Below are 144,179 nucleotides of genomic sequence, written 5' to 3' on the forward strand. Positions count from 1 at the left end.
GTTACTTGTTGCAATTTGTTATTGTTTCGCAAAGCACCAAGAGGAAGCTGCCCACTCCACTTACGAAGTTGTTGCAGTTAGTCAAGAACAAGCATGGAGATCGTAGTGCAGTATAAAGTAAATAAGATTTATTAGGTAAAGTACATTTGAGATAGGAAAGACCAATCCTAACTATGAGCTACATAATGAATAGGAGGGAGGGAGAGAGAGAGAGATGCTCCCATCTGCTCTCCAAGGAAAAAGGAAGTTCGCTACAGGAAATACCTGAGGAGTCAAGGCAGGGGTAATAGAGTAGAGGCTAAGCAGGGACAGGAAAGGGGACACTACCTCTACTCCCAATGCCCCTAGTGGTCATTAGGATAGTTGGTGCAAAAGATTGATGCACTGGAACTCCATCTCCAACACTATTCCCATTGGGAAAAATGGAGGTAGCAGCTAGAGTGTGGGGATGTACCTCTGTGCCTCCACAAGCCATGTCAGTGGGGTTTAAAGTTCCACAGAAGCAGTGAGCACACCTGTCATTTAAATATGTGGCTTACTGCATGATATGTAAAGCATTACAGTTAAAATGTTCTCTGCCTTTCTATTTTTATTTGAAACCAAACATACCATTCGATCCTGCTAACTTGGCAAAGAGGCACTTTTTAATGTGGTGATTCTCTTTTATTTAGCAGGGGGAGAGTAACTGGCCCTATCCACCTCCAGCACAGTACCTCCAGTGATTGTTGCTGGTGTCTGTCTTATGTTTCTTTTTAGATTGTGAGCCCTTTGGGGACAGGGATCCATCTTATTTATTTATTTCTCTGTGTAAACCGCCCTGAGCCATTTTTGGAAGGGCGGTATAGAAATCAAATTAATAATGATAATAATAATAATGCAGTTCCAAAAGACCTTGAAGAGCACCTCAACACCATAGGGGCCACAGAAATCACCATCAGCCAATTACAAAAAGCAGCTTTACTGGGAACAGCCTATATTCTGCAACAATATCTATAACAACAGCAACAAGATTGACAATAAAATTCAACCATCCCAGGTCCTTGGGAAGGACTTGATGTCTGGATAAAACAAACTAGTCAATAACACCTGTCTGACTGTGTAAACAAGAAATAATAAATCATTCATAAGGAGTGATGGGACATTTATTTACTTCTTCCCCCAGACAAAAACTGCTCTTGGTCCATTGGCACAAAATGGCCACCACAAGCTCCAGGCAAATCTAGTCAATGGCCTACCTGAAAAATGCAACCGGAGGTGAAAATCATAGGCACAAATCCATACACATTGGTGGAATTTAACCCTTTTGAAGAATGTTCACACCAAAATTCTAAATCATGCTTTAGGTTTGTGACAGACAAGAAGGAGTTGGAGTCTCTCTTGGGTCATCTTCTGAAAACGAATTTTGAACAACATTAGTAAGTATGTGTAACTTTCTGGATCATTGTCTATATATTTATCAACTGCTGGTGTCAGGAGGTAGGTAGGACTAGTGTGCTAATTTCATTCATTCATTTATTCATTCATGCCCTACCTTTTCATTCTGAATTATACCTAGGGCAGTTAACAAACTTCAAAATATTAACAATAAAAAACAAATAATAAAGCAGTATAAAACAGCAACAATTCATTTAAAAGCAGCAAGCTGCAGTTTATACAAAGGAGCCAGATCTTTTAAACACCATGTGGAGCTGCTACAACAACAGCAGCAAACATTTATATAACACTCTTCAACCAGCGTGGTGTAGTGGTTAGAGTGCTGGACTAGGACCAGAGAGACCGGAGTTCAAATCCCCATTCAGACATAAAACTAGCTGGGTGACTCTGGGCCAGTCACTTCTCTCTCAGCCTAACCTACTTCACAGGGTTGTTGTGAAAGAGAAACTCAAGTATGTAGTACACCACTCTGGGCTCTTTGGAGGAAGAGCGGGATATAAATGTTAATAATAATAATAATAATAATAATAATAATAAATAACCAAAGTTCTCAAAGTGGTTTACATAGAAAAATAAATAATACATAAATAAGATGGTCCCCTGTCCCCAAAGGGCTCACAATCTAAAAAGAAACACAAGGCAAAGACCAGCAACAGCCACTGGAAGGATGCTGTGCTGGGGTTGGATAAGGCCAGTTGCTCTCCTGCTGCTAAATATAGGACAATCACCACTTTAAAAGGTGTTTCTTTGCTCAGTTAGCTGTTTTCAAGGCCTGCCTGACGACAGACAACAAACGAGTCTGGCATTCCTAGGAGGTCATTCTACCTTCTGAGGGCCACAAATGAGAAGGCCCTGTTACTTATGCCCATGCGACAACTTTGTGCCTACATCAGTTCAGACCCAATTCAGGAAACAATGGTGCGATTATGCCAGGGATTATCTGGATCCTTTGTGGTTGTTCCAGCTGCAGATTTTATGTGATGGGTTATAATTTGTTTACTAGTATGTACAACAAACAATCCACCTTGCCAAAACAAAACAAAACAAAACAGAATTCAGTGTGGGCATGTTTCAAATGAACTGAGAAGCAGGCACATCTTGAGGCCGTTCTTGCGAGCAGGCTAGCCCAGGCTAGGCTGCTCCTGTGGAACGCCAGGATCTGCACAGATCCTGGTGCTCCTGCCCAGCCTAATCCTATTTCTTAGCCTTGCTCTTAGCCAAGGTTAAGGGCATGAGCATGCCTTTAACCTAGTTGCCGGGATCATGTTTCTCCTCGGGCTAGGCTCACTCAGCATGTGGTAGCTTGTGGGATATCTGGAGGCTAGGGAAATGAGTCTCGGACTCTGTTGATCCACGCGGCCAGGTGCAGTGCAGATCACATGGGCGTGTGGCTCTCACTCCGAAGACATGGTGATCAATTGTCTGGGGGAAGGTAGGTTGAACCCTGCCTCCCCCACTACCCACCCTTCCCATCCCAATATTTGTCGTGAGAACAACTTTCTTGGGTGTTGTTGTGTTTTGTCAATGCACTTTTTATTTTATTTTTTAGAGCAGATCTGTTACTGGATTAAACATGTTAACAGGTGGGAGACATCTGACAGGCATCTACCCACACCATGGCAACTCCTGTCTTGAGTCATAGTCCTATGCAAAAAAGCATCATGAGTAGAAAACCAAAAAGCCTATCCAAGAACTCAAAGGAATCATTTTGTGTTATAGATTGGTATCTACAGCTTAATAGACACCAAACAAGGCATATTTTGCAATGTTTGCACACCAACAGCAGAGCCTCTTGATGTGCCATTTGTTAATGTCATACCTGCTGCACAGCTATTGAATCACTGCTATTGAGGCAGACTTTGAACGTCTTCAGTTGCTATTATCAATTTTATGTAGTAGCAGGGTGTTTGAGTTCTTATTTCCTGTTCTTCAGTGTGACTTTGTTTGATACCTTTGTTAAGGTATTTTTTTAAAAAAAATTAGACAGCAGCAAGTTGGAAATTCTTGTATAGTACAGCAGGATGTTGATAAGAAGGGGAAAATGTGTAAGAAGACAAGTCAGTGAAATCTAGAAGCCTGTAGCCCAAAAGATGCTAGTTCCAAATTAACAGGTGAACAGCTTTCCTTACCTGTTTGCTCTGTCCATTTTTTTCTCCACTGTGTTCTCCTTTTGAATCTCTCTGCTTCATCCCTTTCGTCTAGACCTTCACCATTCCAAAGCTCCTCCTTGTTAACAATGGTACATTTTCAGTCTCCTGTCTGCATTTGCCCTGCAGTACTGTGTTTTTCTACCACTCCTTTGTCAAGCCCTTCTGCCTGCACCACACCTTTCTAGGATTACAACATCACAGCTACTGGCAACCAGAGAGTGAGGTGGGGGGGGGGGCAGGGGAGACTGTGTTATAAATATCAAGCCTCAGAACCCTGCGCCCTATTTCTGCTCTACAGTGGTCAAATGTCTCTATAAATTCTACGAGCTTAATTCCTTGACTGTAGATCATGTGTGATTAGACCTGTAGCCAATGCCTTGGTTTACTTTTATTAGGTATCTGCTCTTAATGTACATTATTTACCGCTTTGTAGTCTAGATTGTATTGAGCTGTTTCTCTGATATTGCTATATAGTTTTGCCGGGGATGAATTAGCTGTGCACCCACCTGCTTCTTCTGTTGGGTCCATTTCTTGACTAACCAGGCCTCATCTCCAGGTTTTGCCCTTTGACTCACCAGGCTCCACCCATTGATCCTTGACTCACAAGGCTAGAAATGTAGACAATGGCCTCATTCGGACACAATGCCAAACCAGAGATAAACGTGCCAGAGGTTTGAGTTTGTGATCATCAGAAAGCATGAAGCCATGGTTTCATCACCCAATTGCAGCTCTATTTTTGCTCCCAAACCTGAATTTGAACCCTCAGTTTGTAGTGAGTTTCAAACCTTAGGTTAGAAGGCAGCATTTTGTTGTCTGAATTTTGTGCACAAGACACTACCATTGAGAGGTTGGCTCATAGCAGTCCAGAAATGTGTCAGTGCTAGGGTGGTCACATTTCTTATGGGCCACCTCTTGGTGCTGCTGCCCCACCCTCTGCCATCTCCTTTACCCTTCTGCCACTGCTTGGCAAAAGGGATGCTGCATCCCTGGAGTACTGCATTTAAAGGGACAGAAACACATTGGAGAAAGCCCACTTTCCCCTGTGTTCTTTGGACCTAGGGTGTTCCTCGGCAAGAAAAGGATGGTAAAACAAGATAGAGACAGGGTAGAGGTCGCCCATGATTCATCATTGAGAATCTGAAAACACAGAGCCCTGGCTGCACAAACAATGGAACACATCCCCCAGCACACACATCTCTATTGCCCTCGGTTCTTCCATCCTTCAGTCATAAGAGTGAAATCCTCCACGCAGGTCTATTTTCATGAAGAATGGGTAAACACATTGCCTTATACTGATGCCTAGGGCAAAACTCATAATGAGCTTACATGGGAACATGTAGAGGGAAAGATTTCAGTCTATCATCAAGCAGTTAAAATGGGAAGAGAGGGGTCCAATCCTCTCTTCCCGGGTGGGAGAGGGGGTCCCAAGTTCCTTCCTCCCCAACTGGGGAAGACAGTGAGCCGGGTCTCACGATCGGTGAGACCCGGTTTGGGAACCACGATCCGGGTGGGAGCCCTGGGCAGCCGAATCGGCCACCCACATGATTGCCGGCTCCGTGACTATGCTTGTGCAGGGCATACTGGGGAGACCCCTGGAGCTGGGAGGTGGCTTTTCGCCTCCCCACCAGGGGTGTACTCATGAGTAACCGTGGCACGGAGCCACACTGTGGCTACTCACAATCTTCAAAACCAGGTTTGCTGGTTTTAGGGCAGGGGTGGTTAGGCGGGTCACCAGCCTAGGAACCGCCAGGCTTGCTGCCGAGCTCGGTGGTTCACACGATGAGGTGAAATCGGGCTAGCCTCCGCTAGCCCGATTTTGCCCCATCGTGTGAATAGCCTCAGTCTGTCTTCCCCAAGGAGATTAAAAGAGGACCCCCATAAGGAGAACACAGGGATCCTCACAGCCAGAAGTGACAAGCTATTTTTCTTGATATTTAATGCCAACATAGCCAGCAGATTCCCCAAGGGAGATGCCCACTTGCTGGTTGTAGGCCTCCATCCAATGATGAGGAACAGGTTAGCACTGGAATTGCTACTGGGGGGAAGTCCCCACAACAGCTATTTTAAGTGAAGTGATCACAGACTACAACCAGAACCACCCCACCACCCTGTTTCCAAGCTGGGATGCTTACAATGCAGATAACTCCTCCTGCCCAAAGATGGTGGTTAAAATGACTTCATCAGGTGCTGCCTCTCAGAGCAGGTAGCAGTTCCCAGAAACCCCAACAGCAACTAATTTGCATCATATCTACCCTTGGGTCTGGGGAGCAGCTGCACAGACACCACATGGCATAGTTTTCAGGAGGCACTGTCCCTTCTTGCACCTGCCAAGCCAACACCCCACCGCTCACTCACCCCCATTTCTCAGATACTGTTCAGTGTCCCTCCCCTAAGATTCCATAACAATTTGAAAGTTCCTCTAGCCATCCTGGAGTTGTAAGTTATTGGGCTTGTGCATGAATGCCTGGTTTCATAGTTCTCTCAAAGGCTGGGCTGTGAGTGGTATGAGGAATGGGTTAAAATGTCTTTTCCCTGCTCAGGGTGGGCGATCATCAATGCCAAAAAGGCACAATTGCACTGGGCATGTCCTCTCTAACATCATAGCCAATGGTTGCAGTTTCACTATGGTGCTGATGCCTTTGCCACAGCATGGCAATGGGAGTGGAACGGAGCTTGCTGAGATGCAGCTTGGGCAGACTAGGAAGAGACAGGGGTTCCTCTGCCCAAAAAGCCACAGGTTGTGAAACCACAGTTGAACAATCATCTGTGGCATGATTCCCAGCTTCAAAGATTAACCATGGCTTTGTCTCCCCAAGGTTTCATGCTATGTCCGAATGGGGCCAGTGAATCTGAATAATTTAATTTCCATTGATTTAGACATTGGAATTCAATCCTAAAACCATGAATACTGATTTCATCTCTCTTTTTTTGGTTATACTCTTAGAACACAGATGCGCATTCTGTCTTGGAATTTTCCTGTGTCTTTTATTTCCAGGATTTGATTCATTCAGTGTACTCACTATCCTTTGTTTTATATATATATATTTGTGAGTTTTAAAACCACAAGTGCTTTGCTGTTGCTTTTCTTTTGCACATCGATAGCATCAACTGCAAAGTATTCTCTGCCCACAGAGATTCATATTATACTGTCTGTATTAAGTCCATGAATCACCACGTATCTAGACCAAACTGCTACTTTATACAATGAAACTTAATTTTTTGGTTTAAATGTGAGAAGCATATGGCAGTGAAACACATATTACTGTTATAAATAAATATGGAGAAATACATAATTGAACACAACCAAGGCTGTTATCTATATTGCCTGTTATTTTTATTATTGTTTTTAATGTTGTGTTTTTGAGACTGTACATTGCCTTAGAGTTTTGGGGACTGTACAGTTTTTGGGACCGTACAGTTTTTGGGACTGTACATTGCCTTTTTCATAGAACAGCAGTTCCATACATAAATACATACAGTTTTTTGAAGGAAGGTCTCCTGAATATGAGCCTACATAATGCAATTCTAGGGCCCATGAGTCCAATGCATTTATCCATGTATGTGGAGGTACACAGCAATGTTAAAAAAAAAAAAAAGGTTACTATATACTACATTGATTGATTAAGTGCTGTCAAGTCATTGTCGACTCTTAGCAACCATATAGATAGATTCTCTCCGGGATGATCTTTCTTTAACTTGGCCTTTAAGGTCTCTCAGTGGTGCATTCATTGCTGTCATAATCCAGTCCATCTACCTTGCTACTGGCTGTCCTCTTCTTCTCTTTCATTCAACTTTCCCCAGCATTATGGACTTCTCAAGGGAGCTGGATCTTCACCTAATGTGTCTGAAGTATACTAGTTTGAGCCTGGTCATTTGTGCCTCAAGTGAAAATTCTGGGTTGATCTGTTCTATGATCCATTTGTGTTTTTTTCCTAGCTGTCCATGGTATCCTCAAAAGTCTTCTCCAGCACCAAAATTCAAAAGCATCAATGCTTTTTCTATTTTGCTTCTTCAAAGTCCAGCTTTCGCATCTATAGAGTGTCACAGGAAAAACCATGGTCTGGACGATTCTAATCTTTGTAGGTGTAGACACATCACGGCATCTAAATATCCTTTCCAAGGCATTCATTGCAACCCTACCAAGCGCTAGTCTGTGGTGCATTTCTTGACTGCTGGATCCTTTACTGTTGATGGTCGATACTAAAAGGCAGAAGCTATCCACCACTTCAAGAGACTGGTTGCTGTTGTCATTAGTTTAGTCTTCTTTACATTTAGTCTTAGGCCCATTTTTTCACTGTGCTCCTTGACTTTCATTACTAGAGCTTGCAGAAGGATTGTGTGTATTTTTTTTGTTTTTTCTGTTTTGTTTTTGGCCCTAATCTGAAACACCCCCATTTTGTTCTTTGTTCAAAATCAGCCAATCCGAAACACCCCAATTTTGTTCTTTGTTCGAAATTGCAAAATCCAAATCCAAAATGTTTTGGTGTTTAAAAAATGGCCCTGGGGGAAAACTAGTGGATGGGGGTGGTAGTGCCCAATGGGTGGAAGCTACCACCCAAATTTTAGAGGAATTGGGTAAAGGGCTGATTTTTGGTGAATTTTTGAAGTTTAAGATATTTCCCATAGGAAATAATGGAAGTTTCAGCATAAGTATAACTTCACGTTGGGGAGCAAGGGGTGGCCCACAACAGAGTACGGTGGCTGGTAGTGCCCAGTGGGTCAAGGAAGCTGCTAGAATTTTTTCAAAGGAATTGGACAGAGGGCTGATTTTTTAAGATGTAATGGAGTTTAGGCATCTTTAAAGTTCTTCCCCATAGGGAATGATGGAGGTTTCAGCAGCCCCATAAATGCACTTGGGGGGCACTGGGGTGGCCCAGAGTGAGTGGTGGTGTAGAGCACATAGGGTGCCAACCCTCCCCCCCATGGGTTGCTAACCCATGGGGTACTGGGTTCTGCTGTTTCTGAAATGTTTTGAGTGTAGATTCTCTGGTAGCATATGAGAGTGGATTCAGGGTTTGTCATTTAAAATCTCATATGCTACCAGATAATCTACACTCAGACCACCTCAGAAACAACAGAACCCAGCAACCCATGGGTTAGCAACCCATGGGGGTGTTTGGCACCCTATGTGCACTACACCATCACTTGCTCCCGGCCACCTCAGTGCCCCCCAGGTGGAGTTATGGGTCTGCTGAAACCTACATTATTCGGGGGGGGGAACCTTAAAGACACAAACAATTCCTAAGAAATCAGCCCTTTGCCCTATTCCTTTGGAATCTGGGTTGTGGCAGGCACCACTTGAGGCACTGCCACCCAACCCACTGTTTTGTCCCTCAGGCCCCCTTTCTGCCCTGAATCTGCTCCAAAGACATGTAAACTAGGAGTGTGCAATTTGGATTTTCTGTGTTTCAATTTGTAACTGAATCGAAACAGCCCTGATTCGATTTGGATCCGAATATGACCCATCCAAATCACCCCAAATTCGATTCTGATCCGAATTGCGGCTGATCCAAATTGAATTGATTCGGGTTTTGGATCTGCCCTTTTGATTTCCCCAAATTCCCAGCTTTCATTTTTTTAAAAAGGTAAGCTCTAGCCCTTATAGAAGTGGAGTTGTGGAGCAAAATGTGTGGTCACTAATTTTTAAGTGTTCGAATTCTTTGGTGTATAATAACTTTCATTCAATGAATCCTTATGAGGATTCAATACACACCTTCATTTCTTCTATTCATTTTGACTGTCTTTTAGACCGTGCCAATTGTCAACTGCCATGTGCCAACTACACCCCACTCCCACCCACAAGGCAGTGAGGTACTACTCAGTTTAAGTTAAGTGCCTAATGGGTGGAGGCTACCATCCAAATTGCAAAGGAATTGGACAAAGGGCTGATTTTTGGTGAATTTTTGAAGGTTTAGTGTCTTTGAGGCAGATTTGGGGCATAAAGTGAGATTTGGGGTGGAAGAGTGTGGTGAGGTGGTAGTGCCTAATGGGTGGAGGCTACCACCCTAACAACAACAACAACTACTACTACATTTATCTTCCTCCAAGGAGCCCAGAGCGGTGTACTACATAATTGAGTTTCTCTTTCACAACAACCCTGTGAAGTAGGTTAGGCTGAGAGAGAAGTTACTGGCCCAGAGTCACCCAGCTAGTTTCATGGCTGAATGGGGATTTGAACTCTGGTCTCCCCGGTCCTAGTCCAGCACTCTAACCACGCTGGCTCTCTAATTGCAGAGGGATTGGGCAAAGGACTAGTTTTTGGTGAATAGTTGAAGGTTTAGTGTCTTTGAGGAAGATCTGGGGCATAAAGTGGGATCTGGGGTGGAAGAGTGTGGTGAGGTGGTAGTGCCTAATGGGTGGAGGCTACCACCCAAATTGCAGAGGAATTGGACAAAGGGCTGATTTTTGGTGAATTGTTGAAGGTTTAGTGTCTTTGAGGCAGATTTGGGGCATAAAGTGAGCTCTGGGGTGGAAGAGTGTGGTGAGGTGGTAGTGCCTAATGGGTGGAGGCTACCACCCAAATTGCAGAGGGATTGGGCAAAGGGCTAGTTTTTGGTGAATAGTTGAAGGTTTAGTGTCTTTGAGGCAGATTTGGGGCATAAAGCGGGATCTGGGGTGGAAGAGTGTGGAGAAGTTGTAGTGCCTAATGGGTGGAGGCTACCACCCAAATTGCAGAGGGATTGGGCAAAGGGCTGGATTTTGGTGAATAGCTGAAGTTTACTCATCTTTAAGGTTTTTCCCTATAAGGTATAATGGAGGTTTCAGCAGCCCCATAAGTACACTTGGAGGGTGCTGGGGTGGCCCAGAGTGAGTGGTGGTGTAGTGCACATAGGGTGCCAGCCACTCCCATGGGGTTGCTAACCCATGGGGTACAGGGGTTTCTGTTGTTTCTGAGGTGGTCTGAGTGTAGATTCTATGGTAGCAAATGAGAGTGGATTCATGGTTTGTATTGAAAATCTCATTTGCTACTAGAGAATCTACACTCAGAACACCTCAGAAACAACAGAACCCTGAACCCCATGGGCTAGAAACCCATGGGGGTGGCTGGCACCCTCTGTTCACTACACCATCACTCACTCTGGGCCACCCCAGAACCCCCCAAGTTCAGTTATGGGGCTGCTGAAACATACACGATTTCCTATGGAAAACTTCAACAATTCACCAAAAATCAGCCCTTTGCCCAATCCCTCTGCAATTTGGGTGGTAGCCTCCACCCATTAGGCACTTAACCTAAACTGAGTAGTACCTCACTGCCTTGCGGGTGGGAGTGGGGTGTAGTTGGCACATGGCAGTTGACAATTGGCACGGTCTAAAAGACAGTCAAAATGAATAGAAGAAATGAAGGTGTGTAATGAATCCTCATAAGGATTCATGGAGTGAAAGTTCGATTTTTACCCGAATCTAGCCAATGGACCACAGGGGTGATTCATTTTGTCTCCGAATCACCCAAATCAGCTAGATTCGGGAACAAATCAATTTCTATCTGAATCGATTCACACATCCCTAATGTAAACATCAGAAATTCTTTAAAAATCAGGCCTTTTCCCAATCCCTTTCGAATCTAGCTGGCAGCATGCACCCATTGGGGCACTACCACCTGACCCACTCTTCTGCCCCCAAAGCCCCCTTTCTGCCCCAAATCCACCCCAAATAACATCACACATAATCAACAACAGCAGAGCTTTGCAAAGAATGAGGCAGATTTTCAAAGGTCATGCACATCCACATCCCACCCCCAGAAATGCAATAGATCTACACACAACTGTGTGAAACAACAACAGTGAAATGCACACTGCCCCACTGGCAAATGAGGGTAAATTTTACCCTTAAATTTCCATAAAAGGAATGAAGAGGCAATTGCCAGCAGATCAGCCCATGCTTTCGCTGGCCAGTCTGCAGGCTGGAAGGGCTGGAAATTCAAACAGATGTCAAAACTCAAAATGGAGACTGAAGGAGAAAGACTTTTCACGATTGCAAAATGGAGTTCCAAAACAGCCAAAACAACAAAACGTTTTGTATCCGAAACAGGGACGTTTTGTTTTGGCTACAAAATTTTCTGCTTTGAACATTGGATGTTTTGTTTCAGCTACAAAACAGCCAAATGGCCTATTTTAGGCACAAAACATTTTGTATCCGAAATGAAACGCACACCCCTAGCTTGCAGATCATCCTCATTCTCAGCTCATTCTCATCCTCATTCTCAGTGGTGTAGCATAGCGCAGGTTATTGATGTTTTTTCCTCCAACTTTAAAGCCACATTCATTTTCTTCCAATCCAGCTTCTCTCAGTATATGTTCAGCATATAAATTGAATAAATAAGGAGAAGTATACAGCCTTGTCTTACTCCTTTGCCGATCTGGTACCAGTCTGTTTCACCATGTTCCATCTGGACTGTGGCTTCCTGTCCCGTGTATAGGTTTCTCATGAGAACAATGAGGTGTTCTGGGACACCCATTTTCCGAAGGATATTCCAAAACTTGACATGGTCAACATAACTGAAGGCTTTTCTGCAGTCAATAAAACACATATTGACTTTTGGGGGTATTCTTTGGCTTTCTAAAGTTATCCAGCATGCATCAGCTGCTGTATGTCCCTGCTGTACAGATTTTCCATTTTAAAATTTTATTGGTTTTTACAATATCTTAACAGTCCAATTACATTTAATTAAGTAAATATTGACTTCCCGCTTACCAGTCTGCATGGTTCATATTTGCTATACAAATCTACCATTGCTATAATAATTTAAAACACATATACTCCACATTGCAAACTCGATTTTACCCTACCCAACCTGCTGTTGTTACTAAATTTCAAACCCTGCTGAAACGTCCATATTGGAAAAATAGTTCTTTAAGTAAAGTAAGAATGGCTCCCAATCTTCTTTGAAACATTCCAAGTTTTCATCCCTTATGAATGCTGTAAGTTTTGCTATCTCAGCGTATTCCAAATTTTTATCAGCCAATCTTTTAAGGACATTTTATTATCTTTCCATTTCTGCACATATACTAATCTAGCTGCTGTGGTTGCATACATAAAAAAATGTTAAGTTTCTTCTGGAGAACTCTCCTTGTGTTATTCCCAGCAGGAAGGATTCTGGCCTCTTAGGAAATGTCATTTTAAAAATGTTCTTCAACTCATTATATATCATATCCCCAAAGGCCTTGGCCTTCCCGCATGACCACCACATATGAAAAAAGGTTCCTTCACGTTGTCCACATTTCCAACATTTGTTTGAAACATTTTTATACATTATCGCCAGTTTTTTAGGCGTCAAATACCACCTGTACATCATCTTATAATAATTTTCTTTTAAAGTATAACATGCAGTGAACTTTGAATCAGTTTTCCATAATTTTTCCCAAGCTGCCATATCTATATTATGACCCACATCTTGAGCCCATTTTATCATAGTTGTTTTAACCATCTCTTGTCTCCTCCAAAAGCAACAACTTATACATCTTAGAGACTAATTTTTCATCATTTTCACACAATTCCTTCTCAAATCTTGACATTTTATCCTCAAATCCAACTTTAAGATCCTTCTTGTAAATTTCATTTAGCTGATGATACTGAAACCAGTTACTAACCAAATTTTGTACTTCGATTAGGTTTTTTAATTTACAGCCCCTCTCTTGAAAACATAACAAGTCTCTATAGGTACTCCATTCAGATTGCATATTTATCTCTTTACGTACCAAAGCTTCAATCAGGGATACCCATAATGGAGTTTTAGATTCCAGCCATTTTTATATTTTACCCACACTCCCATTAGACCCCTTCTTACATAGTGATTGAGAAAGTCTTTATGCACTTTACTTTTATCGTACCACAGATATGAATGACATCCAAACCTTCTATCAAATCCTTCCAGATCAAGTATTCTGGGATTTCTTAATGTTATCCATTCTTTTAACCACGTCAAACAAGCAGCATCAAAATACAACCTTAAATCCAGCAGGGTAAGACCACCTCTTTCTTTAGCATCAGTTAAATTTTTAAATTTAATTCTTGACCTTTTCCCTTGCCAAACAAATTTGGTTATGTCCTTTTGCCATTGCTTGAAACAGGTTAACATATTAATTATAGGAATAGTCTGGAAAAGAAACAACACTTTAGGTAGAACATTCATCTTCACAACTGAAATTCTTCCCATTAAAGATAAGTTCATTCTAGTCCATCTTTGCAAATCAATTTTTACTGTATTCCATATTTTGATATAATTATTTGAAAACAACAAAGAATTGTTGTTTGTCAACCAGATACTCAAGTATTTAATTTTCTTCTCCACTTTCAATTCGCTTATTTCATAAAGTCTATCATTGGATTTCTGGTCCATATTTTTTGTCAACACCTTCGTTTTACTCTTATTTATATAAAACCCAACCAATTGGCCAAATTGTTCTATTTTTTCCCCAAGAGCCTTCCAATCTTCTCTAATGGATTTTCTAGAAAAAACATCCGCAAATGCTCTAAGTTTATACTCCTGTTTCCCTACTTTCAGGCCTTGTATTTTGTTCATCTTCTCTAATATTTCTACAAAGCACTTCCAGAACTAATATAAAAAGTAATGGGGAAAGTGGAAAACCTTGTCTAGTTCCTTTTTGTATTTTACAATTATCTGATAGTTACCCATTTGTAATAATTTTAGCATATTGCTCCGAATATATTGTCTTAATGGCCCTAATAAAATTATTACCAGCTCCCATTGCATCCAGTAGCCTCCACATAAACTGCCAGGAGACATTGTCAAATGCTTTCTCTGCATCCAGAAAGATCATAGCTATCTGTTTATCACTGTGTTTTTTGTAATACTCAAATACATTCAGGACTGTTCTCACATTGTCTCTTAATTGCCTTTTTGGCAAAAAGCGTGCTTGATCTTCATGAATGAAAGCTCTTAGTACAACCTTCATTCTCCTTGCCAAAATGGCAGCAAAAAGTTTATAATCATTATTTAACCGTGAGGTTGGCCTGTAATTCTTAACTTGCATTGGGTCTTGATCTGGTTTTGGGATTACTGCAATGTTAGCATACTTCCAACACTCCGGCATATTTCCTTTTTGCAAAATATCATTCATTGTCCATTGCAAAGGCTGCAATAATTGATTTTTAAACAACTTGTAGTACGAAGCTGGTAATCCATCAGGCCCTGGCGCTTTGTTGGCTTTGCTTGGGCTTATTATTTCCGTTATTTCCATTATTGATATCAGTGAGTTCATAATTTCTATACGATCCTTGGAAAGTTGTGGAATATTTTGTGTTTTCAGAAACTTATCGATTTTTATATCTTCCACTTTATTCCCTTTATATAATTCAGAGTAATATCTGAAGAATTCCCTTTTTATTTCCCTTTCATCGTAGGAAAGCCCATTTTTTGTTGATATCTTGGATATGTACTTATTCTTTTTCTCACTTCTAATTTTCCAAGCCAATAGCTTACCTGGTTTGTTTGCAAATTCAAATGTCTTTTGCTTCACATATTTTAAATTCTGTTCAATTTCATTTAATAGCAACATAGAAAGCTATTGCTGAAGCATTTTAATGGCTTGAATAATCTTCTGTTTGTCCTTAGTCCATAGGAGTTCCTTTTCTTTTTTTGAAATCTCCATCAGTATTCCCTCTTTTTTCAATCCTCTTTGTTTTTTAAGCTTGTTGTATAAAAAAGCCTTTCATAACCACTTTTCCTGCATCCTAAACTGTTTTATTGTCCATTCCTTGGTTTAAGTTCAATTCAAGATAATCCCTTAACTTCCTTTTGGCTTTCTCCACAATTTCTGCTTTTTTCAACAAGTATTCATTCAGTCTCCAACGAAAGGATACTGTTCCCGTCTTCTTCCATGTAAAGTAAATTGCATTATGATCTGAAAAAGTTCTGGGCAATATATCTATTATTTTCATACACCATGTAATAGATTTGGATGTCCAGACCATGTCTATCCTTGAATGGGATTTGTATCTTTCAGAGAAATAGGTATACGCCTTTGCATTTGTATTTTTAATTCTCCACAAATCATACAGATCCATATGTTCTGCTAAATCAAAAAAGGCTTTTGGTAGCCTGCCTTCCAAATTCCTTTCAGACGTATCCGATTTTGTATCCAAAGTTGTAGAGACGACCCCATTAAAATCTCCCAGTAAGTTAGTATTTGATAACTCAGTCATCTTCTGTTCTAAATATTTATAGAATTCTACTTTTTTTTCCCTCATCGGGTGCATAAATTCCAATTATCACCGTTTTGACTCCAGCAACTATAATTTCCAAAGCTAGCGCCCTACCTTCTTCATCTTTAAAAATCAATTTGGGTTCAAATTGTTGCTTCACATAGAGCACTACCCCTCTTTTTTTTCTTGTCAGAGGAAACAAATTCGTGCCCCATGGCCTTATTGACCAAATATTTTCTGTCTTGTTTTCTAATATGTGTCTCCTGTAAACATATAATATCCAAACTTTTTTTAAGAAAATGAAAATTTTTTGCCCTTTTAGTTCTGTTATTTAGTCCATTGACATTCCATGAAACTATTTTGTAATCCATCTGGACTAGTTAGAATTATATGTTGAAGGCACTGGGTGCTCTGGAGTTAAAGTTTTTTTGTATTTACGCCAAAATTCTTGCACTTTGAGGAGCTCTGTAATTATATTCCTCTTCCCCTTGTAAAGAAAGGAAACCCCTTCAGGCACTTCCCATCTGAAGCGTATTCCATTGGCATTTAGAATATTTGTTAAACATTTGTAATCCTTACGTTTCCTTAAGATCCTAGATGGTATTTCTTTCAGAATTTTTACCTGTTGGCCTTCAATGGTAAGGGCTTTAGCAAAATGTGCTTGCAGGTTCTGTTCTGTACTTGATTTGGAGTTAAACTGAACCATAGAATCTCTGAGTACCTTGTTTATTGTGGCATAGGCTGAATTCACACGAGAAACTGAATCTGTCTGCTTATCCATCTCTTTACTTGGAATTCCCAAAAGTAGTGTGAGTTCCTCCTTAAGCACACCTGCTGTACAGATTTTCAGTATACTCCTTCCATCTCTGTTTGATCTTCTCTGAATCAGTTACTATCTTTCCTTTGGCATCCCTTAACATACCAGTTCAAGGTTGGAACCTCCCTCTGAGTTCAGAGATCTTTGGGAAAACTTGCCATGCTTTTTTGTGTCTATTTCCATCCTCAAGGTCTTTACAGATGTCATTGTAGTACTGCTCCTTGTCTCTTCTAACAGATTTCTGAAATTCTCTATTAAGTTCCTTTGTGAGGTCTTTATCTTTCTTGACTTTGGCTTCTCTCCTATTCTTGGCAATTTCCACTGTCTGTTCTGACATTATTTATTATTTTATTATCATTATTTTGCATTTTATATCCCGCTCTTCCCCCAAGGAGCCTAGAGCGGTGTACTACATACGTAGGTTTTTCCTCACAACAACCCTGTGAAGTAGGTTAGGCTGAGAGAGAAGTGACTGGCCCAGAGTCACACAGCTAGTATCATGGCTGAATGGGGATTTGAACTCAGGTCTCCCTGGTCCTAGTCCAGCACTCTAAGCACTACACCATGCTGCTAACATCCATTTTGCCTTCTTCTGTTTCTTGGTCTCTGGTAGTGTCTTTTCATATTCATCCTTAACAACTTCTTTGATTTCATTCCATAGTTCCTCTGATTCCCTTTCAATGAGATTCGGAACTTCAAATCGGTTCCTGATGTTCTCCTTGAAAATGGTGGGTACATTCTCAAGATCATATCATGGAAGCTGGATAGCTTTGTTTTTCTGCTTTAGCTTGACTTGGAACTTGCACATGAGCAGTTTGTGATCTGTTCCACAATTGCTCCCCGGCCACGTCTTTGCTGTTATAACTGAGCTCTTCTACTTCCTTGCAACAATAATGTAATCAATTTGATTTCTATGTACTCTATCTTGCGATGCCCATGCCTATAGGTGCCACTTTGGTTGTTTGAAGAATGTGTTAGCAGTGAAGAGATCATTGGCTTGGCAGAAACTAAGAAGTCATTTTCCTGCTTTGTTCCCGTTTCCTAGGCCATATACGCTGAATATGTTTTCCTTCTTACCTTTTCCAAATTTGGCATTCCAGTCTCCAACCACCAACATCTCATCTTGCTTGCATGTTCTGTCAATTTCAGACTGGACTTGAGCATAAAAAACTCATCCACTTCCTCTTCTTCTGCATCAGTCATTGGGGCATAGACTTGAAGAACTGTCGTGTTAAAGGGTTGTCCACAAAATCTAATTGATATTAGATCACAGCTCATCACAATGGCTGTCTAGTATATATTTTTATTAAATTCAGTATCAATATATAATAGACAGCCATTGTAATGAGCTGGAAAAGCCACCTCCATAATTATATACCTCACGTATCATTGTGCAGTTCTGAATTCTCCTTTTAAAAATCCCCAACTAGAACAGTACAGTTGTGATTACAGAAATGGTTGCCAATTGATCATATATATTGCCAGGTTCATATCAACCTTTTTCTATATGGTTGAGTATCTCTTTCATGAAAGATTATCCCTCCCCAACTGATCCTACAGAGTTACCACCTTGCTCTGAGGAGAGGAGAGAAGACGACACTGGATAGGGAGCATGTCTGTCTAAAGCCTGAAGAGCATAACATGTAAAGAAGTAAACATCAATATATATTTCTTTTACTATTATTATTATTGTTGTTGTTGTTGTTGTTGTTTCTTGTTTATACAGTCAGACAGGTGTTATTGACTGGTTTGTTTTATCCAGACATCGAGTCCTTCCCAAGGACCTGGGATGGCTGAATTTTATTGTCAATGGTTATTGATATCGTTGCAGAATATAGGCTGTTCCCAGTAAAGCTGCCTTTTGTAATTGGCTGATGGTGATTTCTGTGGCCCCTGTGGTGTTGAGGTGCTCTTCAAGGTCTTTTGGAACTGCACCCAGGGCGCCAATTACCACTGGTATTATTTTGGTCTTCTTCTGCCACAGCCTTTCAATTTCAATTTGTAGATCTTTGTATATTTGGTGATTTTTTCTATTTCTTTTTCTTCTATTCTGTTATCCCCTGGTATTGCTATGTCGATTATTTTGACTTGTTTTTCTTTCTTCTTGACTACAGTTATATCTGGTGTATTGTGTGGCAGATGTTTGTCTGTTTGTAGTTGGAAGTCCCATAATATTTTTACATCTTCATTTTCTACAACTTTTTCAATTTCATGGTCCCACCAATTCTTGGCTACAGGTAGCTTGTATTTTTTGCAGATGTTCCAGTGTATCATCCCTGCTACTCTGTCATGCCTTTGTTTGTAGTCAGTCTGTGCGATCTTCTTACAACAGCTGATCAGGTGGTCCGCTGTTTCATCTGCTTCTTTACAAAGGCGGCACTTGCTGTTTGTTGTGGATTTTTTGACTTTTGCTCTTATTGCATTTGTTCTTAGTGCCTTTTCTTGTGCAGCCAGTATTAAACCCTCTGTTTCTTTTTTCAAGTTGCCATTCTTAAGCCATTGCCAGGTCTTGGTGATGTCTGATTTTCCAATTATATTGTGCAAATATTGACCATGCAAGGGCTTATTTCTCCATTTTTCTGCTCGGTTCTTGACTTGTCCTTTCTTGTAGGCCTGCTTTGTTTCATTGGTGTTGAATACTTTCTCGTTCTTGACCATTTGAAGCGCATCTTCTTCACTGTCCTTGATATATTCTTCAAGGCCTCTTTTCTCCTGCTCTACTGTTTGATGGACTTGCAGCATTCCTCTTCTACCTGAGCTGCGAGGGAGGTAGAGCCTATCGACATCACTGCGGGGGTGCAGAGCATGATTGATGGTCATGATTTTCCTGGTCTTACGATCTAGCGTCTCTAGCTCTGCCTGGGTCCAGTCTATTATTCCTGCAGTGTATCTGATAACAGGTATAGCCCAGGTGTTTATGGCTTGTATTGTGTTCCCGCCATTGAGTTTGGACTTGAGGATTTTTCTAACTCTCCTGATGTATTCACTTCCAATTTTTCTTTTAACTTCAGTGTGTGCGATGTTATCAGCCTGGAGAATGCCCAAGTACTTGTAACATTCTTTCTCTTCCAGGTTCTTGATGTTGCTTCCATTGGGCAGTTCTATTCCTTCTGTTTTTGTTATTTTTCCTCTTTTCATTATTAATGCAGCACACTTGTCTAGTCCAAACTCCATTGCTATATCGCTACTGAATATACGGACAGTGTTTAGCAGTGATTCAATTTCTGACTGGGACTTTCCATACAACTTCAGATCATCCATGTACAGCAGATGGTTGATTTTACTTGATGTTTTAGATGTTTGGTATCCGAGGCCTGTTTTGTTGAGTATTTGTGAAAGTGGGGTCATGGCGATTACAAACAATAGAGGGGATATTATATTATTATTATTATTATTATTCTACTTACACACAATCTACCAGATGTTATTGACTGGGTTTGGTACTTTAATTATCGGGCCCTTTCTATCATCATCATCATCATCATCATCATCATCATCTTTGTTAGCTTTCCCATAAATAAATAAAAAATGTTTCTCTGAGCAGCTCATAATATTACAAAATACCCAGTACGTTAAAAACACATAAAGCATGAAAAATAACAAAACATTTTTTTTAATGTACAAAATACGGTACAAAACCTTTTTTTAAATCCTTTTTTTGCTTGTAGCTCGTTGTATAGTTCCTTATTTATGCTTTTATGTAAACCATTTTGGAAGGTTTGCTTGAAAAAGCAGTACATAAAAGCCAAAAATAAATAAATTCAGTCTTAAACTGATAGCACAACCTAAGTGGTTGGATTTGACCCCTTAATTTAATCCTGGCAGAATTTCCACAGATTCAGCTTCCACACTCACTTGTAGGAGTGTGCATAAAATTGGCTTGGCCTGTTTGGTTCAAATTTGAACCAAATTCAAACCTAGGTTCAGTTTTAGTTTGTCTCAAATGCCCCCCCACCCCCTGCCCGCTGGTTTGGTTTGAATTCAAACCCAACTTGAACCAGTTCTAAATGGTTCTACATAGGGTGTAATGGCAACTCAAACTGGGCAATTATTCTCTATGCAGAGCACTTAGGGACACAAAACTGGGGTGGGTGGTAGGCACCCATGGGTGCCAACCACCACAGAAACTCCAAAGCAATAGGACACTCCTGAACTTTTTAATGCTTTTTTGGGTGGGTAGATTTTTCAATTTTTTGCTTTCCCCCCATAGGGAATAATGGGGATTTGAGGGCCCAATCAGTTCCCTTGTGGGGTGCCTGGGTAACAAAGTGGGTTCGGGGACAAGGTACATTGTGCCACAATTCCTTCCAGAAGTCCCAAGCCAGCGGAGTTCATGGTTTTTAAATATATATATATTTAAAGATTTCAGCTTGTTTCAATGCAATGAGTATGAATTCCTCCCCCAATCAGATAAAGAACAGTTTGTGGCCTTAATTGCCGTGAACTCAGTTCCTCCTGCCTTCATGCCAGCACCTCATCTGGGTCAGATAACCTGCCAATGGGAACCTGTGGGACCCCATGCTGGCATCTTCTCTGCCCCCGGCCTCCCACACCAGCTTGGGGACCCCTCCCATCTCTCCCTAGCACCCTGCTGTGAGCCTTGCTTGCCACATGGCATTCAAACATGACCCCTGTGGGTGTAGGTTTTACAATTTAAGGAATTCCTTTCAAAAAATGGGGGGGGGGGAACAACGACAAAAAAACCCTATTCATAAAAACCTATATTAATTAAATTTAAAAAATGCACCTACCCACCCACAACAACCCCACAATACAAATACAATGAGGGGCAATTAAGAGAGACCTGCAAAAACAAGAAACAACCTGCAAAGAAAAGCCAAGAAAAAATACCTCCCCTAAAGCAAACAAGAAAGGAGGCCATATTTAACAAAAACTAAGAACAAAAGGAGCACAAAAAAGAAACCACTTACCCCTCATTGTCATGAAGACTCTCCTGCCCCCCCAGTGGGTCATGGGGGGGGAACCTTACCTCACCAGTGGCAGGCTGGCAACACACTCAGCCAGGGCGGGGCGGGGGAGGCAGAATGGGCAGCCTTACGGCTACCCACCAAAACAAACAAATTAAAAGAAACAATGAATAAAATAAAACAAAATGCTGGTGGAAAAAATGAGCCCCCACACATTTTAGGTTAGAAAAAAGGGGAGGGAGGGAAAGAGGACAGAGGGGAGGCAGCCACTGCATTGGAGTCTGAAGCAGCTGGTGTGCTAAGCTCAGCAGGAAAAGGGTTAAAAAAGAAAAGCACCTGCTTTAGAGAAAACAAGGAACCCAACCCTCCCAAGAAAAAATCTAAAATGAAATAAAGCAACTGAGGCTGCTGTGCTGAGGACTATTCAACTCAGTCCAGAATTAAAAGCAGCAGCCAGTCAGTATAAAAGCAATGGAGCGGGTGGCAGTGGCAGGGGGTGAACCAGGGAAGTGGGCCAGAGAGGCCTCTCATGCCAAAAGGCCTGTGGCCCCCTGGCAGTGGGCACAGAACAGGAGAGGAGAGAGATGCTCACTCAGGGGAAAAAATCCAGCACCAGCACACACACACACACACACACACACACACACACACACACACACACACACACTCAGCTAGGGGAACTTACTTTGAAGAAGGGAATGGGGGTGGGGGGAGGCAAAAAAAAAGGCAGAGTGGACTGGTGAGACCTCACCCACCCAGCACAGAGGCAGGCCAGCAGGCACCTCAAGTCTGCAGCCAGACTCTTTCACCAGCAGCAAGCAAGCACCAAGAGTGATTTTTGCAAGGCAAGGGCTTGCCTTTAAAAAGAACTTGCATCTCCCTCCTTTTGGAGCCCCCATCTTTGCCCTCCCTCCTGGCCAATAGGGTACCAGTTCTCAAAGTCTGGCAGAACTGGAAAGCCTACCAGAGAGCCAGACCCACCAAGAGTGATTTTTGCAAGGCAAGGGCTTGCCTTTAAATAGAACTTGCATCTCCCTCCTTTCGGAGCCCCCATCTTTGCCCTCCCTCCCTGGCCAATAGGGTGCCAGTTCTCAAAGTCTGGCAGAACTGGAAATTCTACCAGAAAGCCAGACTCATTTGGCCAATCAGGGAAGTAGTAGCTCAGCAAATGAAATCAAGCAGGACAAAATGGCCACTAGCACCTAAAATGGAGGCTCAAGCCTTTGAGCTTCTTCGAAACTGTTCAAACTGAACTAGCCTCATTTGGTCCGAACTCGGACTGGCATTGCCAATGCAATGCCCTGTTTGGTCCGAGTTTGAATTTTTGAACCAAATCAATTTGAATTTGAACTGGTTCAAATTCGAACCTGTTTGCACATCCCTGTTCACTTTTTCAATGTTCATTGCAGCTCTATGCAGCTCAGCAGTGGTAGCCATATATCTTCCAATTACATGAGATTATATGTTAAATTTCTGAATAGCTAAGCTGCCCATCTTTTGGATACTATAGTATGTATGCTATTATAATACTATAGATATTATACTATTATTACTATTAAAATATTCATATATTGCTTTCCCACAAAACTTCTCAAAGTGGATTACATAATAAATGGAATGAGACGGTGGTCCTTGTCTCAGTTGGGTTCTGTCTAAATAGAAACACAAGGGAATATCAGAACCAGTCATTAGGAGAGATGCATTGCTAGGTAAATAGGGACAGTTGCTCTACTACCCCTGCTACATAAAATAGAGCCACCACTCTAAAAGGTGCCTCTCGTCTTTGCCCAGATAGCGGAGAACAGACATCCTACTAAATACAAAGTCATAAGGCTATTTGTTCTAAGCTAGAACTAGTCCTGAACATGCAGAAGAGATCAAAGGAGATTCAAGTGCAGGCTCAGGCTCATTTTTCCAACATTATTTATCCACATGCTGTTCACACAGCATTTTTACAGTAGTTTTTTCAATGGTAGGAGTCAGAACTACTTTGCAATCTGATATTACTGTGTGGTGTGGGATTAGTTGTTTCTGTTGCAGCTACATGGCTTATTAATTTATATTGTTCTTGCCTTCTTTTTATTTTCTGTGTGCTTTGTGTTTGTCTAAAATGCAAAATTCTTTCTTAATGGGATATTTCATATGCAAACCAAATCTCCACATGGGCACTTGGGAAAATTTCTGTGGCATGTGTAGTTATCCCATCTATAATAATCTATATTATTTGTTAGATGCTTATAGGCCTCTGCCGTTTCAAGTGGTCTTGAGTTTCTGGTAGTGCATGCTTCTTTGTTAAATATTTACCTTTATGTAGAAGTGTCCCTGTCTACCAACCCCAAATAATTATAAAACTATGTGAGCCAGGAATACTTTCAAACTCTTCAGTGTGATGTAGAAAAGCCAGACTCCGTGCCTCATACATTGTATGCAATGCTTTAATTTCTCTTATAAGACAGCCTAATGGCCCATGATTGCTTTACATGCCACCTTTCTGAGCTCTTTGAGCAAATTTGCTGTCCTATTACCTCTTAGCCTTCATATATTGCATTTGTATTGACCCTGAGTATGTTTGAGAAATGCCAAAGTATTCCACAACAAATATTTTCAAATCCATTTTGGCTCTTTCCTGTAAGTATGCAATTAGATTGCTGTCCATTAGAGAGATTTATATAAATAACATTTAAAATTCATATCATGCTTCTCTAGTCAGAACCTATCTGAACCAAACCTAGTCTCAAGGATTTCTCAGTTTAATGGAACTTACACTATGCTGCAAACCTGTGTACATAAAGTGGTCTCCTTCTGTATGAATGTCAAACCACAGCAAGTTGTTTATGCAAGGTAGCTGCCACATAAATCCATGGATGTTCTTCAAAGAACAACAAACTTTGTATTTTAGGCATACAGTCAATAATTCACATTACAAGTCACTGGATAAAAGTGGTGTTCAGGACCACTATCAGACTTCCATCATCAACTAATAAGGAGGGCAAGTTGGAACTGCTGGCTGCCACTGAGAGAAAAGCCATGATTGGTCAAGAAACATGCTGGCATCTGCTGAGGGAAGGGAAGCAAATGCTCAGAGTTAGGCAATTATAGGCCTGTCTCCAATCTCCCATGGTTGGCCAAGGTGATTGAGACCAAGTTGGCCAAGGTAGCCTCTCAACTATAGGCAGTTTTGGATGAAACATATTATCTAGACTCATTTCAAACTGAATTTTGGGCAGGTTATGGGGTGGAGACTGCTTTGGTTGGCTTGATGGATGATCTCCAAAGGGGAATTGACAGAGGGAGTGTGACTCTGCTGGTCCTTTTGGATCTCTTGGCTGCTTTCAATACCATTGACCATGGTATCCTTCTGGATCTCCTGCAGAGACTGGGTATAGGGGGTACTGTTTTGCAGTGGTTCCGCTCATACCTCTCGGTATGAGTGGATTTCAGAAGGTGTTACTTGGAGACAGCCGCTCTACAAAGCGAGAGCTTTTGTATGTTCCCTCAGGGCTCCATTTTGTCTCCAATGCTTTTTAACAACTACATGAAACTGTGGGAAAGATCATCGGGGTTTGGTGCAAGGTGATATCAGTACACTGCTGACACCCAAATCTACTTCTCTATGTCAGCTTCATCAGGCAGTGCTATAACTTCCCTAAATGCTTTCCTTCAGGCAGTAATGGGCTGGATGAGGAATAACAAATTGAGACTGAATCGAAACAAGACAGAAGTGCTCACTGTAGGGAGCCACAGTTTGGGAAATGGGATAGACCTGCCTGTTCTGGATGGGGTTTCACTCCCCCAAAAGGAACAGGTTCACATTTTGGGAGTACTCCTGGATCCAACCCTTTCTCTGATACCTCAGGTGGAGGCAGTGGCCAGGAGCGCTTTCTAACAGCTTTGACTGGTTTGCCAACTACACCTTTTCCTGGAAGCAAGTGACCTTAAGACAGTGGTGCACATGCTGGTAACCTCCAGGCTTGACTACTGCAGTGCAGTCTATGTGGGGCTGCCTTTGTATTTTTTTTTTAATTTTTATATTCTGCTCTTCCTCCAAGGAGCCCAGAGCGGTGTATTACATACGTAGGTTTCTCCTCACAACAACAACCCTGTGAAGTAGGTTAGGCTGAGAGAGAGAGTGACTGGCCCAGAGTCACCCAGCTAGTTTCATGGCTGAATGGGGATTTGAACTCGGGTCTCCCCGGTCCTAGTCCGGCACTCTAGCCACTACACCACGTCCAGACCATATTACTCCCTTTCTAAAAGATATACACTGGCTACCAATAGGTATTCAGTCAAAATACAAAGTTATTACCTATAAAGCCCTTAATGGCTTGGGCCCACAGTATTTAAGAGAATGCCTTCTTCATTATTAACCCCACCACCTATTAAGATCTTCAGGGGAGATCCGTCTGAGGGTGCCACTGGCTTAACCAGTGGTGACTCAAATACGTGTCTTCTCTGCAGTTGCCCCAGGTGTGTGTGTGTGTGTGTGTGTATGAGAGAGAGCCAGTGTAGTGTAGTGCTTAGAGCATTGGACAAGGACCAGGTAGACCTAAGTATTCTGTTTTATTCTGTTTACTATGTATAATGTTTTGTTTTAATGCTTTTAATGTCTTTTGTATGGCCTATGGCTGTAATAAAAATTGAAACTGAACCTAAGTTCAAAATCCCATTCAACCATGAAAATCACTGGGTGACTCTAGGACAGTCACTTATCTCAGCCTAATCTGCCCCAGAAGAGATTTGTGAGGATAAACATAACCATGTACACCACTTTGGGCTCCATGGAGCAAGAGTAGGATAAAGTAAAGTTGTGCCTTGCAAGTCAGTGTCGACTCCTGGCGCCCACAAAGCCCTGTGGTTTTCTTTGGCAGAGTACAGGAGGGGGTTACCATTGCCATCTCCTGCGCAGTGTGAGATGATGCCTTTCAGCATCTTCCTATATTGCTGCTGCCCGATTTAGGTCTGGGAAACATACTAATGGGGATTTGAACCAGAAACCTCTTGCTCCCTAGGCAAGTTACTTCCCTGCAGCACCATTAGGTGGCTTAAGAAGGATATAAATGTAAAAATAGGTAGTTAGATAGATAGCGGAAGGTGTTTTATAGTTGCTTCCCTCACAAACACAAAGTAATCTTATATAGATTTAACTAAGAGTTTATCCAGAAACGCCTTCATTTTCTCCTTCTCTTTTCCCTCCCTTTTCCTTTTTGATTTCCCCTCCAACACTTTCTACAGGATCCCCACTGGGAAAAACTTCTACACATCAAAACATAAATTATACTGGATAGAATATAGAAGGCACAGCCCCATTGCTCAGGTAATGGAAATGCTACCTCCTGAAGTATGATTACAGACATCCCATGAGATGGAGAAGAGGTGGAGCTGCTGGCACGTATTTAGATATCAGCACAGACAGGCTGAAGCTGAAAAAAGAGATCTCTGGACCATTATCTGGTGAGAGAGAGAGAGAGACCCAGACCAGTTTATTTCCCTCCCATCTAGAACTGAGGCCTATAGGGGGAAGAAAGCAGGCCAGACAGTGGGCAAACAGCAAAGCCCTCTCCAATTTGGGTGAGTGCTTTCCTTCTGAGAAGGCAGGTTATGCCAGATTTATTTTAATGTAAGAATCTTCTTTATTCTAATGTTTTCTCTTCTTTGCTGAATTAATGATCATTACTGTCTCAGGGCTAGCTTAGATGTTAGTAGGAACATAGGAAGCTGCCTTATACCGAGTCAAACCATTGGTCCATCTAGCTCAGTATTGTCTACACAGACTGGCAGCGGCTTCTCCAAGTTTGCATGCAGGAATATCTCTCAGCTCTATCTTGAAGATGCCAGGGAGGGAACGTGGAGCCTTCTGCATGTAAAAGCAGGCAGATGCTCTTCCCAGAGTGACCCCATACCCCAAGGGGAATATCTTATAGTTCTCACACATGACATGTATCCCATTCAAATGCAAACCAGGGCAGACCCTGCTAAGCAAAGGGGACAATTAATGATTGCTACCACAAGGACAGCTCTCCTGGTACCACAATACTAGTCCCAATACAAGAGATTTTGTCTGCAAAGAACCCATTAAAGGCATTACAGCAGAACATAGTCTCCGGGACTGGTTTGAACTGGAAGGAGCCTGAATCAAACTCCTCACAAACCAGGACAACTCTACCGAACACGAATCAGAAGAATCAATGCGCACAGACCAAAATTGTTTGGTTTAGTGTGTTTTTTTTGCTGCACAGACTATTTCCGCACAAACCTTCAGATGCACTCTGTGCTGTGTCCTGTCAAATTCAAGCCGAGTTCTCCTCCACTTGCATTCTAGTCACCTACCTTGCTGCTTCAGACCCTGCAACTTCTCTGTATACCAAAGGGCTACTTTTAAAGCAGGTTGGAAGGGATGCTTAGGAGCTATCATGTCTACTGGATCCAGGAGCTTTCTTGAGCAGACCATCTTAATAGGTCCACCACCCCTGCAGAGCTGGGTTGTGGCTGTGAAACCAACTTAACCAGGTGGTTGTCTGTCCATGACAATGGGGAAACCACAAGATCCGCCACCCACGGAACACCTGATCCAAACAAAAGACCAAATAGAATGCGTGACAAGCAGCATGAGTTTTTTCTTAAACTAATTGAGATAGGCCCATAATTGTCATGGCTGCTGTGAACTCCTGAGCCGCACCAGACAAGTCAGCCTCAAAGTGGATACTGAAGTCCCCCAGCACTAAAAGTCTGGGTGACTAAAACACCAATTCCAAGACCACCTCCGTCAGCTCAGTTAAGGGCTGTGTGGTGGAAGGTACAGCAACAGAATCCCTAATCTGTCCCTAGATCCCAGCCACAAAAATACACACTCAATATAAGTCAACTGTCTCACAGGATATTCTTATGGACCACAGCCACTCCACCCCCCACCCACTTCCCCTAGCCTACTCTACAGCAGAGTAGCCTGGTGGGAGAAGCTGGGCCCAAACTGGGCCACAAGCCTTCCATCTCATTTATGCAGTCATCCTTCACCAACCACTGTTTTCCCAATCACGGTTTTGAATATCCGCAACAGGGAAATTGTGACTGGTCTCTCCAACTGCAACCTGAGTATCCACAGTTTGGTGAGATTTTTTGGTAATTTGTGGGGTTGGTTCACAATTTCTGGGGGTTTGGGGGTGATTTTGAGGGGCGTTGGGTGATTTCTGGGGCTTTGGGGGAATTTCTGGTGGTTCCCCCTCTTAATGTCCATTGGGGATTTAAAGGAATTCTGGGTGATTTTTTTGGTCAATATTTCTTTATCGTTAGGTCTTTTTGCTACCGCGAAAGTACCCCCTGTTTACAATGCTTTTAAATTGCTTGTCAACCACAAATTCACCAACCACAAGGTTTTCCCAGAACGGAACCCTTGCGGTTGGTGAGGGATCACTGTAAAAGCCAGGCCGGCTCCCTCATCCATGATCAAGTCATGGATGATTTCGGTCTTATTCTGAACCAACCTGGCATTGCAGAAGAGCATGGCCAGGTTCTGTGGGAATTGCTCCCTGAGGCCTGAGAGCTGACAGGGCAGCTGGAAGTGGAAACAGTTACCAAATTATTAGTTTCCCTTCCCCTGTAATGGCCAGCTGCTTTGCAGTAATAGCTGCCCCAAAGCTGCCAGACACACACCCTGCATCACCCTTCCCAAGAGAGACCAAACACATGGCAGCAAAAGGCCTGGTACAACCCACTAAAAGGAGAGTTAACAAACTTTAGCCCCAACTTCCAACCCTGCCTTTATATAAACCTCCTGCCCAGATCTCAGTCCCACACCAAAGGTCCAGCACCAAAGGCCAGCTCCCTTTCCAAGGGAGACTCTGACATGAAATTGCTGAAATGAAATTTATTATATTCATTTAGGCCTCTATTCAGATAATAGTTTTCTCTCTTTCTATAGTATTAGCAAAGCTATGAAGACTGTATTTAATTTATAACCTATTACTGCTGTTTTAAATGGTTGCTAATGCTAGTTATGCTTTATTAAAAAATTGTCACAAGCTGGGTCACTTTTATTGAGGAGAGCACTTTGTGAAGTGAGCTCTAGTCAATGAGGCTGTTCTCACATTCACCCTAACCCAGGCTAAGGAAGCCCAGCCTGGGTTAGGCTGCATGTGATAATGTAAAGCAGGGGAATGCCATCTAGCCCAGCTTTGAAACCCAGCTCTGGGATTGTGTGTTCATTGGGGCTAAGTTCATCTCAGCAGTCACAGAGATGGGAGCCTAGAGTGTCATCTCCTGGGGGAATCCCCCAATGCACTGTGCATGTTGTACAGAGCATTGTGGGATATCTGGGGGCCAGGACATGTTGGGACTACACCTCGCAGCATAGATTGCCTGGGAGTGCACTCCACAATCCCAGCAACAGTCAGATACTCATCGGGGTGGGGAGAGGGGAAGGTGAGTTGAACCAGCCTTCCCGCACCCAGTCGTGTAAATTGCCCCGGTGAAAACTTGTGCCACAATGACTCCGTTAGCCTTTAAGGTATCACATGTTTCCTTTTTGTATAAAAGAGCATACTTTCAAGAATATATGAATAATAGGCCTGGATGTGTTATCAATTTAATCAGGAGCTCTAAATGAAACTAAAGCTGCAATTATAGTGAAAATTTGCTGAACGATTAGTGGGTGGGACTCAGATTGAAGAGTTTGTTGCCATGCCAGCCTCAGGATGTAAGAACTCCTTTCTGTACCAAATCTGACACAAAGGCAATAGCCTTTCTACTCATTTTGTATCCAAAGCTAGCAGATTTTGCATTTCAGAATGAAAACACATTGGTTTTCCTTCTACCAATAAAAGTAACTGGCAACTGAAGCTGACAGAGTACAGGTTTGAAAGGTACATGTCATGCAATGTGAATGGATTTGTTATTCAACCCCTGCCACCTCTAAGCCACAGGTCCCACTGGGAATACATAGAGCAGATTTAGGCAGCCCACCGGCCTATTGAATGAAGAGGAGCAGCAATAGTGTGCTCCTTCCTGTTTTCATGGTGTATTCTCTCTCGATTTCCCCCCAACATTTTATTGCCTCTTCACATTTTTATTTATTTCCCTGACAATGTCTAATGTGTAAAATTATTTTTATTTTCACTTCACTTGTTTAACTTTATTAGTCTTATTTTACATTGTATCTGTTTTACTAATGTTGTGAGCCGCCCCGAGAGGTAGTGTACTGGAGGGGTGGGGTATAAATATTTAAAATAAATAAAACAACATTTTTATCTTTTTTACTTCATTCTGAGTCCTAATGCTTCGGTAGGTGCAGATTTCTGAATGCTTGGAGAGTTAATACATTGCACATGATGTTAATTTTATAGAATGCACCCTTATGTAAAATACCAACGAATTACAAAATGCCAGTAAGTTTTTGCAATGTGTTATTTGGTTGGGAGTGGTGGGGGGAGCTAGCAGTTTCCAAGAGCACAGCTATTAATAGGGTGATCCTTGATCCTTGACATCATTCTGTTTTTGTCCCCTGCCTGGTGGCTGGCTGCTCATCACCCTGTGGGAACTGCACTCTTAAGAAGATTACACTACCCAAAAAACAATCAAGTCAGACAGAGGGCAAATCAGGAGAGAGTCTTTTAAACCTTTCACATCATTACAAGGCTTATTGTTTTGCAGATCAGGAGCACAGAGTAGAACGTGAGCACAAGGCCAGCCTCTTGCTAACTCTCTGGATACCAGGGATTTCAGCACTGTTGATTACTGGTAAATGGACAACCTGAAGGCTAATCCATTCTTTGGGCCGGAGACTTGGGCTGTTTAAATCACAGGCTCAAGATTGTTTTGTATTTGAGACACAATCCTCTTTTTGTTAGGTGCTGAAATGTTTCATTTCACCAATCCTCTGGTCCCTGTGTGTCATCTCACACCTAAAGAGCTAAAATTGGTATTTTGGAGGGAATTGATGTTGCTTAATAGACTTTCCATTTCTGAAAGGACATTTTGTTTGAGGAATGGCAAAGTGCTCAAGTTGCTATAAGAACACAAAAATTGCCTTGTTGTATCTGATCAAGGGTCATCTAGTCCAGCATTCGGTCTCCAACAGTGGCCGGCTAGATGCTTTTGGGAAGCTTGCAAGCAGGGCATAATGGTGTCAGCCATCCAGGGTATGAGACCATAGCTCAGCAGTAGTGCACGTGCTCCGCATGCAGATAGTCCCAGATTCAGTCCCTGCCTGCCCTCTCCATCTGAAAGCAACACACAAAGGATGGGCCAGCAGATGATGAGGAAGACCTTTCTGATGGGAAAAAAGACCTCTGCACTGGTCAGCCACTGCCAGAGAAGACTGGGCTGGTTGGGCTGCCTTATACCTTGGTACTCAAAATGCTTGGTACTCAAAATGCCTATAACATTCCATGTAGCCATCAGGATTGATAAACATACTAATCTGCAATATACTGAATCAGCCCTTTTAGCCCAAATTAGTCTCAGACTTGGGTACCCTGATGTTGTTGGACTATAACTCTCATGATCTTGAGCCACAAAGGCCCACCAGGATCATGAGAGTTGTAGTCCAACATATTTGAGGACTCAAGTTTGAGCAACTACAGTATGTCAACCAACAATGGTTCTCTAAGGTCTCAGGAAAAGACCTCCCCTAACCCAGCTGAGATACATTCAACTTGATTGAACCCAAGACCCTTTGCATGGAAAGTATAAGTTACACCACTGACCTATTTGCCCCATTCCCTCAACATAACTACAGTACAGAATCCCCTACTCTGCCTCAAGTTTGGACACTACAAATTTATTTTCTGTGAATTAGTCCAATATTTTCAATCTAAGCTACCAGTTACCAGGACTTTACACCATGAAAATAGCAGAACAACAATTTCAGACAGCACCAGACATATCTTGAATCCAAAGGCTGATCTGGAAAAACTTAAGTTACCATGGTACTGACCCACAGAAAATACCAGGGCCACAATCCTGCACAGATTTGGGCATGCACTGAAGCCAGTTGGTGGATGTGCATATATGACTGTCTTGTTGGAACTAGGACCTTGGCATTATCGGCTCTCAGCTGCAATGTCTCATAGTGAACACTGGGGGTGGTGGTTAGGGTCATGGCTAAACATGCTGAACTCCTCCCTTCTTTCTTCTTCCAGTGTTAGTCTCCATTTTTGTCTCTCCTGATATGGCTGTTTGTTTTGGTCTCTCTCTTCAGCCATGAGCTACAGCTGAAATAAGCTGAAGGCTTTCTCACATTCATTTGTAACCTTTTCTTTAAATAAATCCTTGGGTTCTTCAATACTAAAGAACCGTCTCCAGACCTCTAGCTTTGCTGCTTTCTCACCAAACTGGTTTTGCTCTGCTCTTTGGGGACTGAACAGTCATTCTTCCCCATGTCTTACCACAATGCTTGTCAGTGTATCTACTATATGTTGCAGTATATGTACTTTGTGTGGCACAGCATGGTTTGGGATAGGGTTGAAATTAATAATCTGAAACTTTAACCAGCAGCATTATCTTGATAGTGTGCCTTTTCAATGGCTATCATTCATTTTCTCAACTAGGTTAATGGGGTTGATCATATTTCTTCTATGCATATTTAATATCCATTTTCTTGTAGTGATTTTTCAGTAATATTGTTCTCAAAACGTCACTCTGCTGGCCTGTTTATTTGATATGAGTTATGGCTGCAGTAATAAGGTGTTCTAATTATAGCTTCTGTACAACAGCAGCATGCATGTCTTCCAGGTACCTTATTTTTCATAACATAGGGGAGAGAGGCTTTCTAGGCTGGTCCAAAAACCTAGGACCTCCTTTTTTATGGGGTGCTTCCAAACCAGGCCCTTTAGTGTTGCTGAGGCATTACCACAATTAGCCCCAACCCATGGCCAAGATCCTTCTATAATGGTTACTCACAATGGATACTCTTTGTATCTTCAGTTGATTTTATTGCTTACCTATTCAACAACAACAACAACAATAATAAATTCAACAACAACAACAATAATAAATAATAACAGGGCTGGGGGATTATTGCTATATTGTATTAGCAATATAGATATCATTGAGGGAGTTTGCTGTAGACTACCTGGCTGGGCAGATGACATGGATGATGCTTGCCTTAGTCAGATTATCAAATTTTCAAAGAACCAAACCAAATCATGGAGGATTTCAACTATAGGGATGTGCAATTTGATTTGGCCACAAAACAATTCAGGTCAACTCGGGGGTGATTCATTTATTCTACCCTGAATAGAATCACCCTGAAAACAAAGGACCAGATTCGGGGTAGAATAGAATCACCTCCAATTCAACCTAAATTGACTTGGGCACCATTTTGAAGCCTATGGAGGGGAGGCAATGGGCCACAAAATGGTGCTTCTTTCCATGGAGAGCTGATTTACCAATTGGGACCAGTCAGTAGGTTAGCCCTCCAAGGAGAGCAGATGCACTAAGTCTGGAGTAGAAGGTTGGTCTGCCCACTGATCTTAGTTGGTAGACCAGCTCTCCCCAGAAAACCAGGTGAGCTGGTCTACCAATTGGGATCAGCAGGTAGACCAACCATCTGCTCCAGACATAGCATATCAATCTAATTCAGAGGACAGGTCTACCCACTGATGCCAATTGGTAGACCAGCTCTCCCTGGAAAGAAATGCCATTTTGAGGCCTGTTTTTCCAGCAACACTGCCCTCAAAATGGCACCCAAATCACCTGAATCATTTCAGTTGAATCGGGAATGATTTATTGAGGCAGCTGGCAGGGCCAGCTGCTTTTGATGAATCAATTCAGGGGTCTGCAATTCAATCTGAGGTAAAATTAAATTGCAGATTTTGGTTTGTGTACACCCATACAGGTGTAACTCTAATTAGGTGGACATGTCTCAAGAACACCAGCTGTCCTAGGTCACTCTGCCAAGGGGCCCTCAGATGCCCCTTGCAGCATGCCCCCCTCCTCCCGCTTGCTGCTGCCACTACTCCTGTGCTCTTGCTGCTTTTGCTGTCTGCCCACTGGCCGGCCAGCCAACACCCCAGTGCCATTTGCCAGCCAACTCCCTCAGTAGCAAAGAGCTGGATGGCCCCTTTCCTTTCTGCAGTGGATGAAAGGGGAATCAGGCCATCCAGCTTCTTACTGGTGTGCTAGCCGACTGGTAAGCAGTTCTGGAGGCAGCAGGCGGGTGGCAGCAGCAGTGTCCACCATGGCCAACAGGCAGCAGGGGCAGCAGCTGGCATGGCAATGGCAAGCAGGAGGAGGGGAGGGGCAGGGGGAGCAGCATGAGATACCCAAGCCGATTGGCAAGGGGTGGCGGAAGTGGCTACAAGGCACCACATGTGGTGAGAGGGGATGTTTGCAGGTGGGGCTTTGTGATGGAAGCAGCAGCTGCCAGGGTATTCAGATGGGCCTCACAATCCCTTTCCCCTTCCCCATGATGATGTCATTAATTATCCATTTGCAGCTATTAGAGTGAGGGCTTTTTCTGTGGTGGTTCCTCAAGTATGGAACACTCCTCAGGGAGAACTGCCTGGCCACATCTCTAGTGATAGTTAAGTTCTTCTCTTCCAGTTCTGTGAGACTTTTTTCTGAACTATTTCTAAAACATCTTGGTTTTAACTGTTATATTTCTGGCTTTCATGCTGCCATTTAATTGATACATTTAACTGATGCCTTTACTGTGCCTTTTTAAAAATTGTGTTTGTCATATTTTACTTGCAAATTTTGTTGATTTGTTGTGGCACCATCACTTTTATTTTAAGCTGCCTTGTGAGGCCTTTGTGCCTAAAAGGAAACATTAAGTCCTTTAAATAAATAAATAAATATTTAATTACAGAGTACAAGTCTTCCATTCGCACCCCCCACCCCCAATATTTCAAGTTGACCATTCTGTGTGCAGGGGAAATGGTTATCATACCAAATTTTAATCACACTAAGGACTGGAAACAGGGTGAGATGGTTTTTTTCTTTTTTGTTTAACCCAGATTACATATCCGAAAAAAGATTTGGATTTTTTCCAAATTATAGATGGAAGTTATGAACAAACAAATGTGGCGACTTGGCTGTTTTCAAAGTGGATTCCCACCAAAAATCAAATTGAGAATAATAAGTCTGAAAACCAAACTTAAAATCAAATTTGGAATGATCAATTACCAGTAAATATTTTTTAAATTTTATTCATTTATTTAACATTTATATTCCACTCTTCCTCAAAGGAGCCCAGGGCGGTGTACTACATAGTTAAATTTCTCCTCACAACAACCCTGTGAAGTAGGTTCGGCTGAGAGATACATGACTGGCCCAGAGTCACCGAGCAACTATCATGGCTGAATGGGGATTTGAACACAGGTCTTCCCGGTCCTAGTCCAGCACTCTAACCACTACACCACACTGGCTCCATGCATATGAATATGCAAAAAGATTTTTTTTGCCCTAAAGAGGGAGCATATCCCCTTCAATAATCTCCAACATTAAAAAAACAACACACAGCTTCTTTCAGAGCACTAGAATTTATAATAATATTGTGGAATTTACTCACTGGAATACTGCATCCTCAAAAATGAACAGCACAGAGCTGCTCTTACTGTGATCCACCACAGTTACAAGTTGTCCAATTTTGGCTGGCATTGTACCGGCCCTTTTTCACAGTTCTATGTCAGCTGCAAACAGAGCTTGGAAGACTACCATGAATGCTCAGTCTCTTATTCACAATATTTTGACAAGAAAAAATGTCTTCATTGTAGTGCAGGCCATGTTCTCCATTTTCTCACTGAGCACAAGTCTTTTAACATCCTGCTATACCTTATAAAAGAACACGAGAAAGTGACAGGAGACTAAACCTTTCTAGAACAATTGTGTAAAGGAATTGTGGGATGACAATAAATGGTTGAAAGATTCGGCTCTAGACTCTTGATCACCCACAGCACTGCTGGGTAAAAACCATTATGGCAGAATATTTGCTGAACTGACTGAGCACAGACAATCAATATGCCATTATTGTAGCACACACTAGCCGCATTTGCATGTAACATGAAACTGGAAGTGAAGGGACCTCTGGTTTTGGAAACTGTACATTTGAATGTGAGTGACCACAGTTACATAAGAACATAAGACCAGCCCTGCTGGATCAGGCCCAAGGCCCATCTAGTCCAACATCCTGTTTCACACAGTGGCCCACCAGAGGCCGCTGGAAGCCACAGACAGGAGTTGAGAGCATGCCCTCTCTCCTGCTGTTACTCTCCTGCAACTGGTACTAAGAGGCATCCTGCCTTTGAGGCTGGAGATAGCCCACAGTCCTCCAACTAGTAGCCATTGATAGACCTCTCCTCCATGAAATTATCCAAACCCCTCTTAAAGCCATCCACAGTTGTCATGCCCTCACCAACGAAGAGTGAAGAGGAGGGAGAAGTTGACAATACCTTCAGCAGAGGAAGAGGCACCCGAAGGGGAGAGCTTGACAATCAGGCTTCAGGAGACAGCTGAGACAGGCCAAGATGAAGCTTCAGCTCCAGAGGGGCCATCAGAAGCAGAAGAGATAAGGGGTGAAAAATCAGACTCAAGAGCAAAGGCATGCCAAATACCAACATCAGCTACTGCCATTGAGACAAAGTCAGTGTCTTTTTAACAGATGAGATAAATGCTGAATCCCCAACAGCTGGCTTGGGGAGGAGAGCAATTAGCCAAGCACCATAAATTAGCCAGCAGACAACATCCAAGCTGCTGGAAAGCAACACATTGCTGGGGCTTGTTGCAGACCAGCCTTTGGTTGCTTGGATTAGTTTGGAACCTTGATACCCTGACTCTGGCTACTTGAGACCAGGTTCCTGGGCCAGACATTGGGCTGCTTCACCCTGCCTTGAGACTTCCCTTGGTGATGTTGTGGACCTTGGGCTCAGGACACTTGGAATCTGGTGAGAGACCTAGGTGTGGGGGAGACAGGGTGAACTTGATACTTGATAGTGATTTGTTTCTCTTGTGCTTTGTTTCAGATGCAGGAGGATCCCTGAGCTATCAGCTTCTCCAATGGTGACCTTGGATCAAGCCTCAGTCAGATGAGCTCTTGACAACAGTTTTGTAAAGTAATGGACCTACAGTTTCCCTCTCTGAATTCTCTTTTGTACCTTCAGTTTGTAGTGAGGTCTGCTGAATGCTGGCACCACACTCTCCACCTTCTGCAACTGGAATTGAGGGAGGAAGCTCCTCCCTCACACCAGCTGCTATTGGCTGCCAGGGATGTCCTTCATTAAATAAAGAAGCCCTGGTAGCCAGTTCCCCCTTGTGTCTTGCCAGGAAGACAGCAGTAAGGGAGCTCTGTGTCTCATCTGAATGTGGACAGGAGAGCAGGGAAGGGGTGCATGGAACTGTGGGTCCGTTGGACCCATGATTCCATGTTACATTCAATGGCAGTCACTGATTTACATTGTATAAGAAGTTTTAAAACAATATCTGCTTACAAGGAGGAGATAGACTATGAGACAGCAGCCAGGACTGTTTGGTTAATTTGTTCCATATTGTGTCTAATATAGTGATAGTATTAGTGATGATGGCTATGAGAAAAGTCCATGTTCAGATGGTATACCTCTGAATACCAGTTGCCTGGGGGTGGGAAGGGTAACAGCAGAGGAAGGCTGTGCATGAATTTCCCATTTGCGGGCTTCTCAGAGGCAGTTGGCCAGTGTGGGAAACAGCAAAGGGATACTTAATTAGAGAAGAAAAGTGAAAAGGAGGAAATACTGGCTGACATTATCTGCAGCCTTCCAGGTGACAGAAGGAGAAGTGTGGGTCTGAAATCCTTGTGTCAAAGGCTCTTTATGCACAGCAAACCGAGCACGGGGGGGCAATTTTTGCTTCTCTTCCAAAGCTCTTTTTACTTGTCTACACAGAGGTGCACCTAGGTAATTTTGGAGCCTGGACCTAAAGGCCTTTGGAGGCATACACCCCCAGCAAGTTAAGCATCATCTCCCTGTGTGCGCGTGCGCATGCACACACACGCGCGCGCACACACACACACACACACACACACACCATGACACATGCAGTATTTTTAACACGTGGGTTCTTAAGGGCATAAACAGCAACTGAACTCACAAGAATGTAAGAATATAAAACAGGTATATTTGTGCAAATATGCATTAGCAGAAACATTTTATTACACAACTTAACATATTCCCGTCCCACACATTTCTTCCTCCATGCCGCTTCTGTCTCTAAAGCAGAGGTCAAGCTTGGCCACCTGGCACAGGTCACAGTAACACTTGGTTACCCAGTGCAGCTCAGGCCAGCAAGGCAGCCCCAGGGGGTGAGGAAGCCGTGGACTTCGGCCCAGAATTCCAGAGTTAAAAGTGCCTCTGTGATTACATATGTTCCTGAGGGCTGTGTGACCCTCAGGATCATATTTATATGCTAACCCTCCCGCTTCCTGATTGGTCCACTATGCAAAGAAGCCTTAAACACAGGGACACTGGAGATTCCTTGCAGAGCCACAGCTCTCTTTCCATCACAAGAGGGCTGTGGAGAAAGTCAACCACTTTCTCCAAGGGTCTCTCTGTTTCATTGATATGTCTTTTGGGGAGTTTGATTTTTTGTTGATGGTCCCTTGAACCAGATGAAGGAAATTTGCTAGGTTTTTCTAAAGAATTACGTTTGGTTCCAAAGTTGGTGACAGTACAATCTTTGAGAATGCTTGAAAATATAGTTATAGGATTCAGCAGAGATTTTGAGCCACTCAAGTGATTATTTTTGGTTCTCAGCCATGCTAATGTACTTAGGACATCTTGTTTTAATCTGGGTTGGTTTTTTTAAAAAAAGAATTGAATGCAATACTTTTTATTGCAGCTTATGTCGTTCTTATGTTAAGATACTTCATGGTGATTTTTGCATTTGTTTTAAATTTATGTTCTCATATGCTAAGAGCTGATATTACTGTAAATGGCTATCATTTTTGTATACAAATTGTTTCACATAGCCCCTGATGAACAAGTTCCCTGAAACACCATGGGCATAACCATAAAAGCATAGAGACATTTGGTGAAAGTATTTGATCCTCTTTGTTTTTCTTCAGTATGGAAAACAGAACCCAGAATTGATGGACCCTTGGCCTTATACAGCAAGACTCTTATGTTCTTATGATATGAACAGTATAAATAATACATGGTAAGAGTGAAGGTGATTAGTACTGCTCATAAGCCAATGGAGCCATCAGCTTTGATGGCCAGAAGGACATGGAAATTAGGGGTGTGCAATTCGGATTTTTGGGTGATTCGGCTCGGACCCGAGCCGAATCACCCCCGTTCTGTTTTGTGCCCGAATCTGGGTCACCCGAATCACCCTTGATTCGGTTCGGATTCGGATTTAATCCGAATCCGAATCCGAATCGATTCGGGGGGGTAAAAAGGGGCCCAGGGGCAAAATTTTGGGGTGGGGTGGTAGTGCCCAATGGGTAGAGTCTACCACCCCAATTTCAGGGGGATTGGGCAAAGTCCTGATTTTTTGTGAATTTTTAAAGTTTTAGTGACTTTGGGGCAGTTCGGGGGCATAGCATGGGATTTGGGCAAAAGGAGTGGGGTGGGGTGGTAGTGCCTAATGGGTGCAGGCTACCACCCCAATTTCAGGGGGATTGGGCAAAGGGCTGATTTTTGGTAAATTTCTGAAAATTTCATGTCTTTGGGGCAGATTGGGGCAGATTGGGGCAGAAAGTGGGGCCTGGGGCAGAATAGTGGGGTGGGGTGGTAGTGCCTAATGGGTGCAGGCTACCACCCCAATTTCAGGGGGTTTGGACAAAGGGGTGATTTTTTGAGAATTTTTGAAGTTTTGGTGACTTTGGGGCAGTTTGGGGGCAGAAAGTGGATCTGCCCCAAAATAGTGGGGTGGGGTGGTAGTGCCTCATGGGTGGAGGCTACCACACCAATTTCAGGGGGATTGGGCAGAGGGCTGATTTTTTTGAGAATTTTTGAAGTTTGGGTGTCTTTGGGGCAGATTGGGGGCAGAAAGTGGATCTGCCCCAAAGGAGTGGGGTGGGCTGGTAGATAGTGCCTGATGGCTGGAGGCTACCACCCATCCCCAATTTAAGAGTGATTGGGCAGAGGGGTGAATTATGGTGAATTTATTTGTATGAGGTTTGTCTTCATAAGGTGAAGTGTGCTAAATTGATTACTTCCTCATATTATTCATAGTAAAGGAAAGTGTGAAAAAGTGAAAGTGGGGTCATGAGAGTTGTTTAATTGAAAAAAATCTCATTTGCTATGATAGAATGAGAATTCACACCTCAGAAAAAACTTCTGAGGTGTGAATTCTCATTCTATCATAGCAAATGAGATTTTTTTTCAATTAAACAACTCTCATGACCCCACTTTCACTTTTTCACACTTTCCTTTACTATGAATAATATGAGGAAGTAATCAATTTAGCACACTTCACCTTATGAAGACAAACCTCATACAAATAAATTCACCATAATTCACCCCTCTGCCCAATCACTCTTAAATTGGGGATGGGTGGTAGCCTCCAGCCATCAGGCACTATCTACCACCCCACCCCACTATTTTGGGGCAGATCCACTTTCTGCCCCCAAACTGCCCCAAAGTCACCAAAACTTCAAAAATTCTCAAAAAATCACCCCTTTGTCCAAACCCCCTGAAATTGGGGTGGTAGCCTGCACCCATGAGGCACTACCACCCCACCCCACTATTCTGCCCCAGCCCCCACTTTCTGCCCCAATATGCCCCAATCTGCCCCAAAGACATGAAATTTTCAGAAATTTACCAAAAATCAGCCCTTTGCCCAATCCCCCTGAAATTGGGGTGGTAGCCTGCACCCATTAGGCACTACCACCCCACCCCACTACTTTTGCCCAAATCCCATGCTATGCCCCCGAACTGCCCCAAAGTCACTAAAACTTTAAAAAATCGCCAAAAATCAACCATGAACCGAATCACCCGAATTTTTTGTGCCCGAAATTCGGGTGATTCGGCTCGTGCCCGAAAAAATTCGGGGGGCATCAGGGGTGATTCGGTTCAGCCCCGAATCACCCGAAATTGTTCGTTTCGGGCACAGATCGTTCTGTGCCCAAAATTTTTTGCACATCCCTAATGGAAATTGTTAATAAACATTCTTCTTACCCATCAAACAAGCGACCAACACTGGTTGTAGAGCTGAACAGCCTGGGATCAGAGTATTTCTATATAGAAACCGACCTGACTATCAAGACGCTGCTCTGGGTCCCTCCCCCACCAGAAGTACAGCATGTGAGCAGAAGGGACAAGGCCTTTTCTGTTGTGGTGTGTTGTTTTTCTGACAAACTAGAAATAACATCCTGAGGGAAGTCTTCATTGCCCCATTGCTTTCTAAAAAGCTAGGACCAATCTTTTTAAATGGGTTCTACTTTTTCAAGATGAGATCTAATCACTTCTGTTTTAAAACTGATTACTGAGCTGCTTAACAATTAATTTAGTGTTGTTTACTTGTGCTAGTTTTTACTTGTGGTATGTATCTGTATTAATGTGACAATTTGCCATCCTGAGCAGCATGAGAGAAATAAAACACATAAACAAACAGACAAACAATGCTAGTCGCACTTTTCAAGGTATTTTCATAGTCCAGTCCCAAGAAATATAACATGCATTATCTTGGATGATAAGAAAGGTTTGGTTTTCTCTGGGAGACCATACTTTTGTGCATGCTGCACCTAGTTTGGAAGGCTGATCCATGTATGGAAATCCGTTTGTATGCACAGCTCAAACTCTCGCTGGATTGTGCCTTCTGTGTGACAGCAGAAAGGCCCATTTGTATCAGCTCTAATAAAAAATGTGATCAATTTAGCTAAGAGGTGTCGAAACATATTAGAGCAGGCTGCCTGGTCCTGTGAGATCTATCAGCACCACTTTCATTATCTTGAGATCCAGTTCACTAGACCAAAATAAACAAAAATCACAGCATTGTAATACATATTTTTAGTTCCTCCAGTTGTTTTTGTGTAATTGATTGGACCTAATAAACACAATACAATTATTTTATGAGCTTGGAAGAAAAACAATGATGCCATATTGATATCAGCAGCACACTTTTCATCTAGATGTGCACAAAAAAAAATTCTTAAAACACAATGAGGTCATTCACATGACCTGGCAGGGTGGTGGGCGGGGGGGGGGAGGCATGTTATACCCACCTTCCCACCAGCCAACTGATTCTTTCTTGCCAAGATCGTAGACTACACTCCCAGATAACCCATGCTGTGTCTCTGCAGCGTGGAGTTCAATAGGCTGGAAAGACACATCCCAGCCTCCAGAGATCCCGCAGTGCACAATTCATTGGGGGATTCTCCCAGGAAATGGGCACTCTAGGCACCCATCTCTGTGTCCACTGGAGCTAAACATGGCTCCAGTGAACATATGAGCCGGTAGTCTGGGTTAAGGGAGTGCTCACTCCCTTGACTTCAGCTAACAGCCGGGTTCAGGAGTGGGGCTAGCCAGTGCTGCCCCACCCGGATCGGGCCCAATCCTGGCAGTTCCCGTGGGCAGCTTAACTCAGGCTGGATTCCCTAGCCTGGGTTAGGCTGCGAGTGAGAACAAAGAACACAAAGAGTGCATCAAAAATTGTACTGCTATAATAAATGTTCTTTTATAAGCAATTCCATTCATTTAATAGCCCTACTTTATAATAATGTTTCCCAAACATCAAAAGCTTTTCACAGGAGCTCTTGCAAGGATAGCGTACTAGGGATTTCTGGTGTTTTTGTAAGATTTGTTTTTTGACAACTATGTTTGCAAAGCTGGGAGGAACAGAAAGATGCCATTGCTGAGGTGATCTTTAAATGCAGCATCAGTTTTTAATGTGCCAGAGAGCATCTTGAGTCAGAGCTCTCAGTGGTTAGGCTCTGACATCTTTTTTTAAAAAAAATTACTAGAACTTTGGTTCTATCACAGCCCTGCCAGGCCTGAGCTCTGTGGTCCAAGGATGGAGCCTGCCTGAGCATTACAAGCTGACCTGTCCATGTCCATTCACCCCTATAATGGCTTAGCCTCATAGTTTGTGTCTCGGTTTTAACAGCTAGACTGAACTCTTCACTGTCTGAACTGTTGCTCCTTTTTTCTGATTGCTGCCTTGAATTTCTGCCTGGTTTTAACTATGCACCTGCTTCTAGCTACTCTGATCTTTGCATGCTGTCCTATCACGCTGATGATGCTTGTTTTGGACCATGCATGTGATTCTGGCCTGCTTGGACTGACAGCCAGCTTCCAGAGTCCTTCAACCTGTCCCATTCTGAGGTCTTACATAGCCCCTGCCCCAAATTAAGGTGCTCTTACAACTTCCACCAAGGCGGCTTTTTGCTGTAGAATGTCCTCTACTGGCCATCTCTGTCTAGTAGGTTCTTTCGGACCGCACCTGACTAAGTGAAGTATTTACTGGGTAGAAACGGGGAGAGAGGAATGTCCTCTGATACTGAAATGTGAAAATATGAAAGGTCCCCTGCTAACTGAGCAAAGAGACACTTTTAAAAAGTGGTGTTTCTCTTTATTGAGCAGGAGAGAGCAACTGGCCCTATCCATCCCCAGCAAATGGCCCTATCCATCCCCTCCAGTGGCTGTTGCTGGTGTCTATCTTATGCTTCCCTTTTTAAAATTTCGAGCCCTTTGGGGACAGGGAGCCAGTATGTATTTATCTATCTATTTATGTATTTATTTATTCATGCGAACTACTTTGGGAACTTTTGTTGAAAACTGGCATATAAATATTCTTCATATTCATAAAATAGTGAGCTGAGAAACCTACATCTCTTATTTATTTTACATATTTACCTTATCTTTCCAGCCCACAGTCACTAAGACAACTAACAACATGCAAAGTATTACTATAAAAACATAAAGGCTCTGCATATTATATAGCTATGGAAGATAGAGGAAAATATATAACAAATACAGGTGGGAAAATGAAGTGTAGAGAACATTCTAAAATCATTGGCAAAGGACATGCTACAAGTTTAAACAATCTTAGGATATGGTTTTCAGTGCAAATTGGAACAAGAACAAATGAGAACTGAAGTAAATGGGGTCCATTTGGATCAGTTCCCACTTCTTCTGAAACTAACATGGTAGAGAAAAATGGCATGAGTGAAATTGTACATACGCATGCATGCATGCATTCATTCATTCAATTTCTATACCACCCTTCCAAAAATGGCCCAGGATGGTTTACACAGAGAAATAACAAACAAATAAGATGACCTCTGACCCCCAACTTGTCCTTCAGAAAGTTGGAGGGGGAGAGCAAAGAAAAAGTCAGGGGGCACCCATTCAACAAGAGACTGTCACTGGCCACATTCGCACATAATGAGAAACTGCAGCTAAATGGGGCAGAGGTTGGAATGTGTGAAGATCCAAATGTAAATGTTAGAATTTGTGAAAACCTGGTTTCATGGCAAAAGTGACTTGTGGTTTGCCTTGCCAAACTCCAATTTGAACCTTGGCTGCCCCAAAATGAGGTTTTGTTGTGGCAGCATTACGTTGCCATAACTGCGGTTTCTTGCTGTTTCTGGAACCATAATCAAAGAAAGGGCCGCCCAGACCTACCTTGGATCATGCCCACTCCACGCCAGTGGCACTACTTGCTGGCCACCTCTCCAAGCACTCACTCCACCCTGTCTCCAATCTAATAGAGCAGTTGCCTGGCAACAGGGATGCTACCACGCCCCATCCCAAACTTGTAAGCCTGTCAAATGGGGAAGTCACATGGGGGCATGCCCTCTCCCCACTTTGTCCCTTCTGGCAATCAGGAGAGAAAGGGGATGGCAAATGGGCACTATGTGCTTTGCTCTCTAAAAAGGAAGCAAAAAAATTGTATGTTCTCAAGCACATGCAGTCACAGTGGCAACATAAACAGGGCAACCCCATTAGATCACTGGGATGGTAACGCATGGCAGGCAGCGGTACCCAGGGTCAGGTTTAAAAGGCAGTCCCACCCAGGAATTCTTGAATGTCTGAGATCTATGTTTTGTACAATGATGTTGGGGACGTGGGGCCCAGGCCCTTCCCGTTGGGTAAATGCATGCAGTCCCTAGGCTTACTCATGAGAAGAGCTGTGCAGCAGGAGCAGCATTGCCTCCAGTAAAAAGAGAGATTCCTCATTTATGATGAGGATGGATGCTGATCCTGAGCAGACTGCTCTCTCATGAGAGTGGAACGTCATGGGGATACCTCCCTCATAGCTCCTGAGAATAACCATCCAGAGGAACAGGGGGATCAGGCAGAATCACTAATAACACATGATGAAAGCCCTTCTCCCATGGACCACTCCCATGGACCACTCCCATGGACCTACTCTCATGGTCCACCCCAAGCCACCATTTTGCATCTTGTTCCAGATGGTGGATCTCAGGATTTTAGTAAAACAAAGAAAATTCCACACGCCTAAGTCTGCCTATGTTTCTCTTAAAGTATAGACATTTCCTTCTCTGGCATAGTAGAAACTAATGGAAGGGAAGCTGATTAATGTATAGGTAACTGCAGCAAAAACATCTTTGTCCCAACAAAAATACATGTGCAGCTTACTCCTTCTTTCCTAAAGGGATGAGGATGTAAACATTTACATGACAATTATTTGGAGAAATTATATTGGAGGGAAAAAATAATTTAGATATTCGAGTAAGCTGCACATGTATTTTTGTTGGGACAAAGATGTTTTTGCTGCAGTTACCTATACATTAATCAGCTTCCCTTCCATTAGTTTCTACTATGCCAGAGAAGGAAATGTCTATACTTTAAGAGAAACATAGGCAGACTTAGGCGTGTGGAATTTTCTTTGTTTTACTAAAATCCTTAGATCCACCATCTGGAACAAGATGCAAAATGGTGGCTTGGGGTGGAGCAAGATACAATATGGTGGCTCAGAGTGGTGCCAATTATCTACCACAGAAGTCCAAGCTCAGGTTACCAGATGTTGTTGAATTACAAGTCCAATCATCCTCAGCCACAAATAGTTCCAACATTATCTGGAAATTCTAAGTTGGGAACCGCTGACTAGGGTTGTGTGAAGAGGTTCGATGTCGAACAGGTTTGATATCGAACGTGTTTGGTCTGATATAGAACCAAATCCTCCCTCGCCCCAGTTCAGTTTGGTATTGGTATTGGACCACTCCCCACCCCCCCATGGCCAGTCGGGGGGTTCATGATCTTTTTTTTTAAAAGGCCTCCATTTTGGCAGCCACTGGTGGGCAGACTGGGGAAACACCAGGATCATGGACAAAATCTACTGCAAATCATTTACCTGCTGCCTAATTCTGCTGATAATTACAGAATATTATTCATCAAAACATCTGCATATAGGACACCCTTTGGTTAATACTAGGCAAAATAGCTATGTTCTACAGCAGCACTTTAAAGAAACAAATTATGCTGTTTATTAATTTATGCCTGGAAATCTGGAGCATAGAAGCAAAGGTGGGTGGAATCAGAGGACCCTAATAACCATATGAATGAGACAGTGGTCCTATGAATTCAAAGTGATATTTTTAAAAAGGATTTATGGAATATATATATATATATATATATATATATATATATATATATATATATATAACTAAACATGTCAGTTTATTTTTTTCCATTATGTTAATAGCTATAACATCTATTTCCCACATTATATACATATGGGTTGCTAATATGTATTTAATAACATGCAATCACTGAGGAAAGATATAAAAACATTTTCTTCCTTGCCATTATACAAAAATTTCAAAGCCTCAGATATTGCAACTGCATATTCGGAGATACACTTTAACTGGTCAAATAAGCCATGTGTTATTCAATGGGGTCACTGGCTGGACTCTGATAATTGCATTTCAAGCATGAATACTTCCAAAAAAAGAACATAAATTTGGCTTGTGTACTGTGACACTGTGCAGGGTGCAGAGCTCCAAATAAGTGCAGGATTGGACTAACCTTTTGAAGCCTAGGGAAAGCTTCAGTGGTGAGTGCAGGAAGTGTAGCTGCACAGCTTTTCAAAAATATCACTGTTAGTTTCAGCCCAAAGTAATGACTTTATGGGTAAAAACAATAAAAGCTACTCTGTAGAAACCAGGCATTTTGTGCTCATTCAAGTGATAGACAATAATGGACAGAAAAATGAAATGCCCACGAATGCTCATATTCCTGGCACTGGGATCCACCTGAAGATAATGAAAGGAGGCAAATTGTTCCATTGGCATCAACTAGACTTCAGGATACCCTTGCACTGGCATGTGATAACCAGAACTACATTATGCATGCATGGTATACAGTATATATTTGTCACATTTGGCATATTTGTCATACTACCAAGTCCATTTGCCATGTCTGATACAGCATTGGTTAATAATGTCGTTCATCTCCTACAGCATCGACTTCAGCATTACCTGGCATGTGACTTCCCATTTCCTATGTGCTCCTGGATTCGTTTCCAGCTGTGCTGACTTTGCTATCTGCTGATGTCTGCAAAGCAGACTGAGAACAAGCCGGCAAGGATGCCTCACAAGCACAGTTGCACACATCAGGTCCCTGCTTCTTTTCCAGGTGTTCATTCTTTTTTCATATTATGACCCCTGGAAAGTAGAGATGTGCACAAAATTTGCACAAATTGATTTGAATATGAATCAAATTGGAATCAATTCAATTTAGAACCACTAAAGAGAGTGGAGATTTGTTTGAATCGATTTGTATTTGCTTGAATTCCATTCACATTGGGGCGGATTCTAATTGATTCAAACAAATCTCCACTCTGTTCAATGGTTCTAAATCAAATCAATTTTAATTCTAATCAATTTGTACAAATTTTGTGGACATCCCTACTGGAACGTATGGCTGTTTCAATTCCAACTGCCTCTTCATCTAGTGAAATATATCAGGATCGACAGGAAAGTGCATTCTCCCATTCAAAATCACCACACACTAGGATTTATAATGGGATAGTTGAGTTCAGATTCAGACGATAATTGATCATGTTTGGGGGCTTGGAAATTTCCTCTGTGGATCAAATTTATGATTGACCAAGGAAAGCAGAAGAGATAGAGTGATATTGCCTTGCTGCATGTTCCTTGACTCACTTCTTTGAATTCTCTTAGGTTATGTGTTGGGGTAAGCATATGTTTTCAAAACAAATCAAACCTGAATTGATTAGGACCCACGTGGTTCAGGTTCCATGCCTTCTGAAATTAATGGGCCAGTGCAATGTAGGTAAGAATGGGAGGCCAATTTTTGAATCCACATCAGTTGCACATGCATTTTTATTATTAATCTTGAAACTTTTGCAACTTGTTAGAAACCCACATATCTTTCATCACATTATTAATTCATCACATTATTAGCAAAACAAATAAATCCATTCATTAAAATTCCATTTGTTTCCATTATTTCATTTGTATTCATTATTCCCAGCAATTTCTCTTTCCAGTTGTTGTCAATGGGAGAGCCAGCTGCTCTTCTGTTGCCTGAAACGTCTGTGCTTTCTATGCCTTGTACACAAACTTTTCTGGCATTCTACCACTGTTCCAAGGGATCAGATCTGTCAAATTTCAGATATATAGAAACAAGGGACCCCATTCACAGGCAACAAGGTAAAGTAGGGAAATAGAGTGGAATGGATTGGAAATATTTATATATGTTGTTAGAGGTGATTAGCTGGTAAAGGCTTTTGTACAAAGTTAAAGAACAGACCAACAGAGAAATGTGAAAATGTTAGTCTCCAAAGGGGAAACCCATAAACCCCAATTCAGCTGTCTTCCCACAAGTTGTTCCCTTGTCACTATGACTAGAGGATTCTGTGTGGAAAGAATATCTATCACAATGTTGGGCACTTTTACTAAAATATGTTTGAACTCAAGACTGGCTGGTTCACAGTATTAGGCACCTTTATTGAGAAGGTGTTCACAGACATTTAATTTTTTTTTAAAAAAAAAAAATTACTTACCCCTCTGGGGGAGTTGTTGGAGGCAGGGGGGGGGCTGTGGAGGTTCGCCCTCTCCCTGCCAGCCTCCCTTGATGCCCGTAAGGGCCATCTGGTCATGCAGAAACCAATTGTGCAGGCATGGCAGCCTCCAAAACGGCCAGCGTAATGGAGGAGGAAGGCCAGAATGGGCTGAAGAGTGACTGGCTGGCCAGTATGGGCACCAAGGGAGGAAGGTGGGGGGAGGGGGAACCTCCATGGACCCCCCCCACCTCCAAAAACTCCCCGGCGGGGGTAAGTAAAAATTTAAAAAAAAAATTCATGAAACCCCCAGAACTGAACTGGGGGTGGGGGTTGAGGGGGTGCCAGACTGAACTGGCCCGGTCCAGTCCAGAGTCAAACTGAACTGGAACAGCTGGTTCTGTGTACACCCCTATACTGGACTGCACCGAGGTGAAGCTTCTGAACATGTCAGCACCAGGGATGGGCTTGTGGGCACACTCTTGGGACACTGTATGTGGGTACAGCTGACTGAAGAGGCTTAATGTTTGATGCCATTCTTGTGTCAGAAGGCACGTAATTTAGCTGGAACTGAGGTGAAATACATTTACTTGTTTGAAAGTGCCTTCCATTTGGGGCAGTTTCCTCTGAGCACATTCAGGAGAACCATTTCAACTAATATGCCACCAATTCCCTTTTATTATTATCATATTTACCATTTTACTGGTATGAACTGTATTTACTTTATCAATACAGTTCACGGGACTTATGAATGAATTTGGCTTAATGCAGTGGTTCCCAACCTGGGGGGCCCCAGATGTTGCTGAGTTTATTGTGTGAGGAGGAGGAGGATGGAAGTAGTAGTTCAGCAAGATCTGGAGGCCCCCAGGTTGGGAACCACTGGCTTAATGGAGAGACTTGCCATCAGAGATACTTGCATATAAACCTGAAGTTTTTCAGATTAAAGAGTAGGATTGTGCATACAGCTTCGGTTCTCACCTATAAAGCAACAAAGATGTGTAGGTAGTTTAGAACTGCAGAGATGGTAATATACAGTACATGGTGACCATTCACATCTTCACTCACCTCTAAAGCCATTTGTTGCTGTGAGGCTGGATACAGCTTTCGCAGCTGTGTGCCCTGTTTTCTGAACTAAACTATATTGAAATGGGACATCTTTCCCAAGCATTTTATTAACTCTGTGTTGGATGGAGGCTCACAAATAAGGACTATTCAGAACATTGGATTGCCACCAAGCCTCAGTGCCTAGCAGCAATAATTTCTTATTTCACTGTTTTCAGTAGTGCTGTTCTAGGGCATTCAAGGTATATCTAGATTATAGTAATTCCCTATCCCCAAGGGACTCATTCTTACCCACCAAGCACACTGCTGGCATCACCACTCTTCCCACATTGTAGCCCATAGCAAAAACGTACGGCGGGCAAAGAAAATAGTAGTAGCAGTGGGCGGGCGGGTAGGGGTGGTGGAAGAAAATGATGGCAGTGGAGGGAGAACTAGAGGTGCAGATGCTCTGCACCTGACACAGCTAGTTCTTTCATAAAACCAATTTGAATATTAGTTCAGAACCAACATGAAATGGGTGAATCTTTCAACTTTTCATTTTTTCTCAAGTTGGCTAATATACTCCAATGCTGGGGCAGATCTGTGGGGGGTGGGTGCTGGTGCAAGGGTGCAGTTGCACGCCCTGTGAATTTCGATCCAGATCAGCATTTTCTTGGCGGTGGCAGAAGCATCCAAAAAAGGGTTAACTAACTTTACTTTCTGCTGCTATTCCTGTTCTCTCCCAGCAGGAGCAGCAGCAGCAGCAAGCAGCAGCAGCCTGATTTGTTCTCCTGGGGTCTTGTGCGCCTCCCCTACTCTGGCTGGCTTCTGAATGTATTGCATGTGCCACAAGGAGAATGGAGTTGCTGGCTGTTGGGTTTGTATCCCCCCAGGAAAGTAAAACATAAAAAATCTGTTTGTTTGTGTGTGTGTGTGTGTGTGTGTGAGAGAGAGAGAGATTAAGCAGAGAGATTAAGTAGTCCAGAAACTTCAGTTAGTTCAGAATCCGGCAGCCAGATTGGTCTCTGGGGTAACCCGGAAAGACCATATGATGCCTGTTTTGAAACAGTTGCACTGGCTGCCAATATGTTTCTGGGCAAAATACAAAGTGCTGGTTATTACCTTTAAAGCCCTGAACGGCTTGGGTCCAAGATATCTTAGAGAGCGCCTTCTTTTACATGATCCCCACCGCACATTAAAGTCATCTGGGGAGGTCTGTCTCCAGTTGTCACCGGTTCGTTTGGTGACGACTCAGAGGCGGGCCTTCTCTGTAGCTGCTCCTGGACTGTGGAATGCATTCCCGGCAGAAAATCGTAATCTTGATTCTTTACTGTCCTTCAAGAGAGCCCTTAAAACCTGTCTGTTTGGCCTGGCCTTTCAGGGTTTTTAATCAGTTTTTAATTGTTTTAATGTTAACCTGGTTTTCAGGGTTTTAATTGTTTTGATAGTTTAATTGTTTTTTAAGTTGTTTTAAATTGGTATTTATATTTGTATCTCTGTTTTAATTGTTTTTAATGTTTTCTGTTTTAATTGTAAACCGCCCTGAGCCATTTCGGAAGGGCGGTATAAAAATCAAATAAATAAATAAATAAGCAACCAACCCCTTGCTTAAGCCATTGTATTCCTCTTTGCACCCCGCCCCGTGTGTGTGTGTGTATATATATATATATATATATACAGACACGTGAGAAAAGTACTCTCAATTTGTCTGCATGTGTTTCTTTGTCTTTGTGTGAGAGAGATTTAGACTTAAAAAAAAACCCTTTTCAGTTCTAATAAAAACTTGTAAGAAAAACCCTCTCCATGCCAACAATATATCTTCTTGTGGGAAATTAGTCAGTTCAAATGTATTAAAAACTTTTTAAAAAACGAGAAGAAAAAATGATCTAACAAAATGGATCTGTTTTTGTTTCTGCCTTTTGCTCCTGAAGATACTAAACTCCTTAGCTCTAATCTGGCCGCTGTATGTGGGTTTATATCTGTCTCTCCACACACACCATTAAATATATGTATATGCTGCTTTTTTAGTAATAAAGATGGCTTAAGAAGCAAAATATGAGAAAATGGTTATTTCTCAACATGTTTCCCCTTATAATCATTACTATTTTATTTTGCTTTGTGCTAGTAACAGTAGCTCATATATAACTTACATATTGGGGCTATTCTCATGATTAGCAAAAATCAGGCTAGGAGAATCTAGCCCGATTTTTGCTAATCGTAAGAACCACCGGGCTTGGCTGCAAGCCCGGTGGTTCTTGAGCAGCTAACCTGCTCAAGTAGCCCGCCCCTTAGCCCGAGTTTGTGGAGGGAGTGCTCTGCAAACCCAGGCTATTGGATCGTGAGTAGCTGCGGCACAGCTCCGCACCAATGCTGCTCATGAGGAGACCCCCAGACGGGAGGCGAAAAGCCACCTCCCGGCTCCGGGTGTCTCACCAGCATGCCCTGTGCACTCGCCCGATTGGCCCCCCGCTCCCCCGCATCACGGAGCCGGCAATCGTGTGGGTGGCCAATACAGCCGCCCAGGGCTCCTGCAGAGATCGTCTGTAGGGAGAGCAGGCTTAGCCCACTCTCCCCGCAGTATCGGCAAAAGCAGGTCTCACGGATCGTGAGACCCGCCTCACGGTCTTTTTAATAAGCTTGTAATGGACTAAAATACCCCAACCTTTTGAAAGTACCACCACCACCACCACCACCACCACCACCAAAAGTATATTTGTATACACTTGCTTCAAAATAAGGCTTTGCAAATCAGATCACAAGAAACTCATTTTAAAAACTCTCTTGCCACTAAAATGCTTGGTTGTCTTTAAATCCTAAGAAATTGGGGTAACCATATATGACATTCTGTGGTCCTGTTTGAAACCAAATTGGTGGCTTTTCCTTCTGTAGTGTATAGACACACACTATACGCACTGTATATACACTGTAGTGCATAGACATACACTATAGTTTATGCTTTTTGCTTAAGCAAAATGAAAACTAGACTGCTTGCTACTGTAAAAAAGCTGTTTGAGTTTGCTTCTGAGTTTACATGTTGAGGATTGGAGTGCATGTGGCTAAAAGTCAATATAAACATGTATATGTTGTAGACACATATATTTTATTATGGCACATATCCTGTTCTTCCTCCAAAGAGTTCAGGGTAGTGTACATAATCTTCCTTCCCACTTTCATCATCACAACAATCCTGTGAGGCAGGTTTGGAAGAGAGAGAGAGAGAGAGAAAGTGTGTGTGCCCCACCTAAAGTCCTGCAGAAGGTCTTATGACTGATTGGGGAATGCCAAATCCCCCAGTACTAGCCTTAACATTCTAATAACTACACCACACTGGTCCCAAACAGTGAGGCTGTTCACACGGTCCATGAAAATCTTTGGTGAACCGTGAAAACCACTGGGCTCGCAGGCGAGCCCGGTATTCTCCAGGTGGTTAACCCACCAAACTACCCCTCCCCTTAAACCAGGTTTGTGGAGCGAGTGCTCCGCAAACCCGTTTTTTTTAATCGTGAGTTGGCGTGGCTCTGCGCCACAGCAACTCATGAGGAGATCCCTGACTGGGAGGCTGAAAAGCAGCCTCCTGGCTCGGGGGTCTCTCCAGCATGCCCTGAGCACTCACGCAGAGCATGATGGAGCTTCCAAGGGCTGCATGGCCCCTGAGCTCCCCAGCCCCCGCCGGCTCCATGACAGAGCCGGCAGTTGTGTGGGCAGCTGCTGCGGCTGCCTAGAGCAGACTGACTGCTCATCTGCTGAGAGAGAGGGCTTAGCTCGCTCTCCTCACAAACCTCATCATGGCTCTTCTCACCGATCGTGAGAAGAGCCTCAGTGTGTGCATATTGATTGCAGGAGAAACCTGATGCAGGAGAAAAAGGAGATTAATTTTTAGTGGTGAAATAAACTAGTGGGGAGGAAAATGTTATATATCTTTAGATAGCATGAAAGGGTTTAATTATCAAAATGTGGGGAGGCTGTGGGCCCCAGGCAGACCCTGAGGGCCCAAGCTCTGGTTCTTGTAAGTACCTAGCAATACCTCTGTAAGGGAGAGAGGAAGAGGGGAGAGTGGCAAGATTATGCGTGCAAAATCTGGTATCAGCAGGTATGTTGTTCAGAATTTCTTCAATTTTTTTAAAAAATTCAATATTCCTCTATGTGTCTTTTGGTGTAAAAAGTAGTGCATTCAGCTAATTTAAATGGCAGTGCAACGTACAGGGGCGGGGGGAAAGGGAATGAGAGAAATGGGGGAAGAGGAAGACAGAAAGTGGTGTGAGGTGGGCGTGAGGTGGTGTAAGAATATGTGCGGCTCCCCGGAGGTTCATCAGAATCCAATCTGGCCCTCCACCAGATTTGAGTTTGACATCCCTGACAGAGTGCATTTGCAAGAGAGAGAAACTCCAAGCCTCAATATTTTTATGGGGGAGGTGGAGATTCCTGTTGCATCCCCTGTAATTTCATCCTGGATCCACCCCTGCTCCAATCCTCAAATTTCTGCCAATATCAATTCAATGAAATACACAGAACAGGGTGGCACTATTTTGGCCTCCTGCAGAAGCTGGACTTCCACTCCTATCATCCCTGACTACTGGCCATTATGGCTGGGGATGATGGGAATTGTAGTCTAAAAACAGCAGCAGGGTCAAAGTTGTGCAGCCTTGACATAAAATATACTTTGTCATCTGGACCTGAGAAATGTTGTATACCAACCTTTAATTCCTAAAGCCAGAATATGCACTATGTTATGAGAGACGTATGCTTCTAGGTCAGAAAGCTGAACTGCATAAAGTTTTAGCCTTCTGGATTTACAGTTACAGCCTTGACAAATTAAACTGCTTGCATATCCTGACCTTTAGAGAGTGCACTGGAGTAATATGTGACAAAGGACTTCACTGGTCTAATTTAAATGCAATGGCTAGATACAGCATGGGTTATAAACCCATGTGATGTTAATGTTCAGATAGCAGTCAGGCTTTTAAAACCTGGATATTCATGAGGGTATCCCACAGATCATTCTGTTCTAAGGCCACCATTTGATTGAAGCAAGAAACTACATAGATATGAAAGAGATTACTGCAATACTTCTTTCTGGGGAGAAAAAGCGCTCTAAAATATTTATCCACATTGAGGGCTTACCCACAGGTTGAGGAATAGATACACTGCACTGCTTTGATTGCATTTTAAAGGATAGGGCGTGACAAAACATATTCACAAGGCAGGTGTCCATGCCTTCTAGTTGCCATACATGAAGCAGACCTGCAATATTTAATCGGTTCACATTAATTGACTTTAAGCATTTTAACTAATAAAAAGGCTGTTCACACCAACAGCCATGCCTGGGCTTGTCCAGCCCTACCCAGGCAGGGCTACTCATGTGGAGCACCGGGACTTTGTCCTGCCAGGTAGCCCGAGGTTCCCCCTCGGGCTAGTACCTAGGGAGAAGGGTGCAAAAGTGCACTTCTGCTCAGGTACCCGGTCGTGTGCAGGTACCTCACTGCATGGTACATTGTGGGAGGCAGGAGGTCACAGCCTGCTTTCCCTTGCCACGCCCAGAGCCGCTGTGTGCCAGGTGTGTGAGTGCCCAGTGCTGGCCAGACCGAGAATGGCTTGCAATATGTGGAGGAAGATAGATCAGCTCCTAACTCCCCCCCCCCCCAGCCCTCCTCAGGCCAGATAAGCTTAGGTTGTGTCAACGACCTTTATTTATTTATTCATTTATTCATTTATTCATTCATTCATTCATTCATTCATTCATTCATTCATTCATTTATTTATTTTAAAAAATTATTAATCAAGTTTGTACACAGCCCCAAACATTCATCTATGGGTGGTTAACAATAGCATAAAACAGTAAAATAGATACAAAAACTTAGAACAATTTAACAATTTAAAAATCATCTACAATTTAAAACCATAAATTTTATGAGTTCATTCATTCATATATATATATGATTTTCATACAAGTGGATGACATACTGTGCAATGTTCTGTGTGCATTTTAACAAAACGTGTGCATAGTTGTGCAAGAATACTCTTAAGCAAACACAAAAACTCTGCAAAAGTGCAATAGCCATTCTTTCCAATGGCTATATCCACCATGCAACTCTGCTCAATTTCATGCCTTTAAGCAGCTGTGCTGTACTGTGCAACTGCACACATGTTTTCTTACAATGCATGTGGAAAGAGGCTTACAGAATGCACAGATGGCAAACACCATTGTAAAAGAAGCTGTTTAGGGCTTTATAGGTAATGACAAGCACCTTATATTTTGCCTGGAAACGTATCGGTAGCCAGTGCTATTCCTTCAACACAGGAGTAATAGGGTCTCTCCTAGATGACCCAAAGATCAACCTGGCTGCCACGTTCTGAACCAACTAAAGTTTCCGGACTACATACAAAGGCAGCCCCACATAGAGCGCATTGCTGTAATCCAGCCTAGAGGTTACCAGCAGATGTACCACCATTTTGAGGTTGTTCATCTCAAGAAATGGACGCAGCTGGAGTATCAGCCAAAGCTGATAAAAGGCACCTCTGGCCACTGCCTCGACCTGGGACACCAGGGAGAGATTCAGATCCAGAAGCACCCCAGACTGTGTACCTGTTACTTCTGGGGAACCATGACCCCATCCAGAACCGGCAGATCAAAATCATCTCCCGAGTTTCGACCCCACACAATAAATACCTCCATCTTATCTGGATTCAGCCTCAGTTTGTTATCCCTCATTCAGCCCATTACTGCCTCCAGGCAAGCATTTAGGGAGGTTATGCCTTCACCTGATGATGTTGACATAGAGAAATAGATTTGGGTGTCATCAGCATATTGATAACTACCTGCACCAAATCCCCTGATGATCTCTCTCAGCGGTTTCATGTAGATGTTAAACAACATCAGAGACAATACAGAGCCCTGAGGAACACCATGTGAAAGTTCAGATTTTGAAGAAGAACAGTCTCCAAGGGACACCATCTGGAATCTGCCTGTGAGGTAGGAGTGAAACCACTGCAAAACAGTGCCTCCCACCCCCAATCCCCTCAGATGTTCCAGAAGGATACTATGTTCAATAATATCAAAAGCCACTGAGAGATCCAAAAGGACCAACACACTTCCTCTGTCAATTCTCAATTGGAGATCATCCACCAGGCTGACCAAGGCAGTCTCCACCCCATAGCCCGCCCGAAAGCCCATTGGAAATGGGTCTAGATAATCAGTTTCCTCCAAGACTGCTGGAGCTATGAAATATAACAGAACAGACAGAATTTTCTTGATCCTCCAAGTTTGTGAAGATATATATATATATATATATAGAGAGAGAGAGAGAGAGAGAGAGAGAGAGAGAGAGAGAGAGAGAGAGAGAGAGAGAGAGAGAGATCCATAATAAAAAGAACTTTGTATTAGTAAAATAATATTTATTATTATTATTGCTAAGAATCTTCCCTCAATGGGAAAACAAACACACTGAACATTGTATAGAAACTATTGATTCTCTTTATTTATTATATGATAATTCAAATCACATTTATACTCTGTTCCACTAATTGAAAAATATGAGAGCCCTCCAGTGGCCAAAATAATATTTCCATATTTCCAGTGACCTCATTGCACTTGTGTGAAGCATGTCTGTAAATTCAAACCCATATATTTTCATATGGTTCTGAAGAAGTTCCGGCTCATAATTCTCACTCCAGCAAATCCAGCAATTATTACTAATTTCTGTTTTCAGATTCCTATATCTTCATACAGCTTATGCCATCTGATATGGGGATATCACCTTTCCCCAGCTTTAGATTCTCTGCCTGTTGTACTGGGGGAAATGAAGTCCTTCTCCTTTCTACCTTATCCCTTTTCAGAAGTTATTACCCGGAGGGAGAAGGGAGTGGGATTGTGCATATGTGACCTCCTTGCTTTCTGTATGAAGTCCCCATAGAGAACAATATAGCTATCCTGAAAATGCATAATTTCCCAGCATGTGGGAGAAAGCCCTCTGCATGTACAGCTGTACCCATGGGGGCTTTTTCAGACTTCTCCCTGAAAAGATGGAGGTGAGGTATATATTCTACGTTCTACTCTCTCTTCCACACATTCAGATAACTTCTGAAAAAAGGGCTCTTTCACAGATGTGATTGACATATGGAATTGATGGTTGGTTGTGCATGTCTCAAGGGAATATATTGGCTGCTGTGTGTGATGCCAGTGGAGGACCTGGCACAACTCTTCCTGTACGTCATTATACTAATAAATAATAAATAAATTACATTTTTAATCTCTCTCTCTCTCTCTCTCTCTCTCTCTCTCTCTCTCTCTCTCTCTCTCCTTACTGTTCCTGGTGGCTCTGCACTTTCCTACTGTGCTACTGCAGTGTTCACTGACACCAAAAGAACGACAGCAAGCAGCAAGTCTCTCCATCCTTCTCCTCAGCACTGCCCCACAATTTCTGAGAGATGCTGGGACCTGGGAAGAATGCAGGCTCCCATGCTGCTAGTATAACAAAAGAAAGTGCCCAAACAGATACGCTTTCAAGAGAACTGACATGAAATGCACCTGCTCCAATCCAGAAATCAGTCTCTCATGCAACTGAACACCTTCTGTTTGTGATGCTAGTCCCTCCCAGATTTCCTTCAAGACCTATAATTATCTCAGACACTTGCAGGAAGGGAGAAACGAGATGCTTGGGTTCAGTGGCTAACTTTCTGATTAATGAAGCACTGGTGAAATGGCAGATGCACCAGTGGAGCACCAGTGATTCTGAAGAATTCCAGAGACTTACACTGCACTGAACACTCTCTCTCTCTCTCTCTCTCTCTCTCTCTCTCTCTCTCTCTCTCTCTGTAGAATTTTGATAAGCTCCCCTTCCCCTAGAAGCTCTCCGTATCACTCAGAAATTTGTTCCTGAGAAGAGCACAATTCTAAGGGATATATTTTTGGGTGGCACAGAGTGCTTCCAGAGGAAGTGGTGGGTGAGTTTTTAAAATTTGCCTCAGCCAGCAGTGGAACTGAGTTAGTTGAACATTTCAGAAAAACTAGTGCTTCTCCTGTTGCACCAATGCTTAATTACATGCACCAGTGTCAGCCAGTACCTCTCCCCACCCAGGACAATGTTGTGTTCTATCTAGCAAGCTTTTATCTTTTGTTAATTAGAAGTTTGTGCCTGTGGGGATCCTGAAGAATGTGTGTGTGGGGGTGGTGGTGGTGGTTGAGGTCAGAAAGGAAAGAAAAAAGAAAAAATGGAGTTATTTCTGAATAAAGCTTAATTAAACAGACCAGCAGCGGAGCGGGACCACTGGCGCCCCGTGTGCGGCTGCAGCGGCCGCCCCGCTAACCCCGCCCCCCTGCATCTGACGTCAGATGTGGGGGTGGGGGTCTGGCTCCCGAATGGAGCCTTCAGGCTCCATTCGGGAGTTGGAGTTTAACTCCTGAAGGGGCTGCGTGGCCCCTTCAGGAGTTAAACTAAGGCTGCCGCTGCTTTCTCAGCTCTGTGCCGCTAATGCAATGGCAGACTTTTAACTCCTGAAGGGGCCAGCCTCTTCAGGAGCTGCTTAGACTGGCGCTGCATTCGCAGTGCAACCAGAAGCAGCTCTTCCCTGCCTTAGCAGGGAAGAGCCACTCCTGGCTGGCGCTGCAAACACAGCACCAGCCTTAGTTTAGCTCCTGAAGGGGCTGTGCAGGCCCACTCGGGAGCTAAACTAGCACCCCCACGTCTGACGCCAGATGCAGCGGGCATGTCGGGGATGCAAAGCGTGGCCCCTGATTGGGAGCGGCCCAGGTTCTTTGAACCCATTCGCCCAATGATAGCTCCGCCCCTGAAACAAACATAAGATTGGTTTGTGTTTATAAAAGAAGCAGCTATAAAACATTTGGTGATGAGGTTTTGAACCAGCTATGCATCTGAGCCTGCAAAGCTTATGAATGTTCCTGCATCTTCATTTCATTGCATTACTGGGCCTATAGTCCTAAGCTGCTGCATTCTACTGCTGCTGCTGCTGCTGATGATGATGATGATAGTTTCTCCAGCTTTCTGACCTGCACAACCCCTGAAGGTACATTTTCCTTCTCAATCCTGGACTCTGTTGTTCACTGAATGCAGCATGGCTCATATCCCACCACCTCCTTTTTTTATTCTCCACCCTAGGAGTACCTGCCCATCCCTGGAAATGATGGAAATCCTATTTCTGCAATTACATCCTCACTATACAGACCTCTGATTTTACTCCAGCAAAGCAGACAGCTATATTGCTTCACCGTCTGAGCTCTGAGGGTCAGATAATATATACTAATTTGCCCTTAAGACACCTAATGGCACAGTGGGGAAGTAACTTGTCTAGGGAGCAAGAAGTTGCTGGTTCGAATCCCCTCTGGTATGTTTCCCAGACTATGGGAAACACCTATATTGGGCAATATAGGAAGATGCTGAAAGGCATCATCTCACACTGTGCAGGAGATGACAATGGTAAATCCCTACTGTATTCGACCAAAGAAAACCACATGGCTCTGTGGTCAACAGGAGTAGACACTGACTCAACGGCACAACTTTACCAACTTGGAAGGGGATGCCAACCTTTATGAAGTTGCTTGTCAAGCCTTAGATGATCATTTCAACCCTACTTTGAATGTGATTGCTGAAGTTCTATTCTAGATTCCAACTGCCTGGTGAATCTATTGATCAATATGTCACAGCTTTGCATTCCTTAAATGTAATATGTGAGTTTGCCAACTTTACTGATGAAATGATGAGGGATCAGATTGTTGCAAAAACAAACTGCCCCAAACTGTGAAAAACTGCTACTGGAGTGGAGACCTACCTTAGCTAATGTTATAGATATGGCTAGGAGGGTGGGAAATGCTCTTCACTCTGCCAAATTGCTCTCTGGTACCCCAAAACCAACTTCCTGAAATCCAGGCTGTTCAGTCTAAATCCTTCCAAACCCAGTCTTCTCATACGGCACTGCTCCAGGAAGTGGCAGCACAAGAAAGGAAGAGCTACAAATGCTCCTGATGTGGAGGCTCTGACCACAAAGCCAACTTTGCTCACTGTCCTGCATGAAAGGTCACTTACAACAGGTGCAATAAAAGGGGACACTTTGCTAAGGTTTGCAGGTTTGCTGTCCACTCTATTACTGATTCACCGTATGATAAGGATGGGGCAGATGAACCACTTCCTGACAACATTTTAATTATGACAGAATCAATGCCTGCTTCTGCACATTGTCAAGCAAAACTTAATGGCCGTGAAGTAGAGTTGCTGGCTGATTCTGGTTCTCCGTACACTATCACTTCCCATCTACTTTACAAGAAACTCTTTACTATATCAGATCTATACCTGCAGCCTTCAGATATCCACCCATAGGGAAATGGAGGTTCCCCTACTCCCATAAATGGATACTTCACTGCTGTCCTGGAATACAAAGGATGTACTGCAGAAGGGAAAGAGTAGGTATCACAAAAAGGATCTATGGATAGTGATAGACCCCTAATAGCACAGAACCCATATTACAGATAGTGGAGGATTCATATGTTGCTATGATTGCTGATCTTTCAGATGTTTTTGCTGATACTCCTGGCACTCCCATACATTTCAAACATAAATTTCAGATGAAGCTAAATGCAATTCCTGTACAACGCAAAGGGAGGAACATACCCATAGCATTGCACCAACCACTTAGAGAGGAGCTCTTAAGACTACATCATGCAGACATCATAGATCCTGTTGATTCATCACAAAGGGTCTCTCCCGTTTTGAGGAAATTGAATGTGCATAGATTTAATAGATGTGGACTCCTGTATGGTAGTGCATTGTCAGCCATTACCAAATATCAATGAAATGCTGCTTACTGTGAAAGAGGCCTCAATATTCCCAACTTTGGACTTGTCTTCATCCTATCATCAAATTCCTCTGCTCAAACATTCTCACAAATACACAGTCTTCATTACTCCAGAGGTTCTTTTTCAATACAAAAGACTGCCCTTTGGATTAGGCTCTGCAGCCTCAGTATTTCAAAGCATGATGCATGCAATTTTGGAGACTATAGATGGCATCACTTATTTTCAGGATGACATTTTAGTGTAAGGCAAAACCATTGAGGAGCATGATGCTAAACTAACAGAAGTCTTAAGAAAACTCTGACTACACAGACTTACTATCTCTTCAGAGAAATGTCAGTTATGCACACACTCTGTGATGTACTTGGGTCACGCAGTATCTCAGAGTACTGTACATCTGAAAACAGACTTGGTGAAAGCTATTTGTGAAGCTCCAGAGCCACACAACAAGGATAGACCTAACACATTTTTAGGACTATGTGAGTATTACTCTAAATTTGTTAGACAATTTGCATCAAAGGTTGCTCCATTACAACTTCTTTTTAAAAGGAATGTAGCATTTAAATGGGATGCATTCTGAAAGGCTAGTTTTCTGACTATCAAACTGGCCATTGCTGAAAGCCCTGATGTTGCTTCTTTTGACACCAAAAGGCACACTGTTGTAACCACTGATTCTTCTTCATATGGTTTGGGTGCTGCCTTGACCCAGCAGAAAGGAGACAGGGAAGTTACAGTTGCCTTTGCTTCCAGATCACTTTGTTTTCATTCACGTATGATTACTGCATCAGTGATGATGTATTCTGTCATTGAAAAAGAAGTTCTAGCATGTTTTGGAGTGGTGAGGCACTTCAGGACTTACTTGTAAGGCAGAAAATTCACTTTTGGAAAATGGGTCACCAGACTTCTGGACTTTGATTTCCAGGTGGAATATCTCCCAAGTATTCGAAATATAACCGCAGATTGTTTATCTCAACTTCTACTTCCAGGCCAAGAGGAGATCAGAGAAGAGGATGAAGGAGCAGTAATTGTGCAGATAGCTTCATCCACTCATGGAGTGATCACAACTCCTGAGTGGAAAGCAGACCTCAGTGCTGATCAAGTTTTTTCTGCACTTAAACCTTACATAACTAATGGATGGCCATGCAAAAACAGGGTACCTGAACATCTTCAACCATACATGCACGTATCAAGTGATCTTACCCTTCTCAATGAATTGGTGCTGAGGACTGATCTTTTGGTGTTGCCAACCTGCTTACTAACAACAGTGATCAACATTGCCCACAGAGGTCACCTGGGCATGAGCTTGACTAAAAGCTGAATCAGAGAAGGTTTTGGTGGCTAGGTATGGACAAATACATTGAAGGGATGATCAGGCACTGTATGCCTTGTGTTGCATGTGACAAATCACAGAAGACTTTTACCACTCCCTGGACTCCAGCAGAGTATCCCAATGGTCCCTGGGGAAAACTTGCTGATTATATAATGGGTCCTTTTGATAACCAACCCACAAAACAAAGATTCATTATAGTGATGGTAGATTACTATTCTTGATGTCCAGGAGTTTCATTTGCTGACAACTTGACTACAAACAATCCAGTTCATGGCTGCAGTTTTTGTGAGGGAAGGTCTACCTAAAGAACTAGTGACTGATAATGGGACACAGCTTACCTTATTTGAAACGGAACAGTACTTGCATAGCCATGAGACAAAACATAAGACTCTCTCCTTGTACCATCCTCCAGAGAATGGCTTCGTGCAAAGAATGATCAGATTAGTGAATAAAAGTTTACAATTGGCTACTACGCAACAACAAACATGGAAGGAGGCAATCTGTGAAACACTATTTGCTTGTTGAACCACTTCTCATTCTATTACAGGGAAGTTACCTTTTCAAATACTGAGAGGACACAAAACTACCACCAAACCTATCCAATAGCAACAACTGAAAAGGTTTTCCAGACATCTCCCTCTGAGGATTCAGAGATACGTGATTGGGTAAGGTAGCATGGTGTAGTGGTTAGAGTGCTGGACTAGGACCGGGGAGACCCGAGTTCAAATCCCCATTCAGCCATAAAACTAGCTGGGTGACTCTGGGCCAGTCACTTCTCTCTCAGCCTAACCTACTTCACAGGGTTGTTGTGAAAGAGAAACTCAAGTATGTAGTACACTGCTCTGGGCTCCTTGGAGGTAGAGCGGGTTATAAATGTAAAAATAAAAATAAAATAAAATAAAATAAATATAAAATGTATGTGGATCAGAAACAGGGTGCAAAACAGTGAACATTTCAGGCAGGGGACTTTGAGTACAGCTGTCTTATAAAGTGAGAAAGGGATGTTCCCAATATTCTGGACCAAGACCAATAATCGAAATCTGAGATATTATCTCATATTGAATTATGGAAAGAAATGAAACAGTTTGAGACTTTCAAGCATGCATGCTGTGAGAAAAGAGGGAAGGAACTGGAGAGGAATTTGACCTCACATATGAGGCTGATGAAAGTGATAGACAATTCTCTGTACCAGAAACACTAACAGCTCCTGTGCCAGAGACCCAAAGAACTAGGAGAAGTGTTGGAGAACACCTAAAAGACTTCAAGACTGTCACCAAATTTTACATGGATTCCATTGTTTGTTATAAAGGGGAGGGATGTGCTGTATTCTATCTAGCAAGCTTTTATCTTTTGTTAATTAGAAATTTATCCCTGTGGGGATCCTGTAGATTCTGTGGGGGTGGGGTCAGAATGGAAAGGGTGGGAAAGGAGAAGGAGAAAAAATAGAGTTGTTTCTGAATAAAGCTTAGTTAAACAAACATAAGATTGCCTTGTGTTTACAAGTGAAGCAGCTATAAAAAACAATATTGAGAGTTTGTACACACACGTGTACACATGCAAAATGTTTTACTTTTGTATAAAATATAACATGTACACATGGCAAATATGCAATTGCAACCAGTGTATCAGACATGCAAATGCAATACGGAGCTGACTCCTCATGGCATATTGGTGCAAGGATTAGAATAAGGAGTATAACTATAATTGAGTGGATGGGTTCAAAGAACCCACCCTCCCCCCCCCAGCTCCTGAGGCCACCGCTCCAGCTCCACCCTTCCCTATTTCCTTCATTATCTCCCTCACTCCAAGGGGCCACCAGGGAGAGGGGCGAACACAGGCCCCCTCTCCCCTAGCTATGGCCCTGATAAGAATGGTCTGTATCAATCAGTTCTGAGTGTAAGAGTCTACAGTAGCTATGCAAACTGTATTTGGCCAGCAGTGTTTGCGGTCTGCTGTGTGCAGAGTGAGGGTCTTGTATGAGCCGAAGCAACCTGCCTCATCTAGGGTTTGGGAATCAGAATTCCTCATAAAACTCACCAGTACCAGAAATCACAACCTCCTGGGCTTGCCTTCCACTCAACCTCTAATACAACCAGGTAGGCTCCCATGTAGCTCTCAACAGGACGAGTCTGTGTGAAATGACAACTAGCTCTCTGTTGGGTGATGGGCATATTAAACTATACATGCCTGGAAAATCAAGCAGACTTTTCAGACGGCACTTCTCAGACAGTGGGAACAATTGTAGGTTGGCAGAGGAGGCAAACGGATTAGAAGGCTGTCTCCTTTCTCCTTCTTTTAACAAGGATAACATTTGTTAACAAAACGTGCTGATAAGTGCACCCAGTTTCCAAGGATATTTCTTTGAACCTTTTAGTATCTGAGATATTCATATGCAGCCAACAGAAACGCTATACAGTCAAAGCCCACTGCAGCCCTATTATGTGCAATACAATTATCACACACAGGTGGGTTCAGCCAGAGAACAGGGGGGGAAAGTAATCTCATTGTTACAGTTTGGAAATATAGATCTCACGCTTTGTCTCTCAAGCTATTTAGTGAAGGGAATATTGCTGAGATATTCTTGCTGCTTCATTTCTGATCCCAAAATGGCCAGCGTCTGTCTGTCTACTTAGCTACCTCTGTGTATCGAGCTATATAGGTCAAACAATTGAAAACCTAAGCTGCCTTCACACTTTCAGTTTCTGGTGATTTCATTTTTGTCTTTTTTAAAAAAGTAACACCTGCAGGGATCCAATTTTCCATTGCCGTGGGTCGGTGGGGTATAAAGATCGTATTTAACAGCTGGTGGAGCTATAGAGCATGATGTCTGTTTGCCTGGGGCATCTGTTCTTTGAATCAGCCACTCACTCTAGACATTGCTAAGCATCTCCTGGACCCCTGCTAAACTATGTCTAGCAGGCAGTCAGGTCACTGCTACAACCTGTTCTCCAACAAAAGGAGGAAAGGGGCAAAAATAGTTGTGTGCAACAGAGACAAAGAAACAAAGTAAAAGGGGTAATCGTGGCTTCAGTGGTGGCTGAAAAATTATATCATTGGCATATAACTCTTTTAACGACTGGAAGGTTGAGAATGATGCACTGCTATGGCAATCTAAAACAAGGAGTGTTATGGGGACATTGATTTGAGGTACAAGTCAAAATTATATAGGTTCTATATCACCAGGCAAAATATGTGGTGTATCTCAGCAATGGTGAGCACTGCTGTTCATAAAGCTTCATCATTGGAACCATGATTGTCTTGTTATAGAACAAATTTGACAGACAACACACAGTACACATTATCCTCGCTACAGTGATATGCTTCCCTTCTGGAAGATTACTATAGATATTTTTTTTTCCTCTCACTGGATAATATAACCCAGTGGCTCTATTTGCACTGAAACACCTGCTCATTTTTTGTTCTGGCAGACCACCAGCAACCTCCACGACCTCCTAGGCCGCAACTGTCTATGATTATGGAAGGATGCTTGTCTTTGCTAGATGCAGGAGTGAAAAAGGCCTGCCATTATATATCTTGCTCAAGCATGACCAAGCCAAAAGCAATCACTCCAGTGTTTTACAGGACTGATTTTCATGACAGAGGATCTATCTTCTTGTGTGTGGAGAGCAGAATAGGGGAAACATTAAAGGCCAATCAGTCTTCAAAAAAGCTTAATACTTTAAAAAAAATTCTATGCATTAATACTAAAATAAAAATGTGTGTGTGGGGGGGGTTAATATATGAGTGCCACTTTTGGAAAAGTGTACAATGTGGCTAAAAGCTAATGGTCATTAGTATTCAGTGATTAACCAGTGGAAGTCAATAATGTTCTAGATACAAATAGCAGTCTAGAATTCATCATGTAGATAATTTACATTAGCAAGCCTGTTATTGTCTGCACATTCTTTGTGTATTCTGTTGTTTGTCTGTTTGCACAAGTATGTTCATGGATCTGCTAAGAGGGCTGTACATGGATGTCCCTCCCCCACTGCTCTAAAAGGAGGATAGAGTAAATTCTGTGCGTTAAGGTTAGCTTGCTAGAAATGATTAATGTAAAACAATGGAGAAGGGCTTGAGTATAAGCTTAAACTAATCTAAATTGTGCTTGTAGTCTTTATGGATAAAAGGAGAGGTAAACACACATTTTAAAATGACACGTGGAATATTGCCTCCCAGCCAATGAGCCAGAGAACAGTAAAACCCCTCATTAAATTGGCATGTATGCCTACACTCACTACTGGAGCTGATTAATGCAGATTGCTCACTGAATCATGGCACTTCTCAATTGATTGTCAAAGATGGATAGTTCTAAGAAGATTGGCGAGCCTAACATCTCCCTTCCTCAAAATTTTGCTGAGAAGAACTTAGAAAAAAAGAGTTTTGGTAGAGATAAATTTATGAACCTTCAAAGCAATGAACATGATTAGCATTCAATGCCAATTGTCAGGATTCATGTGTGAATGTGGATATTCACCAGACTGAGAACACCTGATGTAACATGTACATTTGAAAATATATAGGGAAGAAGCTACAATTATCATTATTTATATAGTGGTTTTTGAGTGCCGGAAGTGTTTCATATACATTATTTCCATAATTCTTGCAACAGCTTTGTAATGTAGGTCTGAAGTCTGCAATGTGCAAAACATGAATTCTGAGTTAAAGGAAGAGTGAGAAAATAGGAAAACTGAGAATAGAGAATAGGAAAATGAGAGTTGTAATCCAACATCTTTTGTTTTCCTAACTCTATAAGAGATGTTTGAAGACAATACTGAGCTAGATAGACCAATGGTCTGACTCAATATATGGCAGCTTCCTATGTTCCTATGTTTGTATGTTCCTATGTTTAAACTGTTAGAAGTCCAGTATAAAACTGATAGTATAACTATCACTGATAGCAGTATAACTATCTGTGTCCTGGATGAAACTAAGATATAAACATGCAATAATAAAAAATGATTTTGAAGGCAGATCAGCATACTCAAAGAGACTTCAATGGAAGAGACCCTTCCATGGAGTCCAGTTGATATTTTTGTGCATTAACTTAAATTACAGATACGGATCTGACCTTGATTTATTTTAGCCTTTCATTTCTAAATCCTCTGAAAAAAATTAAATGATGATTTTGCAATTTCAGTTTTTCTTTCCCATGGTTGTTAATTCAACATAACCTGTTCTCCAACTGGAAACTTTACCACTGCCATTAATCTTCTCCAGCACCCCTCCAGATTCTTACCCACTGCCATAAAAGTGAGTGTATGCAATTTATTATACTTTCCATTTATGCACTGATTTATTTTCAACATGGACCATACAGATGCTGCCATGACGGCATCAGATAACACCTTGCAGCAGTTAAAACGTGGCAATTTCTGAGGATAGATTTTGTTTTATAGGAACAATTTTCATGAGAATCTTTATACCTGTGAACCAAGATCACCGAAATGCCATTTTACGATTGTAACACATTCTTTAACTGCTGCATAATATTGTTTTCCCCCCTCTGAATTCTGCCTTTCTTTTCTCAAGCCCACAAAATTATGTGGTCTATTTTCAATTACTACGATGACCTCTAAAGATTGTTTGAATAAATAAGACAAATAATTTTTTAAAAGTGAACAAAAGCGCTCTGTGAGTTCCAACTCCATTTACTTTAGCAGAGTTTGAATTTGTATCTATGAAGTTTTTTACAGATCAGACTTAGGACTGCTGTTTCAGATTTCTGTGGGAGGGACAAATATTTCAGCACTCGGTGGATAAGATAGATCTCAAAGGCCTGCACTTTGCTATATCCAACAGAATATATGTATTTGCTGTTATCTAGGAAAAAACTTTTATCATGATATTAACAACTGGTCTCTTCTCCTGTATGGATGTGGACCATCAAGAAACCTGGACCATCAAGAAAGAAGCACATAAAAAACTGGAAGCCTTTGAGATGTGGTGTCTCCAAAGAATACTCAAGATTAAATGGACAAGCACAACAACAAATGAAGAAGTACACCGAAAAGCAAAAACACATAAATAATACAGACAATCAAGAGATGTAAACTGGGGCATTGTGGACATATCCCCAGAGGAGTAAACTATCAAATACCACAGCTAACGCTAGAAGGAAAGCCAGCACGAAAATGATCAAGGGGAAGGAATGGATGGATGGATGATCTGAAAGAATGGCTAGAAATGGATACAGAAGATATAATCCATGATTCAAAAGATCACATTCTATGGCTTTTCCTGACCACCAACCTCCCAAATGGGAAAAAAAGAGAGAGGGGGATTTGCTTATGCCTCATAATAATCAGATATAGAAGTATAAAATACATATACTCTCCCCCACTTTCCTTTCATGATTATCTAACTAAAATGTCCACTGTTGAAGCTTGTTGTCTGTGCCACCATACTGAGAAGAACATGAGCTGAGTGGCTAGTTATTAGTTTCAGCATTTCTCCCCCGATAGTGAGGAGAGCTGGTCTTGTGGTAGCAAGCATTAATTGTCCCCTTTGCTAAGCAGGGTCTGCCCTGGTTGCATTTGAATGAGAGACTATGAGGCGAGTCTCGCGATCAGTGAGACTCGCCTGAAAGGGGTTAGCAGGGAGAGACGAGCACAACGAGCACGCTGGCAGCCCTGGGTGGCTGGATTGGCCGCCCACATGACTACCGGCTCCACCATAGAGCTAACAGGGGCTGCAGGGATCAGGGGCCGTGCAGCCCCCAGAAGTTCCAGGATGCCCTGCGCGAGTCATCCTGGAGAGACCCCCAGGGCCGGGAGGCTTGTTTCAGCCTCCTGGCAGGGGTCTCCTCATGTGCTGGCATGTCGCGGAGCTGCGCCGTGGCAATATACAATCAAATAGATGGGGATAGAGGAGCGCTTGCTCCGCTAACCTCATCTAAGGGGAGGGCTACTTTAGCAGGTTACCTGCTTTAAGGAAACCAGGCTCGCCTGCAAGCCTGGTGGTTCTCACACTCTCCCAAAAGCGCGCTAGGCTCCCTTAGCCCGCTTTTCGCTGATCATGAGAATCTCCTCTAAATGTGAGCACTGTAAGATATTCCCCTCAGGGGATGGAGCCACTCTGGGAAGAGCAGAAGGTTCCAAGCTTCCTCCCTGGCATCTCCAAGATAGAGCTGAGAGAGATTCCTGCCTGAAACCTTGGAGAAGCCACTGCCAGTTTGGGTAGACAATACTGAGCTAGATAGACCAATGATCAAGCAGCTTCCTATGTTCACATTGGGATGGGCCCCTGCACTCATTTACCATGGGAGTCAAATTCTGGGACTTTCCCCATGTCTCTACTCCCTGTCTGCCTGTCTTTTACTACTGGCACTTAATTGGCCAGTTGGTAGCAGCAGAACAATGTTTTGGATTTTTATTTTTTTTTAATGGAGGATGCATAAGACTGGTTGATGCCAGTATGCAGTTAGCTATTTTTTATCTGTGCCATGTAGTTACACAAATCAACAGCAATGCTAACAGTAACTAGAAGAAAACGGTAAATTACTGGGTGGAATGAGATGTGTCTACATTAATGAGGGCTATTGTGCATGAATATGAGATAAATGAATACCTATAACAAAAGGTTGCATTTCTCACAGCCCATTTATCTACTACTACAAACAAGCATATCAAAAGGTCTGTAGGTGTTCTGGTATCATCTTCTTCTTGCTAAACCATCTTTTAACTATTTGGATCTTCAGCTCATAAATACTTGATCTTTCCTCATGAATGCTGCCCATTCTGAAACTGAAGTTATGATTTGAGGGCCGGCAGTAATCTGTGTAATGATAACTCCCATCTCTTCCTTCATCCTTGGATTTCACTTCATAAGGTATAGGCAAGTGAGGTAAGCAATCGGGAGTCACATCCCTGGCTCCTGGAAGATGTACTCTTTCACCAAGAGCCCCTGGTGGCGCAGTGGTAAAACTGCTGCCCTGTAACCAGAAGGTTACAAGTTCAATCCTGACCAGGGGCTCAAGGTTGACTCAGCCTTCCATCCTTCCGAGGTCGGTAAAATGAGTACCCAGAATGTTGGGGGCAATATGCTAAAAATCATTGTAAACCGCTTAGAGAGCTTCCAGCTATAGAGCGGTATATAAATGTAAGTGCTATTGCTATTGCTATAATCAATCAGTTCCACAGTCCATTGAGCAATTCTTAGAGTGGTTGGACCAAAAGCTTTGATGGTAAAGAGGGCTAATCTAGATTTATAGTCAGATCTCAGAATAAATGTTTTACCCCACAAGTAAGTCCTAAAATGTTTCATAGTTGAGAAACAGGTTGCACTTCTTTTTTGATAATGAAGTAAGATTTTTCTGAACCAGCAAGCTCAAAAGAACCAAATGCAAAGTGGCCTCTTGCCTATTTTTAGCCTACTTTTCAGTAGGTTTATGAGATCACCCAGCATTCTCTGTGTGTGTCCATGTATGTGTCCATCCATGTGTGTGTGTCCACCGCCATCAATTTTGCAATGCCTGGACCAATATGAACCACATCAGGTACAGTTTTAGGGACACACACCTTAATGGCGTATTTTGTGATGATGTCATCCACCCTGATTCAAGATGGTGGATGCATAAACTTTTGAGGCGTAAGTGGGCTTGGGCTAACTTGTGAACCACTTAACCGATTTGAATCAAATTTGCTTCAGCTGTAGTGACACATAGGGATGCCCAAATGGCATGATGTGGTACGCCATGAGGTACAGTTGTAGTGAGTGAAACACAGGAACACGTTAACAGCATATGATGATGTCATCCACCCCGATTCAAGATGGTAAATGCATAAACATTTGAGGTGTATTGGACTGACTTGTGAACCGCCTAACCGATTTGAACCAAATTTGCTACAGCTGTAGGGCAACATGGGAAAACCACAATGGCATAGTCTGTGATGATGGTGTCCACCACAATTCAGGATGGTGGATGCATACACTTTTGAGGCACAAGTGGGCTAACTTCTGGACTGTCTAACCAATTTGAACCAAATGAGATACAATTGTAGTGAGTGACTCAGAGGGACACCTCAGTAGTATAGTTTGTGATGATGTCATCCACCCCCATTCAAGATTGCAGATCTGTAAAAATTTGATTTTGAGCCCTTTTGGAACAGGGTTCCATCTTATTTGTTTGTTTTTTCTCTGTGTAAACCACCCTGAGGTAATTTTTGAAAGGGGGCATAGAAATCAAAATAATAATAATAATAATAATAATAATAATAATAATAATAATAATTATTATTATTATTATTATTATTATTATTTATTTTTATTATTATATTTATTTATTTACACAAGTTATTTACACAGTCAGACAGGTGTTATTGACTGGTTTGTTTTATCCAGACATCGAGTCCTTACCAAGGACCTGGGATGGCTGGATTTTATTATCAATATTGTTGCTGTTATTATAGATATCGTCACAGAATATAGGCTGTTCCCAGTAATGTTGCTTTTTGTAATTGGCTGATGGTGATTTCTGTGGCCCTATGGTGTTGAGGTGCTCTTCAAGGTCTTTTAGAATTGCACCTAAGGTGCCAATTACCACTGGGATTATTTTGGTCTTCTTCTGCCACAGCCTTTCAATTTCAATTTGTAGATCTCTGTATTTTGTGATTTTTTTCTATTTCTTTTTCTTCTATTCTGCTATCCCCTGGTATTGCTATGTCGATTATTTTAACTTGTTTTTCTTTCTTCTCGACTACAGTTATATCTGGTGTATTGTGTGGCAGATATTTGTCTGTTTGTAGTCGGAAGTCCCATAATATTTTTGCATCTTCATTTTCTTCAACTTTTTCAATTTTATGGTCCCACCAATTTTTGGCTACAGGTAGCTTGTATTTTTTGCAGATGTTCCAGTGTATCATCCCTGATACCTTGTCATGCCTTTGTTTGTAGTCAGTCTGTGCGATCTTTTTTCAACAGCTGATTAGGTGGTCCACGGTTTCATCTGCTTCTTTACAAAGGCGGCACTTGCTGTTTGTTGTGGATCTTTCAACTTTTGCTCTTATTGCAATTGTTCCTAGTGCCTGTTCTTGTGCAGCCAGTATTAAACCCTCTGTTTCGTTCTTCAAGTTGCCATTCTTAAGCCATTGCCAGGTCTTGGTGATGTCTGATTTTCCACTTATATTGTGCAAATATTGACAATGCAGTGGCTTATTTTTCATTTTTTCTGCTCGGTTCTTGACTTGTTGTTTCTTGTAGGCCTGCTTTGTTTCATTGTTGTTGAATAGTTTCTCGTTATTGACCATTTGAAGCGCGTCTTCTTCACTGTCCTTGATATATTCTTCAAGGCCTCTTTTCTCCTCCTCTACTCTTTGATGGACTTGCAGCATTCCTCTTCCACCTTAGCTGCAAGGGAGGTATATCCTATCTACATCACTGCGGGGGTGCAGAGCATGATTGATGGTCATTATTTTCCTGGTCTTATGATCTAGCGTCTCTAGCTCTGCCTGGGTCCAGTCTATTATTCTTGCAGTTTATCTGATAACAGGTATGGCCCAGGTGTTTATGGCTTGTATGATGTTCCCGCCATTGAGTTTAGACTTTAGGATTTTTCTAACTCTCCATCATCATCATCATCATCATCATCATCTTATTATTATTATTAGTAGTAGTAGTAGCAGTAGTAGTAGTAGTATTGGGCCAACTTGCAAATCGCCTAACCGATTTGAACCAAATTTGCGACAGCTGTATGAACACATAGGGATGCCCCAAAGGTGTAGTTTGTGATGATGTCATCCACCACAATTCAAGATGGTGGATGCATAAACTTTTGAGGCACAAGTGGCCTAACTTGTGGACTGTCTAACCGATTTGAACCAAATGAGGTACAGTTGTAGTGAGTGACACATAGGGACACTTCAGTGGTGTAGTTTGTGATGATGTCATCCACCCCCATTCAAGATGGTGGACATATAAACTTTTGAGGTGCAAGTGGCCTAACTTGTGAACCGCCTAACTGATTTGAACCATATTTGCTACAGCTGTATGAACACATAGGGATGCCCCAAAGGTGTAGTTTGTGATGATGTCACCCACCTCGATGCAAGATGGAGGTTGCATGGACATTTGAGGTGCAAGTGATCTAACTTGTAGACCTCTATTTCAAAGAAATTTAGTCCAGTTGTAGAGGAAGTAAAAGGAAAGTAGGAAGATTAGTTCTTGCTAGAACAACTTGCTGACATAATGGATCACCAAGCCCATAATAATAATAGTAATCACTTACAAATGTGTGGCTACTGTTTGCTTCTTAGAGGGCTTCTTAGAAGCAAAAAGATTGCAGCCTTGCTGGTGGAAACAGAGTGCTTAATCTCCTGGAAAAAATTTTGTCATTCTGTATCCCATTCAAATTTTAAATCCTTCTTTAGGAAATGGAGCAAGGAAGCAATCTTAGCAGTTTACTACTTTATAAACATTTAATAGTACCCACAAAGCCCAAGGAAAATGCTTCACAGATTACTGTTATTAAGTCAGCTTTTGGCAATATAGTATGGGATGCATGTGTCCTAAGTAAGTCACTAAGTCTGTCTGTCTCTTTTATTCTTGCTAATAGTCCATGTGGCTGAAGTCCGTATAGGACATGTTTCAGGTTAATTTTATTTTGAGACTCATCCTTGCCATACACCAACATGTCATCTTGGAAATAAGTAACTTTTCTAGTTTCTCCAAAGATTATGTATAATTCCTTGGGGAAATGATGAGGCAGCAGTCAAACCAAATAATAGGCATATGCAATATCAGATTTCCAATATTAAAAATGTCTCAATATTGGAAATATCGGAAAGAATTCTGATCTGTTATTTAGAAGGCTATATTGCATCAAAATTATCTAATACTGTATCATGGATATCCAGGAAAAATATCGGACTTAATATTGGAATATCAGGGCACAAAACAGAAGCAGAAATACAAAATTGAGTCAACATTTCCCGCCTGATAGTGGCTCCGGGGTGGGAGAGCCATCTTCTGCCATCTGCCTGCCTGCCCACCCACCCATGCAGTTCTTTCTTTCTTTAGACCATTTTTAATTTAAGTTTAAACTTACCGCTTTAAAGAACAAGTTGCAGATTTTTTGATATTACATAACTTCCTTCATGATTCTCGATGTGAGAGCATTTTTCTCCATGATTTTTGGTTGTGAATACAATTTCTGAGTTATTTTCCAAAATTAATTAAAAATCAATGGATGAGCCAATTTATTCAAAATTAAATACATATAATCTTTGTGATTTTTGGATGTGACATCACTGTTTGCTATGATTCTCAGATGTGAATACAATTCCTGTATTACTTAAACATTAATTAAAAATCAATGGATGGGCCGGGCCAATTAAATTAAAATTAAGTACACAGAGTCCTGCTATCTTTCTGAATGTGTGTGGCAAATTCCAGAGCTTTCTGCCCAACCATTTAAAAAAATTTTCCCCATAGACATTTGTGGGGATTTTTTATAGATAATTATCTGATTTCTGATCAGAAATTTGATACCAATATTCTGAAGGGTCAAAAGACCTGATACCGATAACCATTGTATCGGATCTTATACATTCCTGATTGTGCGCAAACCTAACAAATAGTATGCATTTCAGTTGGAACAAGGAGTGATGGAGGCAGTATACTTATTAGACTTTTCTTTTAAAGGGATCTACTGATAAGCTGAGGATAGTTCTTGAGTTATAAAGGCATTTGTTTCTGTAAGAGTTATTAGCATCTCATTGGTGCAGGGCAGAGGATAACAGTCCACAGCAATGTCTGAGCTGAGGTCTCTCAGAACAACACACATGAATGGATCCATTATCCATCCTAGTTAAGAGAATGGGAGAGACCCACTCAGAGGCATGAACAAGTTCAATATCAGCTTTGCATAGTCTGAGAATTTCATTCTTCAGTAGGTTTCTCAGCGCTACATTCTGTAGCACTGTAATGTAATGGCATATCATTTTCTTTCAGCTGAATCTTGTATTTGAACTTTCTAGCAACCCCAGGATTATTTGTGAAGACTTCTAGAAGTACAACTCAAATTTCCTTATAAGATATTTTTCAAAGATTTTATGACTGGGTTTTTAAAAAAAATTGGATCCAGAACCATTTGAAGAGCTCTTCAACAGTTCTATTCCAGTTTGGACACCCTCTTTGGACTTTGTATACTTTCGAGTGAGAGTTGTGACTTTTTCTATTCAAGACATGCAGTAAAATAGCTGCATATAATTATGCATCTAGAAGATGAAGAAATTGAGAAGTATCAGCAAAACTGCAGATTGTCTGTGAAGTGCAGAGTTACGGACCTTAGCAAAATGTCCTTTCTTATATCATATCTTGTAAGTTACTGCTTTTGCAGGACACCCTTTTAAGTCTGCCTTATGGCTTGGCTTCCCACACTGGAAGCACTGATAGCTTGTGGTTGCAAGGGGATTGAGAATAGTAGGCATTTCCTTTGCTGTATATCTTGTACTTCTGCTGGGCCTGAGACATTCAGTCTGGTGGAGAACAGTTTTGCACAGTGAAGAGCACTTTAGACCTGCCAGGCAATTTAAATTGCTTTTTCAAGAGTCAAATCCTTTGCCATGAGGCGTTTTCATGATCTGTGAATTATATTTGTCTTCATGACAACTTTATCTCTGATCATCTCATCTGCAAAAGCACTGCAGCATCTATCTTTCTTTTCCAACAGATATCAACGAGCCAGTGGATGTCCTGAGCTGGTGTTTGGGGGCAGTGGTGTGGAGAGGGTCAAAAAGTTGAAATGAAATCTAAGCAAGACCGAGGTGCTTCTGGTCAGTAGAGTAGCCAGTCTGCATTGAAATCAGTTACTGCTCCTAGACAAGGTACTACTTGAGAAGCTGCTGTTGCTGCTGCTACTACTACTACTACTACTACTACTATACCGCTTTTCAACAAAAGTTCTCAAAGCAGTTGACATAGAAAAATAATAACTAAAAATGGCTCCCTGTCCCCAAATGGCTCACATAAAGTAGACACCAGGAACAACCACTGGAGAGGTGCTGTGCTGGAGGTGGATAGGGCTAGTTACATTCCCACTGCTAAATGTAAGAGAATTGCCACTTTAAAAGGTGCCGCTTTAAAAGGTCTGTCAGACTAGGTTCACACTGTGAGAGCAGGGGTGTGCTAACCGGTTCTAGAAACAACCATCCTGGCTTGATGATTAAAGGTAGAGCCTAGACTTTAAAATAAAAATTGGAGCCAGTTTTAGGTTGAACCAGAACAAGCCCAGTTCTAATAGAGCCAGTTCTAACTGGCTCAAGTGGCTCAAGCCCCCATTTTCTGTAAGAAAGAGACTGTCATCCATTTTGTGGCACTTGGAGTGATTGGTTGTGCTGCAGTGCAGCTCCCCTGACTGGCCAGATGTGTCTGGCCCTTTGAGTGGCTTTGAAAGTGTGTCACTCAGGGAAACCTGTCACCCCATTGGCCAAGGAGGGGGGAGGGACAAGGGGAGGTGCTCCAAGGAGGGCTATTCAAAGTATATTTAAAGACCACCCTGAGGCTTGGAATTTCTTACTGTCTCTGCTGCTCTGCCTGCTGACTGAGAGAGACTGAGGCGCAACTACTGCTGTTGTTGTTGCTGCTTCTGTTGCTTTGTCTTGTGGTCTGGACTGGTGGTCTCCAGAGAAAGGTTTGACTTACTCCTGCTTTCCCACCCTCACTCTCTCTATATATTTTAAATACAATATTTAAGTATTTACAATACTATATTTAAGTATTTTCCTGGCTGACTGTAAAGTGCTTGTGTGTGTGTGTGTGTGTAGTGAGTGTGTGGTGGGGCCCTAATCCTCCCTTTTGCTTGTTGCCCAGCCACATAGCCTGGCTTCAGGCCTCTGACCCATCCCCCCCCATTTTTACCCCCTTTTCTGCCTGCCTTTCTTTTAAAAATGATTTTAAAAATTCATTTAAATTTTATTTCTGACTATTGAAGTGGCTGCTTCCTTCCAGTTTTTCTTTTGGATGCATGCTGTGTGTCTGGGCCTCTATTTCCTTTCTTTTTTTAAAAAAAATACAACAACAATATTTAAGTATTTTATTTCCTGGCTGGCTGTAGTGTGCTTAAATTTGTGTGTGTGTAGTGCGTGAGTGTGTGGTGGGGCCTTAATCCTTCCTCCTGCTTGTTGGTCAGCCAGCTAGCATGGCTTGATGCCTCTGGCCCATTTTTTTCTACATAATGAATCCCTATGTAGAATCTATGTCAGAGGATTCAACACATGTGGATTCTCTAATGTCAATAGTGTTGGATTCTCTAATGGCACATGGATTCTGCATAGTAATTCATTATGTAGAATGTATGTGACATCAAATAATCAAATCCCCATTATTCGCTATGGGAGAAATAATAAAACTTTTAAAATCTTTTTTAAAATCATTAAAAATTGCCCCTTTGACTGATTGCTTTGAGGCTTGGGTGGTAGTTGGCCTACCCAGTGGCCTACTACATACCCCACTTTGGCATCCCTGTGTGCTACCCATAGTGAATAATGGAGAGGTTCAAGCCCCATTATTTCCTATGGAGAACTTTTTAGAACCGGTTCTAAAGGTAAAGTGTGCCATCAAGTTGATTTTGACTCCTGGCACCCACAGAGCCATGTGGTTTTCTTTGGTAGAATACAGGAGGGGTTTACCATTGTCACCTCCTGCACAGTATGAGATGATGCCTTTCAGCATCTTCCTATATCACTGCTGCCCGATATAGGTGTTTCTCATAGTCTGGGAAACATACCAGCGGAGATTTGAACTGGCAACCTTCTGCTTGTTAATCAAGCATTTCTCTGGTGCGCCATCTAATTCAAACCGAACCATGGGCCAGTTCTAACAGAACCCAAACCAGTAGAACCCATTCAGGTTAAGTTTTAATTAGAACTGATCCACAAAAACCAGTTTTGTACACATCAGTTTGGTGGACATTTGGTGGACATTTGAGAGTACTCCTGGACCTAGCTTTGTTCCTGGAAAGTCAGGTGGCAGCTTTGGCCAGGAGTGCATATGGAGAGACAGCATGGTGTAGTGGTTAGAGTGCTGGACTAGGACTGGGGAGACCCGAGTTCAAATCCCCATTCAGCCATGAAACTAGCTGGGTGACTCTGGGCCAGTCACTTCTCTCTCAGCCTAACCTACTTCACGGGGTTGTTGTGAAAGAGAAACTCAAGTATGTAGTACACCGCTTTGGGCTCCTTGGAGGAAGAGCGGGATATAAATGTAATAATAATAATAATAATATGTACAGGTTCTTGTTCTGTGCCAGCTAAAGGAGCAGCTCTCCCATAAGGCAAGGTGAAGTGAGAGCTCATGGTAGCAACTGCACCATGGGACAGTGCGTGCAGGCACACCCCCCCCCCCATGGGCATTGTTGCAACCATCCCTGACTCCTTGTTGACCCAGTTACTATCCCTGTGTCCTTGCCTCTGCTGGCCTTGCCTCTAACACTAGCCCCATTTCCCTTGGTGTCACTGTCTGCCTTTCCCTCACCAGGCTGCCTGACCTTCCGGGTTTGCCTGTGTTTTAAGTAGCAGTGTCCAGCAGTGAGGACAAAGTTTCTTGCACGGAGCAGAGGCCTCTACTCATCACTGCTGTTTTGCTCCAATAGCTGGATCTCTCTCTTTTTCACCATGCCTTCCATTAGAGGTGTGTCTGGAAACTAATATCACAAAGACAGGTATTCACGCAGGTGCAGCTTTTAAACGCGCCTGTGGGGGCGGGGCTGCGGGCAGCTTTTTTAAGGTAAACGGAGCCGGTGCTCCGTGCCGCCCAGCAGCCCCCATGGTGGGGAATCGTCTCCACCACTCACCTGGGCCCCCCTGGAGGTGAGCCCCCGCCAGCGGCCAGGTGAGTGGCGGAGGCGATTCCCCACTGTGGGGGCTGCTGGGAAGCACGGGGCACTGGCTCCGTTTACCTTAAAGAAGCCGCCCGCCGCCGCTCCCCCCCCCCGCAGGCGCGTTCACAAGCCGTGTCTGTATTCAAGCCACGGAGGGCTGTGGTTGCTAGATGAGCAGTGCCGAGGAAAGGAGCATTGTATGCTTTCTTGTCTGGCGGACAGCATAAATTCCGGGCAGAGATGATAGTGGGAAGTTAGTGGGTATAAAATGCTTGCAAACCAACCAGGTCAAAAGACTCATTGCCAGAAAATTTTGTAAATTCCTTGGTAAGAAATATAAAAGAAGAAAGAGTTGAACATCAATCAGTCATTTGAATTGTTTTATACTTGTATTTTGAATTATGAATTGTATACACATATCAGATGATAGATAGATAGATAGATAGATATAAAGTTATTTCTGTATGTTCAAGTTGTGTTTCAGCTTTTGCCAGCTGCTTTCTCTCTTCCCTCCAGTCTGCCCTTCTCTATCTCCTTGCTACCCGCTCTCCATTTCTACCAGAGCCCTCTAGGGACAAACCTTTGAGAAGCAAACTGGGAAGGGATTGCAGCTACAAAGATACAGCAGGAGCCCCAAATGAAATTAATAACTGAAGTGGGATCATTTGTTCTAGGCATGCTGGAAATCTGACCACATAAAAGTAAGATGTGGATAAGCTCCATTCCCTTGGTGAATCAACCTATAGGATAGGTAGATTACTTTATATATTCCAGTGTATCCCACGGAATAGAAGTTGCAATGTCTGGTGAAGGGACCTAATCAGGCCTGAAATGATTGCCTTTCTTTAGTGATACTCATGCAAATTAATCAAAACCCCACTATGAGTGTTCCAGGCCTCAGTACTGGCATTGTGCAATGTGCAGGCTCCAGTTTTAAAGCTCTGGCTCAAACTAAGCCCTGAAATTCCCATCAGGAAATAAGCACATTTAAATGAAGCATATACATTTATACAAGTGTTTGTGATGAATTTGAAATTCAGGTTTGGCTACAATTTGCTGTAATACTTGACTTGGGAACTTTTTCTGAATGGCTGTTTTTCCACTCAGTAAGCGGCTTGATGCAATTTCTAAATGTGATAGCCAAAAGCACATCTCTGTAAAACACCTGGGAACACTATCAGTAGTAAAACTAATTCTTTAAGGACTTGTATTTTACCACATGTTATTGATGTGCTGCTATTTTATTGCCAGCCCCCACTATATGCTGGAGAAAACTGGGTGTGAGGAAAGTACTTCTGTGTCCATTGAGTGACAAGTTTTGTATTTAAAATATATTGTGCATTATTTAAAGTAAGATTTATTTGCAGGTAGGCAGCGGTTGAGTATAGAGACAAAGGCTTCGGTTACATGATTTTTTTTAAAAAGATATAGCTATTATAGACTGTAAGAAACAAAACCTTTTAACTCTGACAACAACTACTGACATTTATAGTACAGCTCCAGAGGGCCCTAATGACCATAATGTCAAGCCAAATCTACTATTAATATACTTCACTGGTAAGGAGTGAGTTTGTATCCATAGTGTGAAGGGCCCATAATTCATAAAGGCCATGATCCCAGCTGAGTTATTAAAGGAGCTCCCATAAGTAAAAGAAAAATGTCATTCTCTCTTTCCAGCAAGTATACAGTTTGAACTTTCTCTTCCAAATGATGTGATCTTAAAGTGAAATTAGGATTCTGGAAAGCGTGAAATCAGGGTTAGCAGGTAGTGTTGCCTCCAGCCACAGCTTTGACTTCTCATGTATGACTATATTGCATGCATGCAGCTGTCTGGAGGTTCTCCTCTGTGCTCTCACCAAACAGATGGTTGGCCCTCTCAACTCAGTGGGCTGATTTGGCCAATAGATCTGCTGACTCATCCTAATTGTGTGGGTAAAAGTTATGGGTGCACACAGATTCCCCCTTCCCACACCCTTGGTATGCCATCTTGCTGCTGCCTAAAATTTTAAATTAGTGTTTCATCTGCAAGTGAGGGACAATTCAGATGAATCACCACATGTGCGACTGGGTCATGGTGGGACAGTACATCAGATGGGGAGGATGTGCACACCCATGTTTTTCTCCCAAGTTACTGAATGGGCCAGTGGACTTATCTTCTAAACTGTCCAAGTAATGATGGAGTAGTGGGAAATAGAAAGGAGGTCCTGGATTCAAAACACCAAAGAATGGTATATGGTTGGGAAGTAGAAAGGAGACCCTGGATTCAGGCCACCAAAGAATGGTATATGACACGGCCTTGCGCTAATCCAACCACTAGTTCACTTATCTCACCATGTTCTACGTGGACTGGCAGTGGCTTGTCAGAATGTCATGTCTTTCCCCCGGCCTTGCTCCATGGGATTCTTTCAAGTGGGGGTGCCAGGGCTGGACTTTCCAGAGGTAAAGCTTGTGTTCCAACACTGAGCTCTGGCTGGCCCCTTGTCTTGATCATCTCTCAAGAGAAGATGAGCCATCTCCATTCAATACAGCAAGGATTGTGGCATGAGCAGCAGTACCTGCTTTCTTACAGGCATGTTCACCGGGGCAGGTTGAACTCAAAATGGGCACTTTGAAACTATGAACAGAGGAACTTCTAATCTAGTTTTTAAAAAAATAAAAATAAAATACAAATTATACAATTTAACAACACTATGATAAATGCATTTTAATATTAGATGTGTTTTAAATAAATTTAGCACTGATACTTCAGAACTAGCAGCTGGTTGCATTTCTATATGCTACAGATAATATGTGACGAATAATACAATATTTGTTGAATTCGTCATATATTTTTCCTTTGTGCATTTCTTAGGAACATAGGAAGCTCCCATATACTGAGTCAGACCATTGGTCTATCTAGCTCAGTATTATCTTCACAGACTGGCAGTGGCTTCTCCAAGGTTTTTTAAAATAATAATAATAATAATAATAATAATAATAATAATAATAATTATTATTATTATTATTATTATTATTGTTGTTGTTGTTGTTGTTATTGTTATTGTTATGGTTGTTATTATTGTTGTTATTATTATTATCATCTACATATTATATCCTGCTCTTTCTCCAAGGAACCCAGAGCGGTATACTACATACTTAAGTTTCTCCTCACAACAACCCTGTGAAGTTGGTTAGGCTGAGAGAGAAGTGACTGGCCCAGAGTCACCCAGCAAGTATCATGGCACAATGGGGATTTGAACTTGGGTCTCCCCAGTCCTAGTCCAGCACTCTAACCACTATACCTTGAGTGGAATATCTTACAGTGCTCACACTTCTAGTCTCCCATTCACATGTAACCAGGACAGGCCCTGCTTAGCAAAGGGGACACAAGTCATGCTTTCTACCACAAGACCAGTTCTCCTCTCATTCTAGCATTTGGCATTGTTGTGCACCTCTGATTCTCCTAGGCTTAGTGCTCACACTCAAGCCTAGTCCATCACCTCAAAAGAAAGGTGCACATACAGTAGAGCTGCTGCTACTATTCTAATTTGCTCTCTTATGCTGATCAGCAGGGCCGTCTCTAGGGTACACTGAGGTAATTGCCCTGAATTCTGTGTTTAGAGAGGCCCCTCGGGATATTTGACATAAGTAGGCGAGAATAAACTGACATTGGTCATTTGGATGTCACAACCAATCTTGGTTTATTTCTAACCTAGATAGGAAGTGGACACTTGCACGGGGAGGAGAGGGGGAGCACACACAAAGAGCTCAGAGACATTGTGCAGAGCCCAGCCTTAGTAGAGGTTCCACATGACTTCTCAACCTACCCAGAGAAATAGCAATGGGAAATGTGTAAAAGACAGACATGTCAGCCTGCCTCATGTGGAGTCAGAGCACTGGTCTGTAGGGATGTGCGGTTCGGTTCGGATCCGGACCGGTTCGTCCGAACCGGTCCGGATCCGGCGGCTCGATCCCGGACCGAATCGGGCCCTTCCGGGGACCGAGCCAGACCGAATTCGAGCCGGTTCGGTACCGAACCGGCTCGGGTTTCCCGAACCGGTTCGGGAATGAAATTGAGTCTCTGGAGTGTCTCTTTAAAGTTCCAAGTGTGTCCTCCATTTTGTGTCTCCTTCCCGAAACTTTTGCTCCTCCTTGCATCCATTTTGTGATGCTATTTCCAGGCATTGTATTGGCTGCGCTATTGATCCTTGATTGGCCAGAATGAGTCCTTTGGTCTGGTAGGCTGCTTGGCTGTTGCACTGTTGAGAGCTGGCACCCTGTTGGCCGTGGGGGGAGTGCAAAGGTGGGGGCTCCCAAAGGAGGGAATTTCAAACCTATATAAACCCAAGCCTCTTCTCTGGAAACTTCTCTTGGCTGCAGTTGTGGGATCATCTCTGAGACCTGCTTGCCCTTTGCTGGCTGCTCTGGTGTCTCTGTGAGTCCTGACTGTGTCCTGTGTCTCTCTGTGTGTGTTCTGTCTAATCCTTTGTCCACCTGCCCTTTGTGACTCTCTGTGTGTCTCCTCTCTCTGTCTGTCTCTTGTCTGTATACTGTGTGTTACTTCACTTTACTTTCTTCTTAATTTCCCCCAATTTTCCCTGTTCCTTGTCTGTCTGCTTTTCTCCCCCCTCCCCCCCTTTCCCTTCTCATCCTTTGGGCCTACCCTCCCCCTCCCCCACTCCCACCCACTGCATCCTCATTGCTTTAAATCTTCTTCCATTAATTATTGCTCTTTGTCCTGCCTTGTTTTTGTCCAACTTTTTGATTTTCACATTGCATTCCATTGGTTTCATTTATATATTGCTTGCTGGTTTTGCTTAAATTGTACCATTTTGATTGTTTCTGCTGACTGCTGCTGCCCTGCGAGTTGGTTCCCTGAATCCCTCCCCCCCACCCCCAGAGGATTCTGTTGTTGTTTCTTGTTGTCCCATATAATCAGTTTTGGTTCCCTGCTCCAAACTTGCCCCTCCAAGTCCAACCACACCCCACCCCAACCCCACCCCATCCAGCCTTCTCCCAAGTTTGCTGCTGCCAAACAGAGTCCAGTTTTCTTTGCTTGGTTCCACTTATTCATTTGCTATTATTAATTTGCAGCAATTGTGGTTTCATTGTCTCTGTTCACTTAGTGGCCCCCCTCAGAGTCTGTGTTTGGTTCCCCCTCCCCACAACCCCACCCCCAAGTTTTTTCTGCTGGTTATAGTCTTTCTTTTCATTTTTTTTTTAAACTTCTGGCTTGTGTTCTCTTGATATATATTGCTTTATATATTTTGCTACCCTCCTCCTCCTCCCCCCCCTGCCTGCCCCCCCCACCCTCCCTCCTCCCAGACCCTAGCCCAGGCCCAGCTCCTCCCCCAACCACCCCATCCAGCCTAATCGCTGCTGCTGCCCGAGTTGTTCCAGTTTCTCCTTTGCTGTTTGTTGTTGCCCCCTCCCCTTCCCCCCAACACCCCTCTGCCACACACTAGCCCCCAACCACACACACCCTCTCTGCTCCCCCCACCCCACCTCTTTTTCTCCTTGCCCCTGACTCTCTCCACTCACCCCAGGCCCCCTGCCACACACTAGCCCCCAACCACACACACCCTCTCTGCTCCCCCCACCCCACCTCTTTTCCTCCTTGCCCCTGACTCTCTCCACTTACCCCAGGCCCCCTGCCACACACTAGCCCCAACCACACACACCCTCTCTGCTCCCCCCACCCCACCTCTTTTTCTCCTTGCCCCTGACTCTCTCCACTTACCCCAGGCCCCCTGCCACACACTAGCCCCAACCACACACACCCTCTCTGCTCCCCCCACCCCACCTCTTTTTCTCCTTGCCCCCGACTCTCTCCACTTACCCCAGGCCCCCTGCCACACACTAGCCCCAACCACACACACCCTCTCTGCTCCCCCCAACCCACCTCTTTTCCTCCTTGCCCCTGACTCTCTCCACTTACCCCAGGCCCCCTGCCACACACTAGCCCCAACCACACACACCCTCTCTGCTCCCCCCACCCCACCTCTTTTTCTCCTTGCCCCTGACTCTCTCCACTCACCCCAGGCCCCCTGCCACACACTAGCCCCCAACCACACACACCCTCTCTGCTCCCCCCACCCCACCTCTTTTCCTCCTTGCCCCTGACTCTCTCCACTTACCCCAGGCCCCCTGCCACACACTAGCCCCAACCACACACACCCTCTCTGCTCCCCCCACCCCACCTCTTTTTCTCCTTGCCCCTGACTCTCTCCACTTACCCCAGGCCCCCTGCCACACACTAGCCCCAACCACACACACCCTCTCTGCTCCCCCCACCCCACCTCTTTTTCTCCTTGCCCCCGACTCTCTCCACTTACCCCAGGCCCCCTGCCACACACTAGCCCCAACCACACACACCCTCTCTGCTCCCCCCACCCCACCTCTTTTCCTCCTTGCCCCCAACTCTCTCCACTTACCCCAGGCCCCCTGCCACACACTAGCCCCAACCACACACACCCTCTCTGCTCCCCCCACCCCACCTCTTTTTCTCCTTGCCCCCGACTCTCTCCACTTACCCCAGGCCCCCTGCCACACACTAGCCCCAACCACACACACCCTCTCTGCTCCCCCCACCCCACCTCTTTTTCTCCTTGCCCCCGACTCTCTCCACTTACCCCAGGCCCCCTGCCACACACTAGCCCCAACCACACACACCCTCTCTGCTCCCCCCACCCCACCTCTTTTTCTCCTTGCCCCTGACTCTCTCCACTTACCCCAGGCCCCCTGCCACACACTAGCCCCAACCACACACACCCTCTCTGCTCCCCCCACCCCACCTCTTTTTCTCCTTGCCCCCGACTCTCTCCACTTACCCCAGGCCCCCTGCCACACACTAGCCCCAACCACACACACCCTCTCTGCTCCCCCACCCCACCTCTTTTCCTCCTTGCCCCCGACTCTCTCCACTTACCCCAGGCCCCCTGCCACACACTAGCCCCAACCACACACACCCTCTCTGCTCCCCCCACCTCTTTGGACCGCTGCTACTGCTGTGTCCTCCCCCCACACCTGAATCCCCCCTCCCTGCTGCGCTGCGCTTCTCCTCTCTCCTCTTTCTCTCTATCATCTCTCTTTCTCCTCTCTCTCTCTTTCTTTTCTCTCTCTCTCCTCTCTTTCTCTTTGTCCCTGCCCCCCCTCTCTTTTCTCTCTCTCTTAGTCTTTTCTCTCTCTGCTCCCCTTCACTTTCCACCTCCTCTCCCACAGCTGCAGCCGCACACAGTAGCCTACCCACCTGGCGGCTGCCATCGTTTTTTTTTTCTTTTTATAGTTTTTGGTTGATTTTGTCTCTGCTTGGGGGTGAGTTGAGCGACACAAATAGTGTTGTCTCCTCACTTCTGCCCCTCCATCGTTGTTGAACTACCCCGGTTGCCTGTGTGCCTCGTGCGGCCGCCCTGCTGTGTCTCAGCCCAGGGTGGCTGGCTGGCGGCGGCGAATCCGTGACCAGCAGTGAGCGGCAGGAGAAGGACCGGAAGAAGAGGGGTTAGTGCGTGTGCGATTGTGCACCTTTTGTTGCCCCTTTCTCTCCCTAGCTGGCGGTTTTAAATAGGGACACCCCTATTCTGAAATGCATTTGGGTGTGGGGAGGAGGGAGGGAACCTTGGAGAGGAGATGTACTGTTGTAAAACTTGTGTCTTCATGCCCATGCCCAGTAAAGAAATTGCTGCTGTGTGTTGCGTTGCATTGCATGTGTCTTGCAGGTGGTTTTTGAACAGGTGCCTTCCAGAGTGCTTCCTTGCCTCTGGGGCAGTCTGAGTGGGGTCCAGGGTTCTGATGCAATGCTGCCACTACATGCTGGGCCCATGCCATGCCAGAGTGCTTCCTTGCCTCTGGGGCAGTCTGAGTGGGGTCCTGGCTGGGCTCTGATGCTGCCACTACATGCTGGGCCCATGCCATGCCAGAGTGCTTCCTTGCCTCTGGGGCAGTCTGAGTGGGGTCCTGGCTGGGCTCTGATGCTGCCACTACATGCTGGGCCCATGCCATGCCAGAGTGCTTCCTTGCCTCTGGGGCAGTCTGAGTGGGGTCCTGGCTGGGCTCTGATGCTGCCACTACATGCTGGGCCAATACACACGTATGATGATGATCATGATGTTCAATCCATGAGGCTGCCATCAAGTGTTTGCTGCTGCTTGCTTGCCATGGCATTGGGCAGGCAGAGTCACCGAGTGGGTGGGTTCAACCTCTGTGTTGGTGTGACTGGGTTCTGGTTTTGGTTGTGTGCAATTTAGAGTCACTAAATAGGCTGCATTGAGTTTGATGCTCCCCCCACAGGAGCATTACTTGAGAACCACCCCCCAGAACCCACACTTTGTGTTCCAGTTCACTAAATAAGGGTTTCCTCCTTTGATCTGCAGGTTCCCAAGCGTTGACTGCATCCCTCCCCCACCCCCGGTAGGTGCTGTGCCCTCCCCCCATCCACTCCCCCCCCCCAAAAAAAGCTAAAAACTTGCCACCCACACCACAACTACTCCACCCAACTGCCCGTGCCACCCTCCCACACCGGGGTTCCACCCTTTAACCCCCTATTTTTCTAAAAAAAAACCCTCCCAGACCCATCTCCCCAATTGGCTTGGTGGTTGACTCCCAAATTCAAAAAGGACACCCTCCCCCTCACTTCGATTGGCTTCCCCCCCCATATCAAAAAGTCTTCCTTTCCCCCCAATTGGCTTCCTTTTTTGAAAACAAACTTCCCCCCCGCTGCCTCCAAATCAGCTGCATTTTTTTTGGCCCCTAAGCCCCTCCAAATTATTTTTCTGACCCTGTCTGGCCTTCCTCCTAAAGTCTCCCTCCTTCTGACCTAGCAGCATGTCTGAGCGCCGTGTGGCGGGCAGGGCTCGCTCAAGGCTGGCAGGCAGAGGTGGGAGAGGCCAGGTGCGGGGTGCGCCTGCGGCACGGGGAGGGAGAGGACGCGGGGAGCCTGAGGACACCCCAGTTCTCCCCATTGGAGAATTCTTTGCTCCGGCCCCATCTTTGGTGCGCAGGATTCAGTTCCCCACGCCTGCTGCCGCCAATCGCGGCAGAGGCAGAGGCACTGTTAGGGCTGTGGCGGGTCCCTCCTCGCCGGCGGCACCAGGTGCTGCTGAGCTACCGCCAGTTGTTGAGGTGGAGGAGACTGTGGAGTTGGAAGAGCAGGTAGAGGGCGGTGAGGACCGTGCGGCTGGCAGCGATGCAGCCAGGTTCTCCCTCCCTCTGGGGCCCCTTCCCCCTATCCTTTCGCCGCTCAGTGGGGGCCCCCCTCGTGAAGCCCGACACTCTGGTGGGGAGCGGTCTGGCGAGGTGGTGGAGGAGAGGCCTGCCTCTCCGATGCCAGTTGAGCCGGGCCCTTCCTCCGCTGTGGAGGGCGGAAGGGGCGGGTTGGGTGGCAGCAGTGGGCAGGCAGCGGCGGCCGCCCCCCCCTAGGACTGCAGCCACCCTGCGAGAAACGGCCTAGGACGGCGCCCAGGGCGCAGGAGGCCAAGGGCAGTGGTGCATGGGTGCATTTTGAGGTCCCTCAAGATGACCCATTCCACGCCCGCTGTGTCCACTGCAGGATGCTTGTCAGCCGTGGAAGGGACCCTGCGTACCTGGGTACGACGCCTATGTGGAGACACCTAGAGCGTCACCACCCAGGTCTCAGGGGACAGGCTGGCAGCGCTAGTGCGCCTTGTGCATCTGCCACTAGGGCGGGCAGCGGCAGTGTGCCAGCCAGCAGGCAGGCTACACTGCCCGTCCAGCGGTGGACGCAGTCCTCGGGCAGCCAGCGTATTGTTCGCGTGGACCATCATCACCTCACCCGCCTCATAGGGGAGATGATTTCCACCGATGACCAGCCGTTTCAGGTGGTCGAGAACAACGGCTTCCGCCGTATTCTCCAATACCTGGCTCCCGAATACGTCATCCCCTCAAGGACGACGTTCAGCCGGAACGTGGTCCCCTCCCTGTACCGCCGGTGCAGGGAGCTCGTGTCGGCCGAGCTGCGTGCAGCTCCGGCCGGGACAAGCGTGCATTTCACGACTGACCTCTGGACCAGTGTCAGTGGGATGCACGCTTCTTTCCTGGCCCTCACTGCCCACTGGTGGGGACCGGAGAGTGAGGGGACCTCCGCGGGCGATGCTTCCGGGTCCGGCGCGGCTCCCGCTGCACTACGGCACAGGTGGGCCGTCCTGCACGTGGAGACGATGGACACGAGGCACACCGCGGAGGAGGTGGCGGCCGTACTCGACCGCCAGATAGAGGAGTGGATTGGCGGGTGTCCACACCTCTCCCGCGGCTTCATTGTCACCGACAATGGAGCCAACGTTACCGCCGCTGTCGAGACAGTCATGGACTGTGTGAACATACGGTGTATGGCACACACGCTCCATCTGACCGTCAGGGACGCCCTTGGCCTTAAGGAGCTGAAGGCGTCCCAGGAGAAGGGGGCCCGCCCCATCGCAGCTGCTGTTGCTGCCACGGCCACGCTTGTGGATAAGTCCCGCAAGCTGGCCGCCCACTTCCACCGCAGCGAGAAGTCCAGGAGACTGCTTCGCCAGAAGCAGGATGACCTTGGCCTTCCTCGCCATCTCATCCCTACGGATGTGGAGACGCGGTGGAACTCCACCTTCCTCCTGTTCCAGCGCCTGTTGGAGCAGGAGAGAGCCCTTGTCGCCCTGGCGAGGGACGAGTCCTTGGATGTCTGCGACTTCTCGAACGCAGAGTGGAAGCAGATGTCCGAGGCGGTGTCGGCACTCGAGCCCTTCCAGCTTGCCACGAAGGGCTTGTGTGGCGACACCACTCCCTTGAGCCAGGCGCTGCCCACAGCTGTTGGTCTCGAGAAGCTGATGGGTGGACTCCATATCTCTCTGACCATGCCAGAGGGTCGTGCTCTGGCTGGGAGGCTGAGGTCTGGGGTTGACAAGCGGCTCGTTGATGTGCTGGGAGACAGGGAGGAGTATGTCCTCGCTTGTCTCTGTCACCCAGCCCTCAAGGGCAATGCCGTGAGTGCCGACGACTTGCCCAGGTGGAAGGGCATCCTGGTCGAGAAGGTTAGGGAGGAGGAGGCCGCTAGGGCCCGCAGAGACCAGGGTGTTGGTAGTGGTGCGGGGGCAGCCCTCGCGGCCCAACCCGCACCCAGCAGCAGCATGGGCGGCCAGCCGGCGTCAGCTTCCCCTTCCCCTCCCTCTTCCCAGTCCAGCAGCGCGGCATCCCAGGCGGCGCCATCGCAGCAGCCATTTGCTACCGACTCGAGATCCGCCCAGTGGTTTCAGCGGTTCTGCTATGGCGCCATGCCTGGTATGCGGGAGGCTCGACCTGCCAGGCCCCCCTCCAGTGCTGAGCAATGCGTTGCGCAGTACTTGGAGGAGCCTGTGGAGGGAGACGGCGTGGACTGCGCACAGTTCTGGGCGAGCCGCCGCCAAGTCTGGCCGGACCTGGCGGTGGTGGCTGTGCGCCTCCTCTCCTGCCCCCCAACCAGTGTCCAGAGCGAGCGGGTGTTTTCACGTGCCGGGGACGTGGTGACACCCTCTCGCTCCCGCTTGGACCCTGGTCTGGTGGAGCAGCTGGTCTTCCTTAAGGTGAACCTCCCCCTGTTGGGCTACCCCAAGCTTGAGTTTGAGACGGGCGAGTGATTACCGTGGGTTGCCCCATGGTTGGTCACCTGCCTGGCTCGACCTCTGCTTATCCCTACCCTCCCCCCTTCCACCTCTAGCTGAGCTGACGTGACAGATGCTGAGCCGTGCCAGCCAGTCGCAGCATGTAGTGTGCCCACACAGAGATGCAGTTGTAGTAGTAGTTGTAGTGCTGCGACTGGCCAGATGTTTACAATGCCCACGCCCACCTAAAAATAAACCCAATGCTGACCAGCACAGGCCCTTTATCTATCCACCTGTCAGCATTTGGGGACCTGGCGTGGGCACGGCACACCCCCCCAAAGTAGCACAGCCCACGGAGTACTAGACTTAGCGGCAGCGGCGGGTATACGTTCTAAAATGCAGTGTAGATATGTAAATACTAGTAAATAAACATGTAAATAATTTTTTCTTTAAAAACCCCATGTCAAAATCAAGCCTCAAAATTATGCAAAAGAAAGAAAAAAAGGTGACAGAGGGAGAACAAAATGATGAATGCCAAATGAATTGATTTTATTGAAAATGTCACCAGAAATCATGTGTGGGGGGCTTGGTTTACATGGAGAAAATGATTGGGTGATTTTTTGAAATGAAACGAATGAATTATTATCATCTTATGTTCATCTTGATTGTGGTCACTGTTGATGTTGGCTGATGGCAAAAAACCCAAAACCATCAGAATAGCAATGAACTGGCTGCCAACACAACATATTGATTGATAACTGTGCAGGGGGGGAATTGGGTCTGTGTGTGTGTGTGTGGTGCAGGCTCAGTCTGTCTCTTCCTGTTGTGTGTCTGTCTGTCTGTCTGTCTGTCTGTCTGTGTGAATGGATGCCTAGCACTGTCTCTGTGTGTGGATGCTTTCTGTGTGTAGTGTGGTGTGTGTCTGTCTACATGTTTTTTTTCCTCCCCCCCATGCCTCCCTCCATCCTTCCCCTCTCATCCTCTCCCCTTCCTCTTCACCACCTTCCATCCTCCCTCCCTTCCAGCCCACCACCGCCTCACCTGCCCCCAACCCCGGTCTGGCAGATGATGAGAGTCTGGTCTCTCCCACCGAAGCACACACGTGAGCACGTGTGTGCACAAATATGTGGCTGACCAACTCTGAGCCGGACCCTCCCCCCTTCAATCCCCTCTACATCCCTCTCCCCCTCCCCTTTCCTCCCCCCTGCCTCCCTGCCTCCCTCCCTGCCTCCCTCCCCCCTCCTAGCTAGCAGCGCACACATACACACACAAAACACCTGTGGTGGCAAACACCACCAGCACACATGCACTCACACTGGTGTCACCACCACCTCTGCCTTGGGCCTCTGTGTCCTTGAGCAGATATGTGGTGGTGGACCAGAGAAGCATTTCTTTCCAGCAAGGCAAAAGGCATGCACTCACTGCACACACACACACACACACACACACGAAGAGGTGAAGACGAGAAGAGGCAACTTCTAGGACCAGCAGCAGCAGGTGAGTGTCGTGTAATTGTGTTGCTTCCCAAGGCCACTGCCCATGCTCAATGCTCAGTCTGCTGAAACTAAAGAACTAGCTACAATCACCCTTCCTCACATGCAGCTCAGCTCAGCTCAGCTCAGCTGCACAGCACACTGACTAACTAGACACTACAGCTGGTGGTAGAAAAAACAGAAGTCTAGATTCTAGAAGATGTCCTGGTGGATTTTAAACTTTCAAATCTGTGCTAGGATTGCCTCGCCCGCCTCCTCCTCCTCCTCCTCCTCCTCCTGCCTGTAATTGTGCCCTCTCCCCTTGCAGTTGCGCCGTCGTGATGGGTTGGTGATGTGCGTGCGCCATCTACTTGTTAGCTCTCTCCTCCTCATGTTGGCTGGGCTTGCCAGGCACTGGCTGGCAGCAGCTGTTGGCTGTGTGCTAGGCTCAGGCTGTGGCGCGCGTGACTGGACTGGGAATGTTATTGTAGCGGCAACACTGGTTGTGGTGGTAGCAGTAGTAGCTGTTGTTGTTTCTGGGCTGGTGGCTGCTGGCCTGTGCTGACTCTGCGCACTTGGTCTGGTCTGGTCTGGTCATTGGGATGCAGATGTAGGGTGTGTGTGCATCATCCATGGGGAGCATCAGAGCAGAGCAGAGCAGGTTGACTGGCTTCTGTCTGTCGGGCCTAGTCAGTGGCAGGCACTGAGTGAGGCGGTGGTTTCTTTGGGCATCACGTCACCCATCATGCAGAGCAGCAGTTCTGCTGCTCTGCTGCTCCGCCTCCTGCTTCTTCTCTGTGTGTGCTGCTCTTGTGCTTAGTGTGCTGCTCCACTGCTGCTGCTGTGCTGGCAGGCAGCACAGCAGTGGCCTTTTTGTTAGATCAGAGAGTGGGTGTTGTCTCTCTGAGTGTCCTCCTCTTACTTGCTTGGATAGGAGTGGTGGTAGTAGGTAGGCATTAAGATGGACTGACTAGGTGTTACGTGTTAGGGCGCCCAGAGAGAGGGGCCAAAAAGATGGGGTGGCAATTGTTGGGTTGCTCCTAGTATTATTGGTGAATTTCTGAAGAAATTTTTTTTTCCATTGGCTAGAATGGGGGTTTGGGGCTGCCCCAGACCTGCCTCTGTGGGGTGGCAGCACCGCCAAAGTGGGTCCGGGGCCATGGCAAAAATGCCCTCAGTCCCTCCCAGCAATCCCCGTAGAGATAGGAGTGATGGTTCTGTTGTTTTTCTGAGGTGTTCTGAGTGAGTGTGGATTCTGTGATAGCAAATGAGAGTGGATTCATGGTGTCTCATTGGAAATCTCATTAGCTATCATAGAATCTACACTCAGAACACCTCAGAAAAACAACAGAACCATCACTCCTATCTCTACGGGGATTGCAGGGAGGGACTGAGGGCATTTTTGCCATGGCCCCGGACCCACTTTGGGGGTGCTGCCACCCCACAGAGGCGGGTCTGGGGCAGCCCCAAACCCCCATTCTAGGCAATGGAAAAAAAAATTTCTTCAGAAATTCACCAATAATACTAGGAGCAACCAATTGCCTTGGGATTTTTGGGGTGGAGGACACCCATGGGTGGCTACCACCCACCCCAGCTTTTTTGCCCCTAAGGGCTCCACATTGTGAGTTATGGGCAAGAATTAATTTTTTTAAAAAAATTTGTAAAAAATCAGAGGAAGGTCCAATCGACTTGAAATTTGGGTGGCAGGTAGAACACAATGTCCCCTTCAAAACCAGCCACTTTTTGTGATCCGAACCGGTTCGAAACCAAACCGGACCGGGGGGGTGGTCCGGCAAAACCAGAACCGAACCTCCCCGGTCCGGTCCGGACCCGGTCCGGACCCGAACCGAACCGGGAGAACCGGTTTTATGCACATCCCTACTGGTCTGTCTAGCTGAGTATTGTCTACACTGCCTGACAGCAGTTCTCCAGGATTTCAGGCATAGAGAATTTCCTAACCTTACTTCAAATGCCAGGGATTGTATGCGAGGCTTGCATGCAAGACACAGTGTACCATTGAGCTACAGCCCTACTGAGACAGTGGGAGAGAGCTGAACATTTCCAGCTGACGTTAGCTGAAGCTGTGGGGTGCAGTCCTGCGGAGTTGCCCACGTTGCTCTCTGGGGGATCTTCTATCTTGTAGGAGTGCCTGTTTGCCTCCACTTATGTTCTACTTGTATGTTTGCAAAGAAACAGCTATTGCAAACACTCCATGAGGTTCCCAGTGCATTCTCATGCAAACAACACAAAACTGCATAGCATTGCCCCTAGAACTTCCCATCCTCAGGGAAATGGGGAATGTATAATAATATTATACATATTAAAGAGCTACCACAGAATGAGCAGTTATTATGAAAATAAGCCAAATGAAGAATGGAAAGCAGGCAGAAAATGAGGCGATTTCTAAAGAGAAGAGTTCAGGCAACACCATCATCTAAAACTAACCCTTTAATTGCAGATGGGGGGGGGGAGGTGTTCACCTGCTGTAACAGGAGAGCAGAAGGCCAACCTCACATTTACTCAGTCATTCTTTGTTATGTCACATGGAAAAGGGTGGCACTTGGGACAGTTTTCTGGAGCTGTTCTCAGACTCGAATAAATTTATACATACAAATAATCCACTTCCATTGACTTTGAAGTATATGCTCCAGAGTAGGGATGTGCGAACCGGTTCGTATCCAAACCGGTTCGGATCCAAACCGGGGGCGGTTCGGCAGTTCGGATCCAAACCGAACCACCCCCGGTTCGGTTCGGATTCAAACTGAACTGGTGTGGTTCGATTCGGACCGGTTCGGACCAGTTTGGACCAGTTCTGACACCCAAAAATTGGTAGGATGGTAGCTTGCATCGAGGGGTACCTGTCACCCGAACCCCAAAGCAATCGGACACTCATACGATATTTTTTGAATTTTTGAAAATTATTTATATATTTTTCTCATAGGATATAATGGGACTCGAACCAGGCCATTATTCCTTATTGTGGAGCACCCATGGGTGCCAACAACCATGCAAACCCTGAAGCAATCAGACACCCCTATGATTTTTTATGAATATTTGAAATATTTTAATTATTTAATTATTACACTCAATACCTCAGAAACAAGAGAACCCTCTACCCCATGGGTTAGAAACCCATGGGGGTGGTTGGCACCCTATGTGCACTACACCACCACTCGCTCTGGGCCACCCCAGCACCCCCAAGTGTACTTATGGGGCTGCTGAAAGCTCCATTATAACTTATTATGAGGAAAAACCTTAAAGACGCGTAAACTTCAACAATTCACCAAAAATCAGCCCTCTGCCCAATCCTTTGAAAAAATTCAGGTAGCTTCCTTGCCCCTACCTGGCACTACCGCCAACCCCACACTGCTCTAGGCCACCCCTTTACCCCCGATGTGAAGCTATACATTTGCTGACACCTCCATGCTTCTTCATGGAGAAAAGCCTTAAAGACGCATACACTTCAAAAATCACTTAAAAATCACCCCTTTGCCCAATTCCTTTCAAATAATTCAGGTAGCTTCCTTGCCCACCCTAGGAACTACCACCCACCACACTGCACTCTACGACACCCCTTCCCCCCCGACGTGAAGCTATACATTTGCTTCAATCCTAATTATTCTCTATGAGGAATTTAAAAATAATTTAACAATTCACCAATAATCATAGGAGTGTCCAATTGCCTTGGGATTTTTTGGGTGGTAGGCACCCCTGCCTGTCTACCACCCACCCCACTTTTGTGCCCCTAGGTGCTCCACAATAGGGGATATGGACTGGTTTGGGTCCCATTATACTCTATGAGAAAAATAATTGAAAATATTTCAAATATTCATAAAAAATCATAGGGGTGTCTGATTGCTTCAGGGTTTGCATGGTTGTTGGCACCCATGGGTGCTCCACCATATGGATTAATGGCCTGGTTCTCGTCCCATTATATCCTATGAGAAAAAAATAAAAATAATTTTCAAAAATTCAAAAAAAATCATATGAGTGTCTGATTGCTTTGGGGTTTGGGTGACAGGTACCCCTGGGTGCCAGCTACCATCCTACCAATTTTAGGGTGTCCAAACTGGTCCAAACCGGTCCTAACCAGTTCGGATCCGAACTGAACCAGGGGGTGGTTCGAACAAAACCAAAACCGAACCACCCCCTCCTGGTTCGGACCTGGTTCGGTAATTTCCTGTAGAATTCAAGATATGTCTGTGGTGTGTGTGTGTGTGTGTGTGTGTGAAAGGGAGAGAGAGTGAGAGAGCTAGCTAGCTTAATCAATATTGAGAAAACCTATTGTTTTATCTGCTCTAAATGCTGCTCTAAAGATAAAAGAAATTGCATGTTAGAATTGTCAGGGACCTTGGAAGTCTTCTAGTCCAGTCAGTGCAGGAAACTGCTGGAGAATCTCTGACAAAGGGCTGTCCAGGGCAGGCTCTGTTTGAAAACCTCAAAAGAAGGAGAGGCCACCACAGACTGTTTCACTGCCTAACAGCTCCTACACTTAGGAAATTCTAATGTCTAGCCTAAATCTGTTTCCTTCTAATTTCAACCCACTGTTCCTAGTTTTGTTCTTGTTGCTCCCAAGTCTGCTCCATCTGTTTGCCTTTAAACAAGTCCTCCTCTGAACCCATTCTAATTAATCTGGCCACTGCAGTGGCCAGAGCAGGACACAGTGTTCTAAGCAAAGTCTGACCTTACATTTTAGTGCCTAAACCCACCAGCTTTAGTAGGAGTAAGGAGGGAGGAAGCACAGACAGAATCACCACCACATAATCCATACACAGTCATGTGTGACCATGATTGCATAGAAGATATACCATTGTATATTCACAGCTGTAGCTACAGCAAACTGGCAATGACTTTCATCATTATAGTGATGCTGTTGAGTTCCTACCGCCATATCCATGGATAGGTTGGATCAGACTTTACATCCTCCATGGAGTTACATCAAATGGTTGGCACACATCATGAGAAATGATTGTGGGCTGCATTCAGAGATCTCAGTCATAAATAAAAGGTGCTTCCTTCCATTCATGGAGAGAGAGCTTTGGATACAACCCAGGCTGAACTGAGAAGCATATTTAGGTAGTGGCAGCATAGCTACATAGAGCCAGCGTGGTATAGTGGTTAGAGTGCTGGACTAGGACGAGGGAGACCCGAGTTCAAATCCTCATTCTGCCATGATACTTGCTGGGTGTCTCTGAGCCAGTCACTTATCTCTCACAGCCTAACCTACTTCACAGGGTTGCTGTGAGGAGAAACAAGTATGTAGTACACCACTCTGGGCTTCTTGGAGGAAAAGCGGGATATAAAATGTACAATTTAAAAAAAAATAGCATCATTCGGTTTGGCATCCAAAATAGGAAGCACTCTGTAGATGTGATTTTTCTTTTTTTAAATTGTTGTCAAAAATCTAAATTTTCACTCCAAATGTGTATCAGAGCTGCTGTGTCTGAAGGTTAAAAAATTGTCTATGCCATCCTACAGATTTCTTGAGCAGTAAACCGACAGAGAATGCCTATATTTTAAAAAGATTCAAATGCCTGCAACTCTCTCAAGTAAACTGGTTTAACTGTTGATGGTGTGTGTCCTGCTTTTCCCTTCTGTGAGAAGCTCAAAAATTTAGAAAAATGCTCTAATCAGATGAGTGAGATCATAGCAGATATGTATAATCACAACCAAATACATGTAAATAAATCCAAAAAGAAAGCCTTCCACTAATAGAATCCAAAGACTGCAGTAGAAGTGTGAGTCTCTATTCTATGAGTCATTCTTAAAATATGGACCCATCTGTGTTGGAGCCCTCTTCTTGAGCATGGATGGATGCAGATGACCATCTTATTGCATATCATTACATCTGTTTGGTAAAAGTTTCCTTATCACTTGGCATTGACACAGATCACTGTTTTCACCAAAGTGAGAGTGCTTTCCTTATTGGGATTTTGCCATAGACATTGGCCAAATTCAGATGTAGCATGAAACCAGAGTTAAACAGGACAGAGGCTGGAACTCCAGTACGCTCAAATTCATAAAACTGCAGTTTCACAGCAAAAGTGACCTGCGGTTTGCCTCACCAAACTCCAAATTAAACCTTTGGTTTGATGCCGAGACCCCCAGTTTGCCATTGAAGCGTTACATCTGATCCCAGACGCTGCCATAACTGGGTTTCGTGCCAATTTTCAAACTGCAATAATAGAGGCAGTGGTGCAGTTGTGCCCAGGATCATGGGCTGCTCCATGGTTGCAGTGATTCTCGCTGGCCGCCTATCCATTTACCAGCCCCTCCCCTCCTGTTACCTATCCAGCTGTGGAGTTACCTAGCAACAAGGATGCCACCACATCCCACCTCAGCCTCTCAAGCAGCACAGACACACAGGGCATTCCTTCTTCCCACTCTGTCCCTTGCTTCCCCCACCTGGCAAGCAGAAAGCAAAGGAGACGAGATGATAGGATGGGCGCTAAGTGTAGGGTTGTTCTTTGTTCAAAATTGCAAAATACAAATCCAATATGTTTTGGATTTTTCAAAAAAGGCCCTGGGGCAAAACTAGTGGGTGGGGGTGGTAGTGCCCAATGGGTTCAAATTACCACCCAAATTTCAGAGGAATTGGGCAAAGGGCTGATTTTTCGTGAATTTTTGAATTTTAAGATTTTTCCCATAGAGAAGAATGGAGGTTTCAACAAAAGTATTCATGTTGGGAGAAAGGGGTGGCCCAGAGCACAGTAGGGTGGGTGGTAGTGCCCAGTGGGGGCAAGGAAGCTGCCAGAATTATTTCAAAGGAATTGGGCAGAGCGCTGATTTTTAAAGATTTAATGGAGTTTACGTGTCTTTAAAGTTCTTCCCCATAGGGAATGATGGAGATTTCAGCAGCCCCATAACTGCACTTGGGGGGCACCAGGGTGGCCCAGAGCAAGTGGTGGTGTAGAGCACATAGGGTACCAACCACCCCCATGGGTTGCTAACCCATGGGGTACTGGTTTCTGAGATGTTTTGAGTTTAGATTCTCTGATAGCATATGAAAGTGGATTCATTGTTTGTTGTCGAAAATCTCATATGCTACCAGAGAATCTACACTCAGAACACCTCAGAAACAACAGAACCCAGCACCCCATGGGTTAGCATCCCATGTGGGTGGTTGGCACCCTATGTGCACTACACCACCACTCGCTCCCAGCCATCCGAGTGCTCCCCAGGTGGAGTTATGGGTCTACAGAAACCTCTATTATTCCCTATGGGGAAAAACATTAAAGACGTGTAAACTTCAACAATTCCTAAGAAATCAGCCCTTTGCCCTATTCCTTTGGAATCTGGGTTGTGGCAGGCACCCCTTGGGGCACTGTTTTGCCCCTCAGGCCCCCTTTCTGCCCCAAATCTGCTCCATATACATGTAAACTTCAGAAATTCTTTACAAAATCAGCCCGTTCCCAATTCCTTTGGAATCTGGGTGGCAGCAGGCACCCATTGGGGCACTACCACCTGAACCACTCTTCTGCCCCAAAGCCCCTTCTGTGCCCCAAATCCACCCCAAATAACATCAAAAGCACACATCAACAACTGCAGAGCTTTTCAAAGAACCAGGCAGATTTCCAAAGGTCATGCACATACACATCCCCCCCAGAAATGCCACTGAACTACACACATCAGTGTGAAACAACAACAATGCACACTGCCCCACTGACCAATGAGGGTAAATGCACACTGCCCCATTTGCCAATGAGGGTAAATTTTACCCTTAAATTTCCTTAAAAGGAATAAAGAGGCAATTGCCAGCAGATCAGCCCATGCTTTCGCTGGCCAATCTGCAGGCTTGAAGGGCTGGAAATTCAAACAGATGCCAAAACTCAAAATGGAGACTGAAGGAGAAAGACTTTTCGCGATTGCAAAATTGAGTTCCAAAACAGCCAAAACAACAAAACGTTTTGTATCCAAAACAAGGGCGTTTTGTTTGGGCTAGAAAATTTTCTGTTTTGAGCATCGGGTGTTTTGTTTTGGCTACAAAACAGGCGAAATGGCCTCTTTTGTGCACAAAACGTTTTGTATCCAAAATGAAATGCACATCCCTAGCTAAGTGCTTTGCTCCCCGAGAAGGAAGTGGCAATGATGTATGTCCACAAGCACAAACACTAGTTGGCAACATAAGGAAGACTTCCCATCGCAGTTCCAGGAGGGGAATAAATGGCTGGGAGTGTGCCCAGAGTTGGGTTTAAAAGGAAGCCCCAACCAGGGATTCTCAAGAAGCCAAGTTCTATGTTTTCACAGAAAGGTTGGGGAAGGGGGGCCTAGCCCCAACCTTTCTGTGAAAACATAGAACTTGGCTTCTTAAGAACATAAGAAGAGCCCTGCTGGATCAGGCCCAAGGCCCATCTAGTCCAGCATCCTGTTTTGCACAGTGGCCCACCAGATGCCGCTGCAAGCCTCAGACAGGAGTTGAGGGCGTGCCCTCTCACCTGCCATTACTCCCCTGCAACTGGTACTCAGAGGCATCCTGCCTTTGAGGCTGGAGGTGGCCTATAGCCCTCCGATTAGTAGCCATTGATAGACCTCTCCTCCACAACGTTATCCATACCCCTCTTAGCCATCCAGGTTGTTGGCTGTCACCACATCCTGTGGCAGAGAGTTCCACAAGTGGATCACACGTTGTGTGAAAAAGTACTTCCGTTTGTTGGTCCTAGACCTCATGGCAATCAATTTCATGGAGTGGCCCCTGGTTCTAGTGTTCTGTGAGAGGGAAAAGAATCTCTCTCTCTCCACTTTCTCCACACCATGCATGATTTTATAGACTTCTATCATGTCTCCCCACAGTTGTCTTTTTTCTAAACTAAAAAGCCCCAGGTGTTGTAGTCTTGCCTCATAAGAAAGGTGCTCTAGGCCCCTGATCATCTTGGTTGCCCTCTTCTGTACCTTCTCCAGTTCAACAATGTCCTTTTAAAGATGTGGTGACCAGAATTGTACGCAGTACTCCAAGTGTGGTCGCACCATAGTTTTGTATAAGTGCATTATAATGTTAGCCGTTTTATTTTCAATCCCCTTTCTAATGATCCCTAGCATTGAATTTGCCTTTTTCACAGCTGCCACTCATTGAGTTGACACTTTCAACGAGCTGTCCACCACAACCCCAACTTTCAATGAGCTGTCCACCACAACCCCTCTCCTGGTCCGTCACCGACCCATCAGCATATACTTGAAGTTGGGGTTTTTCGTCCCAATGTGCATCACTTTACACTTGCTAACATTGAACCGTATTTGCCATTTTGTCACCCACTCCCCCAGTTTGGAGAGATCCTTTTGGAGCTGCTCACAATCCGTTTTGGCTTTCACTACCTGGAAGAGTTTGGTATCATCTGCAAATTTGGCCACATCTCTGCTTACCCCTGCTCCTAGATCATTTATGAATAAATTAAAAAGCACCGGTCCCAGTACAGATCCCTGGGGGACCCCACTTCTTACTTCCCTCCATTGTGAAAACTCTTCATTTATACCTACCCTCTGTTTCCTGTCTTTCAACCAGTTAGCAATCCACACGTGTACTTGTCCCCTTATCCCATGACCGCTAGGTTTCCTCAGAAGTCTTTGATGAGGAACTTTGTCAAAAGCTTTTTGGAAGTCCAGGTAGACTATGTCAACTGGATCACCTTGATCCACACACTCGTTGACACTCTCAAAGAAGTCCAAAAGGTTGGTGAGGCAAGATTTACCTTTGCGGAAGCCATGCTGGCTCACTCCCAGCAGGGCCTGTTCTTCTAGGTGCTTTACAATTTTCTCCTTGAGGATGCTTTCCATCAATTTGCCTGGAACGGACGTTAGGCTAACCGGCCTGTAATTTCCCGGATCGCCCCTGGATCCCTTCTTGAAAATTGGTGTTACATTTGCTACTCTCCAGTCCTCTGGTACAGAGCCCGATTTCAGGGATAAGTTAAATGTTTTAGCAAGGCGGTTGGCAATTTAACATTTGAGTTCTTTGAGGACTCTTGGATGGATGCCATCCGGCCCTGGTGATTTGTTAGCTTTCAGTTTTTCTTGATAGTTGGGGCTGCCTTTTAAACCCAAATCTGGGCTCACCCCCAGCCATTTAGGCTGGAGGTCACACCTCCAAAGAGGTTTGCAGTCCCTAGGCTACCTCATGAGAAGGACTGATCACCAGGTCCAGCATTGCTTCAGTCAAAGGAGCTATTCAAATGTGTGATGAAGACAGATGCTGACCTGTGGTGGACTGTACTCGCTTAGGAAAGTGTCAGACCATGGGGACACCCCCTAACAACTCATGAGAAGAACTGCCAGAGAAGAGAATTGCCAAAGAAGGTCTCTAAACATTGTGTGACAACCAAATATCCCCGTCCCCCATGGACCACTCTTGCATGAGTGTGCCAGCCGTTGGGGCTCTATATTGAGCCAGGTTGTTTTATGCAGGAAAGCCGCAGGGACAAGTTCCCTGGCAACTGCTCTCCCTGTCTTGGTGACTGCCACCAAGTAGCTTTCAAAGCAGGCCCCCTGCCAGACCATCCAACCATGTGGACATGAGCAGCACCCTTGCTTGTGCCCAGAAATGGCAAGCATCCTCTCCTGGGGTCACTGGAAATTGGGGGTCCCCTCTCACATGATTCCCCACACCGGCAGATTTGCATAAAGTGCAACACTGGCCTGAACCCAGGAATTTTGAATCGGTTTAAAGATCTGTCAATGTTTCCCCTATCTGCACACATGGCCAGGTTCTGACACAGGGAAGGGGTGGTGGTGGTTTGCAGCGATTCTGTACTATTTTTTTACTATGGAGAGTTGGAGACCCCACACAAGCGGGGGCCCCTTTGTTGGGATAGCTCTACTCATGATCGTGCAGTCTGAAGGGAGACCTAGGGGTTTCAGCCGCATGGCCCTGCCCAGTAGACTGGCCCTCTCATGAGAAGGCAAGCCTAAAAGCAGCAAACTGCCAGCAGAACACGAGTTTGGTTTGGTCTGCATGGACTGCTTTGATGGGGTGATCCCTCACAACAGTATCCTAAGTTACAGCAGGACAGAACCTCAGGATCCTTTGCCCTCCTTATATACATATCCCCTCCTAGGAAGTCTTCATGTTCCCTTCCCTTTGCCCCCCTAGGCCCCTCCCCCGACAAAATCATGCTTGTGCAGGACTGTTTGAGTGCCGGGCTCTTTGGAGGGTGGCAGTGACATCACTGTCAGAAGAAGTGCCGGCATGGCATGATATTTACAGAGATTTAAATGCCCTTTTCATGCCAAGGGCAGACGGAGTGCTCTGAAAATGCACAGTCGCACTCGGCACACCCCCTTCGAGATGATGGCCAATCCCGGCCACTCCACAGACATGCTGATGCTTTGCCCACAGTCTGGCCATATAGCTTGCTGGGATCGGCCTCAGTGGCCGAGTAGCAGGGAGGGGCTTCTTTCTCCTGTTACTGTAGGTTGTTGGGCTGCGGTTGGACAAATGTCTGGGGTGCGATTTACAGTTTAGAATTGAAACAGCAGGTTTGCCAAGCTTCGGCTTCATGCTACATCTGAATATGGCCATTGTCTTAGTTCTTTGCATGCGGCATGCTCCTCTATGTGAATGTCTGGGGGTGGAGTCATGGTTTCTTTGTCTGCTCCTTGTTGCCTTGAATTCAAACAGAGAGGTTCTCTCTCACTTGCATAAGTCTGTTTATTGTTTTCTTTTAGCCTATGTTTGGTTAGCAATAAATATCAAACTCTGGTTTCTCAGTTAAAGTTGGTTTCATGTTCAATTACATATAAAGGATAAGTAATTACTCTACAACAGACCCTGGGTAGTTTGGCCACTTGTATGGGCTTCAGATGGTGAAGTCAAAAGTGAAAATGATGTGTTTGGGACTCCAGCTTGAAAGTTTTAGTGCTGTTTGGCAACACAGCCATATGTGTCATGATGGCAAGAAGGTAGCTTCATCTCCAATTTTTTTGTTTGTTTGTTTACTTCTACCTTAGATTTGTATATGCCCAAGTTTCTGGATTGCTTGTAAGACATACAGCCAGTGATTTTCAGTTATTAATATAATGTGGCCAGAATCAAATTTAGCTGAAAGCAATCTGAAATTATCATCTATCTATCTATCTATCTATCTATCTATCTATCTATCTATCTATCTATCTATCTATCATATTTTTATACTGCCTGATATGTACATCTCTAGGTGGGGTACAAATTTTAATATTAAAATCACAGATTAAAATATATAAAACACAATAAAAACAATATAAAATGAATTATTAACATCATTAAAATTAATCCTAATTAAAAGCTTGCAAGAACAGGAGTTTTGAGGTTCTTCCTGAAAACAGAGAAGGAGATGCTCTTATTTCAGCAGGGAGCATATTCCAGCGCCCTGGGGCAACCACAGAGAAAGCAAGCCCATGACAACAGTAACTGGACCTCTCCAGAAGATCATAACAGGCAGCAGGGTTCATGACAAATGAGGCGTTCTCCTAAATACCCTGGACCCAAGCCATTAAGGGCTTTATAGGTAATAACAAGTACTTTGTATTTCACCCGGAAACATATCAGCAGCCAGTGCAGTTCTCTCAAAACCGGGGTTATTGGTCCCTTTGAGTCGTCCCAGAGACCAATCTGGCTGCCGCATTCTGTACCAATTGTAGTTTCCAATCTACGTACAAAGGCAGCCCCATGTAGAGTGCATTACAGTAGTCAAGCCTGGAGGCTACCAGCATATGAACCATTGTTTTGAGGTAATTTACTTCCAGAATTGTAACAATGTAGCTGTTGTATCAGCAGAAGCTGATAAAAAACGCTCCTGGCCACTGCCTCAATCTGAGAAACCAGGGAGAGCTTTGTGTCTAGGAGCACTCCCAAGCTACATACCTGATCTTTCATGGGGAGTGTAACCCCTTCAAGAACAGGCAGATCTCAACTATCTTTTGGGTCCCAACCCCCCACAGTACCTCCCCACAGTACCTCCCCACAGTATCTCCTACCCTTCTGGCTCTTCCTCTAAGGAGCCCAGAACAGTGTACATGGTTATGTTTGTCCGTATAACAACCCTGTGAGATAGGTTAGGCTGAGAGATATGCAACTGGCCCAGAGCCACCCGGTGAGTTTCAGGACTGAATGGGGATTTGAAGTCAGTTCTCCCTGATCCTAGTCCAACATTCTATCCTTCCTGATGTAATTGTTTGTTGCATTTATATATCAATTCCAACGCAATGTTTGTAGTATTCCAGCTCATGCTTAGAATACAGAAGAGACTTTTTAAAAGTCATGTGACAAATTATGTTCACAGTGTCAGGCATGTAATATGCCACTAATTCATGGTTTGCTGGAAGAGAGAATTTAGACGAATGAGTTTTGCTTCCTGTTATCTGTTTCACTTTCATTAGAAACTGCATAAAGTGAGAAGTGAAACAAATGAGAATAGATAAATCCTGAAGGAAACATATAGTCATATATCCCCCCTTAGAAGGTAATGAATGTGACAGTATTTTAAATAAAACCAGTGGGGATTTGATACCATGAAAACATCTGCAGACATCTTCCACCCCACTTTCAAAATTATGTAAAGTAAGTAATGTCAGCTGTAATTCACAGCACTGTTATTCTAATCCAGTTCTATTGAGGTAAGCTGTTTGCAAAATTGGAGAAATAGGGCCTGGGGACAACTGATTCTCAAATGTGTTCAAACAGAAAATACTTTTAAAAGTAGTCTTCATGGACAGAGCTGTACGACTGGAAGGGTGGTATTGGTTTGTTGGATGGTTCCCTCCGTGCTATTCCACAGGGTTGCCAAGCCTCTGGGAGAGTGGCCTGGAGTATGCAGGAGTTTGTATCAGTCTCCAGATGACTATTGAAAGCAGTCCTGAAGATTTTAAAGGCTTAATATTGTGAAACATATTTGAAAAAATAGTGTGTGTGTGTGTGTGTGTGTGTGTGTGTGTGTGTGTGTGGGGTGGTGGGCGGGGGTGGGGGGAGAAATATCCAGGAATAGCTTCAGAGAGAGTTGGCAATCCTAAGAGGCCTATTCCTTGAATTTTTGACTTTCATTTTAAAAAGTAAGGCCACACAATCTTGTCAAATTTTAGCATTTTTAAGTCCGTTTATTTTGGTGTAGAGTTAAGCATTTATTTAACTCTTCCACTGAAATCAAACTGACTTAAAAGCACTTAACTTTGGCATGATCATGGCTATCATTATTTAGCTCAGTTAAAAAAAAGAGAGAGAGAGAATATTTTATCCACTTCCTTTAAGTGGTCCTCCTTCCAGAGGAAGGAATGTGGATATTCCATAAGGAATATCTCCTAATGGGAGGAGAGCTGGCCTTGCAGTAGCAAGCATGAATTGTCCCCTTTGCCAAGCAAGGTCTGCCCTGGTTTGCATTTGAATGGGAGACTACATGTGAACACTATATGATACTGGGGCCGCTCTGGGAAGAGCATTTGCATGCAGAAGGTTCAAAGTCCCATCCCTGGCATCTCCAGAAAGGGCTCAGAGAGACTTCTGCCTGTAACCTTGGAGAAGCTGCTGCCAGTCTGTGTGTAGACAATAATGAGCTAGATGGACCGACTTGGTAGAAGGCAGCTTTCTGTGTTCTATTTCTTGTAAGCCTTCATGGTAGCAAATATCCCACCAGTTAGATTGTACAGGACCAGGAAGCTAGGCCATATCTTACTGTAGTGTAACTATGTAAATTGCTAAGTATACTTTGATTATAAGCATCCAGCATTTCAGCCCATACCTTACATATATCTGTGGGTCTTACACATCTGTTTATATTATTAAATACTATCATTTGGAGCCAGCTGTGCTCTTGTGTTTCCTTAGTGCTTGCTGTTTAAAGAACAAAACACACAAGACTGACCAACTGTGCAGAGAAAGCTCCTCTGTACATCCAGCCACAGGGCAAGAGAACAAAGAAACAGTGTTGTCATCTGTTCCAGACCGCTGGCTGCATCGGGAGACTTCATGGGGAGGAAGGGAAGATCATAAAATGTGTGGCTGAACACTTTGCATTGGAAGCTGTTATCACTGAGACACCAAGTCTGCAAAAATATCCCAGATCCAGACCTATATATTCCAAAGAAGATCCTGAAGAATCATTCTTGGCAAGAAAAAGAAAATGTTTCTACTGCATTCCCCAACACCACACACACACACCATTGTTTCAGAATTTAGTGTTTGATATGACATAGCTGGAAACTTATTGTCACACTATAATTGCCAGTGTAGCAGATGTGAAATTCGTATCAAAGCACAGAATATCATCAGACTATATATATTTGGCTGGTTAGAGTATCCATGTTTTTCCTTTGGTACAAATCTGATCACCTTTGTTCTGGATTTCTCACACATGTATACAGAAAAGCCCATAAGATAACACACTCTCTCTCTGGCACCATATTTGACCTTAGAGTATTGATGGTGTAACCTGATATTATAGATGTTGGGCATAATACAGGCAGCTTTAAGCACTTTTTAAGCATGTGCTTAACAATTTCATTGAAATCAGTGGCTTATATTGTGATTAATCAGTGAGCCACTGATTCAAGAGAGTATGCTTGCTGCTTCCACACAACTCTGCACTCTGCCTATGTTGCTCCTGAAGACGGGGAGGCTCCATGCCTACTAAGGTGTGCATCATTGCACTTGTGGCAGCACTCCCAGTGGGAATAATCTAGGTGATGTTGCTGCCTCAGGTGACAGAATGATGAGGGTGGTGAATTGCCTGCTGGGCACCTCCACCACCCACCTGATGACCCAGACCTCATTTGGTGTTGGCAGCATGCATGCATGCATGTACACACTGCCACCACTTTTCTCCTTCCTACTGCTCATCCCACCCTGCCTTTTCAAAAGGTAGAGGACAATTTGGAAGAGCAGAAAGTGTCTCTGTTGCATTCCCCAGACTCCTCCTTTTGATAAGGCAGGGTGAGATGAGGAGCAGAAGCAGTGGAAGTTACCACTGCCACCATCATCACCAACACCATTACAAGATAAAGGAAGATGGTAGAGCGAGATCCAGGGATAGGGAGGAGATTGGGAGAGGAAATCCAGTAGGGTATGAGGCAGATCAGGCAGGGCTGATGGGAGAACAGGGCAAGATCACTGATCAGGAGGGGATGTGCCATGTTCCATATGCTGCAGGGGTAGGGGAGGAGATTGAGAGCTGGCAAAATATTGGCATGCGGTGTGCTCTGCTCACTGCAGGAGTGGGTGGTGGTGGCATGGAGACAGCAACTCACCATGGTACCATTGGTACCAAGAGTCTTGGGCTGGCCCTGTTTGGGAGGGGAGTTCTAGGCAAAAGGGGCAGTAAAGGAGAAAACAGTCATCTGAGAGTCTTCCATTTGCACAAGAGCACCTTAGGATCCAAGCCAATGAATAATAATCTATATATTTAATTCTCCTAAACGTACCCATCACTAATCCCATGCATGGCAGCTCTCGTGAGAGCAGCTGCCTGGGGATAGAGATGGCGACAGGAGACAGTTGGCTGCAGGAGGCAGCAGTGGGCTGGCCTGGCCCTGGCCTGGCTACCAATCGGCCGGAGTAGGCGGTGGCAGGCTGGTCTGGCCCTGACCCAGCGACCAGTCTGCCAAAAGATGTGGCAACAGGCTGGCCTGGGCTGGCCGCCGGGAGGAGGCAGCAGGAGCAGGTGGCAGTGGGCTGGCCAGGCCCTGGCCTCATCGCTGGTCAGCCAAAGGAGGCCGTGGGCCAGTCTTGCCCGGCCACCGGGAGGAGGGGGTGGGAGGAGGGGGTGGGCTGGCTTTCCGGGCGGTCCACAAGCCAGAAAGTGTGGGGGGAGGAGAGGAAGTGGGCCGGCCCGCCAGCCCACCAGAAAACATGGGGGGGAGTGGGTGGTGCCATCCAGAAAGCCGGGCATGCTTTCTGGTGGTGGAGGGGGGAGAACAGTGGCAGTGGGTGGGCCGGCCAGAGGCGCAGATGCTCTGTGCCCGGCCCAGCTAGTAATAAATAAATAATGATAATGATAATTAATTTGTTAGTCACCCCATAACAAATTGTTCTCTGGGCGGCTTCCAATACAACATTAAAACATGAGATAAAAACACACAACACATTAAATCATAGCAGACCAAAAAATGGTGTGGGGGGAGATCTACAAAATACAATACAACACAATTTAAAAGACATTTAAATTGAATTTTGAAAGTCTAGATATTGCATTTGGGATTCAAGATTTGCTTAATGGAAATTATATATTAATCTACACACTTGAAAATGTTTCCACAATTTGTTAGTGGAGTATGCCAGCCCCTAGATTCCACAGTCGACACTCCCATGATATGAGGGAAAAGCTCCCCCCCACAACAGAACACAAATGTGTTAATCTGATAAACATGATCATGATCTTTGAGAACAGGCTAAATCTCTGAGCTTATCAGACAGTTAATTTTTAGTCTATTCACTTTTAGCACAAAACAGTAGCTAAATGCTTGTTATAGTTTATTAGAAGCTGAACACTGTTCTTCATAATTATTTTACATATGAAGTGAGCCAATCTTGCCAGTTTTAATTGCCATTCATTCCCTTAGTATGTTCCATCTGTAAACAAAGAGCATGGTTACCTACAACTTCGAACTTAAAGCTAAGTGGTTGTTTGTAAATGAATATGGCTTAGCATGCGAAACAGTCATACACTTCATTATTCATTAGCACTGGGATAAGTGAATAATATCTAAACAGCTCCACTAATTTTATTGCTAAGAACAACTGTTTACAGTTTTGCTAACAAACCATACAATGGCACTAGATTTTTTAAAATCACATTAACATTTAGATTTTTTGGAAGTTTTTCAAAAGATTCTTTCTCTCTTTCTTTCTGAGAAAACATGCCACATACTGGGAGTCTAAAGAAACAGACTTTTCTTTGATACATCCCAGAAGAAGAAAAAACTAGACAAGTGAAGGTGGGGACAGAAAAAAACACCTTTCTTTTTACCAGTATCCTTTACTTAGAAATGGTGATCAGCAATCCATATATTGATTACAATTGCAATGCTGAAGTGGACCTTGAGTTTCTTGACCAGGTTCTGAGCATAGAATTGTGGCTATCCTTTCAATATGTACATCTCAAAAGCGTCATGTGCGGAGCTGCAGATGCTTCATTTTAACTTCCATGCTATCCCATGCTGTGATGTTTTCCTTGTTTCTTATGTGCAGGTCATTCTGCATATTTCCCACAGAATTCCCGCAGAGGACCTTTGACACGTCCATGAAGTTACAAAAACATTTGGACGAGCCAGCCTTTCTTTTAAAAAAGTGGATAAACATTCCAAAAACCTTACTGAGTAAAATAATATGAAAAGAAACACCAAAGGAAAGTTGATTACCTTTGTAAGAATGTGTCTTTTCAGTTCCCCCATTGTAAGTCGCTTTCTTGTGGTGCCCTGATGTGTGCGAGTGACAACTTTGAATGGCATTTCCAAAAGCAAATGTTGCTATGCTGGTGTGGTACCCACGAGGTCCAAAGATAATATACAGGACACTAACACATGTTTTTTCAGACTGATCTGGTGGCCTAGTAACAGTGCAATGGGAGGCCTAGCTTTAGCAGCTGGTCTTGTTCTTTGAATGACAAGGGATGCATTGGAGAACACGTTCAATCCTTGAGAGAAAAGAAGAGGAGTAAGCACCCTGTACTAAGTATTAGTTAAACATAAAATGGAATTTGGGGCTGCCTATATTTATGTGATTGCCATCTTTCCCTGTCAACATTTTTTCCTGTGGGAATGTCACTCTGAACTGAATGAAGATGTGCTAAGAGCTACTTTCTGATTTTTCCTCCTATTCTATTCTATTCTGCTCCTTGAATATTCTGGCTAGTTGGGTGCTCAGTGATGCGTATATATTTTCACTGACAAAATAAAGTTATGTAAATTAACTTTTAGTTTCTGAAAATCCAGTATATAATGGATCTGGGTTTGTCTGTTCATTGATTCAGTCCTGGCCCAATATGAGCCAATCTGTGATTGCAATGGTTTCAAACTTTCTGCCAGCAGGCATCACTTTCTTCATTAAATTGTCTCTTGAGAAACCATTCAGAAACTGCCACTGAATTCCTGGGTGTTGCAAAGGATTCCTGGCATGTTCTAGAATAAATCAGTTCACATGTGGCATGGTTCCAGTCTGTTCGTCCCTTGGGCCTCGTCATAGCTCCCATGGCCCAGGACTATGTGGTTCTAATATTCACCCACTCATGTGCATAAAGGGGCAACGTTGGTAGTAGTGGACAAATTGCCTTCTAAGCTTCAATGCCATCAATGATCTTTAATTTTTTTTAACCCTTTGTAAGCTTCCAAATTTCCAAGAACATGAGGTACTTCCGTGGCCCTGCCTATTCACATAGGTCATCATTGGAAGCACTGCTCTGGCTTCCTCCACTTTCAGAAGTTATGGACGTGATATCCAAGAATAGGTTTTTTTTTGAGGTCTTTGGAACATCTTACCAAGAATTGCCTGCATCTTCTTTAAAGACTTAACTTCTTAAAAAGTTGTCTACTATTATCATTAGGTGCCAAGTGAAGACTATGGCCACCTTCAGAAGTCACGGGAAACTGGAGGTGAACTCACCTCAGGTTGCTCTACTCTAGTGTGATGTCTGAATTATCAGAACCGTGGTTGCAGGACCCAACCATGGTTCTGATTTTGCCCCCGCCAGGCTCCGTATGAACCCTTAGTTGGACTGAAGGTACACTTACCAAACTGAGGATCTGGAGGCTGAAGAGTGACGTCTGAATTCTTACAGCAGCCAAAACTGGGGTTCGGAGAGGAATCTCCTCCCACTGCTAAAATGTTGTTGTCTGTTGTGGCTTTCCTTCCTGTGTTGGAGGAAGCCCACACAGCCAGTCCTGCTCCCAGACTGCAGATCCTCAACATCTGGGAGCACATCGGGGGAACTGATCATGGCCAGAGCATAATTGCAGTACCATTGCAGTTACTCAGAGGTTTGTCTAAAGGCAGCCTATCTTATTTTCTTGGGTTTTGCTTAAGTGATAATCATGACTACTGATTTTACTGGTTGTATTTTTGATGCTTTTAAAAAAGTATTGTTCTTAATGGCTTAATTTTATTGTTTTATAATGATTTTTTTTAAACACTTCTGTTGTAAGCCAGCTTGTCCACATTTCAATGTATCTTATAGTTAACAATATTTTATATCCCACCTTTCTGCCCAGTGTAGGGGAAGCCAAGGTGGCCTTCAACACCACAATTAAAAACAAGTGATCAAAAAGAGTAATTCACAATTAAAATAACAAAAGAAAAGTAAAATTACAAGAAACAGCAGAGTAAGTTAAACATCAAAACAAGCCATCAGGAGTGAGTAAAACAACAATACCCCGTTGGACGGAATAAAAAATAATCTTCAGCTCCTTATAAAACTTCAGTAAGGAGGAAGCCATGTGGATCTCCTGGTGAAGGGAGTTCCGCAGTCTCCATCAACTTACCTTAATACACTGTCAGGACATGCAAAAAGGTTTTCACACAATCTTAGAGTGCAGACAGCCTCTTTTAGAGACAGTATTCCAGCTCATGAGGGCTTTAAAGGTGAAAACCAATTATCTGAATGGAGCCAAGAAATGCCCCAAAAGGCAGCATACACTGGAAGATGTGGAACAATATTTAAACTTAAAAACAATGCTCATTGAACGTTTGATTAGCTATAAACCGTTAGTGAGCTGTTCCCATAAAGGGACATGACTTTTCCTGGAATACTTTGTGGGGAGGTTATTTCTACACAGTTCAAATTCTGTTAATAGTTAACTAACATTTGTTCATGCTGGTTAGATTTTGAAAATGCCTTTTAAAGGATGCTTCCTCAATCTTTTACTTACTTAATTATCTGGATGTGTCGGGGGGGAATGGCTGTGCTTTGTAGTTGACTTGAAATGTATATTTTTGCTAAATTGACATTTGAAACTCCAATGAACATAATGCATAATGGTTGCATCATAAGATTGAGCCCTGCAATAGATTACAGTGACAAGTACTATAAACACTTTAATTTGAGACTGTCACATTGCTGCTGTCATGCTCTGCTGTGCACTAAATAATGCCTTCTTTGAAACTTTGCCCCTCGAATATGGAACCTTCCTTCACTGCTCTTTAATAGAGGTGTGCACAAAACTGGTTTGTCCAGTTCAGTTTGAATCCAAATCAGAATTGTATCAAACCAGGCATGTTTGATTTTGCCCCCAAACAGACCCCCCAGCTCAACTTGAATTGAAGCCGGTTTGGGGGTTTTACAGTAACAAAAATTTAATTCTTTTTTTAAAAAAAGAATGGGCTGTTGCCCCAACAGTGGGCTCCCTCCACCACTCAGAGGCCCAGGAACATTTGTCCTCCCCACACACTTACTAAATTATAGCTACACATATGCTTCTAATCATGTTCTGTGGTCTAACAGAACATTTTATGTACATGTTTTGTAGCTATGTACACCGCCTAGAGATACAGTGTGTGTGTGTGTGTGTGTGTGTGTGTATGCGGTATGTATAAATAAATAAATAAATAAATAAATAAATAAAGGTGATTGATAACTCTACCTTTTCCCCCTTTTGCAATCCCAGGCAGGCAGCAAATACAGGTTTGCTAAGCTCTTGTTTAATAGTTTGTTTTGGCTTCCTTGACCCCAAGTTGTGTAGGTATACTCTAGTTCAATGGGTTTATAAGCTGCCATCTGATAGGTAATTTTAACTATTTGATTGATCTCACATCTCATGCAAGTGTCCAAATTACAGATTAAAATTATAAGATGCAGTAACTTTGCTAAAGTTAAGCAAGACTGGGTTTGGTCATTGCCTGGACATGGCCTGTGTGGGACCTCTATCTATGCCACTCTAACCTACTTGGAGGAATGGGAGAATGTAATAAATAAATAAGTTAGATTTGTAAGTTATTCTGTTCTTACTTTAAATCCGTCCAGAGTTCCACTGTTAGCTGATGGAAACACTGATACATAATTAGATTTTATATGAAACATACAGTCAGTTCAGTGTTCACAGTGACACTGTGGCAATGAGCTGGGGTAGTCAGGGGACTAGTGTTGGATGGAATTGCCAGCTTGTGCAAATTAAAGAGATACATACCTTTCAGAATCTCCCTCTGGTTTGCTTTATGTCAGATATGGGTGGCAGGACATTTGTTGGCCTGGTAACTGTGAAAAAATGGCCCATTTACTTAAATTGTTCTACATAAATTGAAGGCACCCACTTATTTATTTTATTTAACATACTTGTATACTCCTACACGATTTAAAATAATGCCATCCTAACTTACTGATGTTTCAATAATTCATAATAATCCTATTCAGACATTACTCTGTATGTGTTTACAGATGTCTATACTGCTACTAGGGATGTGCACAAAATGAGATTTGCCTGTTTGGCTGAAATTCAGACTGGTCTGGTTAGGTCTCACCCCAGTCAAGCCAGACCCGGTTTGAGTTTGGACCGAGCTGGTTCGGCTGGCTCGGAGCTCTACTGCTAAAGGGCAATCTAATGAGGATTCCCCTTTACCAGTGGCAGGAGGGAAGTAAACAGCTACTTACAAGTGCTGCTGCTGGCAGTTGTGGCAGCAGCAGCTCCGCACCACCGCCGCCAGCCTCCCTCAGAGTAGGCAGGGCCAGCGGTGGCCCAGTTGGGGCCTCCCTCAGCCCGATTCGGGCCTCTACGCATGCATGGAGGCCATTATAGGGACCTCCGTGCATGCACAGAGGCCTGCGGCACTTGTAAGTAGCTATTTACTTACCTCTCGTCCCCTTTACCCTTAGGTCAGCCCACTTTACTGTGAAAGGGGAATCCTCATGGGATTCCCTTGCCCGGTTCAGTTCGAATTCTCGGCCTGTCCAGTTTGACTCTGAACCCGTCGAGCCAAGCCAGGCTTGGCCTGTCAAACCAAGCCAGTGCGCACACCCCTAACTGCTACTACTACAAATATCTATTTACAACTACTCAACAAAAGTACTCAAAGCAGTTTACATAACAGTAAATATGTAAATAAACAATAAATAAATAAGTTGGTTCCTTATCCCCAAAGGGCTCACAATTTAAAAAGGAATATAAGGCAGACACCAGCAACAGTCACTGGAGGGCTTGGAGAGGAACATCTGCTCCCCCAACCCCATTAAGTAAAAGAGAATTGCCACTTTAAATGGTGCCCCTTTGTTCAGCTTGCAGGGGTGTACTACACACATGTACATATTTTTGTGTAACTAATTATACATGCATTCATTTTAGAAGTTGACCTGGTACAGCATCCTCAAATGCAGGGTACAGATAGGAAGTCCATGTTTTGAACATAACGGTCCATTTCCAGCAATGGTTCCCCCAGCCCATGTAATTAAAAGAGGGAGACACACCCATTGTGGCATCTTTTGTGGACATCCTGATGGTCTCCCAGCAAATTCCCTTATCACATGGAGGGACTGTTCATCACCTCAGCTCTGCATGCGAGCCTAGTGTGGGCAGATGTAGAGCTGCAATTTGGATAAACAGCCCATCATATGTGATAAGGGCAGGAAGGACATGGGGTTGTCTGTGAAAGACACCATGATGGGTGTGCTCTTGGTATGCCTCCCTTTTAATCATTTTGTCCAGGGAAGTATCGTCTGAACCAGCCCAATTTGTGAACATGCATACAGATCTGTATGTGCATACAGTGTACACAGATTGTATGCTCACTGAACATATTGTGTGAACAGGGCTATAGTTTCTAGATATGCACAACAGAAATACAGAATGTAGATGGCTGCTCAGATATGGATTGTCACTGTGTTACTTTACACTATAGGACCTTGCAGAAACATCCACGTTTGTCATCTATGCTTATTCAGCTCCTAACTGTTTAATAAAGACCATTATTACCAAGCACAAAACATGAGATTGTGATGCCTGCTTGGTTTAAATGGGTATGAATAGCTGCAATGACATTGATTAGATAATAAAGCTCCAGTGCCCCCAGCATGTATACTGGCAAGAGCTCTGTTGACTTCAATGAACCTCCTGCTGGAATAAGTGGTATCAGGATCAGGCTTCACAAAGGACTTTGAAAAGGTCAAAGCATATGGCTAGAGGCTTTGCTTGGAATATTATTGTTAATACCACCCTAGATTCAGAAAAATAAATAAAAAATATTTCAAATTTCTCTTTAATAACTTGGAGAGCTATTAAGGGCAGGCTTTAGTTACATGTTCATTTCCTGGACTCAGCAGAGAGACAATATGCAACAGAATGGAAAAAATCTTGTCCATATTTTTCAGAACTGATCCGAATTAATTTTTGAACCTTCTTCCTCCATATATCTTTTCATCCTTCCATGCGATACAAGAGGCACATCAATTCTCTCTAAATACTGTATGGACCTTCTGCAGTATCCAAGTCACTTTGATGATTTTATTTAGAGCTCATGCAATCAGTGACCATGTGCCACACCAAGTGAAAACTGAGAAGCTCTTTTGGCACCTCCAAACAGCTTAATCCTAAGGACAGGATTTCAAATCATAGTGGCATCGCGGCAATATGTTTAAATGCCCAGCAATGCAGCTCATTTGAAGACTTAGTAAAAAGGACTTTGGGACTGAAGAATGTGCCTCGAGGAACATCACAGAAACTGCCTGTAGTTTAGGCATGCCTAAAGCGAATAAACATGATAAAATGACAGCTGTGTCCCAGATGAAATAATACAAGGCGGGAAAAAGAAGATGTGTTCTGGTCAGGGCAATGCACTCTAAACAAATAGATTGATTAAATGTTGCATCCACCTTGGAACTGCAATCTGATTAAAAAGGAAAGAGGAAACAAAACAACTCTGAATGCAAAGGTACAGTTAAAGGATATCCAGAAAAATGGAGCACAGAAAAGACAGAATGAGTTGGGTTTGACTACTGGGGGAAAACCCCAGGAACCTTTACCTTTAAAAAGTAGTACTGGAAAGAGAAATGCTGCGGCACTGTATAGCAGTGGTTTTCTGGGTATTCCGATACATAGAATTGGAACTGAAGAATGTACTATGAAAGAAGGAGCCATGATTTTGTGCAAGTTCCTAATGTCACAATGCTAAGACAGGTAGAGGCTGTAGAGTCAGTGGTACAGCACGTACTTACATGTGGAAGATGCCAGGGTCAATCTCAAGCATCAACAGCAGGTCTGGGAAAGTCCTCTGTCTGAAACCCTGGAGAGCTGCTGTCAGTTATCTAAATACTGAGCTAGATGGACCAGAGTTCAAGCCAGGACCAGGGCTAGTGGTCAACCAGTTTGTGCCCAGGCCTGAGGCCCATACCCATATTAGGACCTACCCAGCTGACTGAAGAAGGCAGAGGTTGTTTGCTGCCACCATTACTGCCCACTAGCACTGTGTTATGGTGTATATTCCTCCTTCCATATGTGGCATCATTTTGATTTCCCAGATGCCTCAAGCCTCTGATGGATCATTGGGGCATTTCAAAAATGAAAATGGCTCCATGCTCTGAAGGACTCTACTGTTGCTGCCCACCATCGCTCAGTAATCTTGCCAGGGGTGGCTTGCTTTCAGGAGCAGCAGCCATCCTCCTCCATAAATGTCAGTGCTCTGGCAGTGACACTGAAAGATGATTCACTCTCATTTAGCATTTGTGTTGTGGGGAGCCTTTGAGGGGAGTGAGGGACCAGCAGGCATGCCGTGCACACTTACTAGTCTCCCAGGGCCCCTCAAACATGGGTGGCATAATTTCACTAAAATGGGGGGCAGTGGGGAGGGGGGCTGCCCAGAGATGTAAGTTTGGGTGGGGTATAAATAAATAAATAAATAAATAAATAATGTTGCCATCATTAAGGCGGCTAACGAGATGGTGGATATGCTTCACTTTCAGTGCCACCACTGTGGTGGCAGCATTAATATATGAGGATGTCCCCCAACCAGGCACCATTACAGTGGGAGTGGGGGTGAACAGGCACATACACCCAATCATTCCCTACCCCTTTTGATGGTGTCTGGCACTTGGCCAGTGAACCAGGAGGTAGATGCATTTCTGCTTCAGTGCCACTGCCAGAGTGGCAGTGATGAAGGAGAAGTGTGTCTGCCACCAGTTAGCTTTTCTGGCACTAGGAGGTATTTTGTGGGGTGTGGACAACCAGGAGATGCACCTGATGGACACCTGATACCCCTCCAGTAGTGCCTGGCATCAGGAAAGCTAACAGGACACTATCAGGGGATGGTGTGCCGTGTGTGTGTACTCCAATGCAATAAGGGGGCAGCATGGATTTTGTCCAGGGGTTCCTTTTGCCTGATGTCAGCTTTGGGTCTGGTTCAGCAAAGAGCAGCTTTATATATTCAGATAGATCACCCATATAAGCAAGGTTTTGTCTTTATATGAAAATAGCATAACAGCTGGGCTTCAGTACAACTAGAATCAGTTTAGTATCTTCTTTAGTTAAGAACAAAGGCAAAACATGCAAAATAAGCATTTGAGTCATGCTCACATATTTGTTAATCTACCCTTAGAACATAGTGGTGCAACCTGATCTCAGTTGGTATAATCCTTTGTTTAATTACTTGTAGAAAGTAAACCCCATGAACCCATAGGGTGATTGTTGTAATGGCTGGTGGGGCTATGCTATGGAGACGCTGGAATGACTGGGAGGACATTTTATGGCCCATCTCAGCTGCTTAACCGTAGCAGGAAAACTGAGGTGATTGAAGGTGAATCTAGCTGCACATAAAATAAATGAAATGTAAGTGTTTATCCAGCTGATTTGCCTTCGTGACTTCTTTGGATGTATACAGTTTTAAAAATCTATGAATCACCATTCTATCCCATTTCTCAAGATGATACCAGGATCATCAAGATAATAGGGATGTGCATAAAACCGGTTCTCCCGGTTCGGTTCGGATCCGAACCGGGTCCGAACCGGACCAGGGTGGTTCGGTTTTGGTTTTGCCGAACCACCCCCCTGGTTCGGTTCGGATCTCAAAAAATAGCTGGTTTGAAAGGGGACCTTGTGTTCTACCTGCCACCCAAACTTCAAGTCGATTGGACCTTCCTCTGATTTTTGGCGATTTTTTAAAGTTTTAGTGACTTTGGGGCAGTTCGGGGGCATAGCATGGGATCTGGGCAAAAGGAGTGGGGTGGGATGGTAGTGCCTAATGGGTGCAGGCTACCACCCCAATTTCAGGGGGATTGGGCAAAGGGCTGATTTTTGGTAAATTTCTGAAAATTTCATGTGTTTGGGGCAGATTGGGGCATATTGGGGCAGAAAGTGGGGGCTGGGGCAGAATAGTGGGGTGTGGTGGTAGTGCCTAATGGGTGGAGGCTACCACCCCAATTTCAGGGGGTTTGGACAAAGGGGTGATTTTTTGAGAATTTTTGAAGTTTTAGTGACTTTGGGGCAGTTTGGGGGCAGAAAGTGGATCTGCCCGAAAATAGAGGGGTGGGGTGGTAGTGCCTAATGGGTGGAGGCTACCACCCCAATTTCAGGGGGATTGGGCAGAGGGCTGATTTTTTGAGAATTTTTGAAGTTTGGGTGTCTTTGGGGCAGATTGGGGGCAGAAAGTGGATCTGCCCCAAAGGAGTGGGGTGGGCTGGTAGATAGTGCCTAATGGGTGGAGGCTACCACCCATCCCCAATTTAAGAGTGATTGGGCAGAGGGGTGAATTATGGTGAATAGAAAAGGTGTGAATTCTCATTCTATCATAGCAAATGAGATATTTTTCAATTAAACAACTCTCATGACCCCACTTTCACTTTTTCACACTTTCCTTTACTATGAATAATATGAGGAAGTAATCAATTTAGCACACTTCACCTTATGAAGACAAACCTCATACAAATAAATTCACCATAATTCACCCCTCTGCCCAATCACTCTTAAATTGGGGATGGGTGGTAGCCTCCACCCATTAGGCACTATCTACCAGCCCACCCCACTCCTTTGGGGCAGATCCACTTTCTGCCCCCAATCTGCCCCAAAGACACCCAAACTTCAAAAATTCTAAAAAAAATCAGCCCTCTGCCCAATCCCCCTGAAATTGGGGTGGTAGCCTCCACCCATTAGGCACTACCACCCCACCCCACTATTTTGGGGCAGATCCACTTTCTGCCCCCAAACTGCCCCAAAGTCACTAAAACTTCAAAAATTCTCAAAAAATCACCCCTTTGTCCAAACCCCCTGAAATTGGGGTGGTAGCCTCCACCCATTAGGCACTACCACCCCACCCCACTATTCTGCCCCAGGCCCCACTTTCTGCCCCAATCTGCCCCAAAGATATGAAATATTCAGAAATTTACCAAAAATCAGCCCTTTGCCCAATCCCCCTGAAATTGGGGTGGTAGCCTGCACCCATTAGGCACTACCACCCCACCCCACTCCTTTTGCCCAGATCCCATGCTATGCCCCCGAACTGCCCCAAAGTCACTAAAACTTTAAAAATTCACCAAAAATCAGCCCTTTGCCCAATCCCCCTGAAATTGGGGTGGTAGACTCTACCCATTGGGCACTACCACCCCACCCCAAAATTTTGCCCCTGGGCCCCTTTTTACCCCCCGAATCGATTCGGATTCGGATTCAGATTAAATCCGAATCCGAACCAAATCAAGGGTGATTCGGGTGACCCAGATTCAGGCACAAAACAGAACAGGGGTGATTCGGTTCGGGTCCGAGCCAAATCACCCGAAATCCCAAATTGCACACCCCTACTAAGCACACACACAGAGAAGAAGCAGGAGGCGGAGTGTGGATTCTATGATAGCATATTAGAGTGGATTGATGGTGTCTCATTGAAAATCTCATTTGCTATCATAGAATCCACACTCAATACCTCAGAAACAAGAGAACCCTGTACCCATGGGGGTGCCCCTACCAGAGATCCCTGTACCCCATGGGTTAGAAACCCATGGGGGTGGTTGGCACCCTATGTGCACTACACCACCACTTGCTCTGGGCCACCCCAGCACCCCCATGTGCACTTATAGGGCTGCTGAAAGCTCCATTATAACTTATTATGAGGAAAAACCTTAAAGACGCGTAAACTTCAAAAATCACTTAAAAATCACCTCTTTGCCCAATTCCTTTCAAATAATTCTGATAGCTTCCTTGCCCACCCTAGGAACTACCACCCACCACACTGCACTCTACGACACCCCTTTCCCCCCGACGTGAAGCTATACATTTGCTGCAATCCTAATTATTCTCTATGAGGAATTCAAAAACACTTAACAATTCACCAATAATCAGAGGAGTGTCCAATTGCCTTGAGATTTTTTGGGTGGTAGGCACCCATGCCTGTCTACCACTCACCCTGCTTTTGTGCTCCTAGGTCCTCCACAACAGGGGATATGGACTGGTTCGGGTCCCATTATACTCAATGAGAAAAATAATTAAAAATATTTCAAATATTCATAAAAAATCATAGGGGTGTCTGATTGCTTCAGGGTTTGCATGGTTGTTGGCACCCATGAGTGCTCCACAATAAGAAATAATGGCCTGGTTCGGGTCCCATTATATCCTATGAGAGAAAAATAAAAATATTTTTCAAAAATTCATAAAAAATCATACGAGTGTCCGATTGCTTTGGGGTTTGGGTGACAGGTACCCCTGCGTGCCAGCTACCATCTGACCAATTTTCAGCTTTCTGAACCGATCCGAACCGGTCCGAACCGGTTCGAAACGAACCACCCCAGTTTGGTTCGGATTCGAACCGAACCAGGGGTGGTTCGGTTCGATCCGAACCTCCGAACCGGAACCGGTTCGGACCCGAACCGGTTCGGATCCGAACCGGTTCGCACATCCCTACAAGATAATGCACAAAAGTTCTAAAAACACAGAAGTTCTAAAAAACAGCTTTAATAAGTTTATTTTTATTCATTCATTCATCCAACCAATGTATTTTATACAGCCGGAAACTTGAATCTCCTGGCGTTTTACAATTAAAATAACTTAAAACATTAAATCAATTAAACAATTAAAATAATTAAAACAATTAAAATCATTTAAACATTGAAATCATTTCAAACCAACGTTAAAAATTAAACCATAAATCTAATTAAAAGCCTTGTATTTTTTATTTATTTGAAAATAAATAGAGTTTATTATGTTTCAATAGCAATTTAAAACAAAATGGAATAGCAACAGTAACACTGATGGAAATGGCTACCTGGCACCATCTTACAAAGTCTGCATCAATAAATGGGGAAAAAAGGTCTTGCTATTTGTTATTAACAAAGCACAAGGTTGAATTCCGTGTCTGGCCACCCTGGGGTTTTCACACTTTTTGCTTCCCTCCTGTTTTCTCTGAGCTCCTATATATCAATTTTCTATATATCTCAATTTCCTTAGAGATTTTATATCCCACCTAAGACTATTATTCATCCAGTGTGCCTCATCCAGTGTGCCTCATCCAGAGATGATGCAATTGTTATCATGGAATGGGCCAATGTATGTGAGGGGAGGAGATAAAAGTCTTCAGAAGAGTGAATACCTGTAGAGTTAGCATAGTCCAGAGCTGCTCAACTGGCCTTTTAGCTGTTTTTTGGACTACAAAGCCACAATGGCCAATAGCCATGGATTATGGGAATTGTAGGCCAAAATCTGCAGGAGGGACAAAGCTGAGCAGCCCTGGCATAGTCTAAAAGCCCCTTCTAAAGTTACCTTTGTAATGTGAAGGTACAACCATGTTAGTAAGATCCAAAAATCTGAGCCAGTTGATAGGTGTCAACACAGCTCCTTCCCATGGCAATGTTGTATCTCCTAGAAATCAGAACAATGTTGGTATACAGGGGGCATAGCCACTATTGGGCAACAGGGTTCAAAGAACCAGGGCCTCCACCCCTCAGGGGCTGCACCTCACAGCCCCGACACCCCCCGCATCTGATGTCAGACACGAGAGGTGGCTGGTTTAGCTCCCGAATGGGGCCATGCGGCCCCGTTCTGGAGTTAAATGGCCAGTGCTGCATTCGGGAGCCAGACGACACACCCCACATCTGACCTCAGATTTGGTGGCATGGCTAACCCCGTGTCAGATGTAGGAGGTGGGGAGAGCGGGGCCACTGCCGTGGCTGGACATGGGCCGCCGCTGGCCTGGCTCCATTACTGTTGGTATAAGAAGGGCCACAGTACGGGTTCATACATAAGATGGAACCTAAAGTTCCCCCAGCCTGATATAGAGGGAACCTGAAGTTGGCACATGTCTTGGTTTATTGGAAGTAGCTGAGTTCAGCCAGAGGTATGCCCTCTGGCTTGGCTTCCCAGTAAGACCCTGGATCATATCCCATCCTGCCTTGTTCCACCTTGCAACCATTGGTCCCAATGGCAAAGGGAGTGGACTCACTTGGCATGAACGAGAGGATCATGGAAAGCATGGGTAGAGATGTAGCATATGCCTCAGTGGGATCAGTACTTAGTTTGGCACGACAACTCCAAATCTTGGTTTCACACCTGAAGCCCTGAGTAAGCCTCAGGTTCCTGCCTTGACATGGGTTCAGACAGTCACAAACATAATCAGTAACTGACTTTGTTACACCCTGAACCACCCTGAGCCTTTTTTGGAAGGTCGATATATAAATCGAATAAATAAATTAAATTAAATAAATATAGCATGGAACCTACTTACATAGTCAGTTACTGACTTTGTGACTTACTTTGGAACAGTAGCTTTGTTACTGAGATCCTTCCACATTGCTTAGGGCATCCAGTACACCAGCTCCCTCACTATAAATGCTATATTATTTATTTAACATATTTATATACCACCCAAACTCATGTCTTTGGGTGGTCCTAAGGGGCCATAAGGCATGGGGCCCCTTAGGCATGGGACCCCATGCATGGGACCCTAAGGCAGGAGAGTAATGATTAGGTGTAAGACCCAAGCCCAAATAATTAAGGCTGACAATGACAAGATCTTGAAAAGACATCAGATGAATACAACCAGGACTAACAGCATCCTTGCAGTAAAATCAATATCTACATTATTATATGCAAAAATATTATTAAACAAATACTAGCACATTGTCAGACATTTACTGTAATCACAGAGTTTTGCCTATATCTGCTCTGTCTGTATTAATTACAGATATATAGTGTTCCTCTCTCTGGGCAATGAGTTCCATGGAGTGTATACTAGCATGCTGAGAAATAATGCATTTCTTATAGAGATGCAATAGATTTCTGCCTGTCTAATGTCCAAGGGAAGGCAATTTTATGAAGAAACTTGTCAAACAGCCAAACTAAATGTGACTTTAATCATGTCATTTGCCATGGTGTGCTTGCTTTTCTCCTGTAAATAGCTTCACACAGAAGGACCAATGGGATGGGGAGAACATGGCAGGAGTCAGGGGCTTCAATGCTTCCGCCCTGACATGGTCCCAATCCAGATAGCACTCCCTCACACATGCTAGTATTTACTGGGGGGTGGGGCACAGACTTCTATTGGCTTCAATTGGAGATGATTTTCAGGACAAATACCCCATTTGGAAAAACCCTATCCAGTCATGGACCACAATAGGAGAAGGGGGTGTAATTTAATGTTACACTGGCTTTCTAAAGGCCTGTCAGAATATTGGGGTGGTGATGGGGGAGGGAATGTTTGAATCTGTCTTTATGCTTTTCACTCTGAATTCCTCCAAAGCAACTGAAAGATTCTCCAGAAAAATTCATCAAAGCAGGGCATAAGAAGGCACACTTATGCTCTTAAACATTTGATCATGTGATGATGAAATTATCATCTGATCTTATTATAAAAATAGGTCTTTTGCCATTTCCAGTAACAGGGAAAATTAATAGTGACTGTCATATAATTAGCCAGATTCTTTCTGGAGTCCCACTATGCATTTGTAACAATGACATTTTTGCACTTGATATATGGCTAGTCTCCATCTTCAATTCAAGACATACTATGTGCTTTTAACAGCTCCATGAGGCCCCAAAATTTAATAGATATAGCTTTCCAGTTACTGCCTCTCAGTTGTATGGCAAAAGCTGCACCTGTTACATTTCTGGCTGTCAAACAGCTGTAAAAGGCATAGATCATACACCATTTAAAAGATGGCATCCCTAGTCATTGCGAAGGGAATGTTTCTTTTCAGGCATGCTTTAACCAGATTTATACAGTTCATAAGTCAAGCTCTACTATAAAGCTTCATTTTTTTCAGCTAGTTTCTCATTAGTTGGCTCTCTTTTAAATCTAGCAACAGTTACTCTAGCAACAGTGGGACAAGAACTCCCCAAACAAATATTTATTTATCTTCTATTGTATTGCAGTATATAAGCTGCTTTTCTACCCAAAGGCCCTCAAAAACATAATTTAAAATTGTACAGAGATGCCATTTGCTGCTTGATTTTCCTATATACTTATTGAAAGTGTGATCCGTCTGTAGAAGCTAGTGCATTGTCTTAGCCCTCTGACAGCCCCAGCATTCCCACTGAAATGAGTCTCAGGTGTGGCTTCTTAACTGCCTTCAGCTTACCAAGTGATCCCACTTAGACTCCAGGTGTAAGTTATTATTCATTTTCAGGCATTTGAGAAAGCCAGCCTGACCTCCTCAGGTCAGGCTAGACCCTGTAAGCACTGATGACAGGCACCCACCCTTCACACAGTTAATGATCATGCCTTGCACTGTGGCTCCCTGCATACCAGAACATTCCACTAACCACTGAGACGCGAGAGTTTAGCAGCTCCCATCGACTTGGCTTTTCACAGCAGACATATCAATTTTCCTTTTTGTGTGTCGATTAAATGACTGACAGAAAAACTTAGCATTCTCCCCTTTCAGGTGTCAGAGACAGATTTGAGTCAGCTTTCTTCACTGGGTATTTTGAACCAAGTATATCCACCTGTTCACAGGATCCTTAGCTTTGTTAAAGGGGCTTCCTTTCATAACCTCCTTTATTTAATGGAAACACATGCATCACCCCTGAACTTGTCATAAAACTACCAAGTAATTATGTGACAAACATCTCATGCACAGGCATTGTGATTTAAACCTACTCCAAGTCCCAGCTGTGCAACCAAATACATTGAGAATACCAAGGCTCAGTTTCGTTCATATCAATTTGTAATGCACAGATAGGAAACGTGAAAGAAGATATGGATGAAAATACTGGGCTCAGCAGGAAAAGGGTTGAAAAGTACACATAGACCCCAAAGCCAGCTTTAATAAGATAGACACATTGACTGACAAAAGAGACACCTTTTAAAGTGGCATCTTTCTCATACTTAGCATGGACAGCTGTCTCTATCCAACCCCAGCACAACATCTTGGCTATGGCTGTGGCAGTGTCTACCTTGTGGATTTTTTGGATTCAGAGCCTTTTTGGAACAGGGAACCAAAAGGGATTCCTCATTTCTGTGTGGACCTCTTTGGGAGCTTGATGGTTGAAAAGCAGTATATAAATATTCTCAATGAAAATAATAATAATAATTAATACTAATAATAATAATAATAATAACAGGAAATAATGATCTGCTATTACAAATCTAATAATAATAATAATAATAATGATGATGATGATGATGATGATGATGAAAGGAAATAATGATCTGCTATTACAAGTCTAGTCCAACTAGAAGAGGTTATTTAAAAAGAATGTACCAAATTTAGAGAGAAGCATCCAGATACAGAAAAAACAGAACAAAGGCTAGCAGACCAGAGAAGCTATCACAGAAGTTGAGCTGGAAGAACTGCAAAGAGCAACACAGGCTCAAGATATGGAAGAAGAATTACCACCAACTGAAGAAGTTGCTCAGGTGCAGGTGGAGGAGGTGTTGGAAATAGAGGATGCCATTGTAGCTGAACTGTTTCAAAATCAAAACCAGGCAATCTCCCCTTTGCCTTCACCTCAAAAACCCGAATGCCATTTAACAGAAAAGCAACAAGAACTAAAGCAAAAAATAACTGAGCACATGAACCAAACAACCATCAGGGTTTGATTTCCAGCTCTAAAAACAATTGCCAAAAAACAACTTGCTCAGGCATTAAAATATGTCAATGCTGCACTTGCAGAGATAACAACCAATAATTTGCAGGAAAAAAACCAACTAATGTACAGTGCAGCAACAATAACAACACAAGAGCTCAGATATAAGATCAGTGGACCTGTAAAAAATGAAAGTAGTACATCACCGAAATGGAAGATTAGATTAGAAAATAAAATTGCCAGGCTTAGATCAGATGCTAGTAAATTGAAAGATATGAAAGACAAGAAGCTGAAGAATGAAAACACCAAACAGTATCTGATCCAAAAATACCACCTAGATTCAAGGAAAATTAGAGAAGTCCTGGAAATAATAAAGCAGCAAATAACAGCAGTATCAAAGAAGATTCGCAGATACGAAGCCAGAATTACATAACACAGGCAGAATCTCCAATTCCAATCGAATCAGAGACATTTCTACCAAAGCATAGAAGGGGAAACTGCAAGAAACCTAGAAACACCAAATAAAGAAGAAACAGTGCAATTCTGGGGAAAATTATGGCACAATCCAATAGACTATAATAAAAAAGCAGGCTGGATGAAAGAGGTCAAAAAATGTAACCAACAAATGCAAGATCTAATAATAACACCAGCGAATTAATAAGTGAAAGAGCAAAGAAAATTAAAAATTGGATTGCAGCAGGTGACGATGAACTGCATGGCTTCTGGCTTAAACACCTAACAAGCCTTCATAAACAACTATCAAAACAATTCAATCACATTTTGCAAGGAGGTGATATTGGACAATGGCTAACAACTGGGAAAACTCATCTCATTATGAAAGACCCAGCAAAAGGTGCAGTTCCAATTAATTACAGACCAATAACCTGCCTGCCAACCATGTTCAAATTATTATCTGGAATAATAGCAGATGAAGTAATGCAACACTTATTAACTAACAAACAGCTTCCAGTTGAAAAGAAAGGAAATTGCCCGAACACCAGAGGCACAAAAGACCAGCTGCTGATTGACAAAATGATTTTAGAAAATTGCAAGAGAAGAAAAACAAATCTAAGTGTTGCATGGATTGACTACAAGAAAGCCTTCGACTCATTGCCTCACACATGGATATTAAAATGTTTAGAAACAACTGGTGTCAGCAAAAACATTCAGATATTTATTAAAAGAGCAATGAGCATGTGGAGTACACAGTTAACAATCAATGGCGAGACACTTGGACAGGTTAGCATTAAGGACAGTGAAGAAGATGCACTTCAAATGGTCAATAATGAGAAACTATTCAACACCAATGAAACAAAGCAGGCCTACAAGAAAGCACACGCCAAGAACCAAGCAGAAAAATGGAAAAATAAGCCACTGCATGGTCAATATTTGCACAATGTAAGTGGAAAATCAAACATCACCAAGACCTGGCAATGGCTAGAGAATGGCAACTTGAAGAAAGAAACAGAGGGTTTAATACTGGCTGCACAAGAACAGGCACTAAGAACAAATGCAAAAAGAGCAAAAGAAGAAAAATCAACAACAAACAGCAAGTGCCGCCTTTGTAAAGAAGCAGATGAAACAGTGGACCACCTAATCAGCTGTTGTCAAAAGATCACACAGACTGACTACAAACAAAGGCATGACAAGGCAGCAGGGATGATACACTGGAACATCTGCAAAAAATACAAGCTACCTGTAGCCAAACATTGGTGGGACCATAAAATTGAAAAAAATGGTAGAAAACTCAGATGTAAAAATATTATGGGACTTCCGACTACAGACAGACAAACATCTGCCACACAATACACCAGATATAACTGTAGTCGAGAAGAAATAAAAAGAAGTTAAAGTAATCAATATAGCAATACCAGGGGATAGCAGAATAGAAGAAAAAGAAATAGGGGAAAAAAAACAAAATACAAAGATCTACAAATTCAAATTGAAAGGCTGTGGCAGAAGAAGACCAAAATAATCCCAGCGGTAATTGGCACCCTAGGTGCAATTCCAAACCAACTTGAAGAGCACCTCAACACCATAGGGGCCACAGAAATCACCATCAGCCAATTACAAAAAGCAGCTTTACTGGGAACAGCCTATATTCTGTTACCATATCTATAATAACAGCAACAACATCTATATATATAATTCTCCTGGGTGTGCCTTTAAAACGTGTGCCTTTAGAATGTGTGCCTTTAGAACTGATTGGCTGGGCTGCGGGGGCGCCTGATTGTTCCTGGCACACCCAGGAGAATTGCCTGGCCGGGCGGCTGCGGAGGCAAGGCGGCTGGCCTGGCCGCGGCGGCGGGGGCACTCTTGGCCCGGCCGCAGCAGGGGAACTCTTGGCCTGGCCGCGGCGGCGGCACTCTCGGCCCGGCCGTGGCGGCGGCACTCTTGGCCCGGCTGCAGTGGCGGCACTCTCAGCCCGGCCGCGGCGGTGACATTCTCAACTAGAGACGCAGATGTTCTGCGCCCAGGCCCACTAGTTGATACTAAAATTCATCCATCCCAGGTCCTTGGGAAGGACTCGATGTCTGGATAAAACAAACCAGTCAATAACACCTGTCTGACTCTGTAAATAAATAAATAAATAATAATAAAATAAAGCCTTTCTGCCAATTCACTCAAAATGATTCACATCACTGTTTAAAACAGTGGCTTACAAAAGAGGCAGGCAGACTTAAGGTTTCCAGAATCCTTAGTTTTAGAGGCGGAGGCAGTCACAAAAATGGCAGCTTGACGTGACACGGCCGGTCACAGAATTACAGCTTGTACAAATATTGACATTGTTAGAATTTTAAGATAAAAGCTCCTCAATTCCCAGAGATTTGTGTTGCAGGACAGGAGGGGAACAAGAGAGGCTGCTTTGTGGGAGAAGAAAGTGGAGAATATTAATGGGAGAGAAAGCAAAAGCAATCTTGATCACTCAAAGAGAGAAAGAATTAAGATGGCATGGTCCTGTCACATGTGCCCCGCTCAGTTAGCCAATCAGATTTGTAGTACTGGATGGGAGGGAGGAGAAAGCAAGCCCAAATGCCTGGAGAGTGACAAGCCCAGGAGCTTCCAGGAGCCCCTGAGCTACCTAATGCCTGCCCCTGGTTTACAATGTAATAGTTGCAAGACAAATGGGGAAAGGAGCAGGAGGCAAATAAGAAAACAAGCAAATTCAGGCACCATGCATGAGGACATTCTGGAAGAGGAGGGGCCAAATGGTTGGTGATCCTAGGTAGGCAGATGAGGGGGGCATTCCTGTCTCAACTGTGGTGCAGCAGGATGGAATGGAATTCTCAGTTTTCAAATATAAATGGGGATGCACACTTAAATGCTATTATAGCAATCTAGTACAGAAAAACAGTATCCAAACTTGGAAGCATATTTGGATTCACAACTGATTTATGCCCACATTCCTAAATCAGCAAGTTTTATGTATTTCTGCATCCATGCACAAATATCCTTTGCTACACTGGGATATAAGTTTAGTGTGACAACATATGAAAATGATTTGCAGTCTCAGTATTGTTTTAATTATAGTTTCACTTCAAATGGTAAACTTAAAAAAAAAAAGCCATAGAAAATTATTGCCTCCACCTCACAAATAATGCCTTGCTCCTCCTTGATCATTTCTAGGTTTTTGAGGTGAACAATTAAATGGATCACTTGGGAGATACAGATGACAGAATTAGGAGCACATGAAATGGTGGTATACAAATTGAGCATAAACCAAAGTAGTTCAATAAATTGTGGTGTGATGTTCTCGTATTATCTGTCTAATTAGGTGCATTGTTCCTCTCATTTTTTGAACATGTGTTTTTGTTTTAACTTTTCTTCCCTCACTCCTTTTTGGTATACTAAATAAAGTGATAGAAATAACATGAAGCTGAATATGAAGTATGAAGCATTTATGTTATACCACTTGGAAGAAGTGGTAAGGAAGGGACATCATTGACAACACCAAGATGCATGGGGTCATAGAGCAAAGCCCTGCACTGGGTCCCCCAATAATGTGTCCCTTTTAGGTCTGTAACCCTAAACTTACTGGTGAATGGGAACGGTGACTTATTGGCAGCAGACAATGGGCAGTAGGTAGGTGACAGCTCCTCCCACCTCATCAGAGAATGGGGTCATCATCACCAGTAGTGGTTCAACATCCTAACCCCGGATAACAGGATTTGTCACTATGTCCCCCACTCACCAATGAGAACAGTGGGAAGAAGAGCTTCTACCACTGCCCATTTCCTGAGCAGTGGCTCTTCCCATCAGGCAAGGTGCTTCCTTCCACAGGCCCTTACACTAGATTCCCTAGGGCCTTTGGGAGAAAGCCTGTTGGCTGATAGAGTAGGAGAGTAGTTTTTAGATTGTGAGCCCTTTGGGGACAGGGATCCATCTTATTTATTTCTTATTTCTTTGTGTAAACCGCCCTGAGCCATTTTTGGAAGGGCAGTATAGAAATCGAATAATAATAATAATAATAGGAGAAAATGGTGATGGTACAAGTTTCTGACTCACATCACCCCTGCCCTTTGCTGGAACCCCTCCCCTTTGTGGAAGGGAAATGCCAGGCAAAGGTAGCAGCAAGTTGAATATCCTAGCCAAGTAATGATAGGGGGCTCTTTCCTGTTCCCTACATCTCACACACTTACAGAATGTGTGGAAGGCTAGAGAAGCCTGTAAATGTGCAATGTGATTGCTCTCCTGAATGCTACTCCTGAATTTCATCCTGTTACTCTCAGTTATATCATGTGAAAGGAAAGGAAAGGAAAGGAAAGGTAGTGCCATCGATTCGGTGTAGACTCCTGGCGCCCACAGAGCCCTGTGGTTTTCTTGGTAGAATACAGGAGGGGTTTACTATTGCCTCCTCCTGCACAGTATGACATGATGCCTTTCAGCATCTTCCTATAATTATTTTATATTTTTTATTTATTATTTATTTATTTTTTATTATTTATTTATTTAGTGCATTTTTATACTGCCCTAACCCAAGGTCTTATTTAACATTTATATCCCACTCTTCCTTCAAGGAGCCCAGAGCAGTGTACTACATACTTAGGTTTTTCCTCACAACAACCCTGTGAAGTAGGTTAGGCTGAGAGGGAAGTGACTGGCCCAGAGTCACCCAGCAAGTATCATGGGTGAATGGGAATTTGAACTCGGGTCTCCCTGGTCCTAGTCCAAAATTCTATCCACTACACCACGCTGGCGCTATAAAGCTGCTGTCCAATATAAGAGTTTCCGAATGTGCTTTAAAACTAGTTTCTCCCACTCTTACAGATTAGACACTTAAGATATTTGTACAATTTTACTGTTTTAAACCCTCCTTGTAATAGTTTTCTTAAGACATATAGGCCTTCATGTTATTTTTTTTATTCTGAAAAGGTGATTTCTGTTTCAAATATCAACCTAAAGGTTTCATTTGGTGCATTTCAGACCTCTGGATACTTAAGTATCTGATTCACCGATGTATCAGCTTTTTAAGGCAGGCAAATAGCTATAATTGCTTCAGTAAGTAATTACAGCCACAAAAACCCCCTGCCAGCTTGTACGTACCTTAGCAGAAGTGAAGGCTGGCGATCTCATAAAAGCCTGATATTTCTGTATATGTGCTGCACATATTGCAGAGTGATTCAGAATGTGGAAGACAGCAAGAGGATCCAGAGAAGTAATATAATTTTACAATGTTTAGTTTTCTGTATGGGTCACGTAACAAGTAACAGATGGTGTAAGAAAAACCTAACATTTGTTTTTCTAATTTCAGGTTTAAAGGATGTCATGCATGAGTAAAGCATAAAATCTAACGGGTTGAAACACTTTTCGTACAGGTCTAGAAAAAGATCAGCTCTGAAGTTGTTTTCCAAGATGACATCAAAGTATGTAATTTTAGAAATGCATTTTATTTAAAGTGGGCCTAAAATTCTATTCTTGATATGAAAAGTGAATAAATCTATTGAAGCCAAATGGAATAAGGTCTAGATTTTGTGGTTGCAATGCAGAACCAAATTTTGTTTCTAGGCTCTCCCATTTAAGTGATACGCTACTGGTGCTGCAAACTCTTTGGTGGCTAAGAAAGAAACATCTGCCCCTTCTCTTAAATAATGGTCAACAAAAAACTGGAAGGCAGCAGAAATGTCTGCCAGGACCTGGCTGAGCTCTGAGACAGACTGCAGCTGGGGGGTCAAATTCTGGAAGAGGCAGTTGAACATTAAAGGGACAGCAGCAGATGATGTGCTTGAGACAAGCTAGAGGTTCTGGACCACGCAGTGGAGGATCAAAAAGGGCCAGAGGCAGAAGGCATAGATGGACTGGTGGTCAGGTATTGGCTATGACATGGTCTTCTAAGAAACCAGGCCTGGAGTAGCAGTTATATAGTCAGACCAATAATGGTTCTTCAGGTCACCTGGACCATATGGATGATGAGCATCAGTCTCCTCTCTGTTTGTCATGGGGTGGTGCTGTAAGAGCAGGCCGGTAACTCCTTCAGCCCTGATGGTGCAGAGAGGAAGGCACTTAGGTCCCACTGCCGGATTCTGCAGTTCAAGTCCCCAAGTGCTTTACAATGTCTGAAATGACTGAATATAGTTGTGTAAGAGGTGGCAAATAGAAGGTAGGAACCTTTCTTACTATGGCTTCCCTTTATCCGGTTTAAGAAAAAGAAATACAATTTGATGTTAAAAATGAGTCTATAACTTGAATATTTGTATTTTGATATGTGCATTATAGTGTAATTATCTATGCATGGTTTAAAGTCATTTATGTAGTTAGTATATTATATCTGTTTGCGTACAGTGAACAGCAAATGCTATTTATTGTGTGTGGCAGTCCTTTTGAGGATACCATGGACAGCCAGGAAAACAAACAAATGGATCATAGTACAAATCAATGCAGAATTTTCACTCAAGGCACAAATGACCAGGCTCAAACTGTCATACTTGGGACACATTATGCAAAGACCCAGCTCCCTTGAGAAGTCCATAATGCTGGTAAAAGTTGAAGAAAAAGAAAAAAAGAGGATGACCAGCAGCAAGGTGGATAGACTCGATCACGACAGCAATGAATATACCACTGAGAGACCTTAAAGGCCAAGTTGAAGACAGATCATCCTGGAGAGAATCCATCTATGTGATCGCTAAGAGTCAACACCGACTTGACAGCACTTAATCAATCAATCAAATCTTGACAGGTCCATTGCAATTTAAATGCTCAAACTCTCATTTGAGTATGCAAAGTATGCTGTCCTCCTGAACAGGGGTGCAAGTTGAACTTCTTTTGTTTAATCCTGTATACCATACACTGACTAGCTTGTCATGCATCTCTTTGGAATAAATCTGCCCAGGAATGTATATTTACAGTATGTAGTCTTGGTGCCATGACTGCTAAGCACTGATAGGGTTTGTATGGCCATATTTGTATGTAATGCAGAACCGCCCCATCCCCCCACCCCCACTCTCCTGTTCGAATTCAGACATCGCAGAGAGGAGGGGGAACTGGCTGAGTGGGCTTCCTTCTTGCATGAAGGACAGCCCGCACAGCCAATCAAGACTGGAGAGAGGGAGGAGCTTCCTCCCTCAACTCTGGTTCCAGGGGACACGGCATGTGGTTCTGAATTTGGACAACATGCAGATTCTGTCCAACCTCAAGTTGGGGTGAAAAAATGCGCTACAACCTGAAAGTTCAAATTGGAGTTCCAGAGAAAAAAACTTGGGTCGTTCATGTCACGGAACAGGAGATGTACACATTCAGACGTAATGGCATGACCACCTCTGGCCCCTTAAACTCTGGTTCTGTGTTATGTGCAAATGTGGCCTATGTCTTCTGCACTGCTTGTCAATTACAGTCCCCATTACAAAAGTTTATTGCAGCATATTGGGCATATAGGATTGTTCTACCTGTGAACTGTACTGCTCCAACCTCAGATATCCTTTTCCTCTCCTCTCCCTCTACTAGCAAGGCACCCTTTTCCCTTCTTATAGATACAGTGTATCAAATATAGATATACATTATGAAACAATATGGAAAAATGTTTTATAATCAGTTACCATATTCTGCTCTATTGCTCTTAGTGAGATGTGTGGTTGGGCATTATCATTCCAACTTATGATGAAGCAAAGCAACTATTTCTGTGCTGCAACATAGCTTTGAACTTTTCCACTAGGCCACATCTGGGACAATGACTGCTGCAATGACGGCAAGGTCTATTACAGCTGCACCAAGGCCATTCCCGCATATTTTGTGGAGCAGGACTGTAACGTATGGTGCTGGGACAGCAATCCTTGCAAACAATCATATCTTTTTATTTTACAGTGCAGGGGTTGATAGGATTGGGGAGTAAGCTATACATTTGGTCCTGCTGATTCTATTTTGATCTGGCGGCAGCGTAACTCAAAATTATACACTCCACTAGTGACTGGCTAGGGAATGGCAGGATGGAAGATGTGCTTGTAATTCTTCCTTTTAGCACTGGAAGCAGGAGCAATAAAAGGGTAATTGTGAAGCAAATGTGATTTATATGGAGAAATGTGCATGCTAGATTTTCTTCATCAAATTTCATTCCACATGCAAGAGCAAAACCAGATTTACTTCTGGACCCATAATTTGCAGAATGGCAGGGGTTGGCCAGGTTGGGCCCTGGCCAAGAGTCCACACCACACTCCTAAGGCCCCAGGGCCCATATGGGGGATGCCAAAAGTCAACATTGCCATTAACATGAGTCTCATGCACTATTACTACAACTACAAGTATTTATAGGCCACTTTTCAACCAAAGTTATCAAAGTGGTTTACACAGAATAATAAATAAATGTGGTTCCCTATCCCCCAAAAGCTGACAATCTAAACAGAAAAATAAGGTAGCAACAGCTGGTAGAGAGATGCTGTGCTGGGGTTGGGTAGGGCCAGTTGCTCTCCTCTTGTTAAATAAGAAGGGACTCATCACTTTGAAAGGTGCCTCTTGGCTCAGTTAGCAGCATCTTCATGCACCGCCACTGCTTCTCCCACCCACCTTCTCATCTGCAAATGAGAATAGCCCTGGTGATGGCAGTTGGGAGAAGGCAGCAGTGGCATGACAGGCTTGTAACACTCTTCCTGCCCTTGAACAGAAGGGCTCCCTCAGGGAGGGAGGAGGAGGATGGCATTGCACCCACAGATACTGTGCTGTCGGGGATGGGGTGAGATGAAGTTGGACTGTCCTGTAATGTGTCCAAAGTGGATTAATCCATAGCTGCTGCCCATACAGCTGTGTCAATACAGTGCTCCATGCTTCCAGTGCAGCATGGTCTCCTTCACAGGAAATAGAGTCACGTTCTGCCCCAACAATTACTGGGATTATGTGTGGAGTGCAGCGGGAAATTGTGCAAGGAACACTGTGCTTTCAAGCACTTTCCTCGGAGAAGGCTACTCCTCCCAGTACTCCTGAACAACTATTGCTGGGACAGTTCAGAGGTCCATTTCCCCTAAAGGAGCCCCCCTTGCAGAAGTGTGCGGTACTGCCTTTGTGCAGTATGAAGAGGGTGGTGCAGGTTATTTGGCTTCAGACATGTCAACGTATAGTCCTAAAATGCAAAGATATGGGTTGACTGAATAGGAAAGACTTGGAGGCTATTCTCACAATGAGGGGAAACCAGTAAGCCCAGCCTGGTTTCCCCCCATCGTGAGAACCACTGGGCCCGCAGGAGAGCCCGGTGGTTCTCTGGCGGCTAGCCCACCAAAGTAGCCTTTCCCTTAACCAAGGTTAGTGGAGCAAATGCTCCAAGTGGAGATTTCTGATTGTGTGCCACTGTGGTGACACACAAGGAAACCCCCGCCGGGAAGCTCAAACAAGCCTCCCGACCCTGGGGGTCTCTCCAGGATGCTCCATGCACTCATGCAGGGCATCCTGTGACTTCCAGGGGCCGGGTGGCCCCTGATCCCCACCACCCCATCTGGCTCCATGATGGAGCCAGTAATCGTGTGGGCAGCCAATTGGCCACCCAGGGATGGCTCGGCCATAGTCTGCGGAAAGGGGTAAGGTAACCCGCTCTCCCCGCAGACCCACCGGAAGCTCTTCTCACTGATTGTGAGAAGAGCTTCTTGGTCTCTACACTGGACTGGTTGGTTCACTCTCAGTATAGATGGAGTCTAACAATCTTGTCAACTGAAATTTTCAGTGTGTGTTTGTGTGTATGTGTGTGTGTAAAACCCTAATCTCCATATGCCAATGCAATGTCATGTTTTTTCCATTTCTACAATATGTGCGGTATATGAGAAGCGCATTTGTGTCCACCCAATATAACAGGCACAAGGTGCATGCTAGGAATATGGTTGTACATGTGAGACCTTGACATTTCATATAGTCCTGTTAATTTTCTGGGCTCTGACTGGCAGCAGCTCTCCAGGGTTTCCAACCACATCAGCAGGGTTTCTTCTGGGTTAGCTGCTTGGCATCCTGCCTGGCTGCTCCACCCCACTGCCAAAAGGCATGCACAGCACCATTTGAAGGGTCAGCACGGCAAAAACTTGTTGGCACTTTCAAATGGGATCTTCCTTGCTGACCCCTCAAATGGTTGTACAACTGCACGTTTGTCAGCTTGGAGTCAGCAAGTGTGGCCTTCTGGGGTTGCATGGGGCCACTGCCTCCGTCCTTTGCACATGGCCAATTGTGGCAACACCTTAGCTTCTCTGGTTTACCACTGAGCTCCAGCCTTTCCCATGTGGCACTACATGAATAAACACTAATAGCAGTGAAGCTCAACTGGATGATTTCTCTCTCTGCCTTTTCATAATCCATTTCTGACAACTGGCTGGAAAGTAAAATACTGAAGAGTAAAGGAAATTTGGGCTGGTTGGCAACTCTGTTAAATGCACACTTGCACATACACCCACTCATGTGGCATCTAAGAAGAAAAATGGGCGCCTCATTTGAAATATCATAATTGGAACTCCTTGGCCAGGATGAGTAAAATGAACTGACCAAGGTCACTCACGGTCGGTAAGTAATAAGAATGTAATGCGGTGGCAGGGGGTGGGCGGGCTGTATTTCTTTTCTGTATTTTAGTTCTGTGGCTCCAACAGTCTTTCCAAAAGAGTAAAATGCTTTACATTTTTCTTATGTCTTGGCCTTTTAGCCTTGTATGTAATGTTCAGGGTTTTTTTGTATTCCAAGCTTAAAGTGAACTTTCCTGCCTTGCCATCCTCCACCCGACCCTTGTCTAACTTGTAAGGCATCTCAGCAATTGCCCATTTGCTTTCTGGTGCTGTGAAAACAAAAGGCCCAGTCAGATGTTGAGTAGCAGGTATACTGTTGCACAGGTAGTTAATGAAAGAGATATTTGATTACAAAGGGATAAGTAACCTTTCTGTAGCCTGCAATTAACATTTAACTTGATATGGCCAATAAGCCCACTGAAAGGAGTGTCAACGGCAGAAAAGGGACTTTTTCTCTCATCGTTATTAGACTCATCACACACAGACTCCAGCCAACATTATTCTATTGTGCTGGGTGATTTTGTTTGCACATAGCAACAAAGCTCAATGGAAGAGTTATTTACTCAGTACTTGAAACAATGTTATAAATTGGCCAGGTTCCAAAATTCATGTTAATATTGTGTCACTCAGCAGTGTTAGGGTGATTCCTGAGCCAGCACTAGATTTAGGGGTACTGAAGCACACTTTAGACTCATGATGGGGAAAAACTGAATCATGAGAACCACAGGGTTTGCAGGTGAGCTCGGTGGTTCCATGGTGGCTAGCCCACCTAAAATCCCCTCCCCTTAAATGAGGTTAACTGAGCAAGTGCTCCACTAACTTGTTATTTGATTGTGTGTCAGCCGCAGTTGCTTGTGGGGGGGACCCCAGGAAGGCACTGCACATTTGTGTGGTGCTTTCCTGGGGCTCAGGGGGCCAGGGGTGCTGCACGGTGGTGCCCTGCTTCTCCTGACCCCCATTGCTTTCAAGAGAGCCGTGGTGCTTCCAGGAGCGCCCAACCAAAGCAGCCACTCGTCTGGGCAGCCAATCCAGTCGACCAGCAATGAGCAATTGCTCATGTGCAGTGAGAGTGGACTAAGCCTGCTCGCCCTACATAACCCCATGAGGCTCTCCACATTGGTCACGTGTAGAGCCTTATTACGTTGTACAGTGCTTGTAAACATGCCTATTTTTCTGTAAATGACTGTAGATGCCTTCATTTAAAAAATAAACATAGGTATCGGTGACCTCAAATGTAGGGCACAGATAGGAAAGGTACAACTGTTAATATAATGGGGCTGTTCACACAAGCAGCCCTACCTGGGCTTGCACTGCTCTACCTGGGAGGGCTGCTCATATGGAGTGCTGGGATTGGGCTTGATCTCAGCACTGCTCTGCTCAGTAGCTTGAGTTTCCCTCCTGGGGCAGAAGGAGATGAAGCCCTCCCCTTGAATTGAATGGGCTAGCCCTTTGAGGAGGCTTAGCACTGGTGAGGTGGAGCCCTGCTAACCCCACACTAAGAAGACCACTAGGTGGCTCAGCTTTCAGTTGCTGTCAGCCAGAAATAATGTCACAATGGGTACTCAGAAAGCAAGGCAGCATCAGAAGGTTGTCAGGACTGAGGGCTGGAGAGGTTATGGGGCAGGGGCAAAGGCAGAGAGTGGAGATAAAAGGGGTAAAATGCTCCAAGGAAGAAAGACAAAGCTCTAAGGAGATTGGTGCTGGATGTATCTGTGGCTTCGACTGGAGATAAAATGCTTGTGTCCCCATTGCTGAGAACACAATGGGTCTTGGTCCAGTCACAGAAGTATATTGGTGGCAAGGAGGCACCAATAGGGAATGGGGAATTCCTCATGGCTGACCACTGGAAGAAGTATGTTGAGGGTGCTCCCGTTAGGGTCAGGGTGAAGAGAATTGTTTATGTATGAACTCAGTAAATAGATGACCTGCAAGCAACTGAGTGACTGAGAGCACTTGGATGCAGTGTTGCATGCCATGCTTGCTATGCCATTTGGGGGTGCTTCAGTGTACCTCTCAAACTTAGTTGTTTTCTTTCCTTAGCCTGCTTGGAAGAGAAATGCTGACCGTATTCCAGGAATCCAGACAAAAGGTCATTCTGGCATGGTGTTTCCCTATGGTGCCTTTTGGGTCAATTTCCCTATGGTGTCTTTTGGGTAAATGACTGCAATGGACTAAAGGAAATGCCCCTCTCTGATTGCATCTGAGCATGGCAGAGTGAGATGCAGGGCAGACCCAAATTAGAGCTTAAAAGAGACAAAGGGGAAATGAATACAAATATAAGATAAGAAGTTTCAAGGCTAAACACAACTTCTCACCCCATTTCCTCCCAGCCACTATCAAAAGAATGAGTAATACAAGAAAGAGGGGTGTGCCCCTTCCGTCTCTATTCAGGTAATTACACAAGCAGTCGCTTTCGTGAATCTTTCTTTGTCTAGAGGAGCATAAAGCGGAGCCACCCTAACATAACCTAATCAATTCTCAATATTAAAGCTTTATTTGGAGCAAGACTTCTACAATCCTAAACATTTCTCAACTCCTACAATCCTAAAATTCTTCAAGGAGGCCTATTATTCATCCCCCTCATCAAAGCTTGTCAGGTATGCCTCAGGGCATATTTTTGCCTTCAAAAACTCCCTCAACTATGGCATTGGGCTCTTGCCTTCTTTCATCACCCTTGCTGCCCATTCACTCACAAGCACCCTAGCATCGGACTCTGTACCCCACATTGCCTGGGCACACCTTTCTCAACTCATGCTTGAGCCACTGGAGAGACATATCTCTACCTAGATGCAGGTAACGATGACAAACAGCTTTTCTCTTTCACCCTCAAGCCTATTTCCCTCCCCAGTACTGTAGCCTGGTAATATGCCTCAAGATTAACCACTCTTATTTCTGTACCCCTAGTATCCCTCAGTAAAGCAACTCTGTTTTCAAGAACACGTATCTACCCTACTGCATTCCTTTAGGGGTGTGCATGGAACTGTCTGGCCCGGTTTGGTTCGAGGCTGGATCAGCCTCAAATGGAACCGGTCCAATTCAGTCCAGCCCCCATTAATGCCCCCCCGGTCTGGTCCAGTCCAGTGGGGGTCCACGATTTTTTTAAAATTTTTTAAAAAGATAAATAAATACCTGTAGCCCTTTCAGGGGCTTGCTGTAGGCCACGGGGTGGGGGGGGGGGTGCCGCACATGTGCAAATGCCCTCTGTGAGGCCTGACATGGCCTCTGGCCTCACAGAGGGCATTTGCGCATGCACGGCAGTGGCCAAAATGACCGCTGCTCACCTTTACAGAGGCCCAAAAGGGCCAAAAATATTACATTTACCTGGCCACTGAGGTGATGAGGGAGGCTGGCGGGGGGAGGGGGAACCCTCGCAGACCACCACCACCACCCCACGGCCTACAGCAAGCCCCCTGAATGGTCTACAGGTATTTATTTTTCTTTTTAAAAATTAAAAAAAATCCACGGACCTGTCCGGCAGTCCGGTTCCGGTCCAGATGGAAGTGGGAGGGGGTCGGTTTGATCACAAACCCCCAAACCTCTGGACCAAACCATCAGACCGCGGACCACCGGAGCGGTCTTGCACATCCCGACTTTCCTTCCAATGTGTCCACACCGTGGCCACCTTTCTTGCAGGATTTTAAGTATCATAGTGCTTTTGATTGGTCTGCGCCTATTTGATTCTAATTTTTCACACTTAAGCAGAGCATAGCCATGGACTGCAGACCTCTTAATAGCAGAAAGTTCCAAGTTCTTCTATCCCTGGCATCTCCAAGATAGGGCTGAGAGAGACTCCTGCCTGCAACCTTGGAGAAGCCGCTGCCAGTCTGTGTAGACCATACTAAGCTAGATGAACCAAAGAATAAGGCAGCTTCCTATCTTCCTATGACCCAGCCCCGCTTCTCCACACATCCATTTCTACCAAGAATGCACAGGACTTTAGTCCTCACTTGAGCAATTGCAAATGCAGTGCTGTCACAACCAGAAAGAGTTACTCTGTATCAGTGCATGAGATAATATAGGATATAAGAAGCCACATGACAGTGTGGGGGGGAGGGGAGGGGAGGGGAGGGGGAGGCGTTTCAACCTACCTCCCCCCAGATGATTGCTCCAGTGCTGGGACTAGCACAGATTGCTAACTGAGCTGCTTCTGGCAGCACAGATCAGCAGAGGCTGGGACTCATTTTCCTGGCCTCTAGACACTCCTTAAGGCACTGCGCGATTAGCATGGTGCCTTGGAGGATTGCCCCATCAGATGCGTGCTCTAGGAGTCTGCTTCTGGGTCTTCTCAGGCTCTGTGGAGCCCAAGGAAACACACGAGCCTGGCAGCTGAGTTAAGGGAGCACTTGCTCCCTTAACCTCAGCTAAGAGTCAGGCTCAGGAGTGGGATTAGACTGGGCAGGAGCACCAGGATCTGCACATATCACAGCACTCCACATGAGCATCCTAGCCCAGGCTGCTTGTGAGAACATCCTCCATGCTTTTCAGTTTGTTACAGAATATGGGTTAAAAACGGAAAACATATTCCAGAATAGTAAAATGTACTCTATATGCACCTGTCCTAGCTTTTAGTCTGCATAATGAATGTTTATCTAAACTACATCAGCCTATTATCCTAAAATAAAACAAAAATTAAGATTTAATGGATTCTTCTTAGTCATCGTTAATGGATTTATTTCACAATGAAATTATATTGCTATAGTTACTAATTGGTTGCAGGCAAGTCTTGAAATAAAATATATTAAAAAGTAGAACTCTGCTTCTGAACCAGTGGAAAAGTAAAGTGTGACAGATATCAAGCAATAATGCTCTGAATTTTGTCGCCTTGAGGTTTCTTTAAGAAATCCAGAAAGCTCCTGTGGATTCCGAATGGAAGAACAGTTGAGTATTAATGATTCATAGTCATTCTGAGTGGGTATGGGGTTCTCTCCATTACCACCATGAATACTATCACTACTGCTTTGTCACAGCTTGGCTGAATGTGAA

This window comes from Hemicordylus capensis, chromosome 1 (assembly GCF_027244095.1).
Source record: "Hemicordylus capensis ecotype Gifberg chromosome 1, rHemCap1.1.pri, whole genome shotgun sequence".
NCBI lineage: Eukaryota > Metazoa > Chordata > Lepidosauria > Squamata > Cordylidae > Hemicordylus > Hemicordylus capensis.